Source organism: Pagrus major, chromosome 1, assembly GCF_040436345.1.
Source record: "Pagrus major chromosome 1, Pma_NU_1.0".
Taxonomy (NCBI): Eukaryota; Metazoa; Chordata; class Actinopteri; order Spariformes; family Sparidae; genus Pagrus; species Pagrus major.
Window position 1 is genome coordinate 15,601,184 of NC_133215.1, and position 142,212 is coordinate 15,743,395.

The following is a 142,212-nucleotide window of genomic DNA, read 5'->3' on the forward strand; positions in this document are numbered from 1 at the left end:
TTTTGACAGAAATGAATGGAAGCGTAAAACTCAAGCGCCACAGCCGGTCACGGACAGCCACGTGTTGTCGCTAATTGCGCGTGAGGAGCAGGGCGCAGAGGAGCCGGACGCGACAAACGCTGACAGGGTCACCACAGGCAAACCACAGGAAGACAGAGGAGCTCTGAATATCATACATGTTCCCTACAACAATGACGCGTTTAAAACACAATCGCCGCAAAGTCAAACGTTTAGTAACAAGAGCGTCCTTCACTTTGGCAACAAGGCGCGCGTCAGCATCAGCTCGGTCAGTAACTCTGGTCCACAGAGCTCCACGCTGCAGACATCATCGGCTATGAAAAGCTCCAACGCGCCTGTGGCTCCACTGTCGGTGAAAATAGAGCCCTCGAAAAATGGCCAGGTGGATCAGGGGAAGGTCAAAATAATTCCCAGTAATCCCACTGTAGCAGACTCTGAGAACTATCTAACCATACCGGGGCTGGGGTACACGAAAGAAATCAAACTGCTGAATCGAGAGCCGGTTTCGAGGGAGATCAAGACACCGGAGCAGAAGAAGTCTCCGTTAATCATGGAGTACCCAGCCTCGAGCATCTACCATCACTCAGGGCCTCCAGCACAGCAGCAGGTGCTGTGTTTCTCCCCCTCCATCCCGGCTGTGTCGCCCACACCTTCTACTGGAGAGACCCAGCGCAAGATGCTTCTGGACCCCACTACAGGACATTATTACCTGGTGGACACTCCCATACAGGCCACCACAAAGAGACTGTTTGACCCCGAGACAGGTCAGTACGTGGATGTACCCATGCCCCATTCCCCTGTGGCACCCGTCGCCCCCGTCACCCCCGTGCCTCTCTCTTTGTCCCCCCTGGCACTGAGCCCAGCAGCCTACGCCCCCACCTACATGATCTACCCGGGCTTCATCCCCTCGCCCACTCTCGCAGCCCAGGCGGTGGTGCCACAGTCGTCGTGTCACTCTGAGGACGCAGGAGGAGAAAAGGTGAAAAACGCAAGAAGCCCAAGAGCGGAAACTAATGCGACAGGCGGTGAGAGCGCGTATTACAGCGCAACAGGTGAGGCTCCACTGCAGCTACCTGTGAGCTCGGGACATGTGACAGCCAGAGGAGGAGCTGTGAGCTCAGACAGGAAGCCAGTTATCAGCATCACAACGCCACAAGGTCCAAGAATCATCGCCCCGCCCTCCTTCGATGGAACAACGATGAGTTTTGTAGTGGAGCATCGGTGACCAAGGAAACATCTCATCACACATGTAAGTCTGCTCATATTCCTCATGTTTGTTCAGAGTGGCAGCCTGTGTGTGGATGATTGTCACAGTGGCCTCATACTTTAATTTCCCTCAACCTGATTCAGATAACATCAGTTTCACAGTATCATATTTAATGGTATTATACAAGTATTATAATTCTAAAGTCACAATGAGCCTTAACAGATTGAAAGCAGAAGGGTTTTTTGGATGAACTTTATTATAATTTCACAAAATGTTATGTTCTGACGGACATGTAGCTTGATATAAACTTGAAATATAAGTTTTTAATATGGTAGAATTCAATACTGTTTATAAATAAATGTATCCAGTATGAATATCGTCAATTTTCACATCTTTAAAACCTTTAAAAACAGTATATACCACTGCAGCACTACTTGGAAGTCTCCTGCCACTCTTGTTAATACATAATCTAGCCCTAAACTTTTTCCCTTGAAGTGACAAAACAAAAACTTCATAATGGGCCACGGGCCAGTAGCCAAAACCTACTGCATTGTATTGTTATGATGCAAAACGTAGTCTGACCTCAAGTTTGTATAATTAACTGAATTTCCGCCAAAGTGTCACTCTGCCCGCTGTTCTCAGATCAGGAAAAATAATTAATCTGGGATCCTGCGAGTATTTTTACCTTGCATAACATGAACAATTACTTATAGTAGCATTTTGTTTAAGATACATTTTTAATTTTTGAGCTAGAAACATCTGACAGGCAAAAATCGAACCCTATGGTGGGGCAAATTAAGGCCCTCGGGCCCCACTTTGGGCATTCCTGCCCTAAATTGGCAGTGAGATTTCTAGAGTTTGATATATTAAGGTTATTTTCCAGCTGAGCTATGTGGTCTCATTGTACATCTGTATAAGATAAGTGGATAAGCTTAAAGCAGCTGATGTACTATGAGTTTTACATCATTTTTGTGTTGGTAAAGCAGCAGAGGAGCTCGGCTGCTTCAGCAGAGAATGTCAGTGTTAATAGACATGCAGTAGCTTCATGACAGGTAACTTGACTCCACTGAGCAGTGGCACGGCTTGCTGGGAGACTGGATTTTCAGCCGCGGTCCAGAGTGAGTTCCCTTTTCTCGGCATTACACATCGTCGGGCTATTTTGATAGTGCGAGACGAGTTTGTTTACATGGCTTATTCTCAGGGTTGGAAGGTGTCACAGGAAACTATTCCAGTCAGTGACACCTTCCATCGAGTTATTCTTAATCAGTGTTATAAATGCTTTAATTGCTCAGCTTGCATTACAATCCATTAATGTGTTCGTTCCTTGTTCGTGACATTTCTTGAAACTTTCTCCTGGCTGAAAGAGTTGGAACAGTCCTTATTGTGTTATCATACTGACCATTAGGCCACAGTTTAAGTAAAAAAAAACAATTATACTGCTATTACACTACTGCAATGTTTTCATTAACTTCTAACAAGTGACAGTTCCTTTCTTAACAAACTCATGCTGAACTTGAATTGTACAGAATAAGGTAGGTATGTAGCTTAACAGTTCGGTTCACATGAATAAAAAATACATCAGAGAATTTAAAACTCACTCTCCAAACACAACAGAAGTTTCTCTTTCCAGAAAGTTAGAGTTTCTAGTTATTAGTACTGTATATTCAACAAACCTCGCAGTCAATAGATTTATTTAAGAATTTCTTCTAACTTACATCATTAAGTTAAAGCATATCTAGGTCTGTTGATGGTCTTGATTTACCAAGAAATTGCTTCTGTAAAGAGAAATTGCTGTTAAGTTTGAGAACCACAAAACAAATGCAATTCAACTTTACTGCTGTACGAGGGCGGATATTTCACTTCAGGGTTGGGGGGGACAATAAACAGAAAACATTCTCAAGAGCAACTCCTGAAGGGGACACCACTGAATGTTTTTGTGTGTGCTTAAACCTAAAACTTTGTGACAAGAGACAAATAGCACCTTTCTGTAAAGTTAACTTTTGCAAAATATCTACTTACTATGGTCTGCCAGCACCTCCAGCACCACACTCCTGCAGGTTGGCAGTGGACCGAACCACTGTGAGGCGCATGGAGGGGGGAATCGATCTTTAAAAAACTTAAAAACACATTATTCTGCATTATTAATTAGCAGAAGTGTTTCCATTGCATATTATTATATACTTTCGAATTATATGTTTTCACTGATAAAGGTTATTGAGAGGGACAAATCTATCTTTTTCCTAGAAAGAGGGGGTCCAACTTTAGCTGCACTGTATCAACCTCAGCTGTGACCTGGATGCTAGCTTGTAAGATTGCAGTGCTTACTGTTAGCATGCTAACACATTCGCATATAGCCTTTCACATTAACCAAGCTTGCATCAGTATTCCACGCTAATAGATTTTTATTACTTGCTTCTAATAATACATTTTATGCATACACAACAAAGATACATCCATTTGACTATTGTGTATCGTGCATTTTTTTAATTTTAGCCTACTTCAGACACACATTGCTGTTGTTGTTTTCAAGCTCATGTTTACAAATTTATTTACACACAGCTAACAACACTTACAACATTTAATCATCATAAAGTTTTGGTGTGTAGTTCCAGGTTAAACTCAAAAGACCTTCTTTACAAAACACTTTCACTTGTAATGGCAGGAAAAGCACAGGTGTAACTAGTAACGTTAATGACACATGCAATCATTATTAATGTTTATTATTTATTTAAACCTGTACTTTTCCTACTACAACATGGGTTATTAAAGGTGCACTATGTAGTTTTGGGGAAGACATTTTAATCAGAAGAAAAAGATCTTCACTTTTTAATATCCAAACAAACTAACTAGACAAACTCTCTTTGTTTTCATGACTGAATAAACGAACCGACCTTAAAGGCGGACCCTGCCCCCTTTCTAGCTTCAAACCATTTTCTAGGGACCTTATTTTCCTCTGAGAACAGCTTGTTTATTCACTTCACAAAATAAATATTTATGACTTTGTAATTTAACCTCATTAATATTGTAAATATTTAAAATAAATCAGAAAACACTTTATCTGTCCCTGTGTGTGAAGCGTTACTAATGTTGCTTCATCATGTTTTCTCTTGGCCCTAAAGGCAGTTCCAGTTGATGGTGGTGGAGGGAGTATTCAGATCTTCTACCTAAGTTAAACATAAAACGAGTTCATCATGTAATACTCAAGTCTAAGTACAAGGAATACAAGAGAAAGTCATGCATTTTAAAATATTACATAAACGTCCAGTTTTAGCATCAATACGTATACTTAAGTACCAAAAGTAAAAGGAGCCTACTCATTATGCAGAAGGGTTCATTTGAAAATATATATAGATATGAAGTGTATCGCTAAAGTTGCAGCTGGTAAAGGAGAGGCTAATTTCACCCACTTTATCTACTGCTGGGTAGCTTAATCCATGGTTATATATTCTAATTTATTAGTTGATTCATATTTTGTGATAACAATCTGAATCTATAAATGCAGAAATAAACTGTTGAAAGATTTACAAAAAGACAGATGGAGTAAATTATTTTCCCTTACTGTTAAAAACTTCTCAGTTTCTCATATATACACACTTACAACTAGTCACAGTCCATTCTCAGCTAATGTGTCAGAGAAATAATACAACTGCATGAGCATGAGGGATACATGTCAGCTGGGTGCGTGGCAGGCAGGGGCCTAGCATGGGGTTGAGTAGTGGTGTGAAGAGGAATACAGGGTGTGTGTGTGTGTGTGTGTGTGTGTGTGTGTTTGTGCGCGCGTGTGTGTGTGTGTGTTTGTGCGTGTGTGTGTGTGTAACTGGTGGGGGTGTTGGCGGCGTGGGGATGCGGGGGCATGGCTGGGATAGTGATGCAGGAGGAAAAGGTCAGGCAATGTAAAGTATTTGTTGTGCTGATGCAGGGAGAGGACAGCTGCTCGGAGAGATCAGATGCTGCTGCAGCTCCAGCTTGGAAGCGAGTCTGCAGGGCTGAGATGGGGTCAACTTTTTATAGCCCCCTCCCCCTTTGCCTTTTTCCTAAACGGGGAGAAGGAGGTGGAGAGCACTGTCGACCTCCAGCACTCCTACGTAAACAAATCGAGTAGCGTGCCCCCGGCAGTCATTTTGCTGAATCTGGTCAGCTGGTTCAGAACCAGGAGCTCAACCAGCTGACAGAGGCTGAGGTTAACGACTCAGGTTTTTTTTTAACGAAAAAACTAAATAATGTGTTCTCCTCTATAATCTCACCTTGTTTTCATTGCATCTATCTGAGTTTAACACAGATTTTATGTCTTCTTTGTCACCTCTAGACTTCTTCACTGAAGAATCTGCGTTCATTCACCGAAAGTGCAGTATCCACCCTACCTGTGATCTACTTCCCAGGACAATTTCCATCAACAATTTCTCTCCCCACTTTATTGTGTCCTTTATCCTTGCAGCAGACATTACTGTAATCTGGATGCATTGTAGCACTTTGGAGGGTAAATGCATTCAGCCCCATCCTCCCGTCATATTGCTATATGAATCTGCTTTGTGAGACTTTCCATTCAGCTGCTGTCTAGAAATCTTGAAATGCTGTTTGAGCCCTGCAACATGTCTATTCAAAAGGAAACAAGGCAGGTCTTCTATTATAGTTAGTTACACTATCGGCCAAGCCACCATTTTGTTATTGTGACTTGAATGTTACCATGTGTTTTAAGTGGGACTATGTAACTTTTGAGAGGAAACAAACCTTCCTTTTTACAAATGAAAAGTTGAACTCAAGAAATAAAACACAACCTTGCTGCTACAACCTTTTTTGGTTTCATGAGAATGTAAGCTAATGTTAGAAAGCTTGATAGATACTAATGTGTAATTGTAATGATGGTCTCATAACACTCAGTCTGAGTACAGAGGGCATCAAAAGCTCGATTCATTACAGCAAGTCAGATTTGTTCCCAGTGTGTCCTAGTGGCCAAATGTGGTAAAAAGAAAATCCCCAATAGACCAAAAAGTAATCTCCCTGTAGACTGTCATTATTTAAGAGACATCAGTAAAACATAAGAATTTCTCCCGCATCCAGGGGACTGCTGGGGGCATTGAATCAGAGTGTGCCATGTTCAAAACCTCCAAGTAACTTCTCAGAGCTTGCGTCAGAAGGTCACCTGTGCTTGTTGTGGCAGCAACCAAAGAACCTGCTGGTGAACATCAGTGGTAAAGGAGGCTGTTAAACTGAGAAAGGGGTCCTTTCTGGCTTGTTTAGCCACCAGGATCCCCCAAAGCATCAGACAGGTATCAGGAGTCCAGAAGGACTGAAGCTTCTGTGGTCAAGGAGGCAAAGCCTGGATGTGGGAGGAATTCAAAGAGGTCATGGAGAATGACCAAACTGTCTGATAAGTCTGGAGGGTGTTGCAGGGCTTAGCCCCGGCTGTTACCCGCTTGGGATTAAAACTGCTGTCTCAGACTAACAATATTGTTAGACAGTTGAAACACTTTGAGGAACTCCTGATCCTGACTGACACATCCTCCATAGAGGAGGCAGAGCTTGAAGCTTCAGGAAAAGCTTTATCCATTTCCCTAGTGGTGGTCAAGAGGTTGGTCAAAAAGCACCACAGTTGCCAGACGCCAGGGGTGGATGAGAGTTGCCCTGAGATGCTGAAGGCTCTGGACATTGTCGGTAGGTCTTAGTTGACATGTCATCTGTTGGTTAGGGACAGTGCCAGTGGACTTGCAGGCTATAGTGGTGGTTCACATTTTTAAAATAGGGAACTGGAGAGTATACTCCAGCTATTAGGGTATCACATTGCTTAACCTTCCTGGGAAGACTTATGAACTTATGAAGGACTTGAAGCATTTTGGAGTCTTGTACATGAGTGAGGGTAAGATGGAGTGACAACAGGCAGATTGCTGCTAAGTCAGCAGGAATGCCAATGCTGTACTGGACTGTTGCAGTTAAGAGATTGCTAAGTCTGAAGGCCATGCTGTCGATTTACAAGTTGAGCTTTTCCTTACCTCAGAGTAGAACCAATGCTCTTTCATGTTGAGAGGAGTGAGCCAAGGTGGTGTGGGCAGTTGATTTGGATTCCTCCTGGATGCCTACCTGTGGAGGTATTCCAGACACACCCAAGTGGGAGGAGACCATTGGGGAACATCCAGACTATGCTGGAGGGGTCACATATGCCGTCTAGCCTGTGAATACCAGAGGATTCTCCAAGAAAAGATGGAGGACGTGGCAAGAATGATAGGCTACTTGTCTAGCCTGCTGCCACCCTGACCCAGACTGGTCTCAGCAATGGGAAATGGATGGATGGATGGATGGATGGATGGATGGACGTCTGTCAAAGAATTAACAGAGGACTCTCCCATGCTTTGGTAGATTCGATGCGTCTTTGCCCTGTAATTGATGCTTGTGGCCGCAGTGGCCATTCTTAATCAAAAGTTACGTAGTCTTGCTTTAGTTTACACAATAAGAAAATAACTCACAGTAAAAACAATCATTAAAGGCCCTTGGCCTATTGTCACAAAGTGACAAAGGCACAACTATTTCCAGTGGCTTGACCATGCCATGATGGCTTTTTGTTGTGACAAGCAAAACGGCACATGGAGCCCAGCTCAAAAATTGTGTCTGAAAAGGCCTTAATATCTATTTTACACGGTTTTCTGAGAACAGGGACCATTTGTCTGCACTGAATTAAGGAAAGATCTGCAGATTAAGGGGTAATGTTGGATCACCCAATTTCTTACAGTAAGTTTAAAGACAAGGAATTAAAATGAATGTATTTCAAAATAATATTTTTTAAACATCTCTCAAGTCGATGATAAATATCTGACATTGCTGTGTCATATTACTACTCTCCGACACCAGTTTTCCACATTCACAATAACATTTCCATGTTTTTTAGGAGTCTGTGCCTAATGTTCTACTTGACGTATATGTGTAACTTCTATGTCATGACTCACAAAATGCTGCTAATACCTGCACAACTGAGATACTGTATGTAAGTGGTGTATGTTCAAATTTTTAAAGCACGCTCCTTGGTTGTTACAGTGAGAAGTAAAGAGAAACACACTGAGTGTGTTGCTCAGATGAAGTGAAGCTGGGTGAAGCTCTGGTCTAACAGTTTACTTAGTATGACCTAAGTAATGTTGGGCCAAATGAGGCAGAGCCAGCTGAGACATTTAGGGGATAACTTCCTCTATTGGTGTTGGTTTATTTTACACTTTTGTGTAATGAGATGGAAGTTGTGTGCATCTGAATGTGTTTGTGTATGTGGCTGTGAGTGACGTGTGGCATTTCAGCATTCTGTGAGCGTACAACAAGGAGTCATGTTACTTCACTGTAGACAGAGCGTTCAGACTGTACATGTGTTGGGTGGGATTTTACACTTTACATACAGCAATGACAGATTCTCTTCTTTGAACACATTGGCCTCTTAAGTTAAAATATCTATAAATATTTATTTAAATAACACATTAACTGATGACAACCACACATTTTATTACTGCTTTATTTTCTTTTGTCTGTCCTGTTTCCTTTTAAATATGCAATGGGGCATCATAGGTCACTGTGCTATACTTGACTCAGTTATACCAGCATCCCATGTAGAATTAATGCAAACTGTAGATGGCTATTTTTAGCATGTTTTAAATCTAAACACATATTAAAGGTATTTGGAGCTGCTGGTCAGTCTATGTACCCTAATTCTGTAAAATACATGTTGTAATGCCTCTGTGAAAACAGACTTAATATAAATTGCCCTTTGAGTTGAATTCATTATAAGTGATATGGATTCATGCAGTGATTCGGAAGACTTGTTTTTGACTGTGCAGTAGGTTGGACATGATTTGCTCTTTAGAGCAACTTGATGTTTGAAAATGCATTTTGAGGTGAAATTTTACTGAAATTTGTATATTTGATTCATAACGTGTACTTCTTAATGATAGTATTTTAATTATCAAATGAATGTGCCCCCGAGGCAGTTGAGAGCAGTGCAAGTTTAAATGTTATTTTCTTTGAAATAATGAATATGTTGTATAAAAATGTAAAAGTATCCAAAGAAAGAGAAATTACCAAAGAAGCTTTTGAACTATGAAGTCCAAATTGAGAAATATGATATACTACCTCTTTACAGAGTTTTAAAAGTATGTGTTCGATCAGCAAGTTGTCCAAAGATGGAAGATAATAAAATTATATTTCATTAGCTTCACTATCACATATCATTTTGAAACCCTCATTAATAAATAAGAAACAAATAATTTGTAAGCTCCAGTAAACCAGCTATTTTAAAACTCCCACATGCATTTTATTAGTTTCTTGTATGACCTTTATATGTGAATAATAATGTACTTAATGCACTTGGATTGTCATTATTTTGTCACCAACACTGAAAGCAGTTACTGTAAACACTGGCGATAGCAGTGGCACGACATGGACATTTTAAAATGAACATTGTACAATGTACATTGTTAATCGTTACTGGTGAATTTTACCCAAATATGCACTGTAATAAAGATAATATCAATCGTTATCGTAAAAACATTCTTGCAGATGTCCTTCAGTAAACCTGCTGACTTTGAGGTTCAATGTGGAAAACTGACTGTATCAAAGCTTGCTTTTGTATAAAGGGAAAGGGTTAATTGAAGGTGAGATGGTCTGAGATAAGTGCATTTATGAATGTTCATAGAAAAAGGGCACATATTTGAATAAAACCCGTTAATGGCCATGGCACTGGTTATGTTTTATGGCTGATTTCACCTGGGTCGGGTGGCTGCCCCAGAAAAAGACAGCGGTCAGGATGACAGCAGAGAGATACCTTGAAAGGAGAAGTGCGTGCTGTGCTCGCACTTACAAGCTTGAGAGTAATGAACATGACGACTGAGTGTAATGTAGACTGACAAGCCTACATATGTTTTCAATAAATTCAAAATGCAAGCTACTGAACATGTTTGTGTCTGTGATCTTGTTGTGTTTAAATTAAATATTTTTGCTGATGTCTGTAATGTAACTCGTCAAAAAACACAGATGAAATTAAAAGCAGATATGCAAACAAATGACTTTTTTGTTTGTGATACAGCTATTGTACAAGTACAAAGATGCCATAATAGTAAAAAAAAAATAGTAATAAGAGGCATACTTTCTAATGAGGCCTTTGGCTTGTTGATGAACTTGATGAATTGACAATAAATGTTATTGTTTTTTTCAAGTTGTTATTATCTTATTAATGCTTTTCAATTAATCTTTAAAGTATTAATACATGATTTAATAATCAGGAATAAATTATCATAGTTGCAAATTATAAACCCTTTATAAATGGTGATTTATTAGAATACCTTACCATAAAATGGTCAAGAATTTATAAAATATTTTCCTCAGTGACTGACTGAAATGACCTGCCGTGTCCTTAGACATTTTTGTATATTTGTACTTATTTATACTTTATACTTATATTTATAAGTATATATTATACTTATATATTTGAATTCTTTCTATCTCCATGGCTGTCTGCAGTGTGATACATGTTCTGCATTTGATAAAAGTTTCACAACTAAAAACACACAGAAAATAAATGACAAGGGTCAAAGGGAATCAAACAGATTTATGCCAACACAAGTACACATTTGGCATCTGCCAGCGTGCGAGGTTAGCTTTCTGGTGACACTGAAACATCACCCGGGCCGAGGCTTAAGTTTAACCTGACAGTTTGCTGCTGTGTTTACTCGGTTGCCGTGGATGCAGCGAGACTGGCAGACACTGGTTTTCCCCCCAGCTGCTCTCAGTGGTTTCTGAAGAATCTACATTAAGGCCCAGTTGTTGTATTTAGATGCCAGTAAGGGCTCTGATGTCACAGCTGTGACACAAGAAAAGTCATGACTTATTGCTTCACCTGGATCAACAAGTGCATTTTACTTTGGGGTACTAAGGTTCATTTTTTCTTCTTGGACAGTGCAGCTAAAAAAATACATGCCAATGTGGAGACAACCTACACAGTAGGGAGTGGGAAAAAACCTTATCTTACAAATTTTTCTATAGTGAATACAGTTTCGAATTCAAAACGTTACCATCTTGAATCTGATTGCCAGATAGTTGAATTTTCACGGGTACCACCAGCAGGAACTTGTGCACCAGGATCATGGGTTTAGGGCCAAAGCTAGTGGCTCTCTGAGGTGGTACTAAGGCACACCAATGCTTTTAAATGTTAGCATGCTAACACAGTAATAATAAAATCATATAGATGTTTAGTTTAGCAGATACATATACAGTATGGGTAAACATTGAGTCTGTGTCATCATGTTCACCTAGTTCAGCTATTGGCATATTCAGCTAGCTTCCTTTGTTGGCAAGTTAAACATAACTCATTAGCTTAAAGTACAACGCAAAGTATGGGAATGTGTTAGTATTGCAAAGTATCGAACAAACAATACTGATAACCAGAAAATGTCAACCTTGTGGCGGCACTACAGGAAATGTCAGGGGAGTACCGAAATCATAAGGATTCATCTTCTGGGAACCATGAATGGATGGTAAGAGTGACAGACTGACATTTTCATCCATAGAGGAGTGTTATAACTGCAGCTGCATTGTTTCTCATGTTACATGTAGAGACAGAGATTTTGTTGGCCAAGCAATAATGCAGCCTATAGCAGCCATGTTGCACCATACATTATAATCAGCAGACTTTCAGGGTCCCTGAAAGCCATGTGGCACCCCAGCAAAATAAGGGCCTTGAGGTAGCTTCTTTATCTTTACCTATGTTGAGGTCTTGTCTTGTGGTCTTATGTTAATTACATCATGCATATACCCAATACATTTGTGTTTATCAAATGTCCCCAAACTAAATGACACACTGTGGACACACGACAGGACAGTATCCCAGAATGAGAGGACCAGTTAGTCACAAGCAAAATATTATGAATATGCCATGTGTTTTTGTGACGAGCGTGATGAGCATTCTTGAAAATTTGTGTTGTACTTTCATAAATTTGGAGGGCTCATATGCAGAATAAAGAATGGTCAGTATCAAACCAGCAGAGGCTGAGATCATCTCACTTTTGAATTTATCAAAGTATGTTATGATCCATCTGAAATGTAAATTTGTAGTCTTTAAGCTAAAGTAAGGTGTTGTCTTTCTCAGACATTAAGTGACATGTAAAATTAGTGGAGTGCCCCTTAAAAGGTGAAAGGAGCCCCACAGTGTAATTCTACCCCCAGCGGGTCAATCTAGGTCTGTTGTGTATATAGTAAAAATGTGTATATACAATTTTTTGTTGAATCTAAATCCATAAACCGAGTCAAAAGTGTTTCCAGTGCACATTTATTGTCAGCCAATTACAGATCTAACAATCTGCTCCCTTAACATGGAAACACAAGTTCAAAGTAGCTCAAAAATCTTCAAACTACCAAAATGTTTTCGGACAAACAGAACAATTACACCCACGTACAAAAAATATATTCAAGTATTGATGGATTCATTTTTGTTGATTCAATTTCCAACTTAAATCTTGCAAAAACAAGGTAAACACAATGAACACTCGTAGTTTCTGTAAGAAATATTAAACATCACCAAAAATAATTACTTAAAAATTGAATTAATTAATATTACTTTGCTTAATAAGTTATTTCAAGTGTGGGAACAGTGACATAAAACAATAAACTGCTGCTCCTTAGTAAACACATTTAATTAAAAAAACAGGAATGTTGACAGAGAGGAGCGTTTCTATTAAAGGGGGAAGTTAGTCCACTGTCTCCAGTGTGATATTTACATGTACATCTTTACTATAACTGTGTTGGGAAAATTGCAGTGGTATTTTTCAGTGGAGTATCACCTATCAAATAAAACATACATCCTGCGCGTGCCCATCATAAATAAATCTTCAAGGAAATCCATAAAAAGACAATTCAAGAATTCCTGATTTCAAAACAAAATGTCAAATTAAAATGACTTAAATACTCACAGGCATGTAAACACTGCATGTGTTGTTAGAAAAAAAAAAAACAGAAAAAAATATTCACCACTTTTCTCTCTACAGTCTTTCACTGACGTGAGGCTGAGGTGTGATAGCTGTCCCTGAATACAATAAACCCTCTTTGTGTGACAATAAGAATGACGACTCGTTCCTGGATGGTTTATGATGTCTCCTCTACCAGCTGGAGTCAAAAACCTTCTTGCACATGTTTGAGTTCTCCTGGTGAAGAGGGAATTCAGAGCCAGGGACGAGCTGCTTCTTGCTCTTGTGCGACAAAACGCTCTTCCCCGATGACAAGCTCTCATACTTGGTCAGGTGCTCACTGAAAGCGAAAAAATCAAGGAATTAGGTTTGGTATACGCTGATTTAACAATAAAACCCCAAATAGTGTTGAATCCTTTTCTTTCGAGGAAGACTCTCATAATACCTGAAGGGAAAGGTAGCTTTGTCCATCTGCATGCACACCAGGAAGGGATATTCGGAAAACTGGACAGTGGTGATGAAGTCCAGTGATGCCTCTGTTTCAAAGCTGACCTCCACACCCGCTCTCATGAAGTCCATGTCCACTGTAACGTTTCCAGTGACCACCAACGCTCCCCTGAAAATCATCAAAATCATTTCATTTCATATGTCCAAAATGTTATTATCTTGTTATTTTGCTTTCATTTCAGTTCATCACATGTGAAATGGAGTTATACATGTGATATTCCATGTGAATTTTGTTGTTTTTACATGTGATGTCTTATAGTTTACATTTTAGATATTACATTTCATTATTTAATCATAAAAAATACCATTATTTTTACATGGTAAATGGCCCCAAAACATTTTGAGTTTAATTTCATGTCAATATAACACCTGTGAAATGGAGTTACTAATACAATATTACTTGTTAAACTTGTTGATTATACATATAATGTCTTACATTTCACATGTGAAAATCACGTGTAAGTCATGTGAACTTATTACATACGAAATGTCCCAAAGACACATGACTATTCGTGAATTTTTCACTTTTAAGATGTGTTCCACATATTATAAACATGGGTTTGTAAATTCACATTTGTGGGGTGAATGGGTAAAAAAAAAAGGAAAATTGTTATTATTGTAGGAATCCATACTTTTCTATATTGTGATATCTAACAGGTCAGTATCGAACACCAAACCCACTTACCAAAAGATGAAATAAATCATGTTAAACATACAATTATAACGGACAGTTTCCAGCCAGTAAGGAAACGATTATGCTCTTTAGCCTTGTCATAACCACTATGTGAATTGACCTTTTTTTATGTGTATTTGTATCATGCAGTTTGTATCAGGGGCTCAAACGCACAGTATAGCTCACACACCAATAAGTTCAGTTTAACTACCATGTAACAACTTCCCCTTATGTTTCAAATCGTAGTGTGTGTGCCAACTAGTTGAACATCCAACCTCTGTAACTTTGCCCGCGGAGACATGCCTTGGCAAAGATGCCAGTGTGGTTTGTTCTGCTTCTATAGATAGCCTGCCAGTCTATTATCAGAGTGGACGATGTGGACAACTATGCTGATCCATTCACCTGCCTCTGCCATTCCCCTCCACACATGGGTCAAATCATCCTGAAGACCGAATTCAAGATGTGACCCTTAACAGTCACGAAAAAAAGGAAGGAAGAAAATCCCAAAACAGATATAAAAAACATATTTTTGTTCCCCATGATGCTGTTTCAAAAGAGGTAGTAGGTCTCTCTCCGCCCTTGTTCTTTTCCATATTTTGTAAGTCATAGTGGAAATGTACATATAGAGCTGTAGATTAAATGTGTCACTAAGTGTTTTAACGACGCTAGGGCAGGCTAGAGTCTCAGAACAAAACCAGAGTTCTGGTCTTACTTTAAACAAAGTTGTTTTGCTTACCACCAACGTTTCCTGCCACTGAGATCAGGATTTCTGGGTCAAATAGGGATTCTTACAGCTGTTTTTTGTCTTTGGACACTAGCCAGGCTGCTAGCAGTAGTCATGTTGCTAACAGCAATATCACAGGGAAATGCTAGGAGGGGGGAAGTTGAAAAGTTATCTATTTCCGCTTTAAGTAAAAATATATTCTGCAAAATAGTAAGACTTCTCAAATTAGAAAAGCAAGCGAACAGGATGAAGAATCCTGCTTAATTCAGTGTGAACTTTTGTGTCTTGACTTTACTGTCATGGACACAATGAGGTTGGTACTACTTGTCTACAGAAATAGACAACTTTTCAACTTCCCCCCTCCTAGCGTTTCCCTGCGTAAGCAACATGGCTACTGCTGGCAGCCTAGCAGCTGATAAAAGCAAAAAACAACCGTAAGAATCACCTTGAAACCCCAATCTCATCGCTATGAAAAGGCGTTAACACTGGTTGTATTAATAAATTGGCAAGTTTTGTTACTTACTGATCTAGTAGAAAGAGTGCCGGTTTTGAACCATTGCAAGTCCCAGTGGTGAGGGGAAACACATATCAAGAGGGGAACAGACTTTGACACAACACCGGTGCTGTCCATTTGAGTGAATGCCCGTCCGTTAACTCTTGTTCTAACTCGGTTTCTCTCTCCATGATTTCCTTCTTTGCCATCAGTGGGTTTTTTTTCTTTTTCAATGTAGAGTTTCACTGTTACCTGGGGATAGCGACCAGGGAAAACAATGCTTCTTCCTGTTTTGGTTGTGTAATGGCAGACACACTTATTTTGTGCTGTAACGCGACCTTCAGGCCGAATAGCATAGTGAAATTATTTCAGAATGATAAGTTAAAGCAGATAAGTTGTCTATTTCCACTTTAAAAAGTACTGAGGTTCATATGCAGCCCTGTTTTGCACAGGATAATCCCACTGTACCTGAATGTTACAAATCTGTGGCATTGGACTTTAAATCCTGTTTCATCACCAGATGCCGCAAGCTAACTAATACGAGCATGATGATGTTCTCCATTTTCAGCAGCTACTGTTGCGCGTCGACTGTAATGTTTTAAAATAGCGAACCAGACAGACCTGACATCATGGCCACACAAACCTGAAAATGAGACATGCGTGAGGCACAATGCTGGAGCGTGTCCAGCGCAGCGGTGGAACAAATGAATCAGACAACACTTATAGACCATCTAAAGTTCACATGAATCTAACATCAACAGAAATCTATTTGCAGTGCGTTGACACTGCTCGGACGTCTGGAACGACTTTCCTTTATGTCACAAAGGTTGTTTTCTAAGAATTATCTGCCTTTCGCAACAGCCTTTGCCCTGCGAGTGTATTACATCATACAGTACATACAGTACTTCACAAACAGTGAGATAATGTATCACTCCTTGGTTGTACGTGAGGCTGTGACCTATATACATGACACTTATGTAAAAGCTCTGCTGATGCCCCAAATTAGCTACAGGACAAAAACACCTGCAGCAGCTGTTTTAGTGTATTGTCTCTGGGCTGTACCTGTTGTCGACGCTGGTCTTGGACTCCCTGTACCACAGACTGATCTCCATGCCTCCAGAGATGTCGATGGCTAACCCTCCCTGGAACTCTGCATTGGCTTTCAGACCAGACTGCAGTGTGATCACCTGGAGGACCGGAGAGGAGCAGGAAAGAAGAAGAAAAAAAAAACACATGTAAAGACTTGGTTGTGTCTCATGATTAACACTTCCTTTGTCATGAAGCATACGTTTCATAAACTGTCAAAGCACTTTCAAAGTAGCAACTGTATAAGGCCTAATAAATGCTAAATCCTCGTGTCAGCTGTTCACATTTAGACCGTTTTCACACTCACTAGGCTTAACGACTGACGTTATAAACTTGAGTCACTCGCTATCTGTGGCTGTGTTCACAGACTGTATGCATCTGACCAAGTAAACAAGTCCTTTTGTGGCAATATAAAGTAGCGGCACATCACACTTCTTCTGGTTTGCAGCTGTAGTTTAAGTACAGTAAGTCTTTTCAAGCTGTTTTCACAAATGATCAATGATTTAATCATTCTTGTACACATGCAACTGTTGTCAGCCTGTAATTTAAGAATAATACATTAAAATAACAGCTTCAAAATCATTTTGATGGTACAGTGACTTGTAATAGTATGAATGGTGTCTCTTTCTCAGCCACTCTGCCCCCATCACTTGTTTCAACACATAACATTGTTATGATGTAATGAGTTTTGTTTGTAGTCAGCACCTACATTACGTCTGACAAATTGTTACAGACCTGGGATTTGTATTTACAACAGTGGTGTTGCACTCAGAAGCTGTGGGGGGGGGGGTGCCAAATCGCACAGAAAGCCAATTTCTACATAATGTTGCTTTAAGGTGTGGTGTCAATGTGGCACTGACGTTGAAAACAGTAGTAATTTATTACCTCAGAATGGTCAGTCAGCAGGATCAGTCCCTTCACCACATTCATGGGCTCCCCGGTCATGGAGAACATTTTGGACATGAGGTCGCTGTAACCCTTGAAGAAGGTGACGGGCCGCAGCTGGACGTCAAAGAGCAAAGCTGACATCCCAGCAAACGACTCCAGGTCTCCCTCTCCCTCATCTGGTGTGGCAGCAATCAGTGACTCCAGACCCTGGGCTTCAATCGCAACCTGGAAGATAAGAAGGAGTTAGAAATAAATTGCAGTTTTATGATTATTTGTTCTTACATTTCAAACAACAACATAATTCATAATGAAAGGGGAGGCAAGTGTATTTGTATAGCACATTTCAGACAAAGGGTGATCCAAAGTACTTTATGTTAAGTTAAACATATAAAAACGTCTAAATTCCTCTTCCTGCAACAGTCTTGCAAAGATTGTTTTATATATATTACAATAATTCACTTCATCGTGTGGTTTCCTTACCTGTAGTCCATGTAGCATCGCTCCTTTACTAGCACCGTAAATGTTCATGTTGCTTCTCCTCAAGATCCCAGAGCCTGAATACAGGATGTCCAAACTGTATGTGGAGGTCACATCGGCAGATTCTGCAGGAATGAGGATTTTAAAGTACTCAGTCAACACATAACATTAACATGCACGTGACTAAAATGTGCAGTGTCTTTGTTGATGTTTTAGTGGGTTGATGTAATTTTTTTTCTCAGTAACATCTCAGATTCAACAAGCTATTGTGCAAATTACTTCAGGCATGAGGCTTGTTTACTCACGTGCCATGAATCCTGAGTACGCAGACGATGACCCAACTTTTGAGAAACGGTCATAGTTGTGGGAATTCATGTCCTTCATAGCTTGTTGTATAACTTTGCTGAAAAATGAAAAACAAATATTTTTCAATAAATGGCTGCATATGAATATTAATGTTACACAAAATACTCCTTGTTGTGAGTGTTTGACTAAGAAGTTTAGAAGGAAAAGTCATTTCTGTTGGTCCATGACAAACCTGGCAGGCAGCTGGAAGCGGACGATGTCCTGGATCTTGGACAGCATGTACTTGTTCATCTCATGAGGCAGGTTTCCAATAGACAGCAGCAGATTTTTGACCTCTATGTATGAAGGGTTGCTACTGAGGATGACGTCAGCGGCGGCAGCTCTCACGTTTTTCTCATAGATCCGTCGATTCTGGTGGTAAACCCTGTTCACTGTCTGCTTAACCTACAAATGACATAAATATTTGGTTTCAGATTCTTTTAATCAGCTCCACAGAGCATCAGTTCAAATGAAGTGTTATGTACATTACGGCTTACCTCATCGGTCATGAGCTTGACGTCGTATCTCTGCAGAGCTGTGAGGGCGATGGTGCTGTAAGCTCCCACCTCTGACTCTGCGTATTTGGTGAAGATGGGAATGGCCTCGGCAAGCATCGAGTTCTTCAGAGCCAGAAGGTACATCTGGACCTCGGACTCCACCTGTGTGCTGTCAGGGCCGGCTAAAATCAGCTTCTTAGCCTGCACCACCGCCTGGGAGGTAAATATACAGCAGAAGGTCATCAGTCAGCTCAAATTCAGCTCAATTTCCAGAGTATTGTATGTTTTCTGACATTTTGACATGTTTCGCATTAAAACAGCCACTACATGTTTGTGTAACTTTACATTAATTGTATTCTTTGATACTTACCGGTAAGTCACAACCTCCTTTCTGACACAGTTTATGGACCAGGGCTCCCATTATGATCACCACAGACTCTTTAATGTCAGTGCTGCCGAACTTTCCCTTTGAAATATCCTGAAAAGGAAACACTTCTCATTATAATCCACACAAAACATTCAACAATTAGGCATATTATTTAAAATAGAAAATATTCTGTGGGCAGAAAGCAATATTTTACATATAAAGTAATTTATGAAGAGACCACTGATATGAATTGTGTTAGTTCAGCCCAAACAAAGTCAAACAAAGTTCAAGAAAAAGGCAGCATTTACTTCACATCTTGGTTATTTTGGGGAATTAAATTTTATACTAATGAACTGAAATTACAGTCGGTGCAGGTGAAGCACCTTTTCCTCACATAAATTACTGATACGTACTAGCTGATGGCAGGTCTTACTCTTTCCTTTATTAAGGAAGAAAAGTTGCCGGTTCTGTTATAATCTTACCAGCAGAGCCTGGAGCATCCTCTCATTGGGATGTGAAGCGAAGCCACATGCATAGAGAAACCTCTCCTGCAGAACCAAACCTTTGGCATCTGTGAAGTTAAGGAATTCAAGCATGGCGTCCAGAGATGCTTCGGTCTGGGAGGAGGTCACAGCATCCACCACCTGAGGTCTGAACCCAGCAGAAAGAAAATAATACAACGGTGGTGAGGGATTTGATCCTGATAGTCACAACCTTAAAAGTTAAGAGTAATTCAAAGAACCAGCAGAGTGATGGAGCCAGTAGGTAAATTAAGATGTAGGGAAGAAGGAGGAGCCTGTTTACAGAGATGTCTTGCTGGCACTCTTCAGCACTTTGAGGATCTCGTCCTTGGACGCCTTCCTAATGCTCTGGATGAGGGCCAGGAAGCTGCGAGGAGCCGTGGCTTTGGACAGGCTCGCTGGCTCCAGCTGCTTCTGTTGAGCCTGCCAATGTTCGAAAAGCTACGAGGGAAACACAGGGGAGAGGGGATTAGGAGACAGATCGTCTTCAGTTAGTAATTACTGTACAAAAATATACCGTATCTGTTTACTAATACAGTGTTATTTGGATCAGTTTTGTAATAATGACTCAACCCAGACCTTCTTACTCAGAAATGTGAGCTGTACTGATTCAATAAGTGTAGGGATCTTTATGAACCTGTATGAGAAATGTTGGATTGCACGTGTTTTCCTAACCTGCTTCATAGAAATAAGAACTTGTACAAGTTCATGGATACAAGTTAGCACTTTCTAAATATATCAAGCAGATTTTCACCCATCTACTGTAAGTTTGTTGGCTGGTTGATTGGTGTGTTTGTCAGCAGGATTACACAAAAACTACTGAATAGATTTCCATGAAACTTGGATGGAGGATGGGTCTCAGCCCAGAATAGACACCATTAACATCCATCTGATAGTTGAGACAAGACATTTCACTTAAAACAACAAAATTCAACCTCATGGTGCCAGAAGAAAAGCCAGGGGATCACCAAAGTCATCAGGATTTATCCTCTGGAGACCATGAATGTATGTACATAATGTCAAGGCAAAAAATGTAATAAAAGTGAACAGGTACTCACTGATGGACATCCCTTGCACTTGGATTTGACCTTCTCCGCCACAATACCAACGGCAGCAAATTTGGCATCGATTGACTTGACAACCCCAGTCACATCTTTCCCAGCAGCCTCCAGTGGTCCAGCCTCTGTCCCGGCCAATGTGAGGGTTTGCCTGAGAAGAACATTTTGAATTTAGAGTGCGCCTGTAAAAGAAATGGCAGCATGCATTCATTCTTTGCTAAGGCATTTACTGTACCTGGACACGACTTTAGCTGCAGCGGATCTGCGGGAGTTGACGGCCAGTGAGTGTGTCTCTTCAGCCACGGCCGAGCGGATGAAACCATCTTCAAGCGTGAACACTGTAACAGAACTGGACTTCTTGCTCACGCCCAAGACCTGAAAGAGGACACATCGAAGCATGATTCATCAGTGATTTAGTAACGTTCATATTTCAGCACGGTGGGCTGGTCTGGATGTCGACATACCTGACTGTGCGTGGTGAATCCGCTCTCTGCAGTCTTACACGTCTCCAGGATCTTGGTTCTCGTCACTTGACCTTGGGCTGCTTTGTACTCAACTGTGCACCTTCCAGACACGTCATTCTGTTCCCACACATCAAGTTTGTCACATTAGCAGCATATAACAAAATACTACATGAATAAATGTAATGGGAGTTTTTTCACGCCATTTACCTCTACAACCTTCCCAGTCTTGAGCTGTACTTGCAGTAAGCTGGCCAGCCCTCTTTTAATGTTCTTGATGGTTGCAGGTTCGGCCCAGTAGGAGTAAAATGCTTTTGCCTACAGCAGATACGGAAAAAGAAAGCAACTTGTTAAACAATGCTTGTGAACAATGGATACCAAGGCGGATAAAGCAGCTGATGAGCCAAACGACCCACATGATTGTACTGTATGCAGCTCAAAGAGTTTCAGGGTGTCAGTTTTCCATGTGTGCATGGTGATGACATCAGAGACTATTTACATTACACGCAGAAATAAAATATATTCTTTGAAGTGCACATCAAGAACAGAGCCAGAATGCTTTGGTGTTAGCACTTTAAATGTTTAAAAAGAACACCTCAACCTGGCATGCAGTTTATTTCCTCTAATTATATCCTGAATACACGTCAGTGCACAGCAATGGCCACCATGAAAGATGAGTCAGTCTTATGTTTACTGCTGTCATATTAAAACAATCAGTCAAATAAGCTTAGCTCATCTTGGGAAATATCATATCACACCACAGAGTTTTCCAACGAGGCTCAATGGAGGACTGTGCATCCTGCTCATGAGTGGAGAAAGCAGCCGATTACATCATCCGACACTGTCTCCTATACAGTATGTTATTTATTTGTGGCGCTCAGTCACAACATCAGCCAGGACCACCATAAATAGACTGTCCACTCCTCCTATGTGTAGTTTTTCCTGCCGCAGCCAGCCATCGGTATAAATAAGCTATCCGGTTTCACACTGTCTTTCAACATTTACTCCACACTGAACCACTGTTCATCCAGAAATCAGCTTTTTCTTCACTTCAGATACCCTAACCCTACTTTTCTGACATGTTACATTAAGAATGGTTTTGAAGCATCTTAACATAATAGTCCTGGCATTATGTGAAACCTGTGTGAACAGCAAACATGTCGTCATACCCTGGGCGCCGATCGTTCGTTAGCTCTCCTCTGTTTTACTATCTCCTTATATCTGTACTTCTGTAAAATCTGATGCCTCTTCATTCTGATCTTTTCTTTTTTGCTGCTAATTATCTTGTGTGGCCCGTTCTCTCCCAGGTCACCACGGTGGTGAGGAGGTCGTGTGGCTCGGACACACTTTCACTTTTTTATGTAATATTAACACGATTATAAATGTTCAAATCCAGGAAAAGATGATTAATAGCTTGTTAATGAGTTGATTTTGAGGGCTCCAGATTCTCTGCAGCCCCTTTCAAATGTTAAATGGTCATAAGGTCCAAGTAGTCAAAGGAGTTTTAGTCAAATGTATGTCTTATTAATGATCTATGTAGCATTAGTAAATGATTCAGGAACCAATTAATGAAACCTGAAGTCACAGCTTATAAACCCTTTAGAAAGTGATACCCAGGCCTTTACTCTATGTGGACCAACAGGACATCAAAAACGTGCAATATTGTGGGAAGAGATAGTTGACGCTTGCTCATAGTCTCACTGGAGTCATATGAGTCTTTCAATGAGATATCTAAGAATCTACACACATTGTTAGATAGCATACAGTGATAATGATGTGGTAATGATGCAATGACTCATCTCACTATGAAGATAGTATGAACCTTATCCACCATTAATAATTGACCTTCTGAACGTGCTGACCTTTGCACACACACCTACACACACACATCTGGCTGGCTGGTAATTCCCCTGCCAGCATCATCACTCCAGCACAATGGAGGTAAGCTCACCAAGTCCAACAACAGTGGAAGAGCTGGAAGCAAACTACTGACTTCATATCATTACTTATAAGAATCTCTCGCATGTTTACGATTAAGGAATTGCCACTGTTATTCATGACATGTAGTGAATATAAAATATGTTCATTTTTACCACAAATAATAATGATAAAAGGTGTTTTTATTTAGACAGTATGTCAAATAAGGTCTAAATTCCTGAGACTGTGAGGTTGTGCAGAGAAAACAGTCTTAAGTAACTGATAAGTTTCGCTGCAACAAAGCCAATTCTTTTAGAAATTAATCGATTAATCATTAATCTATAAATTGTATTTAAAGACTTTTCATTTACTATTATCAATGACAAAGAAAAGCAGGAAATTCCTCACATTTAAGAGGCTGGCACCAGAAAATATTTGACATTTTCGCATGAAAAATGACTGAAACAATTAATCCATGAGCAAAACAGCTAATCGAATAACCCCTGCAGCGCTACTGATGAGGACATTTTTCTTTAGATTGCATATTGATTAATACCAAGGATCTAAGTACAGAAGAGTCCATGATAAGTACCTAAAGTAGCGGTTAAGCTGAGTTAAGTACTAATACTCTTACCTTTCCATTTTTCAGGTGCACCATGAAAGGTTTCGTCAGAGCTGCCAGTCTGGCCTTGCCCAACACACTTTCAACTGTGGATCCATGGAGGATGTTCTTCTTCTCTGATCGATGGGACGCAGGGTCGATCCTCACGTTTGAGATCTGTTAACAAGAGATTAATTCATGTGAGCAAAAACACACTAACATCTACTCTTAAGAAGAGGAGGCATGCAGGCTTTACTACCAATCTGAGCAAAAGTGTGTGTAGTCAGATATATCATATGGATTAATCTTACTATCTTTTTGTAAATGTACTTTATACTATGACTGGACTGACGTACCGCCAGTTGAATCAGTTGGTCATCCTTGCTGCTGGGGTCTCTCCAGACGAGGTTGACGTCCACATCGCTGGAGATCTTGTAGCCGGCGCTGCCCTCTTTTGACCCCCGGGCCTTGTCCACCAGCACCTCGGTGGTGTAGCTGAATTTGTACAGCTGGTTGTTGTTCAGCCGGGGTCCAGCAGCACCACCTGAAGAAACACAGGAAACACAGCTGGTGAGCAAACGAGTGAAGAAGGGTGCTTTACATTACTGCCAAGGATTTTCATTCAGAGTCATAGACTAAAAAAAATATTTATTTTCTTGTAAATATCTAGTTAAAACCTGCAGCTTGACACAGTAATGCATCCCAGTGAACTTTCTGTCATCTTCATTCACATTCTCACGTGGTGTTGTGTTCAAGCTCTAAAAGTACCAAGTTAGGACTAGGCTATTCATCTAAATTATATTGTTATTGTGATATAGTGTCTTAGATTTTGGAAGTTGTTGTATATCGATATGTCATTAGTGTTGTCTTTTCCTGGTTGCATTACAGTCAAGTAATGTAACATTCTGAACTTACCAGACTGTACTTTTTGTTCTAATACTTTTTTTTTTTTAGACCAACTTAGTCATTAAATCCACATTACTGATCAGAAATCTCAAAGTAAAGTCCCAATAGTGATCACTACATTATTGCTGCAATGTCGATATTGAGGTATTTGGTCAAAAATATCATGATATCTAATTTTGTCACCCAGTCCTAACATTTATGAAGTGGTTTTGAGGAGATTTAAAAATAATGAGATGTATATTGTGTCTTGCGAAATAGCCTAAAAATATCAGGATATTGTTTTAAGGCCATACTGTGTGTCTTTTGAGACAAACAACAAGCAAACATGTATTGTGGAAAAAGTTGATGTCAGAGCTTCTTGCTAGCACACAGACAGACTACATAGGAACTCTCTCAAGGCAAACCACACTTTTAAAGGTTTTGCTATCAGTGATAATGTAACTTTTTAATAATAAAACATACTGAACATGGTGAATAAACCCTGAGGCATTAAACCTTTTTTGACAAAATACTTCAAACATCAAACACGCTGTGATTTATGACAAGAAGGTCTTGGATTCATTATAATAAGTGTTATAAATATAATGTGTTTGTAACAAATGGACAAAGACACTTGAGTCTGAGGCATCCTTTATACATGTTGTCCTCATTTATACTGTTTTTCATATTGTTGTGTCTGATCTTATTCCTTTTAATTGTTTTCATTTCTTCCATGTTCATGTCCTTTATTCTCATTTTTCTGCCTTGTCTGGTTTTATTTTCTTTTTCAGTGCACTTAGTAAAATAAAAGTCATAAAAGTGTCATTAAAAAACAACTTCCACTGAACAAAACTCCTTCTCCTCTTTCATTTTTTGTTTCCTTTACAAAGATAGTGTCAGATAGCGTTAAGGTGATTCATCCAGCAGCCATTGAACGAGGCGTGTTCAATATGAGAGAAGATAAAAATCCCTCCTCTGCTCTATTAATGAGAAGCTTTTCCGTTAGACAGGATGACATTAGGGCCACGAGGGAAGACAGCCTGACGTGTCAGTATTTGATTTCATCAGAGGTCGGTCACAGAGGAACGAAGAGCTGAATTCAACAAATACACATTCTGGGTCAACAACTGACTGACTGGCCGAGATTCTGAGGAAACATCAGGAGCAAAACACCAACAGAAATGATAAATGTTGGGTTTTGTCTTTTTTGACTTTACTCTTATCAATCAGTGATGTCGTCAGGCAGCGTTATCTGAAGCTACTCCACTGACAGCGAATAGGAGAGTGACACTGTGGCCATTGATTCCTGACAGGATTCATTCATTTGAGGACTTTTAAAGTCTCTGTTACACAATTAAATTTAGACCACAGAACCCAAATATGACAGGATTGTGTCTTAAGGAATCATCTCTCAGTAAATAGATTAATAAAAGATTGATAAAGTAAATCAATGACTCAAAATGGCCAACCTTATTTCTTGCCTTGTTGTCCCAATTTCCCAAAAATGTGATAAAATGTAAAATATTCTGTTCAACCTTTTGCTTGGGACGCCCTACAACCCACTCAAGGACCCTTGTTGGTCCCTGGACCCCAGACTGAAAACCACAGTGTTTGATCATCAACAATTCCCCAACTTTTCCCCCGATGAGAAGCTTCCACAGCACAGCAAAGCTTCATTTTGAGCAACAAATAAAGCCTCATCAACACATTTCCTCTCCTCCCAAATAAATCCATTCAAATTATAAGATATATCTGCCCGTAGAGCCCCAATCACCCCACTACCACAAACTATACCTGCACATGAGAAATAATAAAAGTTACAACAACTCATCAACTCACCTTTGGCAGAAGCTGAGACACAGGAGGCTGTGCAAAGCAAGAACACAACCAGGGTTAACATTGTGTGTCCTCTCTCTGCAGCCAGAAGAGTCAAAAACTGACACAGAAAAAAAGGAGTCAGCGGCTGAAGAGGCACCAAAGGGCCAAAAAGAAAGGCAAAGAGAGTCCAGGCTTCTCCTATTATGTTTTATCGGAGGGGAGGGCAGACTCCAAACTCCACGCTCAAGTACTAAGTACAAGATAACCAAACAATCATTAACCTGAGCAGCACAGATTTGACAGGAACTTCTGCTGCTGATGGACGCACTCAGGTTTAAATACAGCGGGGCAGGAGGTGAGTCTGCGCGTGGCCATGTGACCGACTGATCAGTGAGATGGGATTATCTGATTGATTCAGTTGATCAAGGGAGAAGAGAGACTCACTGTCGCTGCATGCCCTGACTTGTCAACAAACAATAAAGTTATTTTTGACAGAGCATAATCATAAAGATTATTCTAAATGTATATTGTTATAAAGGTATATTTTTATAAATGTATATTTACCGAGACGTGGCAGAGAGACGTCCTCATGTTCAACACCTTTCACCTCGTTTCTTCCTGGGATGAACAGGCTGAGCTTTGTCGGTGTGTCTTGGTTGGAGGAAAAGGGCAGTCCCTGAGAGAAACCAGCCCAGGAGCTCAGATTACAGCATCTCAGGAGACACAAGAAGTCTCAGTCTGTGTGTGTAGTACTGAATATGTGATATGTTTACACAAGAGGAACCAGTTCAGATAGAGTAAAGCAAATCATAATTGGATGCCAGCTTTCTGACAAACTCCACTACTGAGTTCTCCAATTATTGCAGTTCAAACACCATTAAAGGATAAATTCACCCAAAAATGAAAATTCAGTCTTCTCACCCCCATGCAGGTGAAGTTTCTTAGTCCACAAAAGAATTCTGGAGCTTCACAGCTAAACAGCGTTCTCCTCAACAACTGAATCAGATAGGGACTTGTTTTAAAGCAACTGCAAAAACATAAAATTAGGCAAAATCTAGGTCCGAGAGTGTAAATAACATCTTTATAAATCAATCTGGGATCTCTGGGCTTCCTGAGACTAAGATTGGGACTCCAGGCGACTTGTATGGAGCCATTTAATGTTTTCTTTTAGTTGTTTTTTTTCATTTTGAAACAAATCCCCATCTACTTCAGTTCGTTAGAGAATGCTGCATTTTGTGGACTACGAAACTTCCCCTGACAGTGAATGAATGTGAGTGAGTGAATTTATCCTTTAACCTATGAATTACTGTGTTACAGCTTATCACAAAAGTTGCTACCTCAGTCTGTAAAATTTAAATATTAGAAAAGATAAAGGTGTTCTTATAATCTACATACAGCGGTTGTGAGTGTGTGGATGTGTCGGGGGTGGGGGCAGACCTTCAAGGGTAATCTTAATAAATCTGCAGCAAGAGGCTGCTTAACATTCACAATCTTGTCTTCATTTAGATTAAATCGAAACTCTATTATTACATTGTTGTGGATTTTGATTAAATAAACCCACCTTCACTTTTTTTTAAGGTCAGACTTTTTGTTCTCAAGCTGCTTTATTATTATTATTATTATTATTATTATTATTATTATTATTATTATTATCATCATCATCATTATTATTATACAGTAAGATCCTCAAATGAATGTAAACAAATCACTTTTGTAATGACATAAACAGTCAACTTGTTCAACAAAAAACAAAGGTGCCACTCTGTAAAGTTAAGTAATCAGAATCAAAATCAGCTTTATTGGCACACACAAGGTCGACTGACTGTGTTGACAGCCTCTCTACATACATGTTCACACATCAGACGTTGAGAAGAAATGTTCCTACAACAATATTTAGTTTGTTACATGTGTTTTACAAAAAAATGATGCAGGACAGGACAGCAAACAGGCAATAATATTAATTTTAATTCAATAATTGTATTATATTACATAAAATGTTGTAACAGAATAAAATAAAATACTCTGTTCTGCATTCAACCGTATGTTTGATAAAAATGGAAGTATTCAAGTAAAGTACAACTAATGTTTTGGTTGTTATCCCATCTTCTGAAAGGCTCATTGCATGGGTGAAATATAATCTTGATTTAAAAAATTATGGAATGCAAGTCTTCTTCAAAAACAGTCCAAGGTACACTGTAGAAACTGCAAAATTAAGATGCCTTTATTTTACATGGCAAAAATGATAATGTCTCTATTCTATGTCACTACTTGAGTAAATTTACTAGCCATCACTGAACACAAAATATTCAGATTGAGGCACAGACACATTGAAACAGTGTAAGTGTTTGTCTGCTGGTGCTAACTGGTCTCATCCTCTCAGCTGGTCACTAGTTTGGAGTTTCTGTTGGAGAATCTGAATCCCGAGCGGTACTGAAAGCAGACATAAGATCACTGAAGTCTTCGCAGGTGCTTTGTGTCTTCAGGTTGAGGTTATGAAATCCTCCTCCAGCACACAGACATCATCTCAGCTCTCCTTATCTGATGATTCCTTCACTGTCCCGAAGATAGACGTCTCCAATAGTTAGAAAGCTCTCATATGTGCAGGGTAAGCCTGGAGCTGTGCTTCTTTAGTGATCTCATTATCGCTCAAAGATCATCTCCTACAGATAAAGTGACAGGAAGTGTGTCATGACCTGTGGTACACTGCAGGAACGTCACTTTTATTAACTTTTAACTAAAAACACCTTTTATTGCTGGAAAAAAGACAAAGATACTTAGGTAACAGTTTGGGATGCACACTAACAAATTCCTGACAACTTATTACATTTGTCCTGTTACAAAAACAAATTATTTAGTAGTGATAATCAAAGCATTTTGGCATTAAACTGGAGAGTGTGTGAATGGCTGATTTAATCAGTTTGAACGACTCCGCTGTTGTTCTCCACTGAGTCTAGAAAGCAGAAACACTGAGGCTTCTGGCCAAAGGTCAGATCATAGGTTTGCAATCAATCCCTGATAACACAGCCGCAAACAGATCCTCTTATCGAAGCCAGGTATCTAAATTGCAAATAATCTGTGTTGTGTTGAAAGAAAAGTGTCTGTTTGTTCATGTGTAACCCTCTAATCTTTGTTGCTCTGAGGTTTATTTCAAGAGAGGAAACAGCAATGTGACTTTTCCTCTCCAACTGTGGCCTGACTGCTCCACCTCAGTTTAATCAACGAATCACAATCAGCGAAGTGAAAACAGTCAGAGACAACATCTGAACAGCACAGAGATGAAGCCCTGCTCTGACCTCCAACACTAACCTCTGGTTACTTCTCAGAAAAGATGCACCTCAGTTCTATTTTAATAAAAATTGTGACCGTTCTCTTAAATGGATGTCTGTTGTCAGCATGTTTGATTTTGAGCATCTCCTTTCATAATAGCAAAAACTGGTATAAAATAACATCTGATGATGATTTTTTTGAGTGTAATATAAAAGCTGGGTTCTATCTCCATCTTAGAGGTGAATTAAACCAAGAATTTGATATTAAAACCTGACATTACTTTGACATTTTCCAACATGTTTAAAATAAATTTTCTTGTCATTGGAGCTAAAGTCTACTTGGTTTAGGTGTGTTTATGTGTGCATGTGTGTGTACAATAATAACAATAACAACAACAATAATAATACAAATAAAAGAAAGTATGAATTATCCACTCTGGTCATGGCCTCTGGATTCCTCTGGAGATTTTGACGTCACAGTCTGAAAAGCACAGGTGTAAATAATAAAATAATGATGGCTGTGACACACAAACACACACAGAGATATTTTTCCTCTTACATGTAGTGCTATTAATCCATGACAAATGATGTTTTTGTGGGAGTTGCCAAGTTTTTAAAATATTGTCTGTAGAGATGCCTCTCAAATATATATTAAATCTAAACATAGATATATAAATATTTCTTTTTGTATCCCAGCGAGACATGACAGTGAGACAGTGAGCCAGCAGGAACAACATCAGGACCCTGAAAAGAGTCTGCAAATCACACCAAAATGAACCAGATGGATAATACTACAGATGAGGTATTTTAATGCAGAGATCCTTGTAAAATTAAGGTCAAAAGGTCAACACTCAAAAAAAATTGAATTAATATCTTTGTGCGGAAAAGGTTAACTACTAAGAAACATCAACTTTTTTATTTTTGTTCTTTGACTTGCAGTAGCTCAATACTGACGATGAAAATATTAATTTCAAAGAAACACTAGGTGGTGGTATTGAGTTATTTAGAGTCATTAAAGCTCAATGACTTTATCAGACTACACAAAGTTAATTACTTCATAAATAAGCATGTTGGCTAAGCAGAAAAGGACATTGTACTCACTGTCATCGTACAAAAGGCTGATATATTTTCTTGTGAATTAAGTAGCGTGTTAACTGTGTATCACTTGTTCTGAAGGTTAAATGTAATTATCTTTACCTTTAAGAGTATTAATAACTCTAGCTAAACTCAATCAACTTGACAAAAGTCTACCAAATAACCACATTTATTCAGATATATATTTACAACTCGTCACAATCCAGTTATTTACAAGAATCAGGAGTACAGATGAAACAAAACTAATATTATAATCAAGAGTATGTAGAAGTAGAGATCACAATTATGGCACTGAGTGGTAAGAAAAAGTGTGATCAGTCAACAACAATCATATGAAGCTTTTAGAGGGAAAACAGGATATTTGACCCACGTGCTACTGCTGTATTACATTTTTAAGATTTCAAAATGCAGAAATGCATTTTCTAATATATTCTGTGTGAGGCTGTCCATTTCATCAAGGCTGCAAAGGAAAATCTCTGCTGCAGGTTCACACTGCCTTCACATGAAGTTTTTACTTTCATGCTGCGCAGTTCGATTAAAGGTAATTACTCAAAATAATATGCCTCTAGGAAAGAAAATCATTTAAGCTGTATGTCGGCTTCCAAGTTTGCATTTAAAATAATGCTGGTGAGAGAGCCTGTGTGCTCTACTTTCAAGTAATGTATGTATGCAGGCTATAAATCCTTTCTACGTTCAGTTAAGTGCCTTCGAGCAGTGTGAGCATGCCATTCTTCATAAGCCTTGAAAATATATGTATGCTTGTATCCCAATTTTCCAGTGAAAACTTACAGATCAAAACAGAAAAAACACAACCAACAATATTGGCAGATTTCATCAAAGGAACACATTGGAAACACTTAGAAAATATCAGGAAATGAATTAATGCATGAACACTGATAAGATAATGTGCAAGGAACGGCACAACACTCATAATGTGCTGAAACACATTTTCTGTCAAGCTACTTTTGGACAAATTATGGTGAAGTTACAGATGCAGTTTTTAAGGAAAAGTGCCCCCTCTAGTGGCAGCCGCTTGACTAAAATAACTGAAATAAACTGCAGATTAAAGTGCTTAAGGCTGAGTTTTGTTTTAGATGCAACATCTTCTGGTTTGGTTCAGTATATTGAGGCGTTTTTTAACGTCTCTGCCAAAACCTTTAACAAACTGCATCTTTGCAAAGCCTGCGACATCCATCATACCCCTTCATGTTACTGCATCCTTCTTCTTACAAATTGTATATAACTTTTTAATATAAGCATGATGTCACAGATGGAAATAAATCTAAAGTTAATTCTCCGTAGCTTTAAGTAGATTCCATTAAACATTCAACAAAGTGCCAACCAGCCGATTCGGTCTAAACTAGTGACTATTTTACAAATATTTTAAAATACTTAACATAAATGAAACACATTTAGGAGAGCCAATGTCCTACCAGTAGACAAAAGGCATGCAGTGCATTTCCAGAATCACTTTTATCTTTGTACACAATCCTTACATGCAGTGTTAAAAACTGCAGCTGTAAGACATATAAAACTGAGGCCCTTTTTCTGTATGAAGCACCGACTCTGATAAAACATGAAATCTACCTTCTTTTGTCCTGCTTACAAGTTATGACCCCCTCAACTCTTCGTTTACAGGCTTACAGACTTATCTGAAGTGGGACTTTACCATCATATCTGCTGCTATATTCTGTAAAGAATCGGCATTGTACTGTATGAGAGCTACAGTATATTTTAGAGGTCGTGCTTCATTCAAAAGTAGGGCCACAAATAACTCTAAAAATAACTCTAAATTTATTATTTACATATGAATGAGACTTTGTTCTGGACACCTCAGCTGATTCATTATTTCCCTTCGTTGCCTGCGTCCAAACTGCAAAGTCCTGTGGGGGGTGGAAAAAAAAAAAACATGTCAGTCCACAGGGGAGAGTCAATGGAATCAATCGATACAAATATAAATATTTATATGCTGCAACATTAGTAATAGTGCTTACCTGGTACATCCGTCTTGCCTTTGGAGATTCTGAGGAGGTCTTAGGTAAACAAACTGCACACGGACAAGAGGAAGATTTAAGAACAGTAGTAGGACTATCTGGACAACTTTTTACAAGGCGCACCACAAGAAATGCATCGACTCGTGATGAAATTGTTGTGAATGCTACAGACTTTCCTTTGAGCCGTACTTACAAGTGCAGTGACTTTGGGTTAATGCTACTGTCTGCATGCTAACATACTCACAATAGAAATGTAAGCATAGTTGTAGAATGTTTACCATGTTCACAGTCTCAGTTTAGCATGTTAGCAGAGGATGTGGACAATGTCAACAGGCCTGTTGGACTGAATATATACCTCGCTATATGTTGTGATATTCTGTTATATATGAAACTATACTTATACAGTTCTATTCTATACCAATACTTACTGCATCAAATTTGACATTTCGTTCTATATAATATTGCTGTAGACTGTATAGAGTGTAGTACATAATGTACTATATATTATATTGTACTACTACTACTTTTCACCCTATGCTCTGTCTCATATCAGGCACTTACACTTACTTACATCTTAATTTACCACATTTTTCTATATTATGCAAATATGCTCACTTTTTAAAACATATCCTTTATTACTTATATTTGTATTACATCTCTATATTAATAAGTTCCATTGCTTAATCATACAATATATCAGTCTGGTGTACAGATCAAAACATAGTCTGTTAACTTTGCTGCTATTAATAACATCTCGGCCACTTCAGCTTGTAATCTTTGTCTCCAAATGGTCTTTTTTGATTCTCTTTCTTATTCTATTCTTCTTTTATGTCATTTATTTTACTTTCTCTATTTACCTGTCGTTGCAATTCTATAAAAAACACATTTCCCTGCTGGGGATTAATAAAGGTTTTATCTCATCTTATTTCGGTGATAAACCAAAGTATGTGACTTTCAATAATAACCACAAATATACACCTCATGCGCTAAAGTCAGGATCACTAAAGTCAGTAGGATTCATCCTCTGGGGATCGTGAATGTTTGGACAAAATTTTGTGCTAATCCATTCAGATGATGTTGAGATATTTCACCACTTAAATTAAACTTTGACCTGATGATGGCGCTGGATGAAAAGTTAAAGGACTACCAAATTTATCACAATTCATCCTGTGACAGATCATTACTCTGTGGCTTTTTAAGAGGCCATGCATCAAGAGAGGAACAGATAATAGCAGTCAGAATAAAAGCTGTTTAGGGAAAACTCAGACACCAACGTCAGGGATGCTCCAGCACCTCTAAGCCAAAACAGACGGCACTAGCCACGGCCCAGGGACCGAGACTTTCAGGCTCCACTTCAGCCACAACCTCTGGATGTGACGCTGCTGTAACTGTTACGGATGCAAAAACAACTCCAAACTACTGTAAACAAAACCAGGACCCTGCTATTGATGTACTGTATAAAACTGATGGCAGGCAAATACTCTAAATAATATTTAAATGACATCTTAAAATAAGAAGTAAAAAAAACATTAGGGTTGATGTACATATCACTTTTTGCTTTGGTTCTTGCACACCTTACATCCCACAGGCCAACCTACATTAATATTTCAAAGTTTTTTTTAAATGTATTCTGTGTAATATCTCAACATTTCCTGGATGAACTGGCACAAAATCTAGCACAAACATTCAAAGTTCACAGAGGATGAATGTTAGCTTATTTAGCTATTTCCCAATCATAATCACCGGTAAATAAGTGTAATTGAACAAACTGCCACCTACCAACTCTCTCTCACAGCTTCAATGTCGCTGACGAGATTCTGTGCTAAACAGATGCCAAAAATCTAAAAGAAGAAACAAACATAATTTACATGAGGTAAACTTAAGGTTGACAGAGATCAGCTAGTAAAACACACCGTTCACATTGTTCCTCACCTGTAGTAATGCAATCCCAATAAAGATGCCTGCCACCACCGTCAGGTTGTCTTGAAGCCACTTTTCAAACTGAGGAACGCAGCCTTTAATATAGATGAAAGTTCGCTGCTCAGAGTCCTGACAGAACATGTAAAAAACAAGAAAAATTATATTAAAGCCTGACAATCAAGTGCACATAAAAAGCTTTTGCCTTTTTACTTTCATTATGTCCACAACCATGTTGGGCTTTACTTTGCTTTTTCATCACTTGGTTGTTTTTAATGGAAGCACATGATTCTCCTTTTCATCTTGTGGTCCCTTCACAATAAAACCCCTCTGAATCAATGTTATCCGGCTGTTAACACACACTCAGCCCACTGTTTTCTCGGCTCAGAGTCTCATTAAAAACTAGTTGTCTCTGGCTTTTTGCTCACATTTTCAAACACAGAAAAACAAATACAGCCTTTTCCTTACATTATGCTACTATGGAGTCAGGCCAAAGCCAATGATGGGGGAGGGGTTTTTTAAATTCCCAGTGCATTGCTGCGGCGTGAGTAATACCACACGGCCCTAAGTGCTGATGGGGAGCCAGCTGCTGTATTTTGTAGAGAGAGGATTGGGAAACATACAAAGAGGGATATTGTGCCCAGGGTGGAGTACCTGATGACCTCATGCAGCCAAAAAACATGTGTGAGGCAAAATAAACAAGAGCAACCTCTACTCCTTTACTGTTTTATTGCAGCAGCTTTTACTTTTAGAGGAGAGTTTTAATGTCCATGGATGTAAGTTTCTGTGAGCAGCTCACCGTTTTTGCTCGGATGTCGTAGCCACACTGAGTGTTGATGACATCCTCCTGTGGAGAGAAGATGGCTCATGTTAATACATTTTCCAAGAGGTGAAATCAAGACATTTCGAGAAAATGTGGTTATGTTCTTGGAAGATAGATAAAGGGTTATTGCGGCTTGTTTCCAACCAACAGTCACTGCCATGATTAACATACTACTGGACCATTATATCCCCAGGAAAAGTGCTGTCCAGCGTATTACTGGAGTGTGTTTGGCCTCCAGATGTGTATGAGACAACAGTGCTCACAGTGATCTAAACCTGAGAAAATCTACTCAGCCCAGAGCTGTCGACTTGAGACTCGGATCTGAGTCAGACTGAGGTCACAATAATTGGGACTTTGGACTTGAACTTGACTGCCTTGAGATGTGACTCATGTTCTGACCTAAAATCAAAACACATTAAAAATACACAGCGACAGAAAAGTATTGCACGGCCACACAGGCTGAATGTTTAAATATGAAACCTATGCATGACGAACATTATTAACACAACTGTAAAAGGAGAACGTCTGGCAATATGCTATATATAACAGCCGCAACAACGTCGGCTCGTATTGTTTTCACTTTGTTAGTCTGTGTGAGTCTTCATGGCAAAATGATCAGCTTTGCTTCCAATGTTACCCAGTGGCCAATCACAGAAAACACATTTTCCTCTTAGAGCACCATTTTAAAAGAGACAATTATGACACTTTTAATTCAGATTGTTTGATCCATGGAGGTTCTATATGTGTTAAACTTTCTTTGAACCCAGAAAAGCAATTTAAAATTCTGTGATGTCCTCAAAATGTAATGTCTATGGGCAAAGCGGGAGCTTGCAGGTGGGGCCAAATTCAAGATGCTTATTGTTTTATTTTTTTACATTTTCAGAGGGAACTAAAAGGCTCAAGCCTGAGTGTCACTGACAAGCTGGGGAAATAAGAAAATACTGAGAGAAGGACAAACAAATGTGGTGGCTTTGGTCTTTTTTTGGTATTTGATGACAATAAGAAAAAAACAGAGAACAACACCAGCCTTGTTCTTTAAATGCCGTGTTATTTTAATGGTCAGTACGACTCAAAATAAACCTCTGTATGAAAGTCTTGAGTGCTTTCATTTTGAAGGTTCAGACTGCAAATGTTTCATGTTCTTTGTTTGGTAATTACAAGACAGAAAAGTGTTGAGAGTCCAGCCTTCAGTGGAAAAGATAACCTTCAAAATGTGTTTTTCACCTTCCATTTTATCTTCATACTTGCTGTTGCTAAGTGTTGCTATCAAAGAGGATGACCTTGGTGGAAGTGCACGTCCTCGGGTCAGCAAATGAAAAAAGCCTCTTGTGCAACTTTCATTACAGTGAAGCAAGACTGTTTTGCTCAAACAGAGAGCTGTCACTGCTTTGCACAGAGAGCAGCAGTTTTCTGCCAAAAAAAATGCCTCGGTCAAGATAACTCCTCCCTACCGCTTCTAGACTTTGCTGTGCTGGCAGAGTCTAAACACTGAGGCCTGGATGTCCTGTTGGAAGCCAGCCATGAGAGTTGACAGCTTCAGCCAACCTTCTGGAGGACAGAGATAACCAAGCTATGTGTTGCAGGGAGGACCTTCACAGTTTCCTCTCATAGTTACCTGACCTGTAAAGGCTACAGCATGTTAGAAAGTCCTCCTCAATTTGTACTTCACCTTTTAAAACTCTAAGTCTCTCTAACTCTAACTCTAACCCATCGGCTTGTGTTTTACCGTAAACGGGAATTAATTGGCTGTGACGGAGAAAAACTCAAGCGTGGTATGTTTTCTGGAAGACATACCGCTGGATCCTTGGTGCAGCAGGAAAAGGGCACGCCACATTTCTCACGACTCGGGTTGGAATCGGTGCAGTTGAAGTAGATGTTTAAATTCCAGTCGTCAGCTCCAAAAGCACCGCAACACTCCCACTGTGAGGTTAAACAGACACACAAAAAAAACAAATATATATGTCAACAAAGTCCCACAGAAATGAGCAACCATGACTAACCCAAGGTAAAAACAACACCGGTGTGAACTGTGGAGCATGAACTATGGAGCTCACATATTCCTGGGTGAAATCTATCAGGTTCTGAAGATCAATGTCATCTCTGTAGGCCCGAATGTTGTTGTTAATGAAAAAGTTGAGCTGGTCCTTGATCCAGTCTTTGAAGACAAAGGCCAGGACTCCTGCAGTCAGCTCCAGGAAGAAGATGATACCCAGGAACACAGAGAACTGAAACACATAAACACATTCACAGAATTTAACAAGTATCGTTACGAGACTGAGGGAGGATTGAGAAACCTAGTGAGTGATGAGTGAACGTACAAATTTGAGCAAGAAAGAGTTTTCTCGCAGTGCACCGATGCAACCAGCGAATCCGAGGATGAACATCACACCGCCCACCACCAAGAAGAGCCAGACCGGGTCGAAACCCCCCAGGTCTGTGATGGAGGAGATGTTTGAGAGGACACCCTGGGAGAACAGAGTGAGGGGTTAGAAGCTTAAAGTCATTACAAGAGAAATCATTTCAAGCCTGACTGAAGTCCACTGTCTCTATGCGCTTCATTAAGGGAAGTAAAACTAATCTATCTTATGTAAGGGAATACAGTTTGGCGTGTTTCCAATAGTGTGCACTCTCAGTTCCCAAGTTGAATAATGAGATGAGCAGAGACAATTTCCTGATTAAACTTAAAGGAACCGGCTGACATTTTTGGAAATATGCTCTCTCTCACATTCTTGCCAAGAGTCAGATGAGGAGACCGATGTCTCTGTCAAGTCTGTAAGGTAAATATAAAGCTGGAGCCAACAGCTGATTAGCTTAGCTTAGCATGAAGACTGAAATCAGGGGGGGAAACAGCAAGCCTGCCTCTGTGCAAAGGTAACAAAATCCACCTTCCTGCTACTCTAAAGCTCACTAATCAACCGTGTTATATCTTTTTTGTTTGATCGATACTATAAACAACGTGTAAAAACTTTGTGTTTAATGGAGGGATTTGAGCTGGATTATTTCTTGGCGGCAGCGGTGACGTCTCCGCTCCGCTCCCGGCACATAAACCCCTGTAAAATGGCAAATTGTTGTTTTGACATTTTTGTCTGTGTACGGATGAAACAAATGAGATTGTAACTTGTAATTAATGAGCTTTAGAGATGCTTTGAACTCGAGTTCTAACTTTGCACATGTGATTATTTCCACTTTCTCTGTTTTATATCATTGTAAATTATTCCTGAAATGGTTTGTTAGACATGTTCCAAAGTATAAACTTAAAATACTAGTCTTCTGTTAAGCCCTTCAGACAATGAGGGTTAAATGCGGCCATGTTGTATCTGCCCCATTTCATGTAAATTATGGTGTTCGCCAAGGTGGGATTCTGTCTCCTATTCTGTTAAATGTATATATGGATGACGTATGCAAACAACTGAATTGGTGAAACACAGGCAGTGTTGTTGTAAACTGTTATCAATCATCTTATGTATGCTGATTATTTTAAGTCTTATAGTGCTGCACTGCTGCAAATACTGCAGCTGTGCTCACAGACAGCAAAGATTAAGATATTAAATTTAATGCCAACAAGTAGTAGAGAGGATATTCAGCCAGTCAACTGTTTGTGTTCTCTGGTGCTCAAACATGTGAGGCACACTTAAAGGTGGCATTATAAGCTTTTTTGTTTTTCCTTCAGTTGTTTCAAAGGTTCTTGTGCATCTTGAAAGTTAAAAAGGTCAAAGTCCGCACCAACAGAAGCTGCTCTCTCCCAAAGAAAACACTGCTCCTGAAACGCCTCATCAGTAGTCCTGCCTTTAATTTTGTTGTCTGTGACATCACACTAGGTCACCATGTCATTCATTTGAATAATTTGTACCCAGCAACTAGTTTGGCACGTAAGAATTGATTTAGCACAGCTGCTCTGTTGTTGTTAGCAGTGCTGGGTCAAGCGTGTGTGAGGTGAGCTGAACATTGCTGCTGCACTGGACAGTTTGAAAAAACTGATGTGTTTTGCAAGCATTGAAGCATGTTAACCTATTCTAGTAGTAACCCAAAATACAATTATGAACCCGAAAATTAGCACAACTGGTCTCCTTTAATGAACAATTTTATGTGTTGCTTGGACGAGTCAGAGAACAGCATCATTATCCGACACTATAGGAAGAGCTGCTCTCAGTATATATCCACTGAAGACTACATGTGAACTGTTTTTAAATTGAAGGATGAGCTCTTGTGGTTTTATCTTGTATGTTTTATTTTCTTGCATTTTCTTTTTCATTGCTGTGAGTAGGATATAAAGTTTGAACTGAATTCAATTGAATCTCTTTGAGTTTTTGGCTCTTCGTCAGACAAAACATTGTAAGACTCTACCCAAGGAAACTGTGAAGGACATTTGTTGCTATCTTCTGACATTTCATTGACCAAACAATTAATTAAGTAAGATTAATGCATATGAAAATAATCGTTAGTGGCAGCCGTATGTGAAGCATGAATAGGAACTATCTAGTTCTTCAGTGGAAGTCAAGACACTTGAACTCTCACTGGTATGTCTGTTCCCCTTTGACAACCCCAGAACTGAGAGATCTCAATGAAGGAAGCTGTGAAATACATCAGATTCCCTCTTCTGTCTATTGTTCAGAGGGTCGTCCCACCGGAAAGCATGACATTCCTTTCTGATTCAGTAAAGCCACTGCGAGCATTTCGTGCAGACAGATGGGTGTGAACGACAGGGGATGAATGTAAATGATTTGTTGGTTGTGGATTATTTGTTGGTGTCCATTAGCGGAAAGATTCACACAATAAATTAATTCCACTCATTGCTGTGAGCAGTAAACTCACCTTTTCGTTCCATGCCCACAATCCAATGCCGAGGAACGCCACTCCAAGGAACTAAGAGACAGACAAAGAAGAAAAACACAAGGGCAGGATTATTTCACTGTGACTACAACATGTAGTCATCACACAGAAGCACTACCAGAGAGAAACCACGGAGAGATTTTCCTGGCAGCGCTCCATTACTTAATATTTCTCTTCTCTGTCTGCAGTATCAGCAGGAGAGGCTCCCACATTAGAAAGCATCTTTTAACAGCTTGAAGACATTATGACTGAACAAGTTTCCACCTCCAGCGTAAAAGTTTAAAACCACATTTCAGGATTCAGAAGGTTTGTAATCATTCGCTGACGGCATTTTGTAACCAGTTGATAGCCTTGTATTTGGAAAAAGAGAACAGAATTAGACTTGTAATTATAATCTATTATAATTACAAGGTGTAACCAGCACATTACTATAGGCATGGAAAATAGTAATGTGCTGGTTACACCTCATTTGTAAACACTCATTTGCTGGTTTACACATCGTTTCATATAATTATATGAATTAATTCATGAATACTTGCAATTTTCAAGCACCTTAAAGGCATCACTTTTGGCGGTGGTAACTACGATGAGCATTTTGTCACTGTGTACATTTCATATTCTGATTTTCAATTCAAATTGAATTCAAACCTTTAATCTAAACTAAAGTAACATGGCCTTTCACAATACTAAGGTTATCAACTTATCCTACGTATCTTATCAACTTATCGATCATTTTTGCCTGTTGTGTTAAATGCAATTTTTGCTAACAGAGTCCGGATTCCGTTTTATTTATTGTTTTGATTGAGTGGTTTCCTTTTTTTTAATTTATGCTTTATTTATTTAGGATATTTATTGTAATTATTTGTATGACATTCCAATTATTAATATGAATATGCTTAAAAACTAAAAGATCATTGCTCTTTGAAAAGGTGTACTGCATTAAGCTTTTACAGTATATTATCATTATATCAGTTGCATAAAAGGGTCCTAAAATAACATTACATGATGTATATGTATGTTTATCTATATTCAGTATATTTAATTTATGTTGACCAGATACATATTGAGGTTAAGTTGAGTTTATTTGTTTGATGTGTGTGTTGTTGTAGTTGTATGTTATTTTTGTTTTGTTTGTCTTTACTTCGTTGTTGTTTTGTTGATTTTTAGGTGTACATTGCATATTGAGAAATCTAAATAAAATCTTATATAAAAAAAAATTAATCAGTTACAGCTACACATTAAAGCATAGACATTTGTGATCATGATTTTAAATTGTCCATTGAAGAAATGCATAAAAATATTTGAATTAAAATTGAATTTTAATGTGTGTTGAAGATCATTCCCAAAGGAAAAGGCGTATTTGCCAGATCTAGACTGTGCTCTGGTAACCTCAAGCATGAGCCAGTCATTTGAACGAGTTTGATCAGGTCCAAAGCTCCAGTCCAGCATTATCGAGATTTAAGTTGGTAGCTCTCCAATCAGGTCTTTGTAGGCTAGATAAACAAAAAACAATATTTATTACGTCTCTGTGTCAGAGAAGACCTACCCACCTTATCAAACAGGATACAATGGAAAGTACTACAGCTATCACTGGTAATAAATCTGAGGGCAGAATGACAGACCGTGTTTATTGGTTTAGATGATAGGAGCAGCATTTATATAAATTACACCCTTGTCATATCATAAGGAAGTGGGTTTTGTTCCTGTAAAAGAGGCACTTTTTGGCACAGTTTGCTGACAAGATTGTCTATATGGTATTGACATGTAAATTCTCGGTGGATTTATTCATTCTATTATTACGAATATCTCTGGCTCCGGTAAACAGCACAAATGTTCTTCTATTTGGATTAAGTATTCGTTTTAAATGAATAAAAATGAAGATGAGACAGTGTCTTTAATATATATGGCAAAAAGTGTAGGGCCAAACATTGAACCTTGTGGGACACCTTTTTGGTTTGTGTGGAGTAGACACTCCCCGAGTCTCTCATTGAAAAATCTTTCTGAAACCAATCACAACCTCATCTACAGAGCCAATGATTTTTGAATCAATAAAACAAAAACCTTAATACTTAGTTACCGACCACAGAAATTGAGATTTAATAGAACTCAATGATATAAGCCTTTGCTCTTGATACCTAACATTTTACTGTAGGTCAGAATCTCTTGGGTTATTTGTATAATGTACCACTGCAACACTGACATGGCGGCTTTTATCGATAGAAAACTGTAAGATGTCTGAGCATATTGACATGACAACTCTCCATTAGTAACTGAGCAAACTCTAGTGACTCATTTGGTTAAACGCTTAAATTATCTCATTAGTGGACCTCATGTTCATAATATTTTGTCAAACTAACAGAACAAAGTAACACTAACACATAACGGTGCACTTCAACGAAGTGTTGTTAACTCAAGACCATTTATTAGACCCATTTACAGATTGGAGCCTTTTAAGATCCAAAGCACTTTGCAGATTAACTTATTAGTGAAACAGTTGTAGAGGAAGAAGGAACAGATGCTTTTGACACAACTAACTTCCTCTGATGATATATGAATGGTGTAGGTGTCAGAGGGGTCACTGACAGACTGCGCGGTTGGCTGAGAGCCTCTGCAGGGCCTGACAGGTGGCCTTCCTCTTCATCAATCTGAGGTCAGTGAGGGGCCACAAACACTCTGGCTCCAGTTATGGAACAGTGTTCAAAAAGGGATAGACGACATGATGATAGATGTCATGTCAATATTAATCTGTCATTTGTCAAACATTTTTTGGTACTGTATTACACTCTCAGACAATTTCTCAGTGTATTTTCGAGAAATATCACGATACATATTGATATCACGATTAGAGCTGCACCACTTAGTTGATTTATCAATTAGTCAATGAACTAGCAACAGTTCTGATAACTGAATATTGATTGCAGTCAATTCTGAAGGAAAAATTCAAAACATTTTTGTATCCGAGAGGAATATGGGGATAAAAAATTCTATCACGGATCTCGATAAAAACCCTGATGATAAGCAGATCATGGTGGATCCATTATCAGGATCACCGTGAATCAGGATAATCATGAATATCCTCACATAAGTGAGTTAAAAAAGCTGTCTAGCTAGCTGACATACATTCTGATATTAATTTCCTGATTTATTTTACACTGCCACAACATGGAGTCTGCAGGCTGCTAAGCCTGTCAACATGGCAGAAGGTTCAGCTTGCCCATTAGCAAAATGTTAAATCGGATGTGTGGATATACCATGGATACAAAACAGGGAGGGACGTGCCCACTGTTTATTTATCCTTTCTTTATGCATGGCTACTAAGAGTATGATTTCTTATTACCTTATTTAATATTGTTTGGCTGTTTTTCACGTTTCCTACATGTGATACAAAATATAAAGTTATGTGATTCCAGTATGTCAAATAAAGACCTATTTGATTAAGGGATTAATAGATCTCAATAGATATACTGATCGGCCGATATTGTCGATGCATTGGAAGTCGTGTATATGTTGTCCGATATGTTCCACTATCAATGTCTTTGTTTTTACAGAACACAATGCAGAAAAGATGCTTGGTGTAGGTTAATAAAGTCCCAGTGGAGTCAACTGTTTCAGTGCTCTGATGTCATTTTGGACAATAAAGTTTATTGTTAAACTGTAAAATAACCTGCCTTATTTACAAATTTTTACCACGTGTTTGACAGCCACTCTTGAGGGATCATTGCAAAAAACATAGGTGTCATTTACACTGGGGACACTGTGGAAATACAACCACTTTTTGAAATCACCAATTTTGTCCCCATTGCTTTTTAAAAGTGTAATTCATTGAGAATGTTAACTAACAAATGAGATTAAATTAATTTGGAAGTGCCATTATGCCATCTGTATTCTTGCCATAATTATCTACTCTGACCTATTACAATCCCCTCATTACACTGCCTCGTATATTCTGAAGACTAATCTAACAAATATTTTTTTCACCAGCTTTTATGTCCCTACCACTTTTCAACAGAAAGCAAGGCCCTTGGCAAAAAAATGCGTATATTTTATTCTATGTAAATGAGAATATCGTCCAATTTATCAATAGACTTTTTATTTACTCCCCAATATCATCGGCCCCAAAAATCAAGTAGTCAGATTAGAGATTAATGTTCTGTCAGTGGAGCATCAGAAAATGGTGAAAAATTCTCAACACACCTTCCCCAAAGCCCCAAATTACTGTATTAATTTTCATGTAAAACCTGGAAAAAGAAGTGGCTTCCCACATTAGTAAGGCTGGAACTAGGGGTGTAACGATACATCGATCCGGATCGATATATCAATTCAGTGATCAATGATCCAATAGCATCGATGCAAAGTGAACACATCGATTCATATCGTTAAGATACGCCTGTATTTTGAAATTCCCATGGCGCGTCCGTGTCACCGTTTCCGTCCATGCCCTCCTTTCTCCTTTCTAACAGTGCTTTCTTTTTATGAAAAAGAACAGATTGTTTTCCATTTGAATGTAGGGACCCATTGATAAAATAATATTTCCAAGGAAGAGTTCAGTAATTATTAACGATACGATATCGGCAAATATCGTATCATTGTCCAAAGAATCGGTGTAATATCGTATCGTGATGAAACACCCCTGGCTGGAACCACTGAAAGTTTAACATTTTATCTTAAAAATTAAACAATTAATCGACTCTAGTTTCCTTTCAAGTGAGTGAATGATTAGTCAGTCTTTTTATCTCCAGATCTTCAACACCTAATGAAAACCATTACTAAACCCAAGAGAAGGTGTCTTGTTTCCCTGCACACAGCTGTATAGCTCTTGGTCAACATCTGTTGTTTTTAAATGTGCTCTATAAATAAACTTGACTTTAGAGGATGGTGGCTGACGAAGATGACCACTCTGATAACAGCTGCCCTAACATCAGTGACACTGACAGTAAAAATGTCCTCAGATAGCTCGATGTAAACAAGTGATTTCTCAGTGAGGAGAGCTCTTCTCTACACTAAAACAAAAGCGTGCTGATAGGTGACAGCGGGGAACAAGTGCACAGGAGCAGGGAGCCTATTGCAGGGATGAAATCATCCATGTCTGCTATTAAAAGCAGTGACAAAGAAAAGAAAGAAAACGCCTCGGCTCTCACAGATAGAAACCAAAGCTTATTATGGCTTGGTGTGAAAAAACCTGTCATGTCAAGTGCATTAAGCTGATCGCAGGCCTGAAGTAACAGCAAATAAATGCGGGCACTTACCCAGAATATGATGTTGAATCCGAAGATGAAATACTTGATGCAGCAGCTCACTTCATGAGCCTTGAAATGCTTCCCTGACATCATTTTTAAGATGTTTCTTTTTGTTGTTGTCTCAATCGAAGCTCGCAGTGAGAAGGAATCACATCTATGGTCCTCTTGTGTTTTGACAGCACCGGTTGTGGAAACACCTTTTTTTTTTTTTTTTTTTTGTGTAATTTTTCCACGGCTCGACAAACGCGCCGTCAGTTGTTTCAGCGTCTAATTATAAACATCCTGCCGTGTTTCCGCTGACAAAAGGCGCAGAAGGAGCCGCAGAGGAGCGACCAGTCGTTCACTGACTGTCACTGAAGATATCTGTTTATTCCAGATATGAATCTCCACAAGGTACAGCAGCGAAATAAACCCGCTGAAGTCAACCAGATTATAGCCGATGGTCTTCTATCTGACCCATAATCTAGACATGGTTGTTTGTTTGAGTGGCATGTGCGGGAACCAATGAGAGGCTTTAGTGGTCACAGGAGGCGGGACTTCCTCCAGCAGAGGGCGTCACTGCCCTTATATGACCATTATGCTCTATTTTTCATTAATTTGACTTATCAAAGAAATTACGGTGATGAAATTACACCTCATTAGACGTGTTGGGATATGGAGTCCCAAAGCTGTCAATATTTAATGAATCTAAATATAAATGAACACTGACGGTCACAAAAAAATCTTTTAGTATAAAATAAAATAAAATAAATAAATAAAAATGATCTGCAATAATGAATTGTGAGGCATTTCATGATAATGAAAATGTTATTGGGTTATTTCACACTTTCATGGTTATATTTTTGACAGTAATAATTCATATCATTTCATAATGTCTTTTTATCACAAAGTCTGTCAATACTGATTTTGAAAAATGGACAATTTGTGATAATAATTTAAAGAAATGCTGGTATAAAATTAAATTTAAAAAATAATCTGCAATAATAAATTGTGAAGCGTTTCTACAGAAGCCCTAAAGGGCCATGCATTAATATGCATTCATTCATATTTTATTTCCTCTGTTTTCCCATGATAACGAGTTAATTTCATTTGTTTTCTCGAGATCTCGAGTTATTATCTCAAAATAACAACTGCCGTTTTCCCGAGATAACGGGATAATTTTCTCAAGATCTCGAGATAACAAAACTTTGTTTTCCCGAGATAACGATATAATTAATTTGAGATCTTGAGAAAACAAAACAATAGTGTAGTATATTAAATCATTGCTGGAAACATCATTCAGTGTGGCAATGTCAGAGGAGCAGGAGCATATTGATCACCGGGTCACATATCTTTTAATTACTGAATAATCTCAGGCCTATCATATCACAGTCATTATCTCGAGATCTCAAATTAATTTTATTGTTATCTCGGGAAAACAAAGTTTTTTTATCTCGAGATCTCAAGAAAATTTTCCCGTTATCTCAGGAAAACAGCAGTTGTTATTTCGAGATAATAACTCGAGATATCGAGAAAACAAATTAAATTAACTCGTTATCACAGGAAAACGGAGGAAATAAAATGTATGAATGCATGACCCCTTTAGGCCTTCCGTACATTTCATAATAATGAAAAAATAAATAAAATCAAAATGTTATTGGGTTATTTCACACTTTTGTTATATTTGTTTACTGTATTAATTCATAGAATTTCATAATGTTGTATTTATTTATATAATATTAAACACACAATCTCATTATAAGTCTGCCTAAAGAGGAGAAATTGTAACACGTCACATATTAAATCCAAGCAAATTTAGCATACTTAATGGTATATTTATTTATACTTTTACCTTCGTACATATGTGTGGACACATCTGAAGCTTTTTGATTCATATTTTAGCCAATACACGTTCTAACTTCTGTAATTTATTTTTAAATATATGCTTCACAATGAAACACCAGGATAAACCTAGGAATAGAATTAAAGCAGAAGTGGATTCAGCTTATAATCATGCAAAAATGCAGTCCACATAGAAGGCAGTGCTCTTCCATGAACATTTAACATCTCCATGTGTGACCACTAAAGCAACATATACAAAATAATACAATATCATAAGATTTCTTTAGTTGCTGTTTGCCCCTTCTTGTGTTTTTATTAACTGTATCATTACCTGTACTTAAGTTGGCTACACAGTTACACATACAGTTGCTTGTTTTTATGCCTTTATGATGCATACAGGAATTAAAAAAACATGTTAATGTTTAAAAACTGTCTTAAGTGTTTAACTAGTGTTTAATTATGCCCAAACATACAGTAATTTCTAATTTTTTTTGGTAAAATCGCAGTGGAGGACTAAGGAGGATCTGTATATGAATTCAATCTGAGATGCTGCTGAGATGGCTGAGAGAAATGAAATGAAGTGGATGGTGAAAGATGTTGCCTCCTGGTGGCAAAACGTGTCTCCTGCATCATTGGGAGTCTCAGTCTGACTGCTCAATACATGCAAGACACATAAAGCTATAAAATATAATATCATGAATGTGAACAGTGTGGAGGAAGTACTCAGGTCCTTTACATAAGCAAAAGTATCAATACTATAGTGTATAAATACAAGTAGATGTTCTGCAGTTGAAGTTCTACATGAGTAAAAGTACAGTTCAGTAGCACCAGTAAATGTACTCACAATGCAAAATTGTCCCTTTAGATTTTCAAATTATGGAGCATTTAAGGGCCCAAAAGAAAAAAAAATTTTTTCAATCTTAATACAATTATTTGTAAACACAAGCTGCTATCGTGTGCAACAAGATAAAAAAATAATTCTTTCAGGAACGCTGGGGTTTTCCATCCAGAGTGGGTTCAATCAGACTCACAACTGGAAACACCCGCGACAGTATGTCGAGTCTTTGAGCTACAACAATGCATCATAGAAGTAGCATAAAGATATACTTTAGTACCTCAAAATTGTGCCAAAGTTGCTTGAGTAAATATAGTTACTTTCACCACTGAACGGGAAAAAACATTTTTAATGCATCTTTTATGTAAAATAAACACCAGTGATCAGTTTGAGCATTAACTTGGTTTATTGCATAAAATAAAATAAAGTACTAATGTTCTAATCTATTACAAACATTTGTTTACAAAACAGGATAAATTATGAAAATAAATACCTCTGTGCAGTTTGTCTGTATTGTCAATGCAAGCAGAGAAAAAACAAACTGAGATTAATATACACATGTAAGTCCATAAATAGGACATTACTCACTGTTATGAGATCATAATCAAACCTCATGCCAAGACAAATATCACGATGCAGAGGGCAGCATCGGACCGGCTGTCCTGTTCACACGAACTCCTTCGATCTGAGGATGACTCACTAAATTCTTACCAACAATCCATCATCATGGATCAGATGCATGATTCAATAGGATTTGCAGCACAATGCAAGCATTCTTGGGCACAACAACAGTTTTGTTCACATTGTCAATACTGTTCGGAAAGTTTCTCCTGAAGATAACATAAAAAAACCCAACTTTTTTTAAACAATGTTTGGCAATACAAAGGTAGTAATCATGCAATATCAAAAATCATTCACCCTTTAAATTTGGCTACACATCATTTACAAAAATATAAATGGTTTTGGATTTCACAAAATACTTGTTATTAAAAAATACCACTTCAGAATCACAAAAAAAATAGTTGTTTTATTTCTCTGTAAATCATGATCCTTCATTTGACCCTTTATGAGTTATTTTAGCAGTTTGAGTTCCCAGAAGCCTCTGCAGGAGGACACGAGTAAAACAATATTAGTCAAACAGCTTGAGGCAGTTTTCAAGAACATTTACAACAATGGTTTGTGGTGAAAAAAAGCTTTGGTGCTCCCTCTTGTTTAGCTTTGCAATATACTTCCCTTTTATATTCTGCACGCAGAATTTCTGTTTATTTCAGTGACATGAACACAGTAATCAAACCTTATCTGTCCCGCAACCACAACCATAAACCTATTTTTTCTATTTGTTATTTAATGCAATCATTACACTGCATTTCCAGTTTTAGAGTTTATGACACATCACACAAGGATACAACCTTCTTTCTTTTGCTTTTGAAGTCCACTGTCCTGTTTGATTAAGGCTTTTTTTGCACAGTTTTTATAGTTTTGATGAAATTTAGCACAAAGTCTAAAATACTGAACCTAAAATAAATAACCCTGATAGAAATATAAAGAGCAAGTTCATCCAAAAATGAAAATTCAGTCATTTACTTCTAACCCTCTTTGCGATGGAAAGTCGAGTGAAGTTTGTTAGTCCACAAAACATTTCTGGAGCTTCACAGTGAAACAGCATTGCAGCAATCTTCTAAACAACTGAAGTAGATGGGGACTTGTTTTTAAAAGTAAAAAAAACACAAAAAACAACAAAAGAAAAAATAAATATATAAAATGGCTCCATACAGCTTGTCCGGCATTAATACAATTCTCCAGAACACCCAAATGTTGAGCTTGTGCACCCACTTCAGACGGGGTGCACGCTAACACGAAGAATTTGGCTTAGAAAAGGGTGTAAATAACGTCTTTTCAAATCAATAAGGGACCTCGAGGCCTCTGGAGACCTGGATTACGCCAGAAAAGCTGTATCAAGCCATTTTATGTTTTTTTTTGTGTGTGTTTTTTTTTGTCACAGTCCCCATCTACTTCCCTTTTATAGGAGAATGCTGCAACGCTGTTTTGCTGTGAAGCTCCAGAAACCTTCACCTGACTACAAACCTTCATCTGACTTCCCATCGGCATGAAGGTGAGTAGATAATGACTGATTTTTTCATTTTTGGGTGAACTTATCCTTTAAGAGTTACGACACCTGGGTGAGAAAAAAATGAAGCATTAAAAGCCGTACATAAGCAAGCAGATATTTGAGTTATAATTGTACTTATCATGTTCTGAAATGCTACGCAGCACGTATTCAGCCAAAGGCTTTGCGAACCATTCTTCATTTTGTGCAAAATAAGTAATTATTTCCTTGAAAATGTCAACGCATCTTAATTTCACATTCTGTGTTTTTACTTTTGGTTTTGGCCAATATCAAAGGGTACCTATTCATTCAATAACATATGAATGATACAGAAAATAACTGCATATTACATTGTTAGTTAACTAAATATATACAGGAATATATTAAACACATTTCTCATATACTATCTTGAACAATCACAATGGCATGCTGGGAGTGAAACACAGCACACCCATAACAGAAAGAAACCTATAGTGTTTCTGATGGTTTAAATTAAATGACTCCATTATGTATTTTTTCAAACACATAAGGCTTGGTGTGAAATACCTTCTTCTCAGCGTGTTGAGCATAGTAAGATCGGATATGCAACATAACATGAAGCTTTGATGCTGAATGCATTGATCACAGTTAATGAATCCAGTGCTTTGTTGTTTCTGGTTTCATGATGGCCAGACTGCACCTATGAGATGCTGTTTTTTATGTTTATAAAGGCAGTACAATGCTTTTATAATGAGGTTTTTTGAATTACTATAAAATGTACAAAATCTTCTCTTTAGAGAAGCCTGAAATGCATAATACTAATACTGACAAGATCGCCTGTGGAAAGCCTGAGTACACTGCAAAGGTTTCTTGGCTTTGATACTGTGACTATTTAAAAAGTCACTCTGTGTCGTGTTAGACAAATTCACGACACCTTCTGTTCTTTGACAGAGTTGCATAAACACTGTTGTGTAGTGAAAACCAGACCAGGGACAGAAAAAGGAAAAGCTAAATCCACACGATTAGCCTCTATGTGCTACATCACCCAGTCACGAGAGCACCGGTGGACACAACCTGACTGTTTGGACACATCCTGGTGAGAAGCGTTGAGCAGCAGGCTTAAGTCACCTTGATGGCAGATTTCTTGTGGACGCAGAGTAAGGAAACGTAGGGCACGCCGATGAAGGCCCATTTCTCGTTGGGCCAGAACATGATGACGGGTCCTCGCTCCGGGGCCTCGGTCGCAACGTCAAAGTAGGCGAAGCAGACGCAACCCAAGTAGGAAGCCAGACAAATGAGGATGTGCCTGTGAGAGAGAGAGGAGTTAGAATGAACCAACAAACATATTATATATTAATACATATGTATTTTGGACAGTCCATCGCTTCATTTCAAACACTGAATGGCTCTTTTAAAACATATATTTTTACAGATTTTTTGTACTTTTTTCATATTTTTTACTTATAAATTTTTCTGCAACTGTGAAAACACCAGTAATGCACTGTTACTCACACACAGTCAATTTCACTTTAATGTCACAAGAGTGCATAAACTGCGCATAAAAAAATAAACTTAACAATAGTTCAGACAGGACTGCCTCTTCTGAGTTGTGTTTGATCTTACCAAGCACAGTGTAAGTAGGGAAAGTTGACGGATGACCACATTTCACAGAATATCCTGTCACTGATCCAACAGAGCAGAGCCAGTGCCCACCAGATCCCTGAGACCAGGCCGAGCTTGAACACACGGGGGTTTTCACACCTGCAAAAACCAAACACAGCACTGAGGAGTGTGTACAACTGTGAAAACACACACATAAATACACTGCGACCTACAATGTTGTTCATTCTTACATATTACCAATATCATCAGACCAACAGCAGCTGCTTTTTGTATTTTTACATTTGATATCATTAAATGTGCAAAGTCTTGTGCACGCAAGCTTTCTTGTGTGTATGATCTGTGCAAATACAAAACAACAAAATATCCCAAATAAAAACAATTTACGCACAAAACTTGCACTTGACCTAAACCATGAAATACATGTCATTCAAATTCACTTATTTGGTTCCTTTTTTACTTGAGGCCACTATTTGGCAGTAGAAACAAGTTGTAAACACAACATTATCACCTTTTAAACTGATAGGGCGAACTTGTTGGCAAACAGCTGCCTCTTTATACAATCAGCTGCTGTGAGCTAAAGACGCTCAAACGTTCTGTAGGGCTGAGAGGAACTGCAGAGTCGACCCTTTATATAGTTATTTAATAATTTGTCAATACAAACATATTTATTGTAATAATTTAAGATCTATTATATTTTGTAAATCCGTCATGAAGTTGATGATTATGATCATTTTATTACTAAAAAAGCAGCACAACACAATTTTATGTTGTGGAAACAAAGACAGATTAGGATGTCTTCTATTAATAGTGTCAGCTGATACAAGTGGGGGCATGGAAAAACTTTTTAAAAATTAATAAAAAAATTTTTATTTATTGTTTGAATTGTTTGTGGAAGGTCTTTTTCAGAATACACTGGGCTTTGTGTTTAACAGGCTGTGTTTTTCACTCCAGCTCGGTGCTTTTACATTCACACCTACAATGTCCATAGCAGTATGTTTGAGTGTAGGTACACACATTTTTTATCTTACTTTTGGGACCTGACAGAACAGTGACCCGACCATTCTGTTCTATGTCTCTGCACAAATATCTCCCAGTGGACACACCAATGACCTACAGAGACATGTGCTAATCCAGACTGCTGCTGATAAACTATTCTTAGTCTTGTCCTCCTTAGACACACAGACACAGCCGTGCAGCTGACTGGCAAACACCGGGTGCCAAAACAAAGACGGGGGGAAGGAAGCCTGACTAAACTGTGATGACGATGCAACTTAGTCACTTTGACAGTTTGTCACCTTCCCTCAAGTCAGAACATTTGATAAAGTCATATCAGTTTACAAGCACTTCATTTGGGTTGCCATTGTTTCAAGGAGCCAGGAATGTTGGGATGAAACAGCGTTTCCAGAAAGGACTAGGGCACAACAACGCAACAACGCAATAACATTCAGATAAACAACAAGCATCATTCAGCTGCAGACGCCATGGAAATTTTATATGTAAGACCACTTTAAAGCTAGCTTATGTAAAATGCAGTGGCTGCCTGTTGTTATTACAGTACAATGGGAATCCTGATGGTATCATCCTATAACGTTGTTATTGAAAATTTACTACTAAAATGATCAGCATTAATTATTGGCCACCTGATGAATGCGAGTTTGACATTCACACTCTTTTTAGCTCTGTTTTGGTCTCCACCTCCTGAGGTGCTCTGCTATGTTCACTAGGTAGTTGCTAACTGTGTCTGACTGCTGTCTGGTGCTGGACTGGTAGCATACAGTAGTTTTATCAGAGCTTTCTTTCTACAAAAAGCTGGCTGCTGCAGATTCAAACAAAGTTGATGAGAGTGGAGTTTGTAAAATGATTTATTATAATTTTAAAAAATGTTGTGTCCTGACAAAAACTTTTCTACACTTGAAATATATATATATCTTAATGATACTAACTGTAGATAAGCAAATGTACATGGTATAATAATTGCACATTTTCATACCATTGTATTCCTTGACAACAGTATACCACTGCAACAGTACTACAAATGGAGTCATTAAGTCTGTGAAGTGTCTCAGACATGTAAGCAAATATTATATATATATATAGATATATATATATAGATATTGCTGTGTAACTACATTTAACCTCCACAAACTACTGTTTATAATGCACCTAATAGGGCAGCAAAACCTCAGAGTGTATTTAAATGTAGAAGGGAACGTTTGAATGATTATGGATTCAATCTTAATTTGTTAAAAGCAAGTTTCTTCTTTCAAAAGTCTCGCTTTAAGTGAGTCAATTAATGAATCAAACTAGCAAACTGTACAGTATGTTACATAATTGGTCCAGAAAAGGAGCAGAAAAAAACTGGTATCACGGCTGCTCACGGGCAACAGGAAGTACAATAATAGATGTCCATTGATAGATCCTCCCAGAGGGAAATAGGCCATTAAATTGTCATCAATATTGTATTATACTGTAAGTATTTCGATCCATTATTTTCAAGTGGCAGCAAATCCTGACAATGCATAAAGTACAGTAGCTATAGGCTCAGTATCTGCTTTAATGTACTGTACATACAGTACAACTGCCATAAACTGGACAACACCCCTTCCTGTTAACAAACATACACCGACAGAACCATCACCACACAGCCGGATATCTGGGATACTGAGCCTATCAGCTCAAACAGAAGCGTGGCGGATAAGAAACATGATGTGAAACCAGGACTTCTCCTGAGAGACGCAGCTTGATGGACAGTCTGACTGTTTGAGGCAAAGATAAGTGAAGGAAAGGCCGGTCTGTCTATCTGAGGTGAAGCACTGCTGAGAGGCTTCTCTCACTCAGGGGAGAAGAAAGGAAGAGGCACCACCAGATCAGTCAAATATTTATCACAGAGACTGGAGATAAGTCTTCATGCACTGGTTTCAATGGTGTAAAGGCATAGATACATACTAGATGTCTACACTTTAAAGAATGTCAGACTGGATTAATTAATCACAGCACATCATACAGTATTGTTGATATTTTGAAAGTGTAAACATGGTGACGTAAGTCTGACAGGGCAGGAAACGAGCCGTCAGACAATCAGACTGGATGTAAACAAGCCAGATTATCTAAATTACTTTATTCTGAGGTAAAGTGAGCATACGCATATTGTTTCTAATGATCACTCACTGCACTGGAAAATGTGTTTACACACAGCTGCATGGTAATGAAGTACAAATTCTTCATTACTGTACTTAGTCCCAACATCACACGGCTGATTTCAACCTATCAGTGTCATGACGCACGGCAGACGTAGCGAGACTAAATGATGTAACATGACAAAAACAGACAGGGAGGGAGATAAAAGACGTGTTAGTGACTTGTATCTGCAGAGACCATGCAGCCGTCTGCCTGGATTTTCTTATTTTCTTTATTTGTTGCTGTGCACAGGAGGCTTTACCAACTCAAGATGTCGGTATTCGACGTTAAGAATAATATTATTATAATAATGTTAATATGACGTGAGGTTCAGTTAGCTTTACACAGAAATGTCCTTCAGAGGGATACTTTTTTTCATTTATACTTTGAGTACAGTACTTTCTTACTTTTACTTAAGAAGTGAATCAGTACTTTTACCAGAGTCTTTTATTTATACATACAAGTACCTGTACTTCTATAGGCCACATTACAGAAAATGTTGAATAAGAAAGGACCTCGGTGAGTATTGAACTAGTGACGCTGCAGTTTTGACTGAAAAAATAAAGTTTTATTTCCAAATATTTTCAAAATTACCGTCTGACTGGTTGTGCATTTTAAAATCTGAGAAATTAACTTATACAATGTACAATGTTGTTGTTGCAGACAGGAAACAATGGCAAAAACTAACAAAATAAGACGCAAGCAGTAATAAAACTGAATTATTCTATACTGTATTTTTTATTTATTATTCTCTACTGGGCAGATTAAATTGATGGTTGATGGAATAGATTGTATTTATACTTGGTCATATGTATATGAAGATACGGTGTGTATAAATACTAATGTAAGGATATACAAGTCTTTCCCACTAGATATAACTTTAGGTACAGTATTTTTATAAATTTGTTTGTACTTTGGGGCTACCTCCTTCTCAAGTTGTGTATTTTTAAAGCCCTGCGAGACAGCAAAGGGTTAAAACATGAGTGGGCCTTCAGTCAAGAACAACATCTGTTGTTTCAATTAAAGCTTTAAATAATACACAGCTGGTATGATACAGTCTCTGGGTGTTATCCAACCATTAGTTTTGCTGTGTGAAGATGAACTTTGCTCATTTTTCAGACATAAGCACATTTGGCTGCCACGTATCCTACCTGACCTTTATCAGTAACTCAGCTATTATTGCAAAACTATGACTGGTATTATTGCTTCAAAACTTCCCAGTAATAATAATATATGTAATCTTTGTAATGGATGTCCTGTACATCAGACAAGTTGTTTTTGTCCAACTGGAAGTGACTTGAATGGGTGCCAACAGGCGTACTGTAAAAAAAACAAACAACAACAAAGCAGTCTGTCGTTTCTAAGGGCAAAAGTCCATCAGCCAGGGCCACAGGAATTCTCTCCCACTTAGCAGAACAAAAACAGGCAGCCTCTGTAGATGACTGGCACTTGCAGAAATGTCAAGAATTGCTAACAGGTTGAACAATAGATGACTGAAGGTTAAAAGAGTGACGGTGGTGAGGAAGGGACGTGGGAAACGGAAACAAAGGAGCAGCTCCACATTACTGTGACGAAAGAAGGCTTTAGAGGCACACACACAAAAAAGGGCATGAGCGGTTTGTCGTGTGTTTTCAGGAACATTCTTTCACATCATAACGCCCTATAATTAGCTAGGAACAGACAACATGTCATCAGACGTTGGGGGTACAAAGGGGCAAAGGTGACGTGTTAATGTACTGTAGACCACAGAGACGACATCCTGACACTGTTTTCTTTTTATTGCTTAACAAATTAACATCACAACAGCTGATTTCTAAATGACTAGGCGGCTTTGAAACACAGACATGGTCATTTGTATCTGCTGCTGTATCGCTGTGAGTCCAGCATAGGGTAGTAACAGCATGAATGTTTAAATGGTAGAGATTTACGCATCAGAAAATTCAAACGAGTTGCATTCTTACGAATTTCAACTAACTCAACTCTACATTAAGAAATACTAACTGCCAGGTGTAACTGCTGCTAATGCTAATGTTAGCTACAGCTCATGTTAACTTGCAAATACATGTAACCTGTATAGAGCACAATCGGTAATGGAAAAAGGGTCAATAAACCAATAAAACAAACGATAAAACTATTCAAAAAATTCTCAATTTTTTTGTTAATAACATGAGCAATACTGTTCATCAAAATGGTGTGTAATAGTAGTGTAAACAAGGAAGATTTTAAATTATATTTCATGAAAGAAAACACCTTATACCATCTGTTTCAGACAAAATGAGAGGAGAACCTCTGTTAAGTTCATAAAATTTGATAATTACCACTTACTCTAAACTGCATAAATAGTACTTTACATTTCTGTAAAAAATAAACAAGACAAAGTTGTGTGATACGTTTTAATTTATCATTTGCCTCCTAAAACTATATAAAACTTGGAAGTTATTTTGCGGCCTGTGGAGCTACAGAGTACCAGATTTGAATGCATTTGATTGGACATGCTTCAGATTTTCCTGATAGCAACTGATTTATTTCTTTTTCTAAAGTCGTTACTAAGACATTTCTTAAGTTTCAATAATGTAACCTGATTTAGTGCATCACTAGCTAGCAGTTAAGGAACACATCCCACGGTCTTCTTTCACAGGCTCCATGGCTAATTAAGTCAACCTTGAGTTTAGAATTTAAATCAAACTTTGGAGGGACTTTATACACAAACTGCAATGGATTTCAAAATAGTGATGCAACCCACTCTTGTTGAATAAACTGTATTGCTTAAACATGCAGACAATCAATCATCCCACATTCCTGAACCTTGATCAGGGATGATGTGGGTACATAAAAACATCAAATGGAAAAGTTACTCAAACTGAGAAAGGGCTTTTTCTTTAAAGTTAATTAAATAACTATTCAAAATTTAAGAGTCGCTCCCTAGAACTTGAGTCAAGCTGGTGAGTGAGGACGAAATCCTGTGCCACCCTTGATTTTGGAGAACAATCATGTTTTTTAGTCTGACATATTTTTTTCCCCTTTTTAACTCCTAATGAAGAAACATAGGTGCATACATAGTATGATGGATCAGGGCTGACCTCAATCACCTGTGTTGTTTAAAAACACATTTTCACAAACCTTTTCAGCTCAGTGATGAGCAGTGCGGTGCAGGGGATGCCCAGGGTCATGAGTGACAATGAGTTGACGACAGGTTTGACAAAGGCCAGCCCAGTGGTGATCCCTGACAAGATGCCGATGACCACTTTGAACCTCGACCTAGATTGAGAGAGCCAAAAAAAAAAAAAAAAAAAAGTCAAAACCGCAGAATTTTGCACTCTATAAACAGCATGGTGAAATTCAGATGGAACATTGGCTCTTTGACAGAAAGCACTTTAACACACTAACAACCAGATATAATAAAAAAAAAACATGGGGAATATTTAAAGTGACAGGCTGAAGTGAAAGAGCAACCACGACGACTCTGCGACAATGGAAAGAGAAGTAAAGACATGTGATGCAGCTTTTACTGGTGTCAGCTATCTCAGACAGGCCTATTATTAAACAGGGAGTCATAGCAGTGGAAACATCATATGACAGCACAGTGGCCAACAGTGAGCTGCACAGACAAACCTGCTCAGCACTCACATATGAGAACATCCTGTATGTCGACCGGAAATACTAGAGAAAAGTAACACAATGCAGAGAGAAGTTCTTCCTGAATTCACTGATCAGCTGAAGGCCTGTAAACTAACTGCTATTGGATGAAAACCTGCAAGCATATGCCAGTTTTAAAGGGACAGTTCACCCCAAAAATCTAAATTATATATTTTTCCTCTTATCTGTAGTGCAGTTTATCAATCTAGATTGTTTTAGTGCAAGTTGACCACTTTTACAGATATCAGCTATAGAGATGTCTGCCTTCTCTTGTATAAAATGCAACTAAGCTTTTTCTTTTATTTACTTTGTTTGCACACACATAAAATTAGATTAAATCAGATGATTACAGAAAAATAACAGATGTGTCAGGAGATGTGTCAGAAGCCATCACCCTTTTGTGTGTCTCTTTTAGTCTTTTAGTCTTGTTTAATTAACTTCCTGACATGATCGGGACAGCAAAATAGGACAAGACAATCATGTTTGGTGTAGGCTCTTGAAAATGAACGTGATTTGTGAGGGAGGGCATCTTTACAGCCTATATCTCCAAAACAGCTCACACAGAAACAATCTGGATGGATTAAAAAAAAGACTCTACAGGTAAGAGGAAAACTATGCTGTCCCTTTAAGCCTCAGAAGATAATTATTCTGATGCCGCGTTACACTGGTCAACATACCGATCCCTCCTGAACATCCTGGGCAGGTATCTCTTGGGAAACCACATGGCGATGGCACACATTAGCACCCAGAGAATCGCCAACTCATCCAGCATCTGACCGAGGAAGCTGAGGGTGGCGTGAAAATATGTCGATCCGATGCCTGAAAGACAGAGACGCAGAAGCAGAAAAAACGTTTGTCAGAAAAGAGAGATGTCAACAGTGTGTTTATGAGATTGTGTCCTTTTAAAAAATGCTCATATTGTCAATTTTTTTAAATAAAAAAGGAAGGTCAAATACATTAAAAAAATCAAGACTTGACAGTTTGTGTCTAAAAATGTAGCTGAAAAGGACACAATCTCTTTAGTTTTGCAACTTTAATGTTGTGAAATGATAAATAAATGAACCTTGTAACCTTATAATCTTTGTGTCAGGAACTACAAACTTTGCTGAAACTGCAAAACTGTGTTTATTTTACTAAGTGCACAGCTGACATGTTCCCATTTCCAGTTGTCAAATGTGACCAACATGATGAAAAAGTTGCAAATGTCACCTCTACATGAGACCATACAGAGGCCCGACCATCAGTCATCATCATAAGGTAACTCACGTTGTGCCTCTAACACTGAGAATCACCTGCAGTTTTCAGCCAAAAAAACACGCAAAACCTTTACAAATAGTTAAAAATAGGAAGCAGTGTTACTGTGAGTTTTAAAGTGCTGCAGAGGGACGGATTGGTTGGTGCCCGTTTGTTATCACGGTCCAACAGACCTTCTTTTATCAGCACAATCTGTTTTGAGAACAGGCTCTGCAGGAGATTCCTACAGTTGAACAAACTTCTTTTCTAAAAAGGGACTGAACATATACAGACTCTTAACTTTCTCATGGAAGTAGAGTCATTTTATCAACCAAAAAATGCCAAAGATTAATTGGTTCCAAGATCTTGAGTGTAAATATTAGCTGCTTTTTCTTAGTCTAAACAAAATATTTGGGATTTTTGGACTGTTTGGACCGGGAAATTGTGACCATTTTTCACAACTTTCTGACATTTTATGAACCAAACTATTAAATTATGAGAGAATATAGCAAATGTCTACAATTGGTATTGGTAGCAGGTAACGCAGTCATCCCAAACTGTATGAGAGACACACACAGCTGAAGCCAAAACCAAAGAAGAGAAGCTGAATGTTGTTGTTGTCATACGAGAACATATAGGTTTGTTTTTTTGCTCATGTCAAAGTCCATCCCAACTGCAGAGACAGTGGAGGAGAGATGAAACCATGTAACCCCTTGCAAGCTGTGTTTTGAAGTTTTACCCGCCTTCAGATTCCTGAAAATGTAGTCAGAGCTGCCGTGTTATGGAACAAGAATGACTGAAATTAGAAGGCTGCTTTCATTTCCCTTCAGTTAGTTCACTGATGGGACGACTCTTATGTGAAAAGACAAGATTAATACAATATCAGACCGCGCAGAACGACAGTTAATGACCTCTTTTGCTGATTCAGTTATGCAAATCGGCTGCAGTTGTTTTCTGTCGTCTACTAAGGTCACCTGTCAGGAACAGAGGGAGGTCTGTCAGGTTATCTTTGCTGACGCTGCAGCCCGTTGTTCCCTCGCTGCAGTGAGGGAACAACTGTAATCTCTTCAGGACTGTCCATTACATACAGCAGCACCATTTAAGACTGATTTACTGTGTCAAATCAAATGATACTTTAGGCAATGGGCTTATTCATCCCACCAATGAATGAGCCCAGTCATAGTCTGTACAAGAGGGTAAAATGATTCAGGGTACCCTAAAGCTATAACTGAGAACAGTGAGGGAGGCCACAGCTGAGGGAACACGTCCTAGCAGTGTTTTGTTTTGTTTTTGTTGGTGCACTTACATACAACTTACAGCATGTATGTAAGTGCTTATGTTGTAATCGTTTAGTTGTTTTGTCTCTAAAATGTTAGAAAATGGTGTAAAAATGTCGAGCAGTGTTTACCAAAGCCTGAGATTAAGTCCTCTGATATCTTGTTTTGTCCACAACTCAAAAATATTCAGTTTGCTGTCAGAGGGGAGTAAGACTCCAGAAAATATTCATATTTAAGAGGGTGGAACCAGACAATTTTGAGTATTTTTTAGGGTGGGTTAGTTTTTCTGAACTAAATCACAGTTTTGAGGGGCTAAAGGTGCCAAAAAACTCACAAAACTTTGCAAACATGTCCATAAAAATCAGTCCATTAAAATGTTTTTGGAATTTTGAATTTCTTATGAAAAGTTTGCGTAGTTTGAACATTTCCAGGGGTCATACTTGAAAAAACTCCTCCTAAGGCATTCATTCTTTTGAAAGGATGGTTCAAACTGATAAAAATGTTTGACAAAATAGCGATTCATTTAATGGCTGAAAACAATCAATTAATCAGGGCAGCTCCAATGTACTCCAATGGGCTGCATGTACAGATTATTTTCATTTTCAAATAATCTGCAGCTTTTCACAAAATCCACAGCCCAAGTTTATATGATGTAATTGCAAACAACAGTCAAAACCTCCCAAATATTACCTTTACTTTCATGTAAGACTAAAAAATAACAGCAAATATTTACATCTGAGAAGCTGAAATCTGTGATTTCTTGCTTAAAAAATGACTTTAAAAGTTCTTCCTATTATCAAATTGTTACCAAATCCTTTCAAATCAATCAAAATCCAAAATTTCTGCTTTTTAATTGCAAACAGTCCAAAAACCCCCAGGAAATATTCAGTTTACTATCATAGAAGACCAAGAAAACCAGCAAATATTCACAATTTTCAAAGCTAAAACCAGTCACTTGTTGCTTCAATGTGACTTGAGCAATGTATCTATTATCTAAATGATTGTCATTTTAGATAATTATGACAAATTGATTACTCTAATCTGCTAATTGCTTCATAAGTCAAGGTCAAGGTCAAGGTTAAGTAGTGCATTTTCTCTTCTCTTGTGGCACTCTGACACATGCTTTGTATATTTAAGCCTACAGCAGATATAAAGCATGTTTTAATATCAGATTCACAGTCATATAAAAAAACACATGTAATACTAGCCCAACACTTAAAGGTGCCATTTGAAAGAAAGACTCAAAAATCAACTTTTCTTACAAATAGCAAAGGCGGCGTCCGCTACATATAAACAAATACCCCTTTTCCACTGGTCAAAAATCCCAGTCAAACCCGCTGAGATCTTTTGTGTGCAATGGGAATGTGTACACTCTGCATTTACACCCGGGTCAAATTCCCCCGTGCAAAGTAATGACGCGTTATCGACCTCCTGTGGTGGTGCGTAATTAAGGAAGGAATTTGGGATGCGTGCGGTCTATTCAAAACCCAAGGAAGCCAATTTCCGTAGTGGCCGAACCATGTAACTACGTCACGTGATGCCCTGCGGCCCAAAAATAAATTTTTCCATAGGCTAACATTGTGAATATGTTTTTGAGCGTCACAACCTTGTTTCACTGTCATAATCTGAGCTATTCAGTCCAATAACATTTGGAAAGTCTAGAAGAGCCGGGCACTAAGCAGGAAGTTAGCCAGCTTGGTCGGCAGAAGTCTTTAGTGCGCACGCTCTAGCGTGGCCGGAAGTCGAGTGTTTTTGGCTTCATGCACCACTGAGGAGCTTTCATAGGAACGAACGGGGCTCCACCTCGAGGGCTGCGTCCAGTAGTTATAGGTCCATGGGTTTATTGTTGTTTTCTCTTCTTATATAACTTTTCCCGGTGCATTCGTGATGCAAAACTTGACGTCAGTGACGTACAACATGACGTGTCAGATAAAAATCACAGACGGGACTATCTCGCCTGCGGGAAGTGGGAATGGGGTCAATAGGTGATTTTTAGCGGGTTGACACACGTTTGAAAAAAACAGCGTAGACCCGCTGATTTTGGTGGAAAAGCGGAAAAAGTAAAACAATTGTCCTTTAAGGTCAGTTTGTCTATTCAGTCAGGAAACAAAGAGTTTGTTTTAGTTTGCATTAAAAACTTTTTTTTAAAATCAATCAATGAAGATTTTTCTCTTCTGATTAAAATTTCTTCCCCAAAACTACATAATGCACCTTTAACAAAATATAAATATTTCATATAGACATGGATAAGTACTAGTTATTGTTTTCTGCTTGTTGAGCTGAGTGAAGTTAGAGAACTGAACAGAAAACATGACAGGTTAAAAAGGTCACCACACAGACAGACAGCCAGCCAACTTACCAACCACAACCAGCAGAATCCATATGAGGTAGATCCCACTGTTGAAATGTGTTGCATATTGGCGGAACAAGCACATTAATATGGGCGGCAAAACAAAAAACAAAATGTTGCTGATCTGAAATGATAAACAAAAGGAAAAAGCTATGAGCAAAAAACAATACATCACACTTGGACTGATCGTGTGGCTCAGTGACAACGTGCTTGTCAGAAGTCGATCAGTGTTTTATAACAAACTGTCAGCCAGAGCAAATGAAGAAAAGGAAGATCTGTAACCTGAAGCTAACAGTAAAAAAAATAAAAAACATCATGGTGCTAAAGCAGCCCACAGTCAAGTGTAACTTAAAGCTAGCTGTGGCTAACCTGGGAGTCGTATAAAAGCTATAAGAAAGCAGTGCATCACAAAAGAACAAAAACAAAGCCAGAGAAGCTGCGGTCTGTCTACCAGCTGTAAACAAAAACAAAACCAATCACAATGAGTCCTTCACACCGACCGTGTTGTAAAATTCTGCGATGCTGGGGTATATTAGGTAATTGCCTTCACACCAGTCCACCTCGGAGCTGCCAGCCTGCAACTGGTCCCAAAAAATCAGATTAACGTTACTCATGTCTGGACTAGTTCTGTCGGATGTACAGTGAGAGCCGAGCAGACAACACTGCGAAGATTAGAAGAAAAGAAGAAGAAAAGAAAAAAACACTCGAGGAGGAAAAGTCACTATCCCTCGCTAGATGTTATCGTTTGAGACCTGACACGTATTGCACATCCACCAATGTGACAGAGTACATAAACCGTCGCTGCGCTGCATTTTTAAAGCCTCTGTCCGTCCACAAAGCCTCCTGTCCAGCCTGTCGTGACGCTCTGTGCTGTGCATTGACAGCTGCTCCGTCGCTGGCCAAAGAGTGTTCGAGCGCGGCGAGAGGGTTCACTCCCGTCTGCTTCCGTCTTCGGTGAAATGAGACCACAGCGGCCTCGGCTCCGGAAGTCCTCGTTTATTTTTATTTTTATCTTCTAATATATAACCGAAACAGACCAGCAAAAGGAGAGGAGGTGATTGGTTAACTTTAAACAAACGTCATGATTAAACACGTCAAAGCCAACTTTTGTTTCAGGGATTAAAGCACATGTTTAACCAACATATGCTTTTGTTCTCACCTTAGTGCATTCTTCTAGTTTTGTGACAATAACATTTGTTTGTAGTTGTGTAGAGTAACTAAGCACACTACTGATTGTTTATTCTGTGACATATCTGAATTTTTATTCTTGTTAATATTTTTGGTCCCCCAAAATAATCATTTCATTTGACTTTTATTGCATATCCATGCACATGCATATATGAACCCATATCCTAATATCACTGACTAATTTTGTGTAGTGTACACTTTAGTATAATTTGGATGTACTTGTGTTTTATTTGAGTATTTTGAATTAAACATATACAGTAAACTGTCCTTCTTATAGAGACTTATAATTGTACATACATAGTTGAATGCCACTTGACATAGACTAAATATCTGCACACCTTACTAAGAAGCATCTTGGGATATGAGCAACTTATAATCCTTGTTTATATTTTTTTGTATTGCGTACATTTTGAATTTTGTGGACATCTATTTAGTAATATATGAGTTTAAATGTATGTTTATATAAATTATACTTATATCTATCGTGCACAACAATTTTGCTGTGGATAAATATCTCATCTTATCTCCATTTCATGATATTTCACACTTCTACTTAATCGGATTTCTTTGCACTCATTAGTACATTTATTCTGCAGCCGCTTTTCAGATTCTAAGATCCTACATGAGTGTGTAAAATATAATTCTTTGTTTTACAGTACATTTAGATAGTGGTATAAAGACTAGTAGGATGATAAGCTCCATCTCAACCAGCATTGTTAAAATACTGCAAACATGTTTATGCATCAATAATAAGATACTATGATATATTTTGTACCACTGACAGAGGCCACCCACATATTTTGTACTTTTTATGTAATACTTCTGTACATTTAAAAGAAAGCACTTCTATATATATATATATATATATATATATATATATATATATATATATATATATATATATATATATGTACACACATTATATATCAGTATTATGATTGTGGTTACTACTACTTTTAGTTTTCTAGAATTAATTCTAGATGTAACAGAATTAAGGGAAGAAGTCATTTTTGGTCTGTTTCTCACACTGTGAAATGAGGAACTAAGTTCAAAAGTTGCTTTCAGGCTGAAGTAGCGTATGACATGTCACCAGTTCTGCATCAGTGAACTGCTAAACAGTCAAGGTGGTGTGTATATTTAGACATTATTTGTGCAGTGTACCAAGGGTTTTTCTCTGACTGGACTGGGATGGTTATAATCTTGACATCACAGCTGCTCAGATACTCTCTGGCGCCCTCTGGCCGACGCATGCTCAGTGACTCCATAATGCCCTCATTGTGTTGATGTAATTTAGGCTACTTACATGATCATAACCATCGATTATGGGGATCATTTTGATAATGTGATTTGTTTATCTTGCTGTGAGTTTTCAGAGGAGACTTTGCACAAGTCTGCTAAAGTTGCAGATTCATGCGCTGGGGTTAGCTTGATCATGTTTATAGTGTAAAGAAGATGAGACAAGTAAATAAATAAATAAATAAATAAATAAATGAGATAACCCAGATATGCTTTTTGAGAAGAAAGTTGGACAACATTATTGGAATATGGCTCTTTTTAGCTGAAACATTCCTTTTAATTAACACAGATGATCAAATTAAAGATGAGAACATACATGTTTAATTTGGTTAATCGTTAAATGCATGTTTTGTTTGCTCGCTTGAGCTTTTTTGGTGTGAATTTGTTTAATAACCTTCAGCTGGAGTCTGATGAGAACGTTGCACTCAGCCAGTTATCGCGAGAACATTTCAGGCCTATGTGAGACCACGAAGCGGATATCCGTTCTCTTTTCCGTGGCGGACCGTCGTAGGGCCGGTTTGGCAAAATGAAGGTACAATGTTTCCCTAACTATAAATCTGTATTGAAGGCTATTTTCTTTAAAATACTCCCGTGTTGTGGATGCCATGGTTCTGAGCTTTAAAGCGGAGTAGTTAAATGTTACATTCGCGGGTCATACACGAAGGATGAGCTTTGATTATGATAGCATCCAGCGCTGAGGATTCTGTCGGCTAGTGGTTGTAGAAACATGGCCGCACACTGAGAGAAATGTGCACCGAGCTCGAGTCTCAGTTAACTGCAATAAAGAGCTTTCAAACTTTTTAGCCGACGTCATTTAAACTTTCTGTGTTATCCGCGTGTTCAGTTTTAGTCGTTTCACTGGTTATATTAATGCTAGCAGTGTACATGGGGCTAATGTTAGCGAGCTATCAGTTAGCCGGCAGAGAAGCTAACAGGCCTCCGAGCCATTGAATCTCTTAAGTCTAGCTTTAGCGCGAATACGCTAATTTATAATTATTACAGTTATAAGTCAGGGATTGTGTCAGGTGCCACAAGTCCTCCTGTAATGCCAAATGTGCTTTACAACTCTCTGATCTGACATTACCTGCTACACCTGCCTCCATGAGGACTTTTGGTAACCTGTCATGACCTGTGTGTACCCTAACATGATGAAGTACATGTAGTAACAATCACATTGCAACTCTTTTTCAGCTGAACATCTCATTCCCCGCTACTGGCTGCCAGAAGCTGATTGAAGTTGATGATGAGCGTAAGCTGCGTACTTTCTACGAGAAGCGTATGGCCACTGAGGTGTCCGCTGACCCTCTGGGAGATGAGTGGAAGGTAATGTAATGATATTTACTCTTTGTACCTGATGTGACTTGCTGTGAAAGTGTTATATACTCACAATGCAGACTGTGGCACACCAGTAGACCCTTTTTGACTGGTCTGTAGTCATTAAGGGGGGACAGCGTGTTGCCAAAGTAACTGTGGAACTGCTTTACCAGATGCAACCAGGGCCTGAATCAGTGGATGGTTGAACTGCAATGCTCTCTCATTCAACTTGTGTCTACTATCAGACACTAAAGCTGTTTTTCTCCGATGATGGCTAAAATGCAGCAGGTTTTGTATCCTCGCATCTATACTTTTCATCTTCCTCCTCCAAGCGAGGATGAGAGCGAGTTGCAAGGAGATACATGATTAAGGGAAGTGAGGGGGCATCAGTGTTTCCTTGCTGAAGCTCCTCTCTCCTCAGTGCATTTAATAGATATAAAGGTCCTCAGTGATTGTAATTTCCAGGTCATGGGATGAGAGAAGATGCAAGGAAGCATAATGAGAAGCCCCCTCTGTGTACCAGGTATCTTAAGTGAAAAAGCGGAGAAGTAACGACTGGTTTTCTCTACTCCTGCAGGGTTATGTGGTGCGCATCAGCGGAGGCAACGACAAGCAGGGCTTCCCCATGAAGCAGGGTGTGCTGACCCACGGCCGTGTGCGCCTGCTGCTCAGCAAGGGACACTCCTGCTACCGTCCCCGCAGGACCGGCGAGCGCAAGCGCAAGTCTGTCCGTGGTTGCATCGTTGATGCCAATCTCAGCGTTCTCAACTTGGTCATCGTCAAGAAAGGTAACGTTCTCCGTCTGGCTTATAAGAACTAATTTATGGAAATGGAAAATTTGATTCAGAAATGGTTAACCTGCAGGTAATTCTTGGTGGCTACACGGTGCAGATTTACTTCAGATGACCAAAACTGTCAGTTGTAAATGATTATGGCACACCAGTAGACCCTTTTTGACTGGTCTGTAGTCATTAAGGGGGGACAGCGTGTTGCCAAAGTAACTGTGGAGCTGCTTTACCAGATGCAACCAGATCCTGGATCAGTGGATGGTTGAACTGCAATGCTCTCTCATTGACTCGTCTACACCAGTATCATAATGACACTAGAGCTGTTGCTCTTTTATAATACGACTAAAATGAAGCAGTGAGTTTTTCTTTTTATGCTGGTTAAGTTTGTCAGAGTCTGGCACTCATGAGAAACCGTTAAAAGCATGGCGAGATTTCCACAAAGTGTACAGTCTCTAGTCATTCTGCTGCAGGCAGCTGCATCATTGACTGTACCCTGGACCTTTATTGTGTGCTTTTGACTTAATTTATTTTTCACGATTATTGAAATTTATGCAAGTATTTGAGACATACGCAGTGCAATTTATGAAGTGAACTTGACTTAAATCATCTTTTTTGACTCATCTTCTCCTGGTCTGGTTACCCTCAGGTGAGAAGGACATTCCCGGGCTGACCGACAGCACCGTCCCTCGCCGCCTTGGTCCCAAGAGGGCCAGCAAGATCCGCAAGCTCTTCAACCTGGCCAAGGAGGATGACGTTAGGCAGTATGTTGTGAGGAGACCCCTGACTAAAGAAGGTAAGAATAGAACCGTTTTCCCACTGCCAGTTTTTATTTAAGCCTCCCAGTGATCAGAGTGTAGCTCTTTACTGGGTGTTGATTTAACTGTCGATAAAGCTTGAGAACAAGACTGTGTGCAGGTTAAACACGAGTTAATGGGGGAAGTGGGTTCCTTCAAGGTAAAAATAGGGACCAAGGATATAAGGCTTAGGCTAAAATATTGATTTTACAATGCTTGGGATGAGCTTAAAGCAGTGTGAATATAAATATTTTATAAATGGCTTGGCTCTTTGGGTAATATTGCAATCCTTTGTGTCTAAGCTTTTTGGTTATGTGTAAAGATAACTGCACCAATTTTCAGCTTAACCATTTATCAGTGTAAAAAATGTATACACATAATTATTACCTTATCGTTTTTAAATTCTGTATATGATGCAATCAGAGGCTGAATAGTTCCTTTCAAGAAAAACTTTGGTCACCAAGAACATAAATCTTTCTTGCTGCTCCTCTGCTTCTCAGTGTGTCTGGATTTACTTTTTGAGTAAAAATTATGCATACAAACATTAGTGACAATGCAGGTGTAATGATGGAGACAAGCATGTTGGTCTATGGCATCCTTGGATCATCTTTACTCTGAAGGTTGAGCAGTAGGTCAAATACCTTGGGTGTTGGTGACGAGCTGATGCTATGCCAGAGTAAAAGCCCTTTTACTTCTGCCTCATCAGCATTTGTTAAGTACATTGTGCCAGTAATCACAATACATGTTGGCGGTGTTAAAGTCAGCTGCTCTACTTACTATGCATTTTGTAGCAACAAAGCTTTCAGCACATGGGATGGTGACAAAGTTGTTGGCCTTTCTGTGGTCGTACAAAGTCTGCTGTACAAGCTGGGATCAGGAACAGAGGTGTACTGGATACTAAACTTGAGTCAGTAAAACAAAAAACAGCAGATAAACTTCGATTTAGACCCTTGTGGGCTCACAGTATGATTGGTTGGTGCTGAATATTATTGTAGGAATCGGATAACTGTTTATCTGTGGATTAAAAAAGATAACGTGAATGCATCTGTAAAACAACTTGAGCTATTAGAGTGAATGGGAATATCATGCATCGTCACCCAACTCTATCTACCACACTTGGCATTTATTCACATTATAATAACCGGATGTCCTCTGTCTGGTAGGCAAGAAGCCCAGAACTAAGGCTCCCAGGATCCAGAGACTGGTGACGCCCCGTGTGCTGCAGCACAAGCGCCGCCGCATTGCCCTGAAGAGACAGCGCACCCAGAAGAACAAGGAGGAGGCCTCCGAGTACGCCAAGCTGCTGGCCAAGAGGATGAAGGTAATTTTGTTTCCCCCCCCCCCTCCAAGTGTTTAGCCGCTATGAACTGAAGCAGCTCTTACAATATTTGAATCATTCAGCTGACAAACATTTCTAGGTGGTTTTAAGATCAGTAAATGACTCGGATGTACTTTTTTTTTTTTTTTAATTAACACAGTATAGTTTTTCCCTAAAGTATAAAGAGCGTGAGGCAACTGAACTTTAAGCAGCTCTCAATTGCAACATATATTGATCTGAACTTTTAGTCATGGTGAAAAGTCCTTTACACAGTGAAATTATTAAACTGAAGTTAAAGGTTCGTTGCTGCACAGAAATGTTATTTTCAGGCTCAGGTTGAGGGGAATCCCTTGTGGAGGACTTGACTTGAATAGCTGCTTGTTTGATGTGTTGAGCATTTTACTGACACACATTTTGTTCCTGCAACAGGAGGCCAAGGAGAAGCGCCAGGAACAGATCGCCAAGAGGCGCCGCCTTTCTTCTCTGAGAGCATCCACATCCAAGTCAGAGTCCAGCCAAAAGTGAAATCAAAAAGTCAAATAAACTCATGTTTTGCTGAAAAATGCCTTTTTGTATTGTAATTCATTTCTTTCAATACATTGAGTCCCATAGACTAGATAATTGAAAGGTATAATGGCAGGTTTGCCAGTTGAGTTATAGTAGGCAATAAAGACTGAAATGAGAAATCAGTAAGGAGTGGCCTGGATAAAGTCAGTGGGTTGCTACTCAACAGAAACACTTTGCTAATCATACTGTAAGAACATGAAAATGTGAAATTAGTCTGTTTTTCTAGCTTGGATACAAGGAGACTTTTGAAAACCCTCCTGCTACACTGAATTAAACATTTTACTTAAAACTCAGTCTAGAAGTTGATGCAGTTTGAACAGTTACTATTTTAAAGGAGCTCTTCAGTTCTCACATGGAAAAAAGACGTGTCAGTCTCTATACTCGACCACAGACCAATTTGGCATCGAAGGTCTTTGTTCTATAACTACATGATTAACAATGCTGCATTTCCCACCCTGTTTGCACTATACAGTACACATTGTGTAATTGTGGTGGCTTGTCTGCCTGAACAGCTACCAGATTCACAAAAAGAATTAAAGTTCATGAATCTTCAACTTTTATTTTAGGCCAATATTCAGCTGCACCTGAAAGCAGTGGGACGTAAATTCAGCACACTATTCAATCAGCGACTAATACATCCTTTAACATTACACCCGTTATCAAATGGAGATGTCTTGGTTGGCCGCCTCATTCGGACGGTCGGTGGTGTAGCTCGATGGTGAACCTGGACCACATCCTTCTGAGTTGGGGTCTCGGCAGCATTGAGACAACGTCTCTCTTGGTTCACCTGGTGTTGTTGGGATGGTGGGCAGCTCAAGTCATACATCTGGCAGAAAAAGAACAAGGTAGACACAAGCTGATGCTGCAGATACTGAGGCAACCCCTGGATACTGCAGGCGAAGGTCTGCCAGCTGGTCTGAAGGTCCTGGACCAGACCTGAAGAAATGGATAAGTTCTCCATGACCTGTTGAGCAGAGGACAACAAATACTTTTGATTTGATTTATCAAAGCCATCTTCTTTTGAGCCAAGAAAAAAACAAGTTAAATGGATTTGTGAAATTACATTTTTTCCTAACATTCAAATGGATGTAAAACCACTTATTGTAATGGGCTTTCTCTACTTCTTTAAGTCATGATAAATATATGAAATAAAAAAAAAATATTTTGACAGTTTCAATAGCAAAATTTGTGTTTCTACCTCTAACAGAGACAACAGTGGGGCTTTTCAGTAACATACTAAATCTAGGTGTTGGTCATTAATGGATTAATGAACATAGAGAGGTGTTGATGGTCTTGTGCGCTTTCCAGCATGTTTTATAAACTACTCACAGCACACCTGAACAGATTGAATCCTGGACCCCACCATGCTGTAGGTCCTCCTGCACAGCTTGGCAGTGAGTGAAACCAGTCGCACAGAGTAACTTCTCCTGGGTGTCGCCACATCAAAACCCTCCAACAAGTGAGCTTCTACTTCTGTAAAGTCAGCAAGAAGATATTTTAAGTGACAAAAGAAGTTTAGGTTCTGAATGTGACTTCTTTTACATCAGTATCTCTTCATTAAGCTACGCACCTTTATCTTGTTCAGTGGGAGGAAGCATTCGGTCCATCAGAGCCTCTGACATGACCAGAGCAGAGTCCAGTCCCACACAGGCCACACTGATGGCTCTGTCCACAAGTGGCTGGTCGGCCCGGTCATCACCCTGCTGCATCATGTCCATCAGCCACGTGACACAGTCCACAGTCCCATTAGCTGCAATGCTCACCACATCCTGGATCTCATGCATCTTGGTCTTGGCAGTGGCAACAATCTGGATAAAACCAAGAAAGCCAGAGATGGTTGATGGAGAGATTTATGAGGCTCATTTAGATTTGACAGAAAGAAAACGTACCTGCTCTGTGGGTGTGTGCAGCACTGGGAACCTCGTCTCCAGCCAGTCAAGACTTTTACATGCAACGTCATTTGCAATGGAAACTGTGGAAATAATCCAGGCAGTGAAGCCATTACTGAAAAGTTGTCAAATTTCTACAATAAGTGACACCTGCAGTCTTCATTTAGCGGAGATGTTGACCCTATAAATACAACTTTATTTCCCATTAGCACTTGATTTTGAGCCAATATAAATTATTTATGCATGTACACATTTGCACATTCATGTTTATGTATGACTTTACGTATATTATTGATAGTTTTCAGTAAATAAGTTATTATTAATTATAAATCAAACCTTAATATACATTTGAGCTGAAAAAACAAATGAATTGACCTATTTACTATTGACTTGTGGATTTCATTTGATTTGGTGGTTATGCAACATTTTGCCTTCTTGAATTCATTACACTGTAAATGGATGTATTATATTGATTTAAATAAAGCAAAAATATTAATAGTAGGCTACTCAGACAGACAGAAACCAAACACAGAATCTATGCACCATGGACTTTTTTTTAACAATCTCCTTTAAATGGATGAGAAAGAGTGAACACATTATTTTAGTCGCTGTGCTGTTGAAGTTTCTCTCAGCATCCTGGGAGGATTATCAAAGGGCAGATTGCAGTATCTACATTTCACAGGTAGGCCTAACATGTGAGCCCTGACAGTACTTACTCTGTGGCTCCAGTTTAACAATGACAGGTGAAGCCAGAGCTGTCACCCTGCTCTCCAGACCCTCACACGCAGACATCAGGCTGGGGTGGCTGCATTTAGTGTCCATGTACAAGACTGACAGCCTGGCACAGGCTGAGTGAACCACTGGCAGGTTGGCCAGTCTGGCAGCTACACTCTGTCCCTTCTGCGAGAAATCAGAAGACACAAAGAGTTACAGATATAGTCCATGTTTATTAATTAACCGGTTTACTTGATGCACAGATATTCTGTATTATGTGATTATTTTAATTTTTTTCCAAGTAATCTGAAGCCCACAAATCCCAAATATATGATTTAGGGGACGTTTAATTGATAAGAACCTGCCATCCAGGCTGTTTACAACAGAAAACATCTCTAGAAACACACTGGGAACAAACAGGAGAAAGACTAGAAGTCGATTAGGAGGTGTTGATGTGTTGCATGTACAGGTAATCCAGCTGGATTGTTCTCACCTGGTTGTTGTTCATCGGCATGTTTCGTACACTGGAATAAAAAAACAACCCTTAATACGAGTAAACGTTTAAAATATAGACTTCCTTTCAGACGGTATTTGAACTGACCACTCTCACCCTGCAGAGCGCTGCTTCAGAAGTTACATCGCGTGGTCGCGTCGTCAATTAGCGCTCACCTGTGCTGAACCGCTCAGAAGCTCTCGGGCTGTTCTCGCGATATCTCAACACAGGCTGCGCATATATTCTTTAAGTTTCTGTTAACGAATTTCACATTAATTGCACGTTTAGCTGACCTGTTATCAATGACTAAAATACTCTCTAGGTTATTCTTGCAATGAATTGGAATATAGTAATATTATATATTATATTAATTGTCATTAATTAAACACTATTTTCCCTATTATTAATAGGCAACCAAATTACTTTCCTAAACTAATAATCATATTTGTAAATTATTGTGAAATTAAGGATTCGTTGATGGGTGTATTTAATAAATAAAAATAAGTGCAATGAAAAAGATTTTATAGAGTCATTTCAGACAGTGTTATCTTTTTATCATAATAGTCATTTGTTTTGCATCATATTGATGGCGCGGTGTATTTTTCAGGTTTTATATATATATTTTTCCAAGGAACCACCTTTACGGTAACGATCCACTTATTGATCATAGTCATTGATTAAAGCTGACTCCGTCGCTGTGAGCAGGATTTGAACCTGCGCGGGGAAACCCCATTGGATTTCGAATCCAACGCCTTAACCACTCGGCCATCACAGCTCTCTAAAACGTTATAAATAATACGAGGACCGATGGCCAAATGTCTCTGAGTCCTAATTTTGTATATTTAGTTTTTACATCTGAGAAATGTGACATGATCACGAGGATGTTGCTTCAGACAGTGAAACAAAGGTCAGCTTGTTGCATTGTCATACATTTCAGGAACACAAAACCCAGAACCTTCCTTACGTCAGACAACACTGGCCGCCAAATTGCGTCTGATTTCTGCAGCACCTTTCAGAAGTGATCCACGTTGATTTCTGATTCTGATGTTGGAGTCCTCAATGAAACACGGGTCACATAAATCTTCCTGTAGGTGCATTGCTGCTGCTGCTGCTGCTGCTGCTGCTGCTGCTGGTCTGTTAGAGGAGCTTGACCATACAACTGTTTGATGAGGAGAGAGTATTAACCATCAAACCAACCTATCGTCACATGAATAACTGCAAAATATTGTCAGATTTTGTTATTTATTAAAACGATTAATGACTATTTTTAAATCTTGTGTTATTAGTCTTTATTTGTATTCATTCTGCAGCTACGCCTAAATATAGATAATGCAGCACAGTGGAGGATAGTCTCTTTTTTTTGCATCCAGACAATAAAGCCTTTACAAGGTCGTTTCATAGTGATGAAACCTCTGTTCTGGATTAACGACTTTACCAACAGGTTTATTTGCTCGTGTGGGCCTCAGATTAAACACACACTCTCACTGAAGGGTCAAACATCCCAGCTGATTAACACTCCCAGCCCGCTGAGTGCAGCTCCAGCATCATACCCGCAGTGTGTGATTACAGGAGGACATTAATGGGTGGTAATCACAGGGATGAATACGCAGACGCACCCAGCTCAGGGTGTGCATATTGATGAGCACTGAGAGGGAGAGGACGTTTACAGCGATGTTATGGCTCGTGCACAATGGTTCCTACAGGCGAGCACGCTCTGAGCCACGAGCTCCTTTCCGTGGTGCTGATGCTGCTGATGCTGATGTCGTGGCTGACTGCCGCCGCAGCATCTCGTCTCCTGCACGCAACGTGCCCACAAATGCTCCTTCTGTATATCGGCATGCGTCAGGAGAGGGAAACTGGAAAGTGGGTGTGTGTGTGTGTGCGCGTAGCGCCAAGACGTTTGTGTGGCGGCGGCAGTCACAAGTTTGGGTTTGCTGCCCGCCGCAAAAAAAATGAGAGACACAGGAGAGAGCACGTGTAGTGGGTGGTCCTCAGCAGACGACTTTCACGTGGCTCTAGCGAGCGCAGAGCCCGAGCCCGAGCCGCCAAGCCGTCAGTCCGGTGCTGCAACAGCAGGAGACAACATCAGCATGGCCGCGGAGATGGAGCCCTCAGAGTAAGTGCGCTTCTCCTTTTTGTGTTTTTAATTTCTAATTGTAATTAACAAGTGTGGTGATAGATGTAGAACATACAAGCATTAATAATGATATGACCACCTGTGTGATTAAAAGAAAAACATCAGTTCTGCTGAATGAGAGGTGCCTGGGTCTGTTATGGTGACTGAGTTGTAAATTACGCATTCATCCTGGAGACTGCATGATGTTCATTTTGGGGGATTTTGCTGCGATTTTTTGCATCTTTCTTAAAGTTCCTTCTTATAAATAAAATGATATAATTTCTTAGAATATTACATGCGTGCCTGGATGTGTCATTTAAAGAAATAAACAACACTAACACGCACCAATGCAGCCTGTAAATCTGTCTTCTTCTTCCACTACTACTGCTGTTATTTATGTTCTGCGCACGCTTTTTCTGCACCCATGTGGCGTTTGTTTAATCGCCTGTGTAGCCTCTTTAATTTTTAATATACTGTGGCACATATGGCCAGTGTCCCCTGTGAGGCTGCTCAAACGCCCGCTTTGAGCCATTTAGCCCGCTGTCCTCGCTGATTAGGCTGAGAAAGAGGCGGGTCCGGGCTGTTTTGCATGCCACTATACACATGTCTGTTTCATCCACATGTGCCTGTTGATTTAATAGGCTCTCCTCCCCTCGCTCAGATGCGACTGTGCCCCTTTTTCATTGGTTGGATATTCAGTCATCCTGTGGGGAAACGTGGGGATGGAGAAGCCTACACATTTGTTGTCAAACTCACCTTCTTATGGAGGGAGGTGAAATTGTAGCATAAATGGAGAATCAGCAGGTGATGTTTATCCAGTCACCATGTCTGTGGACAAAAGCGCACGTGAAAAGACCACAAAACTTTCCTGCAGGGTGATTGCTGATGGAGTGACAACAGATGGGAAGGTGGGATGCAACTGAGAGTTGTGAAAATGACCTGCACATGGCACAGCTTTGGGACAAAACCTCCACGTGAAGCACGATTCCTGCTCTTGTCTTGTTTTGACGGGAACAGCAGTCAATCTGTGGCAGCATTTTGAAAATAAAACAGTGTTTCAGTGTCCAGTTGATCACTCAGAATCAGAAGAGTGTGACAGAAGTGATAAACACTGGCATTTCCCTCTCCGAGATCAAGACACGCCAGAGGAGATGTACTGATACTGAATCACTTCCACAGAGAAATGTTATCGCTCCTGGTAATTTAACTGTCACAGAAACAATGGCAAGGCAAGTTTATTTATATAGCACCATTCAGACACGAGGCAACTCAAAGTGCTCTACAAGAGCATAGAAATACATTAAATGTAAGACATCAAGGACATTTTTCGATTGCATTTAAAAGCAGTGCCGTATAACAAAAAGTCATACTTCAGTCAAAGTAAAGAGATAATGTTATAACATTACTGCAGTAAAACAGCACTTGAGTAAATAGTCTGAAAGTGTCTCGTGTACTGTAAGGGTAAATATACTTAAAGGAGCACTATGTAGTTTTGGAGAAGAAATTCAAACTCAGAATTGTAATATTTACAATATGAATGAGGTAATAATACAAACCCAGAAATATCTATTTTTTCCACAACTGAATAAACAAGCCATTCTCAGAGGAAAAATAAGGGCCCCAGAACACTGTTTGAAGCTAGAAAGGTGGCAGGGTACGCCACACATAAACAAAGTAAACCCGTATGAAACTGTGTTGCCCTTTAAGGTCAGTTTGTTTATTCAGTCATGAAAACAAACAGTTTGTTTATTGAGTTTGTTTAGGTATAAAAATAATGTATCCTTCTTGTTAAAATGTCTTTCCCAAAAACTACATTGTGCATCTTTAAGTATGAAAAGTAATTTTTTAATCTTAAAAGTAAATATATTTAGATGTATATATATATACTGTATACTATGAGTTGACCAACTACCGGCCTGGCTGATTATCAGATATGATAGTCAGCATTTTTCTGATGATCAAAGTCAGGGTTTTTTTTTTTTTATCTGATTGCTGATAAAAATTAATTAATTTTAAAAATGTGCTCTGGTGCAGTCTGCAAAGTAACAAGTAACTAAAGGTATCTGATAAATGAAGTTGAGTGGAGTGAAGGTATAAAGTAGCAGAAAGTGGAAATACTCAAGTACCTCAAAATGGTACTTAGCATTAGTTACATTCCATCACTGTTTCAAAGCATCATTATGTAGGAATTAGCATTTTGTGTGATCTGGCGCCCCCCACAGTGTCTGAGTGCAACACCACTGTCGTACATACAAATCATCACGCTGAGATCCTACCCTCTCACTGAGGTTACATAGTGCAGAAACAAGTGATGGGGGGCGGAGTGGCTGAGACAGAGACATCCTTCACCCTGCTACAAGACACTGTACCATCAACATGATTTTGAACCTGTTAATTAAAAGGAAAAAAATTACATAATTTTGCTCTAACCTTCTTCTCTAGTGTGATCCGCCTGATCATGCAGTACCTGAAGGAGAACAACCTCTACCGAACGCTGACCACCCTACAGGAGGAAACCACCGTGTCGCTCAACACGGTGGAAAGCATCGACAGTTTCATTGCAGACATAAAGAACGGCCACTGGGACTCCGTCCTGCTGGCCATCGAGTCCCTCAGGTTGCCCGACAACACACTTATTGATCTTTATGAGCAGGTGAGCCTTGCCTCAGTGCTGTTCTTGGCTTGAGTTTTTAATTAGCAGCATCTCATGAGCACTTATCTCTTTAACAGGTCGTAATGGAGCTCATTGAAATGAGGGAGGTGGGAGCGGCTCGCTCACTCCTCAGACAAACTGACCCCATGATCATGTTGAAGCAGACGCAGCCGGAGAGGTACATCCATTTGGAGAACCTGCTAACATGCTCCTACTTTGACCCCCGTGAGGTGAGACGATTAAGTTTTTTAGTTTTAAAACAACTGCACCAGTAAGCGCTTTAGAAAAGTAAACTCCTCTGCTTCTCGTCGCAGGCGTACCCAAAAGGCAGCAGCAAGGAGAAGCGGCGCAGAGCGATAGCCGAGGCGCTGGTGAGGGAGGTTAGCGTGGTGCCTCCTTCTCGTCTCATGGGGCTCCTGGAACAAGTTGGCGTAAGTATACCGATCAATATCCCTCTCAAAACTCGCTCTAATTATGTGACAAGGGAAGCCAACTAATCAATAAAGCACTCTGTCATTATGAATGAAAGATACAATAACGATCTCCCTCAATTCTCACCTGAAAACATATTATTTCTAAATCAGCTTCTTAGTGATGATGTTATACATGAGCACACATGTTTCTGCCAAAGACAGAGAAGTTTTGGTGAAATCACAGGAGAGATTTTCTGTATTTTCTACTTTATTTGAGATCTTCTCAGTGGTTTTGAAGTGGGCGGGGCTCAGTTAGGAAAAGGTCATGTCCATTGTCTGTATAAAATGTCCCTTAAACCTGCGTTATTTCTAATGGCCAGCATGGGGCAACTCCACTGGTTTCAAAGAGAACTGTATGTAAGCTTATGAGAAAAAGACCCTACTTCTCACTTGATTTATTACCTCAGTGAACAGTTTTCTATTGAGTTTTTCAGTCTCAATCTCTAGTTTCAAGTCTTCTTCAACACAGCATGAGAGTAAAATAGACGATAAAGCAGGGTATGATTTAGGGTGTGTCTACCTTGTGACTGAGAAGTTGCTACCACAGCGTATCCAATCCTGATATCTTCCCCAGCTTCACCCTCTCGTCCAAATGTGGTCACTTCTGACTCATAAAAACAGCCCTCTTGTGTTTTTTTTCTTCAATTAATAAAAAAACATCACACAACAAAACATAAATGTCACATTTTCATCACAGTTTTCACAGTTTTGTTTCATCACATCTTCTTCTGCAGTGATTTAATGCACCTGACTGGAGAATTAGCGCCACCTACTGTTCGTCTCAATGCACCAAACTCCTAATTTTTGCATTGTGGTAGTGGATGGAAACACACTTTAATATACGTTTTCTTTCGCTGATAATTCTCGAGTCTGCACTAAATTTGCATAGAAACTTCAAGATGAAACCACACCCACACAAACTGACGAAGCTGAATAGCAGAGTTGAAGCCGAGTTAAACTCTTGCATAAGAACTGAGGATATTTTTTCTTTCTGAAGCTTAACTTTGAATTTTGCTCATTTAATATGAATATTTAATCATAAAGAGAAATTCTTAGGATCCGAAAGCAAGTTTTCAGGAGCTTTAAAGTTTTATTGCCCTCCTTAATTCTTAAATAGATGGAGCAGCACATCAGAAGAAAATTCAGTCATGAAATGAGTCCTAAACCATCAATGTTATTTGTTTTTAATATTTTATTATTAGCTATTTCATCGGCTCTTTGGGTTTGCTAAAGTAAGCAATGCTCAGTTTCTTGCGTGGCTGTGTATTTAACACTAAACATGTGACATCTGCTATTTTGGTATTAAGAGAGGTACATTTTCCCTATGGGAAGGTTCTTGGTGATGCCCATGTTGCTTATGCAGCCAGTAAAATGTATCAAGCAACAGAATTGGCTTATTTAATGCAACACTAAAATGTTGATAGTGTTTTGGCTGCAGTATATCAAATATTATTGTGCTAATTTATAAAGCTGCGAGTCAAACTGCAACAGGACTTCTCCTGCCAATTTGAAATTTGAAAATGTATCAATAAGCGACTAAAAGTATATTTCCAGTTTCCATTCACAGTTTGTTTTCATAGTTTCAAGCTGCAAGTAGTTGCTTGATTTCCATCATGTGTTACATTATGGGATTACAACTCAACAATTTGAATATTCAAGTTGACACTTCTTAGCATTCTTGATTTTTATTGAGCCCCTGACATTGATGGAGTGAAATAGCCACAACTTCATTATGTTTTCTGCTGACTGTTCTGTTCATCATGTCTGTTCCACAGTCTATGAGAATACAGCAGTTTCCGGATCATCTCTCCCCCGACATGACCATTGAGACTTCTGGCAACAAGGAGAGACTTATGGAGAAAGAGAGCTTTCCAACTCAGCTGTACCGCCACATCAAGGTACTGTAGACCAACACGGGTTCTGATAAACTCAGCCCACCAATTTACTATATAAACTCAATGTTAAGGACGTAAGTGTTTTGCACATCCAGAGTTTGGTTTGGTAATTATGAGTTGAGGCAATATTGGCAGCACATTACAGTTTATTTACAGTAATAAAATACTCTTCTCTTTTTATTAATGAATCCAAATTTAGAGTTCATCTCCTTCTTCATGAACCCCACAATATATCTGGAAAACACACGCCGTTCATAAGTAATCTGATAGATATTTTTATACTGTCGACACGCCAAGGTGTCTTTTTTTCCTGTGATAAAGCTCAAAACAAATGCACGCTGGCAAGATAATGCTTGCACACACACACACACACACATACACAAAACTAATTACTTTACTCACCTGAAGGCACTCGTGTTAGTCTCTGGCTGTGCTTTCATCACTTGTATCCAGATGGAGCTGCCAGAGATGCTCATCCTTGCTTTTTTCTGCCCAAGGTTAAAATGGTCAGCCTACACAACTTCAGACTGCAGCATGGTGGAAATCTTAATGCCTCCCTGAGGTCGCCTGATGTTACTTTGTGCTTTATTTCTCTGTGCATCTGGATAAAACGCAGTAAACCAAATAGGTGAGCATGTGAGGGGAAGAAGTTTATGTTAATGAGGAGTTACTGTGTGCTCTCTGCAGTTTGGACGACGGTCACATGTGGAGTGCGCCCGTTTCTCTCCTGATGGCAAGTACTTAATCTCTGGGTCGGTGGACGGGTTCATTGAGGTGTGGAACTTCAACACTGGAAAAATCAGTAAGGTAAGCATATTTTATATCGTGACACTTAAAAATACAGAGACTTCTTATATTCTTAGAGAATTTTAATTGTATACATTATGTACTAGTTTGGAGCATGTAGTGTTAGTCTGTTTGTATTTATTGTTGTAACAATGTTTTAATGCTGCCGTCTTGGCCTTTCTTATCTGTGTGTGTCTGCATGGATGAATTAGGAGCTAAAGTACCAGGCCCAGGACAGCTTCATGATGATGGATGAAGCCGTGCTGTGCATGTGCTTCAGTCAGGATACAGATCTGCTGGCAACTGGAGCTCAGAACGGCAAAATAAAGGTTGGATCTGAAAATGCTGTCTTACAATAATGCGTGTTGACGTCTGAGTTAATGATGTTATTCAAGTCGAAGTCTCATCATCTTATCTCCTGAAATTTGTGTGCTGTTGCGGAAGGTGTGGAAGATCCAGAGCGGCTTATGCCTGCGCAGGTTTGAGCACGCCCACAGCAAAGGTGTGACCTGTCTGAGCTTCTCCAAGGACAACAACCAGGTCCTCAGTGCCTCCTTTAACCAAACCATCAGGTGGGATGTAACGCTCTCATGCACACACTGAACACACCGCAGGCTGCTGCAGCTGTTGAGGAAAGAAATTCATATTTAGTTGGCTGACACACCGACACTGACTGATATCAATACTAGTAAGATTATTCATATAATATAACTCAGAATGTTTTGCAAATAGCAAACATTACTGGAAATTGAAATGGATTAAACTGTAAGATCAATGAAAGTCTAACAATAAATCAGTCAATATATAGATAAATGCTTCATTATAAATAGATCTATACATGGTAGATTAATACCTAATACAGTAAATTCATTTTTAGTCTTTAAAAGGGATTTAAATATGTGAAGTCAAGGCTGTACCAGTCATTTTAAAAGAGAAACATGGTGGGAGCCTTGTTGTGGCAAAACTTTGCTTGTCTACTGTGGGAGGTGGAAGTGAGAGCGTCCACTGACCTCAGACATGATTCATAAAAGTTTCAAACGCGCACACATGAATGCGAGTTCAGCTGGGAGGCGGCGAAGGCTTTTTACAGCCCACGTTGAATTAGCTAAATGTTGCCACAACAAGCCGCATAAATCATAACAGAACTGTCTTATAGCAAAGTAGATGGGAAAAGGGAACTGGCAACACAACCAAACAAAAAGATGACTGTTTTAATGCATCTTTCAATTCTTTTAATTGTTTTTCTGTGTTATTTGGCAGTTTATTTCTCTTTTTTAATCATTTAATAGTTCTCTCAGCATACAGAGCGCATTAGAGTTGTAATATTCTGCTGCAAAATTAGTTGCACTTAAACCGAAAAATCCCCAGGATGCACTTAGGTGTCCACAATGAAAAATAGTACAAGTCTTGAGAAACTCGTAGAAGATTTTAAATGAAAATCCAGTGATTCTTTGGGTAAATCTAGAGAGATATTTTTGCTGTAAATCGAAATAACAAACATTAGAGGCTCATGATCATAAAACGTGGGTCCATTATAAAGAAAATAGGCATTTTGTTAGAAGAAAAGAGACTATCATGAGCTGTATTATCAAATTCTGCTGTTAATTTTGTTTATTTTTGTTTATAACCGTTGAAAAGCTCCATAGTTCAACTCAGATATTAGTCATCAACAGTTGGTGCGAGTGGTGCACCTGAATGTAAATATGTTGAAGCAAGGATGTCTGTCTTTCTCTCTCTCTCTCTCTCTCTCACACACACACACAGATTCCCCGTCATAGCTGAGGAGTTGAATATCTATTTCTGACTCCTGGGGGGTGTGGGCTGAGCCTCTCTGCTGTGTTTGAAGCACATGTGCTGCGTGGGTGTAACTGAGAGAGACCATGTGCTCGGGCACAAAGCTGCAACGTGTTTCTTCACTTGCGATTCCACGAGCTGGGAGTCTAACTTGTTTACATACGCAATATTATCCTCCCAGAGACGGAGTGAATCAGCGAGCAATAAGCGTTTTGTCATGCTTTAGCTAATCTGCACCCAGTCTCTTCACGTGAGCTATAAATAACACATCGGCTGTGTCATAATCTGCTCCTCGGTTCCCCTTTTCAACCACTTTCTCATCCCTAGCCGCTCAGGCCATGTGCTTTCCTTCAACTCCTCAGACCTGCCGTCCTCTAGCTGTCCAGCAGATGTCCACGGACTTTCCCTCCACTTGTCATCACCTGACTGCCCCACCCATCCACACACCTGTGCATTAAATCACTGAACTGCACCACATCCACCTCAGTCATCTGCATCTGGGTCCTTCCTCAGTATTTTCCTGCCAGCAAAAGAAAATCTCCTCTTTAGCTGAATAAACGTAGACTTGTTAATGAGTCATGGCTGCTCTTTTATTTTTTAACAACTTTTCAAATTTTCAACAATTTCATTTTCAGAATCCATGAACTGAGGTCAGGCAAGACACTTAAGGAGCTAAATGGCCATTCGTCGTTTGTAAATGATGCATCTTTCACTCAAGATGGACTTCACATCATCAGTGCTTCATCTGATGGCACAGTCAAGGTACAATGAGCAAATTATATGGATATAATTCATGTCTGTGCTGCAAGTTCTGTAATATTTATATATTTTATAATATTCATTTTATGTCATATTTCAGATTTGGAACACAAAATCCGGCGTCTGCATCAACACTTTCAAATCTCTATCCAGGACATCAGAAGTCCCCGTCAACAATGTGATTCCCCTGCCCCAAAATCCAGAGCACTTTGTGGTTTGTAACCACTCCAACACGGTGGTCGTCATGAACATGCACGGTCAGGTGAGAGCTCTCTGGCGTATCATCTGATCTGATGAACATCAGGTACTTTCATATCAGGATTGTTTGCATTTACAATAGGCTAGAATCTGCCATATGTGTTAAATTTATATTATTAATAACAAAACAAAATTACGAGTCTACATCATGCTAGCAGCTCTGTGATGCTGGACTTTGGCAAAGCGATGATCTTTAGCTTACTGCTAACATCAGCATGCTAACATGCTCAAAATGACAATGCTAACCTGCCTATGTTTAGCAGGTATAATGTTTACCATGTTCACAATCTTAATTTAGTGTGTTAGCATGCTAACATTTACTAATTAGCTCATTAGGGAATTTCATTAGTTCCCATGGTATTGGACAAATTAAAGTTTTGACCTCAAGATACGGCCAGATGAAAAGATAAGTGATCACCACAGTTATTACAGCTTATCCTGTGAGGAACATGAATACCTGTACCAAATTTTAATGCAATACATCCAATCACTGTCGAATCGTTCACACAAAACTTATCAACCCAAAAAATGTCAGCCATTATGGTGTCGCTAGAGAAAATGTCACCAAAGTCCAAGGAGATTCATCCTCTGGAGACCATGAATGTCTGTACAGAATGTACAAAAGCTGCTGAGATAATTCAGTTTGGAGCAAAGTGGTCGACCAAATGACTGATCAACAAATAGCTGCCATCCCTAGCGCCAACTTTCATCGTTCCTTCCACAATTTTTTCCTTCATTTTGTAGTATTTTAGTGATAACACCAACACAATGCCTGAACATCTTCGTATCAGCTAAATGTCTTCTCCTCTTCCGCCTCAGACTGTGAAGACATTCAGCTCAGACAGAAAGGAGGGAGCCGACTTTGTGTGTTGCACCCTGTCACCCCGCGGGGAGTGGATTTACTGTGTGGGAGAGGACTTAGTGCTGTACTGCTTCAACTACACGACGGGAAGGCTGCAGAAAACGCTGACCGTAAGCTCTGCTGCTAATATTCACTCATTATCAAGTCTGTGAGAGGCGGCAGCTCATCCACACCCATGTGAAATGCGATTTATTTAAAAAAAACACTGAGTATTTATCTAGTTATTTTTGCCTCACTTGACACTCTGACTATGTCACTGCTGCTGTGTAGCAATCTTAGCGGGGGTTAACAAGGTAACAGTATGGCTGATGGGAAACTGAGAATGTGTGGTGATCTGTGTTATTCTGCACCCACAGGTTCACGAGAAAGATGTAATTGGCATCGCTCACCACCCACATGAGAATCTGATTGCCACATACAGCGAGGATGGCCTCCTAAGGCTATGGAAACCGTAAACTGTCGCCTGTATCGCGATATGGAGGACCCAGAGAGCCCTACGCATGGTTATGAAGCAATTCATTTATTTTTATGTAACAAAAAAACATTTTTTCAAGTGGATACAGTAATCCATCAGTAAATTCTGAAACAGTTCATTGATTGAGAGCTGGATCAGAGCTCTTTAAGGACTTCTTGTCAATGTTGGCAAGAATAACTGAGGTTTGAACTCAGAACCAGCAGGTTAGAAAACAATCAATTACAATACATAACAGAACACACCATAACAACTGCTAAATGGAGCCTGGGGTGAATTTTTTTTACTTAACTGTAGCTTTTAAAGGTCAAGTGTACACTCGGAAACTCCGCAACTAATTGGTCTTTTTCAATGAATTATTATTTAATTTTTGCAGATCATTTGAACATTTCAACAAGTTCAGGTGGGCGTTTGTGATGAGGAGGAATTAGATAGATTTTGCTACATTGTGGGAAAGTGGAAAAATAATACAGTTGGCAAATGTAAAAGTGAACCAGAGGCAAGTTGATAAATCAAAAAGAAAAATAAGAAAAAAAGGTAACAAAAAGGCTGTTTTTTTGTTTTAATTTTGTTTATTCATTAAATCCCATTAAAGGAAAACAACCAACTATACTTCCCAAGTTCCAGATCTTTTTGCGGCATCAATTCAGTGTTGTGTCCCTGAATTTCTTGATTTTAATCAGGCTAATATATTTTTAATAGAAATCATTTATAAATTATATTTTTTTAAATAATTAATCTGTAATGTCTTTGCTTTATAAACTTTTGCAGGGCTGTCTTGGTCCTCCATACAATAAACATACACTTCCTCATGGATCCAGCTTCACCAGTGCAGTTTGAATCCCCATTTTCATCTCTTCTGTCTTTATTAGACATGAAAATGCATGATGGTGAACTGTCGTGAAAATATTTATAATTAACACCGCCTCTTGTTTGGGCATAAACAAACAATATCAGGTATATACTTGTTCAGCTTTGGTTTGTAATAATACTTTTGTAACTTTGATTCAATGATTATGATTCAGATGTAATGATTCTGTTTTGTCCTCTTCGTCCCCTGCATGCTACCTCAGTGCACTGTCTAAATGTGGCTCTATAATAATTTTAGTACTCCCTAAAAATATGCATGATGACTAAAGTTAAACCTCAGTGGAGCTCCAGTGACACATTCTGTATCCTGTGTGTATAAAGTAAGTGTATTTTAACGTGGTCACATTATTGTTAGTTTGTTGCACTGACTGTAATAAATGTTCTTGTGCATCAGTAGGACGCGTATGCCTGCAAGAAAGAGAACTATTTATTATTTGTACTGCAGTATCTGGTTCTACCTATCACCTGTCATCCATATATCACTGTTGCAAAATGATGTTAAGACATTACACTCTATTTTCTATATTCATTATGTTGTATATATTGCCAGTCATGTCATACATGATTATCAATAAAATTCAAAAACCTTTACAGTTGCCGGTGTTTGTGTGCTATTATACAGTAAGTAACAGCATTGTTCTCTATGGAAGCATAGCCACACCAGAAAAACAAAAATGGCTCACCATCACATTATATTTTGAAGACTATGTCTGTAACTAACAATTTAAAAAAAAATATTGATTCATCTAAAATGACTGATTGTTGGTCAACAAACAATGTCCAAAAGTGATGTTTTCAAAGTATTATTTTTGTCCAACCAACAGTCCAAAACCCAAAGATCATCGGCATACAACAACACCATGGTAAGAAGTTAAGATGGTGGACAGTTCTCTCATGAGTTTTCACGTAGTTACATCTCATGTTCTCCATCTATGAGCACAGGACTCTGTGTTCCAGGACCATCTCAGGCTCAGGAACACTTTCTTCCCCTCAGCTGTCACCTTGATGAGCTCTGCACCTCAGTGATACCTCCTACTCACTCACTGCTGCACATACACTAACTTGTACTATATACTGTATGTACTCACATTGTCTCGGTGGTGGCTGGTGACTCAAAAATGTGGGGAGGACAGGAGGGAAAAAAAACACAGTGTCTTGTTATTTTACAGTAGTAGTAGCTAGAAAAATTATTTCATAAATGATAGTGAGATTTGGTAATCTTTAGTTTCAAACAATAACTGTTGCATCCCTCCTGCCTCTCAGTGGACCAGCTTCATATACATACTATTTTATACATCTGCCCATACTGTATGTATCTGACTAAAACCAGTAAAAATTCACATTTAGAGGCTGGGAACAGGGATATGTTTGGCAGTTTTGCTTCAAAAATTACTGACAGGTTAACCGATTATCAAATAGTTGCCTGTTAATTTTCGACTAATCATTTCAGCTCTGGCGTAGATTATTTGTCGAATGTCCCATGGCATGGCTGAAAGCCATTTTTTTACATTTGAGATAATTAAAATTATCTTTAGTACAAAATAAAAGGCTGCTTAACATTAAAATCAGATTGTTTACGAAAGAAAAGGTAGAGGTTGCAGCCATCATCGGGAGCAGGTAAAACCAAAAATGCTTCCATCGTCATCTGTAACTCTACTCTTAAATGTTTTAAAATATCAGTGCTTAGAAAAATAAACATCAATCACACAAAGTAATTCTACAACTTACAGAGACCATAAAACGGAATTTAATTAGAAAACATGAGCATGAACAAGTAGATCATTGGTCCTAACACGCATACAGTCAAATTAAGAACTTGACGACACTTAATTGAGCTGAACTTCGAGTTGAGTTCCCCTGACATTATGAGTACCCATAACTTTGCATCAAGAACAGTTGTCCATTCAAGGGATCTCACTTCTGGTGAGCATAGTTGTGTTTTTTTTTCTTCTTTTTTTCTCACAATAACCAAAGGCAAAGTCACCACAGAAAGAAACATAGCATCAAGTTAAAGTCATGATAAGGCCTTCAAACAGGCAGACACTTCAATGAGGTATCAGGTGTGGCGATTTTAAGTCCCTCCATAACCTCCCACCGACCCATTTGGCATTTAACAATTCTGAAATATGAGGCATGACAAAGACACCATTAATAGCTTGTGGGCCAACACGAGCAAAAACCCATCAACAAGTTTATCTTGCAAATTGATTAAAATTTGTAATTGAAATTCTAAATAAAGCAAATCTAAATTATTCTAATGATTTTAAAATCACATACCTGAAATAATCGATTCAACCTTTAAAACAACATCCTAGACATAAGCCACTCTGTTTGTGTATAACTTGGGTGCAGCTTGGCACTTTTTAAAGAGAGGGAAAGCATCAAGGCAGTAGGGGCCTGTTACAACAAGCAGGTTTACCGATTTCTCTAAATACCTTTAAATAAAACCCCAAACCGTATTAAGACAGAATGATAAAATCATGTTAAGTTCTTCTAAACCCTCCCTGATCTGTTAACTGTACTAAAATAAAGTGCCTTCTTACTCATCTTTGACCTTTTGCCCATATCAGACTGTGCTGTATATACATTAAATGTTCCACATGAGGTGTCCAAAACATAATGAAATGTGCGGCATCACCACAGAAAACTGCTTGCAGCAACATATTAAACTAAATATAAATATTAGTTTGAATACTCTACAATTTAGTGGCTTGAACCTATGTACTGCCACGCCTGCATCATTATTACCTTTTGTCACATTTTATGATTGTTTAAGACTGTCTAGAAAATAGCCCTTGAAAGGGTAAAACAGCAGAAATGTTTAAACTCAAGTCTAAATGCACAAGCCTCTCCACGCCTATCTGAACACTAGGTCTTCACACACACGCACAACATATTGAACAAGTCACCAACAAGTGGTCCACAACAACAGCTGATTTAGTAACACTATAAAAAAGGTTATTTTCATATTAACATTGGCATCCGTTTTAGTGTTACTGCATGTAAAAGCAGGCAGTCTTTGCTTAGACAAAGAAGTTTTTCTTTCTTCTGAAGCCCCTGTAGAAGCAGCCCTCTCATCTCTCATCACAGTGTGACTGGAAAAATAAAAAACAAAATCTTGCAAAAAAAAAAAAAAAAAGTCCCAAAGATGACAAGGCATCCCATTCACCCAGATCCAAGTTTAGTCCTGTAACTTAAAAGTTAATCCGTCCAAAATGTATTAGAATAAATCGGGAGGGTGTTGGGACACAGTTCTATGATTCAGCTTGAAAGAAGAAAAAAAAAAAAGAGTAGTAATTAAATAAAAAAGTGCACAAAATTCAAAATAAAGGTGCTTTAAGAGATGAGGGTATGGGCCTCTGGTGTAAGAACAGGTCAGATGTTATTTAAGACGTCTGACACTGAACACCCCCAGTGCAGTCGTCTTCATCCATGTAGTAGTACTGATGGTTGCTTCTTCTTCTGTTCTCAAAGTCACACTCCTCCAAGTTGGCGTAGATGTACAGGTCTTCATCCATCCTGTCCGGCTGCTCTGCCTCCAGCTTTCCTGGGAGGTAGCGCTCCAGCTCCTTCAGCTTCTGCTCGGGGAGGAAGTTGGGTTGTGGGAACACCACCTAAAAGAAACACACGGATTTCAACAACCATTAAACAATTCAGCACCCTGCAGTGTGACCGTGTCAGTGTAACAATTTGATAACCATGTGCAAAAGTGCTGACGTCTATTTGTTTGTTGCCATTTTCAAAGACAAAACATAACAGGCGATTTAACACATTTTACATTACAAAGACTCAGACAGAGAAGAGGGCATAGGTGCAAGGCAGAGGTTGATACGGTGCTGACATTATTGAATGGGTATTTTTGTGCATTTGTGTGTGAGGCCGATGTAGATATTTTTTCCTTTTACAGAGGGGAAAGTGTGTGCATAGTAAAAATAGAATAGATAAGTGAAAGGGAATGAAAAAAAAAACAAAACAAACATTAAAAAGGAGCGGATACTGAAAACTGTCTTACCGAGAAGTGAATAATAAGGCGTCCCTTCTCAAACGGCCTGCGATGCATGGGCATCCCCTCATTCAAGACGCACTTTGTGTCTCCAGGTTTGATCAATTCCCCTAAAATATGATGAAAAACATAGGTCATCTTAGTGAAATGGAGAACTGAAAATTAAATTCTACATCCTCTTGTCGTTTGAAATTATCTGGCCAATGCCCGGTAAAAATCTAAGGACTTGGGTTATCGTTTATTTATTAATTAAAAAATTGCTAGTTTTTTATAAACTTAGCACCTTAAAATAAATGCAAGCCATTTGTTTTCTGGTAATAAATTAAGTCTAAAACAAATACTACTAACAAATACATTTTATTGTATTTATATAAATATAATATTGGCTCTATTCTCTCTTCGTAACACACTGGACCATAATATACTTTGTTTCTCAAATCATATGCAAAAAAAACATTGACTAGTAAAACAATTCTTGGCCAGTGTCTGTTCACCAGGACGTGCTGGGTCAAACATTTTTAAATGTAAAACAAATGCTTTGCATTTCATATCTTCCAAAGGAGAGGTTGGAGAGGCTTGCCCCTCAACTTACTGACGGTCAATATAAATCATCTAATAACACTGACAAGGACGCCAACAGGCATTTAGTCTGAATGCCAACTAAACATTTGACATTTTAAGATGTAGCTGTGCAGTTAATAACTTGGTTTACCTGGATGTGAGATGATGAGGAGAGTTCTGTCGTCCAGTGTCTCAATGGGCTTTTTGAAACCACACAGAGCCTCGACCAGTTGCAACTCCATTGACCTGACCAGGTCTTCTCCTCTCCTGAGGACAAGAGTAAGAACAAGAAAATCAGAGGTGATTTAATAAAATATAATACTTCTAGTTAAAATTCAATCAGCAGGGTGCAAAGTCAAATAAGACTGTGAGTATTAATTTAAATTTTTATTGCCCTCTAGTGACCAGAATCGGTGCTTCTACTTTAGCTCATGTACCACTTAAATTTCCAGTGAAAGACTTTATATTCACCATATATACTGTATATGTTGTCTAAAGATACTTGATAACAGAAAACATATTTATTACCGGGTGAAATGTGGATGTTCTCGCTGGTCCAAGACGATGATGATGTCACCTGGCTCTATTCCCGGCTCCTGGTCTCCCTCTCCATGGAAAACAATCTTCTGGCCATCTCTCATTCCTGTAGCAGGCAAGTGAACCGGTGATTAATGGACAATATTTGGTATTCTGGTTCAGTCTTCACCCAGTCACACATGCATTTAGATAAACTCTCCAGTCGCTCTCACCTTTGTCAATGTGGACCTCCAAAATCTTCTTCTGCCGCAGGATCTTTCTGCCTCCGCATCCTTTGCAGCGGTCCTTGTGGCTGATTCTCTGTCCTTGGCCCTGACAGCTGTGGCATACCGTGGACACTTGCTGCACCATACCTGGTACTAGCTGGTGCATGCGGACCTGCATGCCTGTGCCATGGCAAGTCATGCACATCTGCGCAGCTCCTTTCCGACTCCCACGACCTGCCAAGAATAATCAACGGTCAGCACTTCGTTAACAAAGATAGAAGCTATTTTTGTTTTATGTTTGGCTTCTTGTATAAAACTGTGGGTGCACGGACTGGATAACATTTACAAGACAGATTAATTTTGTTATGGGACAAAGAGCCTTTTCATGACCTGTGTGTGCTGAAAAGCCTGCTCGGATTACTTAACAAGTCCAGTGACGGACGCTAACAAGAGCATGTAAAAAATAACTCGCATAGCAAAACACGTACCTTCACATCTCTCACAAATAATGTTCTTCTGGAGAGCAAGTTTTCTTGTAGCTCCGTTATAAAGATCTTCCAACGTCACTGAAATCTGATGAACAATGTTCTTACCTGAGGTGAGACAAATCAGAGATTTTAATAGTACTGTTTCTTGGAATAAAGTTGGAAACCAATACACATGTGTGATTCCTTTTTATATCACTGTCATTTCATATTACATACTATACATGTTGAAATAAACAAGCCTAAACTTCTGCTACTAAATCTTAAATCACAACAAAAAAAATGTGGAAGCTGGAAGATGACACTGGGCTGTAGACGGGTATCAGCTATGTGTTTACTTCTTTACTTGAGGCTCAGAATAGTTTTCCTTTCTAGCCAAACTGCAAAGTCACAAATAAGACACTTGATGTACAGCCAGAGAAAACATGATCTCTCATACATTTATCAAGCTTGTTCAACAGTCTTGTATGTGTGTTGGCTTTAATGTGTTTGCTAACAAACACCAGCTGCAGCAGGAATGAGGAGCCAATTCATTGCAGCATGAAAAAATCATGTTTTGCTCTCTGCAGGGAGAACATGAAACTGACAGGCCCGTGTCAAACATGATGCACAGCAGAGCTTACGACCAAACTCATACAAGATCTTTGAGTGCGACACTGCTGTTGATAGTCAAGTTAAACAAAAAACAAAAAACAAAAAAAATAACCCCAAAGAAAAACAAAATGATAGTACAATATCAAACAATATTGGTTTTATTTTCACAGTCCTTAACTATGAATAAACATTTGGCATAAGGTTTCCTTAGATTTGATTTCAACAACAGAGACCAAGAAATTTACTGGGCAGGACAAATTTACAGTTGAAAAATAAACTTGTAAATAATAATGGCACAGTTTCAAAACATTTCATTTCTGTACTTTTATTTCTTGCCATTTATCGGTTGATAACAATATATTGATATCTGCAAAGAGCTAATATCAGGGGCTTTAGAAGAGCAGCACTGATTACTCAATTATTGGTAATTTTCTCAAGGTTCTCAAGTGTGAGACTTTTCTGCTTTTCTTGGTCTTATATTACAATATATTACATGTTTGTTGTTTGGACTGTTGCTCAGCAATTACAAGACACATACTAATCAAAAAGGAAGTAACAGATAGATGCAGCCCTATTGCCACAACTAAATGTTCAAAACAAGCAACTTCCTCGTCAACAGAACTCTCGCTCTTTCTTTATGTAACTTTGGCCTCAAAACTTTCAAATCATAAATATAAACACTTTACAAACCTCACACATCATTTCAGTTTAGGGATTATTTCTCTAATATTTCCGTACCTTTTCTCTCTCTGTGCATCCGACTGCCGCCACCAAAAAACAGGTCAAAGATATCCATAGGTGAGGCAAAGCCCCCACTGCCTCCACCACCACCAGTTCCTCCTTCCTTTATAGCCTTTTCACCTCCACGGTCATAGACCTCTCTCTTCTTGGCATCTGACAGCACCTCATACGCCTGTGAGATCTGCTTGAACTACAAAGAGAAGAAACAAAAACACATACTTGTTTAAGAAGGGTCAAAAAGCAAAATCTGGCTGTAAAGCTCCTTAAAAAAGTGTTTAACTCTTTCACATTATGTGCCAAATAACGACTCCATTCAAGTATTAATTTTATATCACTTATACAAATGAAACTGTAGATAAAAAAGAGCAATGAAAATCGATTAAACAAAAACTACTCATACCCCGTTTCATCCGACCCATTATATAATTTAATTCAGTAATATCTGATAGATAGATTTTAGCCTGGATTTTAAGCTGTTGAATATTATTAAAATTGTAATCTGACAATAAATACAATCCATTTAATCTGTTCAGAAAATTTCTGTCACACAATGTGCTATTCCAAAGGAAAATTAAATACACTTGCTAATGTTGTGAGTGAATGTTTATGAGTGTAATGAAAGGAACTCACCTTCTCTCCCTCTGTTGGATTTTTGTCAGGGTGATATTTCAAGGCTAGTTTGCGATAGGCTCTTTTCAGTTCGTCAGGAGTTGCACTGGGTTTCACACCCAATGTGTCATAGAAGCCTGTTTCTTTAACCATGTTTGTCTTTGACAGATAACCTTGGAAAAGTAAAAAAAAAATGTAAAACACATCAGTATTTACTAGCAGTCTCTAAACTAAGAGAGATGATTTAAATGAAATTTAATGTGTTGCTAAGTGATTATGAATATAATGTGTCACTGTCACAACAGAAAATAGAGCAAATTAAATCCAAAAATAAAGCGTATCATCATGTGGCTTAACTGTGAGAGCAGTCTTTATCTTGTTGGTTGTGTAAATGTTAGACATGGGACATTGTTTCATTTGAAAATAGACTTGATTTAGACAGGAAAAAAAAACAGAGCCCTCCATTAAATATGATTGTAACACACTTACAATCTTATCGCATTTTATGTTGATATTTTTTGGATTCTGATGTGTTTTTCCAATGGCAATCTTATGATCTTTTCCTTCATGTCAGTCTTTTACTACAGCAGCTTACACAAGTTGAACTGGAACTCCGTCAGCATTCGCTAACGTCAAGATTTGTTCCAGTGGATTGCTTCTATGTAATAAAACTGAGTCTGAGTAAGACTTTACATATTTGCGGTCTAGGTGTTTCAGGTGAACTCATGGAAGCCACTGTCATACATGTGCGGTCACGTCAGTGGCTTCGCAGATGACAGGTTCAAGGAACCAATGAAATATATTATAGGTTCTTGATCAGGTTCAGGAAGAGTGACATACTCTGCTTAGTATGCAGGTTATAAGGCAAACATGCTCTTTGACCCCACCCCTCCACGTCAGAATGCTGACAGAGAACTGAAACTGAAAACCACTGTTACTGGATAGAAACTATCAGCATTAAAAACAAACTGTCTGTTAAAAAAAAGGACGAAGATATTAAGATTGTCACCGAAAGACACATCAGAGTAAAATGAGATAACAAGATTGTAAGTGCAATCATCAATCATCTTGATCTTGCAATCATCTTATTCATTAGAAGCTTTGATTTTTTTTCAAAGTGTTGAAAGGAAAAGTCCTCATTATGCACAATGGCCAGATTTAACGTCACATTTATTAAATATTTGTTATCAGCATGTTATTCCTGATTCATTACCATCTTATCAATCAGCATCTGAATGTTGACAAGGCAGAGCTACTAACTAGTGTTGGGTACTTTCATCTATGACAAGTCATATTTTATAAAACTAATTAAATACTCGTCTTTGTGTACAGCTTTGTTCCGAAATGTAACTAGTATTTATTACTGTCAGATAAATATAACGTTAAAAGTAGCTAATATTTCCCTCTGTAGAAGTGTAAACCAGAACAAAATAAGAAATACGCAAGTAAAGTACAAATACTTTAAGTATTTGAGTTACTGTACTTAGCTAGATTCCAACACAGTTCATCTCTTTAATTTTACTTTATCTGGTTTATTTAATATTTGGACCATGACACTGGCATGAAATGTAACATGTACACTGTAGACACGGGGAAATAATCATACAAAGAGGTTCAAATGTAATATTTGTTAACGTAACACGCCTTGTCTATTTTGTTTACTTGTGTTAATTACATACAAACACGAAGTAAATCACCACCACCGGCCTATTCTTGGTTGACACGAGGATGCTAATATGTTAGCAACTACCTGTTACCCTGCTCATGATGAAAACAGTAAGGTTTCGATTCTACGAGGCCCTACGTACTTTAGCTAGCGTTACTTAGCTAAACCACTGCTAGCCCGGCTAGTGCTAACACGCTAGCTAGGATGTTTTTTTTTTTAACGTTAAGCTAAAAAATTAAATATGCCACAGGTACAAACAAAACATGTACAGTTGAATTATCAGTTTCTTACCTTATATGAAGATAATATGCTGAAGTTCAGAGCAAAACCTCGGCTCACTCTTCCAGAATCTTCTAACCCGCCTCTACCAGGGGCAAAAACCTGCTACAGTGACGTCAATCTCCTGCGACGAGGAGTCAACCAAAACAAAAGCGTGGGCTGCAACAGTTTTGCAGTTCTGTTGGTTAAAATAGCCTCATAACATGATAAAATGCCAATTTGCTGGCTTATCAGCGAGGAGGGCAATCATAAACCCATTCGTCTGCCTCACCTACAGACAGTTGTCCTGGGTCGAGGTCCAGAAACGACTATTAAAGACAAAAAATGCTCTCGGCAGCAAGGTAATATAACGATACTTCTCTGTTTCGTACACTGGCTGCGTTAGCACAGTAGCCTCCAACGTCAAGAAGGGAACATATAAGAAAAAGTCACAAAAGTTTATATAAAGTTTTATTTAAATACCCAGTTACGTATAATAACATAACGTTAAAAACGGATTTTTATATGATGTTTGTTGGAAAAGCCTTTAAAAGAAAATGGTGACCAAAAGAAAGGGAACAATGGAGATCATCATATAAACTGCTTGTAAAAGAAAATGAATGAACAGTGAACATTAAGTTAATATACTATATATTATTTATCTTATGTCTATGTACATCCAGTCTGATTTAAAATCACAATCTGGCCAGAAGCAGAAGTTATTTTCATATATTGCACACATTTTATACTTTACACTTCGATGTATACTGTATTTATTTCATACAAATCTCAAGATACTTTTTTTTTAAACTTAGCCTGTTTTATGTGTTGTTAAGGAATTCAAACCTTACATTAGAGCAGCTGCAGTTCAGTCTATTAACAAAATCCTTATTATATACATACCATATTTGTCTGTAATGATTATCATTATGATTGGTCTAAATTACAAATCCCTCTGGTAGTTAATTTTATCATATTGTTGTTCAATGTTCCCATGTTGCTTAAACTGTCATGGACTATTCTTTTTTTTTATCTGTGTTCGAATATCTTTTTTATTTATTTTGTTTTTTAACAATCTTAAAGTAAAATAAAATCTTAAAGTGTTTAAACACGTGCTTTAACCTGTGCTAATGTTATCCCTTCTCAACCAGTTGAACTGAAAGCAGAATGCAACAAAGGTTATGTCAAAGTTAAACAGGTAAGAAACATAAAGAACATTGATTTAAATAATTGCAATCTAATCTGCTATTGAACTGAAGAATTACTCTGTTAAGCCTCCCTGCAGTAATGATCACTGAATGTCCGACCACTGTTTTTTTGTGACACTGTCTCATCTCCTGTCTTAATTCCAAAGCTGGGCCTGAACCCCACCTCCGTAGACTCTGTGGTGGTGGGGAAGGACAATGAGGTCAAAATGAAGCCAGGACAGCAGCTTCATATTGTCAATCAGCTCTACTCATACACTGTACAGTTCAAGGAGGATCCCAGCGGGGACCGCGTCAGCATCAAAAGACCACGAGAACCGGCTTCAGAGGACAGAGAGAGCCACAGAGAGGCTTCGAGTATGAAAGCAGCCAAACAGACAGAAAAGGTGTCTGTGTCAGTCAGCCCTGGAGAAACAGCAAAACCCAGTGTAAGAGATGTAAGAAAAAGGGGTTGCACGTATTTAAGATGTTGTTTTTATGAATTCCACATGTTTTTCTCTTGTATGGATTTTCTTTAGAGCTGGTATGAGTATTATTTTATCAGATAAAAAACATGTCACCTTAAATTTGTTGCAGGAAAATGTTGGACATTGGAGCCAAGGTCTCAAGGCCTCAATGCAAGACCCAAAAATGCAGGTAGCTGTTGAAAAAAAGGAAAGACAGTTGGTGTGATGCTTGATCTGAATCATGGATGTGTGACTGAGAATTAAAAAAAAATCATTGTCTCCTTTTTTCTAGGTGTACAAGGATGATAAAGTAGTCGTAATCAAAGATAAATACCCTAAAGCTCGCTACCACTGGCTTGTCCTCCCGTGGCAGTCCATTTCCAGCCTGAAGGCCTTACGTGAGGAGCACTGTGACCTGCTGAAACACATGCAGGAAGTCGGCAACCAGATGGTTCAGCAGTGTCCAGATGCTAGCTCGCTACATTTCCGCTCAGGGTACCACGCCATCCCCAGTATGAGGTAAGTAATCACTGTCTGGATGGTCCAACTTTTATATATAGCAAAATAAAGTCAAAGGTCCTTTGATTGAAACTTGTGTACTCATTATTTTCCACCTCGCGGGTACATCTGTACCTGTCTCGTATTTATTTCTTCTTTAAAATGGTTTCTTTTTTTTTAAATTTGTGTTCAAAGGTTTTATTCTGTATTTTCTTCTTGCTATTAATGGATTGTATAAGAAACTTTAAAAATTATTTGTGTAGGAAATATGCTATAAAACACACTTGTCTTGTTCTACCATACACAGTACAGCCAAATAAAGTCACATACTGTAGCTTGAGAAGCAAACTGAAAAACGTCTACCCAGAGCTCAACACTGCCTCATTCTTGTCTGTGTTGTATTTTGCAACTTTGAACTTTACATTTTACAACTGTTGATTAATGGTGAGGGTTATAGGCGCAATAATAAATCAGAGAAAATGTAGTGACAGGAAAAATCACATTTTTATTATTTTCTTCCTTGATTGCAGATTGAAAATAAAGACATTAAAGTACACAAGACATGGTGTGCAAAATAGCAAACCAGTTTTGGATCATTCACCTTAGACATAATTCAGAAGCCATGTGTTGATTGTGTACCAGTCTAAAACTTAAAAAAAAAAATCTTTTAGAAATGGTTGGCAGCAATGTAAAGTATACACAATTTATAATAAATTGATTGGTAAATGCAAATAAACTCTGGCAGTATGACACAAATTCAAGCCTGTTCGTCAGGAGGATCAACATTTATTTGATGTAGATACACAAGTAATAACAATTTACATGTATGTTTGTTTCCAGTCATGTTCACCTCCATGTGATCAGCCAAGACTTTGACTCTCCTTGTTTAAAGAACAAAAAGCACTGGAACTCATTCACAACGGACTATTTCATCGAGTCTCAAGGTGAGAGCAAACTTCATGTTTTTTGTCATACAAAGTGTCTCTTACTGCTAATTTGTAGTTTTCGTTCTCTTTTTTCTTATCTGCAGATGTCATTGAGATGCTTGAAAGAAATGGAAGCGTCAGCGTCAAAGAAGGAACCAGTGAGTTGTTGAAACTACCTCTCCGTTGTCACGTGTGTCGCAGAGAGCTTCCCACAATACCAGCTCTGAAGGAACACCTCAAGTCTCACTTTCCCAGCTAAGAAAGTGACCTCAAAGTGGATACTACAGATGTTTATGGGTTCAACATAGGACTGTAGCGTGTTGGGCATTATTTTTGCCCGTTAATTCTGATTTCTGAATTCATGAAACTGGTTTCAATAAAGATTTAAATAATGTGACCGAAACACAATGTTCGTTTATCTTTAGCTGCATTTTCAGCTTGTTGTTTGTTGGTAGATTTAAGAGGAGGGTCACCGTGCAGATGCAACTTTGATTTAATTTTTTGGGGGGGGAAATTGTCACATTGCATCTATTGTTCCAACAGTATCAAGCATGATTTAATATGTTGTATTAAATGTTTTCTAAAAACTAAATACTGATTTATTTTTCATTGAAAATTCTTGAATATCTTCCCTGACAGTACAATACCGGTGTTTCCTTTAGCCTACCTTTGACCCAGTAATATGTGTATATATTTTTTAGCTTGTATGGAAGACTATGGAAGATTATTGTGATGCTTTTATTTGTTGCAGCTGTTTGAGCTCTGTGCTGTAGCAAAACTACAGCAACAAAAGAGCCACCTGTCTTGATAAAATTGCCTTCATCAAATAGTTGTCAGTCAATAGTCAAAGAGCTGCAGGTGGCAACAACAAAACTTGTGTTATTACGTCTGGAACCATTAGTTAGTGGGATTACTGAGTTTGAAGATCATCCATCTTGTTCTGTTTTGCTGTCAGATATGATGCTTTGAAAAACAAAATAGTATTTAAGACATTTACAAGTGTTGGACTGCCAAAGATTTACAGAGGTTGAATCTGTCTATAATGTTACGAGGAGGAAAGAGAGTAACCCCTGTACACCCATAGTCCACCCACACTATTAGCATTACTTATTGGACTGGACTGTGTGGGTGTTTACATTTCCCTAATGTTTTGTTATGTTAGGATGGTGCAACTTGAACTTTATCATTTTTATGACATTACGTAATTCCCAGTATATTTCTGTTTAATTTTAAGTAGAGGAGAGTGGTCTAATCATCCAGAATAAGGGAAAACACCAGGGAGGGTATCCAGGTATCAGTAAACACTGCAGCAAGAGCTGCTGACTTTGTCGCCATCTAGTGTTTTCTTTGGTTTTTGTATTTTTTATAAATATATAAGCAGACCTACATAAGTAAAGCTCTAGAAATTGATTTTTAACATTATGTTCCTGCATGAAGTGTTCCATGTTAAACTCAGGTGTGGCACGTTACTTCACAAAAAGAAAAGATGGTGATGGCCCGTACGGGGATCGAACCCGCGACCTTGGCGTTATTAGCACCACGCTCTAACCAACTGAGCTAACCGGCCATATCTGTAGGATATAGAAGTAGGTAAATATTACACCCAAGTTAACATGGTGTTCTCTCTTCCTGCAGAAGTCAGCGCATCAATACCACAGTACTGCATTCATTCGTTATATCAAGAGCTTTCCTGCAGGCTATATGACATTATTGGATTAATATTGCAGACGCAAACACAGAGCTAATTTGAACTACTTCAATGTTGGGAAGTGTCTATGACAAATCATACTTCAGAGGCTGGTCACATGCTTTCTATATATAATCTTAATCTGCAAAAGTACAGGTAACTAGTGAATGCAGCGGAGTAAAATGTGCAATATGTCCCACTAAAGTGAGAAATTAGAATTTAAGTAAAGTACAAGCACTTGAATCTTTTTAAATTATTATATATTACTATATCCTGTGTTGTACAAATTTACTTCCCAATTTTTTAAAGGAATTTTTACATTTTTCTGGTTGTTTTTATACATTTTAAAACAAGCCCCCATTCACTTCAGTTGTGTAGGAGAATGCTGCACACTGTTTTGCTGTGAAGCTCCAGAAATGTTTTGTGGACTTTGAAACTTCACCCAAATTTCTATCGGCACAGAGGTGAGTAGATGACTGAATTATCCTTTAAGTACTTAAGTAGGTGTACTTGATATACTTTCCACTACTGCCTTTGTCTGAATGATTATTTAAAAACACACAGGCACCCAATATCATGGTTATAGTATTTGTTTATTATTACCAAAACAGTGTAAATGCTGAGGCTATATTCATCACAGTAATAATCACACACACACACACACAAAAAATCAGCTGCAGGTAACATTATAATGCCCAAATCAACATTCAGAAGTGATGGGCAAGAGCAAATCTATCATCCTGAGCTCATCAGGAACGTCATTTAATGTTGTTGTAGTTCATAGTGGAGCTGCACAAGAGCAGGTCATCATCTCCTTAGAAATAACTCCCTTTCATCCTCGTCTGGCACCATCAGATTGTCCACTGAGTGATGATGACCGTCGTCTCCAATATCCTGGAAGAAATACTCTTCACTTTCACAGCTCTCAGTTCCATTCACACAGCCTGGGGTTTTGATTTGCTCCAGCTCGCTGCTGTCACTGGCGTTACTGTCCTCTGTGCTGTTGCTGGCGTCACTGCTGTCACTGGTCTCACTGGTCTCACTGCTTTCGCTGCTGTTGCTCTCACTGCTGTCACTGGTGGCAGCTGTTACAGCAGTTACTTCACTGGTGTCTGAGCTTTCGCTTGTGGTGTCGCTGCTGCCAGCGGGATTATCCACCAGCTGAAGGTTTGTGTCACCCTGGGAAGCGGTGGAGGTTTGAGTGGGTTGTTTCTCAGTCAGATCGTCCGACTGACCTCCGGTGACCTCCGTGCTGTTGTCCTCTGCACTCAGGACTTTGATGACATTTTCAAAGACTCGAACCCAACTCTGATGCAGAGAATAAGCAGATAGTGTCATTAAAACTTTCATCTCAGCGAAAGCAGGACAGTTTAAAAAAGTGCAAAAATGTTTATCTCACCTTTCGAACGTTCTCCTCACTGCCCATGCTGTCATCTCTGGTTTCAGCAAATGAGTCTGTCTGTGGAAATACAGAGAATACAAGAGCTAAGTGGGGAACAGAGGGATGTTGTGCACACATTAAGAGGTGGAAAACATTATAGGTCTAATAAAGTACTTGATTTCATTGGTCTTACCTCATCATCCTCAACTGATTGACTGTCACTCTCACTCTCACTCTCACTCTCCTCTGAAGTCTGTTCGTGGAAAAGAATCGTAGCCTTTTAGAAAATGATGCAGTGTTTGCAGCTTAATTTCTACAACAGTTAAATGCAGCAACAGGTATGTACAGTGAGCATTTAATGTAGCTATGTCGCTCTATTCATCCATGTTGGAGTGTGACTATCGATCCATGCTATCCAAGAAGGAACGTGTGCCATAAAATATGAGCCAACAGTGGTGTCCTGTCGTTCCATAAGTACCAGTGTGGACCTTTTTTCTCTAATGCGCACCAACAACCGAATACATTCCTTTAAAATAATACTGAGCACACAAGTACACTGTCAAATTAATCCTGTACTTGTGATTACTTGTCAGGGGAGCTTTGGGGGTCTAAACAATTTTAAAGGTCTTGTGAAAGTCTCATAACATGCTGACCATTTCCCCTTAATTTTCTTTTTTAGTTTTTATTCTCTTTTTATAAGAACACTTATTACTCCCTTGCCTTCACAATGGCCCCCCTTTATTCAGTGACGAGCTTGTAAAAGAATAAGTACACTAGAGTATTTCTTTTGTTTTATTAATCTGAATGCTTACTGGGCTTCTCTGCACTAAGGATGTGTTTTTTCTTTCTTTTTGTCATTCTTTCTTTTACTTAAATTCTGTTTTTTCACTGTTTATTGTTCGAGTTTGCACTGCACAGCTTATGAACGCAGCAATTAGAAGCTTAATGCAGTCTACTAATGACAGTAAAGTAAAAAAAAGAGCGATGATAAAACTCACCGTGTCCTCTGATGTGGTTTGTAAAGATTCTGACTCTGAACTCTGACTCTGTAAAGACGACATTTAAAAAGGGGATTTAGACACATTGACAGCACATCAATCTATTTTCATAAATATTTTCAGTGAGTCAGTAAATAACTTACTTGGCTTGAGGAATTTTCTTCAGAGCTCTGCAACAGAAATATAAATATAAACACCCATTTAGATAAAAATCAGCAATCAAAAGTGATGCAAAAAGTCATCAAGGCATCATAAAATAACTATTTCCTCATTACTTGAAGACACATATATATTACCTTAATCTCTGAAGTGTCATTTTCAGATGATTGTGAAACAGACATACTTTCAGTCTGAGAAAAAAAAACAAAGTTAGCACACACCACAGTGTATTTAATTACACCATATGACTGCAACACCAACAATCATCACATTGATTTAAGATTCTGTCAACCATTGCCTGGGCAAGCCCTCGCTTCGTGAATGACTCCAGACATAGAGTATAGTAAACAACAGTCTGAAATGCTCTTTGAGTAACCGCACCTATTGTTGGATTTTTTGCTGACTGTGTCAGAGGAACTCAACCTGACTGCAGTCAAATGATTTATGTGTAAAAAGTTACAAGTGCATTGTAACGCTCCACAGGGAGGACTAATTTTTAAAAAGCACTCACCGTGTTTGGATCAAGCTCACTTGATTCCAAAACGACATTGTATGAAATCTGAAAGAAAGGAATCACAGGTCAAGGACAAAACAAGGATCATTTTAATTCCTAGTGTTTCTTTATCCATTTGAAGTGATTTGCCTTCCTGCTTTGCTAACAAACAATGCTAACAATTAAAAAAACAACTAAAAGAAAGAGAGCAGCACAAAGAGGATTGTTCACAGGAATGCTATTAGAGTCTAGACAGTACTAGTGAAATGTTAGAATCTGATGCTGTTTAGCTTTTTAGTTTCTTCAACATGATATACCATTTACATATTATGTTATTTCATCTGCAGAATGAAGCAAACATTTTAATTTGCACAATGTTTAGATTTATAAGCATGTCTTAAGAGTTTTATTTTCTCGATCTCATACTTACTGGGTTGGCAAAAAGTCCTCCAATCAGGCAAAACATAATTATGGTAACCTTCATTCTGTAACAGACATACAGTATATGATTAATATTGATTTACTCCAACTTAACTGGTTTTGCAAACATGAAAACACAAAATTACACCGAAGATGAATAAACACTGTAAAAATGCAAAACATACCTATGTAAATAGCAGCTCTCGTTATATAGCAGTTATCTTAGATTGATTTTGTACTTAAAAACTTGTTTTGCTTACAGTACAATAGCAATAAAAGTTTGGATTAATGTGAACAAAATCAGCAAGTCAGACTACATGCTGGAAAAAGTTATGAGCCAAAGCATGCAGTTAAATAATAAATCAGCCAATATATGATCAATTACCTTTTTGTCCGTTAGTGTCAGAGCTAATGTGACAAATCTTCTGTCAGTGGTCCTTGTTCAGTGGATGCAGCAGCAAACAGGAGAACCCGGTGTCTATTCTGAGCCACGGGTGGAAGCTGGCAGTTGAGGCTGTAAAAGCTCGATGTGTGGATATGCTGTAGGAAACTCCGAGCACGACTGTATATAAGTCATCTTAATTGAAATGATTGCATCACTTCCTTCCGGAGGTCTCTCTGCTGTCGACACGCCAAGGTGTATTTTTTTTCCGGAGAGTTGAAGCTCAAAACAAACACACTCTGGCATGATAATGATTGAACACACACACCACAAATACACACACATACACACACATAAAGTTGTTTCATTCAGTCACTGAATTTCCTCCACCCCCTCTCATGTCTTCAGTGAAATATAGTTCAGCACACTAAACCATAGGGTTTGTGGTCTGGTGAAAAAACAAACTCTCACCCACTCAGAGAGGAAAGGAGGGCCAGACAGGGTCATGCTTGTTTCCGGTGAAATGGATGTTTTCTTCACTGTCTACTCTACGAATAATCGGAGTTTAGTTGTTGTATAATAATTGATTAAAAGGAGTTAGAGGTGGTGCCTTGCTCAAGGGAAGATTCCAAATACTTGTCCAGAGAACATCAAATGGAAAGATGAACTTATCTTAATAACAAGGAAGCTTGTGACAGCTGTAGTCACACATTGTAGGTCCTATTTGTAAGAAAAGTTGATTTATGAATCTCATTCCCAACTCATCAATTACTGACAAGTTGGGAATGAGACTCAAATATCAACTTTTCTGACAAATAGGACCTTTAAGGCTAAATACACTAATGAGATGATCAAAAACAATAAAAGAAAACCACGTTGTGCAACCTTTCGTCCTCAGAGTTACATGCTGTTATTGGAAACAGGGCTTCATTCTTGGAAAAATAGGGCATGTACAGTAGAAATCCTAAATAAAGACTTCTGTATTTCCTCCCCGAGCCTCGTAATTGCTTCCAGGATGTCCATATATGGTTGCGCCTAGAATAAGATGAGAGAATTTCTTGTTTAACCTCACTTTGGATTTCAACTGTGCATAGGCAACGTGTAATTAGACTGGATGTTCACCAGTCTGGAGCTGTTTGCCAAAACCACAGCTACTCGTTGTTGTAAGTTCCTGCTTTAGAACGAGGGAGGAGAGGACGATTGATGCTTGTTGTGGCTCACAGACCGCCAGTCAACAACGTCTGCCCTCAGGTTACTTAAGTTTTATGATGGATTGACCCTTTCAGACAGGCATTTGGTGCATCTTATTGGTTTTCTTTAATGCGACTGGCCATTTACAGAAGCACAATTAGTAATCTGATCCTCAAGAGCCTGATTAAAGCAGGCTTTTGTTGCAACTGGGCCAATTATAGATTATTAGACTATCTAATCAATGAGGAACAGAAACCTGCAGGACAAAGTGTTTTGACCTCAGCTATAGGCTGCAGTGGAATGTAACCAAGTACATTTTCTCAAGTACTGAATAATTGTGATGTATTTAACTTGGCTATATCCATTTAATGCTTCTTTGTACCTCTACTTCACTACATTTCAGAGGGGAAAGATTACACTTCTTACTCCACTACTATTTTATAAGTTTAGTTACTAGTTGCTATGTAGATTCACGTGATTACTAGATAAAAGCTAAAGCCCAATCAACAACATGTTTTGATTTATGTGTTAGGTGCTATCCAGAGGTATATAAAGTAAAGTAGTAGGAGAAGTAGAAGTATAACCTGTGGGGAAAAAGGCGTTCTAAACTTTGTTTTGGGGCAAAGTCAGCAAACTTTTTAAGCAGTTTTTATCAGATTTGACTGGTGATTATGTCGTTTTTATGTCCAGGTGACTATTTAAAGTGAAGTTCTGGCTCTCTCCCCATTAATTATATAGGGGCTTGGTCTTGTTAGTCCAAAATAACTGCCCAGGGATCTTAAATTAAAGTGATGCTTACACATTAAGAAAAGTTATGAATGCAGGACTTGTAACAGAGTATTTCTACATTGATGTATCAACACCTTACATTAATTTTGCTTGAATATAACCATGCTTATGGACTAATTAAATAAATGTAATGGGATTATGTAACGTAGATACCAAAAAAGATGACTGTATGTCAGATTTTACACAAAATGACCTAAAAGCGAAACACCAAGGCAGGCAGGTAGAAAAACAAAAAGCGAGCTTTAATAATCAGAAGCTGTAGTCCATACATCCATAATCCAAAATGCAAGCAACTACAGGCTGACAACAAAACAAGAGTAATCCAAGAGAGAAAAACCAAACCAACCACAGACCAAAAAACTTAACTAAGAACAAATCAGGATAACATGAGTACACAGGCAAAACACAAGAAGACAGGACCACGGAACAGACGAGAAACACTGAAAAGCCATTGTGGCATTGATATATATCATGAATCGTAGTGAAGTCAGTAGTTGATAACAATCTCACCTCAAGGTCCATTTAGTAACTGTTCTGGAGCTTTCAGTCATACCACATAATCTTAATCAGCGGATAGAGTTTGCCCAACAGAGCTGTACGGAATAAATGTAAATTTACACTAAAATGTACATTTGATTGAACTAATATGTGATACAACTCTTCCTGCTGACATGATCAGTGGATGAGGTTGATAATGTCTTACAAGCAGCTGCTGATAAATATTTACAATGATGTTAAACATACTGCACCTTCCTGGCTTTGGTATGACTCACCACAACAAAATATTAACACATACAACACGTTGTATTAGTTGCTTTAAGACTTGGGACAGAGAGACATCTAGTGGCCAAATGTATACATTATTTATCTCCGTAAAACAATGTTTCATGTGACAAGTATCACACAGAGGTTCGGTTTTAACCTTTACCAACAACCTACACATAATATACTTGTTCACATATTCCTGAAAATAAAGAAAAGGCAAACAACAAAAAATAAATCCAACATGAGACCTGGACCTGGATTACAGACAGTACTGAGAAGTATAGCTAAACAGCGATAAAGCAACCGTAATGACCTTTTATTTTCCATTACTCATAGCCTACTACTTCCTCAAGTCCAATATCATATATGTATGAAGATACTATGGATCTATTATATGGTTATTCTCAGTAATGTGCTTAAATGTGTTGTCAGGATAAATGTTATAAAATCAGTATGAATAGAATTCACAAGTGGATTATTAGCTGTTTGCTTTTAGATATTGCAGTTTTTTGAGGCAGAGCACCCATGAGGTTCAGGAATTTATCATTATCTCAGATGTACTTGTGTAAGTTTTCATCTAACCTGAAGTAAACTGGTGTCCTTGGTACATTTCATTTGTGTGTAAGAAACTTGCCTTGCTGTGTGGGGTCATGAAACTTATCAACTCAAAGCAGGTGTTGTGATTGTGCTCAATGCCATCTAATAGTTGTCCTTCCTAGCTCTCCCTTTTCTATGTTTTATCTATCTGTACGTCTGTGAGACTCACCAAGTTCACTCTGCCCTCTCAGCCAAAATAAATTGACTCTGTTATTCTGTTTTATCATTCAATTGAATAATACAACCTTTTGTTGATCCACCTTTTATTCGTTCACGTCTCAACAAGGAAATACAATAATTCCCACCACAGCCCACAGAGACCCTCCCAAAGTTAGAAAAGCATTGGCACCAGAGACCCAGAAAAAACTGTCTCTGTGTGTGTGTGTGTGTGTGTTTGTGTGGACAGTGTGAGCGCTGTCGGGAATACAAAAGGACATCTTCACAGGTTCAACACAGGCACATACTGGTGTTTGTGCGGGATTCTCATTTCTCTTGCAACCGCCAGCCTCAGGTAAAATCCTAATTACTGTGACCTTTTTATTGTTTGGAAGGGTAATTTGTTATTGATCAAACAGAAATGTGTGTGACATCTTGCTTTCTAATTAGTTTACACTTGAACTTGTTGTGTGGACAGTTGGCTCGGCTATACTGCAGCCTCTTTTGTGATATATAGCCAAAACTTTGCCAAGATGCTCCATGCTAATGTTGATGACTTAATTATTTTTATACATAGAGCGTGATAGTGAATATAAATACTGTTCTGTCTATACTAAGATGTACACTGTAAATGATATAGGCACATTCAAATGTTTCTTATTGACAGCTATGCATAATTTATACAACAGCATGTACTTTATAGTTGTGAAATATCCTCAAAGAGATTAAATAGTTTGTTTCGAAAGATACATTTTTGACTATAATGTTACATGGGTATTAAATTAAAGGATTATATAAAGTTAGAATGTTTAATTTATTCTCCGTATTGTAAAAATCAAATAAAAATGTCTGATTAATGGCCTTTGATGAATTTTCATGCACCCCCCCACCCCCCTCAGTCTGCACCTATCTGGGGTTTACTGGTCTGAACCAGTGAGCTATTGTTCCACTGGACAGGCTCAGTAGTGTCTGTTTTGTTTCCGTCCCGAGAGACAAGTTTGTGGACTTAGTCAACTTTTTTCCAGTCTGGTAGCTTCTGATGTTTACTTTAGCTCTGAATGTGACTTTTGAGAGAGAGGCGCATCTCAGAGGCCCGTAACCTTGACAACAGCGGAGGCCAATCCCGCCGCTCTGCCTGTCATGAAAGTGTTGGCAGCACAGATGCTCTCATCTGTTTTGACTTTGAAATGTGTGCCAAGTTCACGTCTCTGTTGTGACCAGTTAGAAGTCAGATTATAATGCGTTGATTGTTTTTGAGGTTTTTTCAGTCCTTTCTGTGAAATCAGTTTTCATGCAAATTAGCACATGTAATTAAATTTTGCTTTATTCATTTCAACGTTTCAGGTATGAGGGCCTGCTTAGTATTCCTGTGCTTACTGGCAGCAACATTTGCCATGTCTGTGAGTAGCAAAGACGTTTATATTCCTCTTAATTGACACTGAACTTAACCATGAGAGAACTTCCAAACAAAAGATGTGATGTGACATGTGTTTACTGCAGTTTTGGCATTAACTGAAATTATGTACGTTATTAAATATCCCCATTATGTTTAGGTAAAAAGTAAACCTCATGGAAAACATCATGGATTGCGTAAGACTCCACATACAGCCAAAGAAAAGGTACTACAGGACTCTTTCAAATGTATTTGAAAAGTAAAGTGATTTTATGTTGTAAAATGAAGATTCTTCTTTTCTTCTGAATAAGGACATCATCACAGAGGAGAACAACAAGCCACAGATCTTACCCACTTTAGTGCCGTTTGAGGCCATCAGCCACGAGCAGGAAGATGAGGAACTGAGCTCTGAAGGCAATGCTAACGCTAACAAGGAAGAGGGAGAATTTGAGGTGACCGAAAAGGGTGACAAAAGCACCGCAGTCCTGCTGAGTGAGGAGGAACTGGTGGACCTCCTGAAGAAAGAGGCAGAGGAAGAGCAGGAAGCAGAGGAAAGGGCGATGGAGGAAGAAGAAGAAGCTGAGACGGAGAAAGGCAAGATGGAGTCCGGCGAGATCACTGAGGATGAGGAGGCTGAGGTGGAAGAGAAGAAGTTGGATGACAAACCAGAAATAGAGGTGACAAATGAGGAAGAAGAGGTAAAGGAGGAGAGTGCTGAAGATGCTGAAATGCTGGAGAAAGAAGAGGTGGTGGTAGAACAGACGCCACTCGAGGGAAAGGAGGAAAAATCTGTTGAGAAAATAGCAGAGAGAGAGGAGCAGGGGCCACTGCTGGAGGAAACAGATGGTAGCACAGACTCAGAGATCCCTGTTGATCTTGACTATGCAGCTGATAGTGGCATCCTGCAACCTCTGAAGATTGTATCCGCTAAAAAACACCCCCACACTGCTGCAGACACCCAGCCTCTTTTAAAACCAGATGTTAAAGAGAAGGAAACCAGTGAGAAAGAACTTCCAACCATCGCAGATTACTATGACCAAGATGTACAAAACACTCAGGCAATGGACAGTGACGAAATGTCTGATCAGGACAAGGACAAAGATTCAGAGGCCAAGTCTAAAGAGATGAGTGTCGATAAGGAAGAACCCGAAGCAAATGATGAACCGCAAGAACCAACTGGTGGTACAGAGCTTGAATCAGTGTCCAGGGGGGCCGGAAAGGAGGAAGAGAAGAGTAAGAACGACAGCGGAAGTCACACCAAGGGAAAGACAAGGAAGCAAAAGAAGAACCAGAGGGCAAGGAAGCACTCTCCACAGAGTGAGGAAACCACCCCGTCTGGACAGGAACAGAACCAGCAGGAGCCTACTGAGTCTGAGGGCAGCAGCATTGACAATACAGTCCACAAGGCAAAGAGGAGAAGGGCAGGAAAATGGGTAATCTGTCCATTTACTCTTTTCAAAGCAGCTATAATCAATATTCTTAAATTTACAATAGATTACACATATTTTACGTGGTGGTTTTTACGGCCCAGAACTTTACTGTTTTGGTTAACTCTCAACGCTCTCATAGCGATGTTTTGGACCTGCCCTGCACCAAATGTCAGATGGACCAAGTTATCCTCTTAATAGTGAACATAGTGGGGCATTCAGTAGCTACAGAGCCAGAAAGCTCGGTGCAGTTGGTGTAGACCAAAAACAGAGCTAAAAGGAGAGGACACGACCCCAATGTTGCTCCTGTCGGGTGGATAAACAGCAATAGATTGTAATACCTCAAGACTGAATAGGTTGATTTCCAAAGTTTACCAAAATATGTATGACCATTCCCAAATCCACATACCCTACATGACTTAGTCGCCACCTGGTTAATGTTGTGAAATGGTTGCAGTTTGGTTAGGTTTAGGCACTACAATTACTAGTGTTTGTTCAAACCCAAAGAAATCTGTAAGATTACTCTAGGTAACGTTTCAGCTTGAGTCAAGGCAGATAGATTTTCATCTGCAATTGTTAGAATGAGAATTTTAGTGACAGAAGTTACATGAAATAACACAAACAGCAGTTTCTTGGGTGAAAATCTGGATGTGTTTGACTGATTCATCCACCCCAGCCTGACTTCCTCCTTTGCTCCCAATTACTATGGCCACCACCTTAGCCATAAATGTATACATGAGTCGTAATAAGCCACTAGCACAGTTGGCCTATACGGTCATTAACTGGTGAGGACAGTCAGGTAAATAGGCAACAGTTAGTAACAAGTTAGCCTTTCCAAATAAAGGTTATATGTCAGTCTTAATGAAACTTTCTGCTGCCCCCCAGTGGCAAAACCTCTGTTATTGCAGGTTTTTTAGAGGAAATGTGACACGCTTCAGCTGTGATGCTCTAACTATATTCCCCATATCTCAAGTAATTGCCTTTTCATGCTTCCTCTGTACATTTCCAGGGTCCTTTAGTCGGAATGAACCCAGTGCAGATCAGAGCCACAGTGGATCTCTACCCCAGTTCCAGGTCCTCTCTTGGTGGAGGCGCACATCGCCCAGAAGCCCCTGCTGGTTAGTCACCATACTGTCTAATGCACTATGCCAACAGCCTCACAGGGGAATCTGCTGACTGGCTCATTTTGCTGAAACTTCCGCATGAATAGTGTCACTCTGCTTCACAGTCACTACCAAAACACAGCTCTGCGGGCTTAAGGAGTGAATAATAGAGATCAAGTTGAATTTAATCACTGTGCAAACTCAAATGCTGGAGGAATGTAGGGGATAGTGTGTCGTGGTTAGAGCTCACTGGTTTCCAGTTATCACACTATAAAATAAAACTAAACTACTCGTGAAAATGATTCTTGATTACTGGTTTTAAGTATGAGTCAAAGGTCATCACAGTGCTTGTCTTTTCTCACAGATCCATGTGATAACTTTCCCTGCAAACGTGGAAAGACGTGTAAACTTGGTTCAGACAGTAAGCCAGCCTGTGTGTGTCAAACGCCGTCAGAATGCCCTCCCAGTGTGAATGAGTTTGATCATGTAAGTACGGATGATCTAGTTTTTAACAACTGCTTGCATTTGATTGTTGCATTAATGTTTTTGTTGTTTTGTAGGTTTGTGGGACAGACAACAAAACATATGATACATCATGTGAACTCTTTGCTACTAAATGCAACCTGGAGGGCACAAAGAGAGGACACAGACTTCATCTGGACTACACTGGGCCATGCAAACGTGAATACATACATTAAAACCAACATTTTAGTTGACATATGGTTCAGGAAATATTTGTTTAGCCCTGATCTTTCTCTCTGTTTCTCTCTCAGTAATACCTGCATGTGTGGACACCGAGCTGGTCCAGTTCCCCCTACGAATGAGGGACTGGCTCAAAAATGTGCTGCTGCAGCTCTACGAACATGACTCTATGTCTCCTGGCTTCCTCACCCCTAAACAGCGTTTTAGAGTAAGATGTGCTGACAATGTATTGATAAAACTGTGATTTTCAGGCTTCCTGCAAAAATATTGTAATCTTCATCATAAAAAAATAGTGTATTTTCCACAAGTTAAAGGTACCCTGTGGAGTTTTTGACCAATAGTAGCACTACAAAGCAATACCATCAAACCCCAATTGTGTTTGTTTTGTGCACAGGCATGAACATGTGGTTGATTCAAGACGCATTCCTGCCTGTTCGTACGTTATTGGCTGCGGTAATGTGAATATTATGGTAACAATAGGCAAAAAATGCAGCAAAACTTCCAGCTGGCAAACATGGATGTAAATATAGGAGGCAAATTAATTCAACAACTTTGTCATGTCTTGATGATAGACAGTGCATAACTTCAGTAACTTCATTTTGTTAACAAGAAAACCTCACAGGGCACCTTTAAAGTAATATTATATATCTGCAATTTGTTGTGTTATTTGTATCCGTTCAGTCAGTCAACGAGTGAGTCTGCCAAGAAAAACGCATACTATCTTTGGGAAAAGAACAAAATATATAAAATGTATGTTTTTAATGAAAGTGTGGTGTTCTGTTTTCTGCAGGTGAAGAAAATCTTTGAGAGTGAGAGGCGTCTTCATGCTGGTGATCACTCTGTTGAGCTGCTTGCGCAGGACTTTGAGAAGAACTACAACATGTACATCTACCCAGTGCACTGGCAGTTTGCTCAACTGGACCAACACCCCTCTGACAGGTACATTTTATATCTCTGTACTTATAGTAAACTTACATTTTGCTCAACCTTTAGATTACATTGAAAAATGCTCATAGAGTACTTCCTGTAGGTGTTTACCAGTATGGGTTTGGAAGCCAATACTACGCTACATACACTGAAGTCACAGATAGCCAGTATTTTTGCATATGGTGTTCATTTTTTATGTATTTCACTTTTGCCTCAAAATTATAACAGGTAAAGTACAACCGAAATATTTATGATTTGCTGAGTCAGTAGCCTCTTCATAGATAACCCCGGCATCCTTTTATTTCTCCTATTTACATTATAAACCAGCATAAACAGAAAAGGGTGACCAATCTGCATTTAAAATGATTGGATATATTACATTAAAGAGTATTATATACTAACAACTTAAGTGAACAATTAAATAGAAAGATCTGAAGAAAGATCTTCACAGAGAAGGTATTTTTTCGATATGATATGATTTAAAGTTCTGATCCCGGATGAACCTGTGTCATGCTGGTGTTTGACGAAAGGATTGGCTAAAATCAAATCAAACCCCAACCAGTTCTCACAGGGTATATTTTAAAACCCGTTCATGAGTCAAATCATAAGCAAACATGCAGTTATAGAAATTTGATGTTCATCCATCCTTTGCAGATTCTTGTCCCACTCAGAGCTCGCTCCACTTCGAGTGCCTCTGGTCCCGATGGAGCACTGCACCTCTCGCTTCTTCCAAGAATGTGACGCTGACAAGGACAAGCAGGTGTCCTTTAAAGAGTGGACTTCCTGTTTTGGTATCAAGAATGGTAAGAGCAACAGCTTCTCACTAACACACACTCACTGTACCTCAAACACTTCTCTCAGCATTGATGATGGCTTTAACATTTACGCCTTAACTTTGTTATCATCCCCGTGTGAATAATGCTATAATAAACACGTTCAGTATAATGGTGGAGCTTGGTTTCAGATCTCTGACATGACAATCTGAGTGAGACTGTCTCTGTTAACGTTAAATATCTCAGATGAATTTGATGATTTTTCGAAAGAAGTTAGCTAACTATTCAGGCACATGTTTTATTTTCATGTGCCATTATTTTAAACTTCATTCTTCACAACAATGTTCTGGCTGTAGTCCAGTAATTATACTGTTTTCATTTCATACATTTTCATCACATCAATCCTTGCTATTTATTTTCTCCACAGAGGATATGGATGTCAACCAGTTATTCTGAGCTTCATTTTGTTCCTCTTCTCCTACACGAACTCGTTGAAGCAGGAAGCCTCCATGAACCTCTGTAATATAAAGAACTCTGACACGTACAGAAACCCACTTTACCTCCTGTAGAGGGCAAGTGTAGGCAGTCGATGCTGTTGTTTTGTGTCAGGCTAAGCTCAGACATTTGGATCTTTGCTCTGTTATTTAGACTAAACTGTTAGAGTAATTTTATTAGAGTATAAGAAGGAGTTATTTTTTAGCTGGTTTTATCCAGAAACTGTTTTCTAATGCATTCCAAACCGGGGGAAAGTTTACATCAGCTCATTGGTAGAAAAGGTGTTGTATATAGAACTGTGGTTTGTATGTAAGAGTGATTTAGGGCAGAATTACTCTTTAAATCAAGGCTAAGTAGATAATTTCACACGCTTGTGTTATTGTAGGACATGTAAAACAATACCTGTGTTTCTTATCTTAGTAGAAAATGCTGTAAATGTTTGTCTTTGCCTCCTATGTTTCATTAAAGCTTTATGGACTTCACAATATCATGACAGAGAACATTTCACTGCACCCTGTTGTTAAAGCTGACTTTTGATTCTTCACAGTCCTGAAATAAAGTTATTGCATCATATTGGTGGATCCCAGTCGACCCCAAAAAGGCTCTGGGAGACATCAGTTCATGCTCTAATATCATGTTTGATCCGTTGGTCAAGTTTCCTGGTGCCACCGTGACATGAAAATATGACCTCTGCAACAATGACTGTGAAAATGCAAGTCACTCCCACCTGGTTTGCCACATAATCCTGAATAATGGCCCTCTGTAAGGTAACAAAGCAAAAAATAGCCTGCACTTCGCACGGTCATGATGATTACAGTGACTTGTTGTTTTGAGAGAAAGTGTTCGACTCTGATTGGACCTTTCTTGGTGATCATTGACGCTCTCTATATAAGCGCAGCAAAGACGCAGCCCTTCACCTGTCGTCTGTCTGCTGTGGATCAAACATGTTCTGCACACTGTGGGTTATCTTTCAGATTTTGGCTGTTGTGGTGGAGGGTGGTATGTCTTCAGGAAGTGCTGAAGCACCTGCCAATGGGGGAGTGAATAATAACGGAGGAGCAGCTGGCAACAATGCCAATGCTGGGGTTCAAAATGGGCTCCCACTAAACGGTGAACCTCTTGTGGTACGTTTAGTCCAACTTGGTGGCTCATTTTTTCTCCAGCCAGTCGGAAACCAAGTAGGTCAGCGTCCCCTGCAGCAGCTGATTCCCATCGGAGCTCTCCAACAACCTGGGGCATTTCTTGTGGGGCAGACAGGCGGGGCACAGGGTGCCTCACTGTTTGCTGTGCTGCCACAGAGAGTGGCACAGGGCGGCCTGTTGACTCCCGGCCAAGTGCATCTGATCCCGCTGGCCGGGCTGAACAACCCGCAACAGGCGGGCATTGCTGCTACTGGTGGGCAGGTAGCCGGCAGATTGAGGTTTCAACGTTCAGTGGCAGCTCGCCTCAGGAGGACACAGGCTCCGGTGATGAAGGTGAAGGCAGCTGAAGAGGAGGAAGAGTGCTCTGGGATGGAGCCGGAGGAGAAGCAAGCAAAATGAGACGACATCGCAGATATCATGATAAATGTCTCATTATTAGCTGTTAAAGCTCAAATGTTACCTTTATTAATCACTGTTATCATGTCTAATAACCAATAAATGATTGAAGTCAAATGTTGAATCTTTGCTGACTCTTTGTTCCAACAAAACATGTCAGATTTGACATCTGGAGCCCAAAATATGTCTCTCAAAAACATCAGCTGGGGTCATGGGTGTGGCTCCTCTGACAGGTTTTATTTTTGTGTAAGAGACTGGTACAAATATGCACAAATATCTATTTACAGTACACTGCTTGCAACTACTTACAACATAGTGGTTTGGTTCTCTAAATATGAAAAACATCCCTCATACATTACTCATATCAAGGCCTAATTCCTGGAGTAACAGATTCTTGTTTATAAAGCCCGTAAAAAAAGATCAATCTCTATAAATTCATGAATCACACAAACAAAAACACATTGACATAATTAAATTGGGAAATACCATTTGCCACAACATTAAACTGCAAACAGGAAGAAAATGTTACCTAATTTGAGCTGCATGACAGTGTGTAATTAGCACAAAGCTCCAGACCAGACTTCCACAGAGGGTGTTTACCTGGTTGTCTGTGGGCTGCTCAGTCAGCAGCCAAAAAAACAGACAGCATGTGTGACAGCATACCCAGCCAGCCACACTGGGAATGAATGTAATCGCTTTAAACATCTTGAGAAAATATGCTGATGAAACATGACAGACAAATATCTGTTCCTGTTTACTTGTAATATCTGAGGTTTTACTAATTAAAAGACATTTTGTAGTCATGAGTTGGTCGTGAGTGGTTGTTTAAGGGCTGGTGTGAGTAAAAATCAGCTTGAGACAAATATAGACTCATCGCAAATTACAGTAAGGCCTCCAGACATGCCTGAGGCGAGTATTTTAACTTTGTATGATAATATAGAAGCAGAAAACACAGACCCAAACAAATCAGAAGCTGTCATTCTTACTTAGCTGTTTTTCTGAAGTAACAACCATCTTCTTATGCACACTGGACTGCCTCCTCTGTAAATGTTTAATTAAGCTGAAGCTGCATACATGTTTTTCATGATTTCTCCATCAAAGTGCTCGATGCTGATGTCACTTGTTTTCCCCCTGTGACCATAACCCGCAACACTCAGATGTTTCACACGCTGGTTTTGAGTCAGTAGCTTCCAGAAGCCTCCGCAAACCCTCCCCAAGAGACTGAATCACTCTGTTATTGTTTGTGGTCGCTCGGCTTTATCGAGAACAATGTCAGAAGGTTGAACGGGGTCACGAGTCTTTGAAAATAAGCAACTCACCGTTTTACATTTCTTAAAATCTTAGAAAAACAGTAGAAAAAAAGAAGATGTCACATCAGACGGCAGCATGACACCTGGGTGACAAATATAGTATATGAACAGACCGGTGTTCTTCTCTCTAATTGGCTCGTAATAATCTGTGGGACTGATAAAAGGTGCTCTAAATTCAGAGAGCAACTACAGTATAGTCCACCTTGACACATATTTGAGAGAAGAACAGAAAATATAAGGTATGTATTGCACAATTGATATTTTCTATGCAATGATTGATAAATATCAATATATTATGTCATATTTTGGCATTTATTGCCAAAAGCAGTTTGATTTTATGAGTTTGATGCATAAATTCCAGTGTTTTTCAGGTTCCAGGCTGCAAAATGAAGCTTCTCTTCCTCACAACAATTGTTACAACTGTCTGCTATGTGAGTACAGTCTATCTATCTATCTATCTATCTATCTATCTATCTATCTATCTATCTATCTATCTATCTATCTATCTATCTATCTATCTATCTATCTATCTACTGTATCTTACATACAAACCATATAACTTCTGCTGTCTTTACTTATTGCAGGTCAATGCAGGAGGCAAGGTAAGAACCATTTATGTATGATTACTGCACCAATTTGAATTAAATCATGGTTTATAACAAATGCTCTTTCTCCCCTTTCACACAGACACTGAGGTTGTTGGCGGCTGCAGGACTGTTAGGAGGTAACGGAGCACCGATGGCAGGATTGGCTGGTATGAACGGAGGATTGGTTGGTTTAAACGGAGGATTGGCAGGTATGAATGGAGGATTGGCAGGTATGAACGGAGGACTGCCAAACGCTGTAATCCCTGGGATGATGGCTGGAGGCCTGAACCCACCCATGGTAGCTGGTGGTGGGGCCGGTATCTTTGGGCAGCCGCAGTATGCTCAGGTCAGTATCAGGTAGTCATTTGAAGTGTCTTTTCATACAGCTCTGCATTAATCATAGGTTATAATTGTAAACCAACATTAAAACCGGGTGTGAAACCAGAAATAACAACTTGACATTGTGACAGAAAAGAGAACTAGTAATTGACAGAAGTACAATATGTGCTTTATATTACTTTGGTAAAGATTGCTTGTTTTCTTTGAGTGCTAATTCACACCACAAGATGGTGCTCTCCTGCTGTCGGTCCCTGAAATCTTCATTATTAGCAGATAGAAAATGCTTTCAGCTTGATTGCTGTTAAGGCAGATAATAATAATTACACCAAAGTAATTACAGCTAACTTAAACTGAAAAGGGTGTGAAACACATTTTAGAAACTAAAATAAAAAAAAAAAAACTAGACTTTAGCAAAAATGAAAACTAACTGAAACAACAAAATAAAACAAATACTGGAATTAATAAAAACTAAACATGAGTTTAATCATATATTTAGTTTATTATGCTGCTAGAAATGGTGACAGGTTGCCTGACTGACTTTCGAACCTGGTGAAAAACAATACTGCATCATGAAATCAAGGTTTATAGGGAACAAATTTAAACGCAGATGGTGTCATTGTTTTATAGCCATTACATTATGCAATGAACATTTGCTTGATAATGATAAGCTAAGGCAAAAAAACTTGTGTTTTGCCAGTTTACGTAATAAAAACTAAACTCAAAAGACTAAACCCACTCTTGAAACTAAACTCAATTGAAAACAAAACACTGTTGGATTAAAGACAAAATAAAAAGCAATGAAAAATACAAAACTATGATAACTCAAAACAATATAAAATACAAAATAAAACAATCAGATACAAAGTATCTGATCAGATCTTTCATATAAACAATCTCACAGTAGGCCCAATACTAAACTACGATAACCCTGATGTGAACAGTCACATTTACACCCTCCCTCTCCCTCTCAAAGTTTGTTCCCAGACTTCCTGCTTTCGCTGTACCGGCCCCTGTTCCCAATGTGTACGCTGTCCCTGCAGTGAATGGGGTGAGTGTTGAACTTCAAAACTCGTAAGATATTGTTTCAGGCTTCAAGCTGCCACACAAAGAACACTGATGTCTGTCTCGCTTATTCATTGGCAGATTCCCCTTATGGGACTCCCTCAGATGGCTCCAGTGAATCCTCCTCAGCAGCCTCTCATGGTAATCTCTCACCTTCTTTGCAGATTATCAGCCTACAACAAACTTTTATTGCAGGTTACGCGATGATTTGTAGAAACAAATCATGAATCACTAAACCTTGCTGTCTTTGTTTAGGGAGTCCCAGGTGGCATCGTCCAACAGCAGCCTCCTGTTCAGCCTGATCCACTGAGAAGATTCAGGGTAAGTAAACCATAATTTACATCTACCGTCTGTGAATACTGATGACAGAATAACTGTTGTTCTTTGACTCGGCAGCGTCAAACTGTGAATCAGGGCGACACCTTGAAGACCCCTGTGGATACTCAGGTAATAGGATTGCTAACAACATCAACGCTGTCTGATATGAGTGTGTGAGGTCTTATTTATTCACTTGCCGTTCCCACTTGATTCCCTCAGATCCCAGCTCCGACTGAAGTAATGACACCAACTCCCTGTGACGAAGAAGGTGGTCAGGCAGCCAATTAAGATGGCACTGTTACAAACAGCATTGAAGCAAATATGGAAGAATTATCAGTGATAATGAAACTCGATGATCATGGAAGCTTTGTGTGTTTTGTATAATTTTGAAACTCACTTTAAAATAAATCTCAGTAGAAAACTATTGATTGTACTGTGTGATAACTGTCCAATAAAAAATTATTAAGATTAACATTTTTTGTGTGAAACTCTCTGACTTTACATCAATGTACTGAATGTAAACATCTTTGTGATTTATGGTGGACCTCTGCTGCCATCTAAAGGATAATGTGTATACAAACACACATAACAAAACAACATGAAACCACATTTTCATATAGAGGATACAATAAAAGAGGTTAGCTGGATTACTGGGCTGAAATATCCAAAGCAACAGGAGCTTTTCTGGCTCACACTCACTGCAGTTGAAGTGAATTCCTCTCTCATGAGGCAGGCTGAGGACAGATGTGGGCTGCGCTGTTGCGACATGTCAGATATAAATCTTTCTTTGGGAAAGAAATTTTGACATGTCACAGTAGGAAAAGGACAGGTGTAAGTAACTGTCACACCGCTGGGGCTTCCTGGGACACTTGAATAGAGTGGAAACATCATTAATCTGTGGCGGACTCAGGATATTTGAGGGGCAAGGGCAAAAAACATAAAAGGGCACCAGCTGATTGTGGTGGGGTACCAGTGCGCTGCCTGTTACTAATGAACCTGTTTACCTGTGGAATGTTCCAAACAGGTGTTTTTTCCCAGTTGTTGGCAGAAAATCAGAATAAGCGAAATTTACCAAAATCTATTAAGTTATAGTTATAGTTAAATATATTGTTTTCGTACCATTTTCAATTAGAGTATATGTCAAAGAGGATTAGCAAATGATCACATTCTGTGTTATTCATATTTTCTCAGTTTTTTGCAATCGGGGTTGTACCTGTTGTAAAGAGAGTAGGCATAACAAACTGTTGCTTTGGCCTCTACCCGTCTCAATCTTTATATTAATAATAATTATTGTGTTGTGTAGTTTTCAACTGTGGTATTTGTAAGCACATATTGTACTTTTACTTCACTACATTTGTCTAATAATTTTAGCTAGTTTGCAGATGCGATGCTGTATCAAAGCCAGAGAGGCCCATTTTTTAAAAAATGTATTTATTTGATAGGAAATCAGATAAAAAAATAAAAAAACACAGATAACATTAAAAATGCTATATATGGGATCTGTTAATCGGCCATTAACTTTTACTTGTACTTTTGATACGTAAGTACATTTGATGCCAGAAAATTACTTTTGATACTGATACAGTACATTTAATATCAGATGCTTTAAGACTTTTGCTCAAGTACCATTTATATGAATCATGTTTTTTGCATTATGTTGGTTTAATTGCCTTTTAACTTATCCGTATAGAATTGTATTTATTTGAACAAGCACTTTGTAACCTTTTTAAGAAATGTTCTATATACATGAAGATTATTATATTATTATTATTATTATTATTATTATTATTATTATTATTATTATATGGGTGACATTAACTTTTATCAAAGGCATATCTTACCATGATATCTTTACTTTTACTTAAATATGAATTTTGGGTACTTTTTACAACACTGTATTTGAGTAACTGCATTTCTTTTTTTTCAAACAGATTGCCGAAAAAAATCCATTTTAAAATAAAGTGCCCGCTGTCATTTGCACAATCCGCAGTCCAGCTTCTCCAGACAGACTCACAAAAACACACACCTTTCCATTTTTTGCCCTCAGCATCAATCCTAACTCATTAAAAAATGAAGCGCAATGATTGACCAATTAGATGCCAAAATCAGTCAGAGCAAGATAAACAAGTCGTGACAAATGTCTGATTATAAGCTCTCAGCTCCTGTTTTCCTTTTTTTTCTCATGACAGAGACAAAAATCCTGTCGGCCTCAACATCTGTAATTACACCCTGAAACGCTGCACTTTAACATACACACATAAAATTTACTTAAGTAGAGATATAAGGAGTGAAATATGTACACAGGCCTGCTAAACTGGATGTCATTTGGTTCTGATCCATAAAAGCAAACAGTCAACGAAAATCTGGCGTATAATGAACGTCTTAAACGCAAAATATTTCGAATTCATATTCTTTAGAGATTTGTTAATGACTTGACGCAGACCATGTCACGGCGTTTAGAGACATGACTTACACCTAATGACATACTTAGCCGTTCTGTGTTGTAAGTGTCTGAGTCTGTTGCCATGAGAAATGTCTGTCATACTGACCACACATTGTCTGGATCAGTTGGCAGTGGACTACAACAGCTCACATGGACAGGGTTTAAAAGGGACCTGGACAAGGTGAGGAGGCACGCAGACAGTGAAAGCAAGAAGCAAAGAAACGGTAAAATCATTTTCTAACGCTCATTGTTTCAGTGAAGTGAAATGGTAAAATGTATTTTCCAAAGCTTGATGAAAGTATATGAATTCATGGAGCTTATTTCTACAGCCTGTAGGACATCATGAAGCTCCAGACTGCCCTTCTGTTGGTCTGTCTATTCAGGACAAGCTTTGCTCTTCCAGTAAGTTCGCTAAAATACATGATTCTCATATCTTTTCAAATGGCTGAGACGAGTAAGATGTCTTATGTTTTAATGTTTGTTTCACAGGTTCAGATTGGAATTCTTGCAAGCAACAGTAACGAGGTAAATATAGCCGTTAAAACTTTCATGTTTGTGGTTGCAAAGTGAAACTCCAGGAATAATATTACTAAATTTAATGCAAACCATTTTGTGTGCTCAGATCCTAAGACTGAATGCATTGACTCTCGCAGCTCTTGGACAAGCACAGGTACTGGATGTTTATCAACATGAATAATATGTGCACAAAAAAAAGAAAATGCAAACTGAACCGGTTCCCTTCTTCTCCAGGCGTCTTCAATACTACCCCAGTTTGTGCTGCAGCAGCAGCCTGAGGTGCTGCTCACTCCACAGATGGTGAACTTGAACCCTCAAATGGCCGGTCCCTTTGGCCCCCAGGGGCCCCAGATGTTATTCCCCAACCAGGGCAACCAGCTAACGCCGATGATCTTCCCCAATGGCCAGCAAGAGCAGTTCGGGCCTCCACAGGACCCCAATGCTCCTAATATCCCTCAGCAGGCCCAAAACCCTGTTCAGGTACAACAAAGCAGCATGGAGATACAGTGATAGTGCTCTCCCATAGGTCATGTGGAGAAATAAACGATTGTTTGTGAATGTCTTTTAGATGTTTCCACATTTCCAGTTCCCATACGGATATCCTCAGTTCCCCAGACAGCAGGTATGAAGTAAAACATATTTACCTGTCGGCAAATCTCAGTGGGTTTATTGAGACACTCACTGCAGATTTAAATGGATTCTATCATCCACAGGGCTTCAATTACTTTGTGCCTCCTTACGCGTATCCTCAGCAGAGGAACACTGCGGTGCTGCAGCCCAACAACGGTCAGCAAACTCTGGAGAGAACCACACAGAGACCACAGCTCCCTCTGCAGGTGAGACATGCGAGATGACATGAAGTAAAGAGAAGAAGGGGCCGTTTTTTGTACGTGTGTTGCTCAACAATTGTGATTCCATTCTTACTTTTTATGAAGATTTGTCGGCATATAAGTGTTCAGTACATATAAACTTCCCTTTGCCTCTTTGAACTAAGGTTAAGAGCCGAAGCAGCAGACTGTAATGACTAAAGACTTAATTATAATAACACAGCTGCGGATGTTGATTCATGTGCGGCGACTGTGATGCAATGTCGACAGTCTCCCATATTAACCACAGCTGTCTGTCTGCTTTAGCTGTGGACTGCTGAAATCATGTCACCTCAGTCATTTCATCAATAAATAAGTGTTAAGTAATTGTAAAGTATCTGCACTGCTAACTGATACCTGTCACAGCTTATAAGGTTCATTGTTCAGTAAGACTGTTAATTAAGTCTAATTTATTGTTTGTCAGTTTTGTGCAGACGTTGCATTTAACATGCATGTCATAGGTGTGGTTTATTTGCATATACTGCATGTTTTTAGATAAGATAATCTTTTATTAGAAATTTGCATTGTTGCAGCAGCAAAAGGGATAGCAAAATAAAGATAAACATTAATAAAACCCATAACTAATAAATGAATAAAAAAGCAAGTTTTGAATAAGAGGAAAACACTTATTATGTATTTACTTTTTAATTTTGTGATGTCATTTTCCTGCGTATCTTCCCATTTTAGCAAGCTTCGCAGCCTAAGGTGCAAACAGAAAAAGTGAGTAGACTAAATATTTTCATATACATGTTATCCTTAATATATATATGCACTTAGACTTTGCAACAATCCTGTGCAAATTCCTACTTGTATCCTTTGCAATCCAACTCTCTGTACTATACTATGAATACCAATGGAAGAGACATGTGTGCACCAGTTAAGTTGAATTTCTATGTTTTTGTAACTTTCTATAACTTTCTATATCAGACGTGGCCACAGGGGACACACAAAGAGTCGACTACAATCCCTCCTAATCCTCGTGGAGATGCATCCGGCCCAGGGATTGATGAGGTATCATTTAATACAATGATGCTCAACCATTAAAGCTTTCGTACAATCATTTTTTTTAAACAACTGTTTCTTTCTTTTCTCCAGGGTACCGCTAACTTCCCCTTCTTGTTCGAGCCTTAGACCTCACCTGGGAAATAACAACATGATCAGGCAAACATTAATTTTATTATATTTGGCCACAGTCGCTCATTCTTCTGTAAAATGTGCTGGAGTGTGTGATTCTTCTAAATGCAATTTATTTGGACTCAATTATTTTTGTATTACATTGAAACTGTCTTGCTCATTTCAGGAATCTGTCCACACTTTCACAATGCGACAAATAAAGATGTTTGCCAAACTCATTTGTTCAAGAATTTTATTGTGGTACACAGAAGTTGTGCTTTTACGGGAAGATGCCGAATTACACGAGTCATTTCCCAGGATAAACCACAGAAAAGAAAGCCATAATTTTCTTGAAAGTTTGCTCATCCAACTTGTAGATGATGGTGTCTTCCTAGGGAAATAGTGACAGAAGAAAATGTGTCAGCAGCAGCATCAGGGTTATTAATCACAGTTAGTATTGCCATTACCACCCTCACCTTTTAAAGTTGTCAGTTATCATCTTCTGAATAGTCTTCCTCTTCAACGAGCTCAACGGGGTCCATCTTGAAGGTAAGAAAGTTGGTCAAATTAACCACACAAGCCCAATTTCAAGTTAAAGAAATGTCAGTAAATGTGCTAAAAAGGACTTCTATTAATAGGCTGATTCTAAAAAAATTTACGTACTATCTCATTTCAATTTAACCTGAAGTAGAAGGTATATGACTGAAAGATTTGCTGGTGATTAAATAACTGCACACAACCAGAAAGGGCCTTTAAGAATGGCTGCAGGAGATTGGTGATGGGAAGCAATAATTTCACATCTTAGTGACAAATGTTAGATAGAAAATAGATTCAGGCATATACATGGTGCCATGTGCTTTCTGTACTTACACATTTCAGAAGCCCATACTCAATGGAGACTTGGTTCTTGAATTTGAAAAATGAGAAATTATGGTTATTATGGAGGACAAACAGTCAGCACAGACATAATCTTCATACTTTAGTAGGCGAGGAGATTACCGGCTGTGTGGCAGTGTAGTTGAGCTTCACATATTGCTGAGATTGAGATGAAGAGAAACAAAGATCAAACTCAGAATAATTATCTTTAAACCATATGATTGAGTAAAAAATAAGTCTCTTAAAAAAACATTTCACAGAAATTAACATCAACATACCTGAGTCTTTGGACGCCCGCGCAATTCTCTCTGTGTAAAAAGCAACAGCGAAAATCAAACCAGCTGAGTGACACTGTAATAAGTGCTTCAAAAAGTTAAATTACTTTTTATACCATTTGGGGATGATGAGGTCCTCTTCCAACAAGCTATGGACAGATTGTTATTAGTCATTAGTATTCATTAGTCATAAAAGTCTTCATCTGTGATAAAAAAAAAAAAATAATTGAAAAATGACTCTTCAGTCACCTACCTTTGGCATCAGAAATACGTTCTCCCCCTGCAAGATTTCAAACAGAAGGTCAGTTGACTCACAACATAAGAGGGTGTGATTAAATAAATGAAGTTAAAAGTTCCTTGATAGAAGTGAATAAATTATATTGTTTACCTCCTTCAGGGTTACATCAGTGCCGTTCTGTGGCTGAAAGCAACATGATTGGTTGACAAAATTGCAATATTCAGTGAAGCCACTTCCTCTGTCAGGTCATACATACAGTGTACTGGTATTGCATATGATATATTTTTTTTCTACTCATGATCTTACCTGAAATGTCACGTTGTTAACCTGAAAAAATATCACAAACGCAAGAAAATCAGAGTTTTTGCCAACTGTTAAAAGAGTGTTAATATCACATAGACAGATGACAGTGGACCTACCTTGAAAACAGGGGAAAACACCTAAGACAAGAAGAAAGCAATTGTCAAATTCATCATATTTTGTATATCGCCTGTCTTGTTTTTAAATAAAGCTTAAGTGTCAATGTGAGCTTACAAGGTTCCTCTTCTTGGGCTGCCACTTGCCTCTGGAAGCTCCTTGAGGTCTCCCAAAATGCTTGCTGGGTCCATGACGAGGGGCTCCAAGCATGGCAGCAGGAACCTGTGTGACACATTTCAAATTTAAATGCCAAATATTATATGGGAAATGGATTCAGACATATACATGATGAAATACGCTGACAAATTGTCTGTACTCACAAATTTCACAACCCCATACTCAACAGAGACTTGGTTCTTCAAATGGAAAAAGAGAAATTTGGGTTATTCTTGAGGACAAACAAGGTAAACACAGACATCATCTTCAATCTGTAGTGGGTGAGGAGATTACCGGTTCGGTGTAGTTGAGCTTCACATATTGCTGAAATTGAAATGAAGAGAAACAAAATCACAGGGCAGTTGTCTTAAAATAAAATAAAATGTCCAACCAATCAAAATTGTCTGTAAACCATATAACCAGATAGAAAAAAAACAACAAATAACAACATGCCAGATTTTCCTCCCTGTAAAACAGTGAATATCAGACAAGTTCAGTGTTACTGTAATAATCCACTACAAAGACAACAACAACAAGACTACAAAGTTAAATTACTTTTTTAAGATGATGACGATGTCCTCTTTCACCAGCCTGTGGATAGAAATGGTCAGCCGTTAATATTCATTAATAATATAACTAATCTTTAATGTTTTTTTTTATTCTTTAACTGTGATAAAACTTGATATTTCTAAATTGATTCTTCAGTCACCTACCGCCAGCATCACAAATTTGTTCTCTCCCTGCAAGAGTGTCAAACAGGGTCAGTGGAATCACAACACTTAATAAGATGAAGTAATTTACAACGTAAAGTTAAAAGGATTTTAATGAAACTGAGATCAAGTGACTAAATCATCTTGCTTACCTCCTTCAGGGTAACACCAGAGACATTCTGTCGATGAAAGCAACATGTTTGTTTAAAAATGTGTAATAATCTGCAAAACTACTGCACTGCCACTTCAAACATACACTTTATTGTACATAATAGTTTTTTTTAACTCATGATCTTACCTGAAATGTCATGTTGTCAACCTGAAAAAAATAAATAAATAAAAGAAAATAAGAGTTTTTGCCAGCTATTAACTGTTAATATCACATACACTGTCATCCTGAATAAGTTGACTTTACTAGAAATCAGATGAAGACTAAACAGGTCCAGTTGTACAATGTTAGACACAGAATTTAATGTTGTAGACCCTTTTTAATTTACATTATAGGCTTTACTCAAAATCATTAGTTCACAGAAATTGTTTCTTTTCAGGAGTCCAAGCTTTAAGTAAATAACTGTTTTGATGTAAGTAACCACTGAAACCTCTTGAAGAATCAATTACTATGCTACTATTTGCTGATAAATACTTTGTTCAAGTATTTCAGCACAAGTAATACTAATACTTTTCTGCTTGACATATTATTGTATAAATGTGATTGGGTCAAGACTGAATTCAATAATAACCTTTATCATGGTTAGCAATGTCTTCATTATTATTATTATACAAAAAAAATAAAAATAAAATAATAACATGCCTTATATTAAATATATATATTATATTAAAGACACACATCAAGTTTCAACCATATATGTTTTCTTCAAACTATGAAAAAGAAAGGTCTCTGGAGAGTTTTTACTCTCATTTAACACTGCATGCTGGGAAGTCTGCTAATTTGCCGCAGATCAGGCCCCTCCCTTCGCTTATATAAACTTAACATAATAAGTAATATGTGCGTCATGTGATCATTGTACTGCATGTTTCATGCGATTAGTGCAAACAACTTATTTGATTTTGCAATGGCTGAGGGGTTTCACAAGACATTAAAGAATAATTAGCAAGCGCTCAAAAGTTTAATTTAAACTAAATCTGGGTTTACAATGGAGAGAGATGGGTGGGCCTACCTTGAAAACAGGGGAACACTCCTGAAACAAGAGAGAGGTATATTATATTTTTACAATAATACAGAACAATACCAGTTTGTCTGTGATGTTTCAGTCAGTAACAATTTTAAGCACCTTTTGAAATTAGGTATCAAATAGTGCTTCACAATAAAATTCAAAAGCAACAGACATAAAATTAAGACACAATATTAAAGTGAAAAATAAAAGCTATTACACTTTTTAGAATTAAACATTTAAATGTCAATACAACTAAAGTGGCACTGCATTTAATTGTGAGCTTACAAATGAACCGCTCCACTTGTGGTTGCCTCTTGAAGGTCCATGACGTCTCCAGAAATGCTTGCTGGGCCCATGATGTCCAGTTGAGCCACCAGGAACCTGTGTGAAGCACAGATAAAATGTTTGGTACAGTAAATGACTGTCTAAAAACGGTTAGGTAACGGTATCGCAGCGGGTCTTGTTAACCTCTTTTTATAATGAATATGTTAAAGAAGGTTGAAATTTTGGTCTAGCCCATTGTTTTCTTTCTGAAATGAATTTTGCAGACAGTTAAGTTATTTGCCTATAGCTTAGTGTAACCGGTCAAATGTACATCTTGTTTGTTAACACATATCACAAAATCAGTTAAAATCCTACGTGATGGCCTCCAAGATCAATATGCATAGGCAACAAAGCTCTTCTTCAATCGCATCTGTAAATTCCTTTAGCCCCTGGAGATGATCTTATTTGTCTATTTTACATCCTAAGCACATATTGTTGACACTTTGTTCTGCACAAGAGTGCTGTAGTATGAGGCCTAAAACCTGGGAATCAGTTAGCATTTTTGATCATTGAGTTCCCTTGTCTCAAAGGTTATGGTTTTTTTTTTATTATTGATTTTTGGTTAAATGCCCCAAATAAGGTCTGTGGTTACCACACGCTTAAGATATTTACACATTTGTTCTACGATATAACATACGTCATTAAATGTCCCACGATTTATGTACGTATAAAGTTGTTTTTAATAGCTAGACAGCCAGCTTAAAGGTAAAGTAAGCTAAGGTAAACATACAGCAATCAACCAAGAGATCCTGGTGTCAAGGTGTCTTCATTACTAACCAACAAAACATAGAAGCCACTGATCAACAAAGCATCACAGCAAATTTCTATGTATCTAGACTACAAGCACATTTCTAAACAGAAAACAAGACTGAATCACAGTTTAGTAATACCCCTCCTGGGCGGTCAGACCCTCCAACGTCTGGGGCCTTGTCACCACGCTAAAGGCGGGAATAGGTAATTCAATGAGAACAAAAAACATTATGAATGACCAGTTTAAAACACAAAACTTCTCCTGTATTTTTTAATTTTTATCATCAAAAATAATACTCACATGAGCAGCAACTGCTGACAAAAATAAAGCCGCAATACACAAGAACTGCATTGTTTCTGAAGAACCTGTAAGAAAATGGCATTATAGATATTACACTGAATTAAATAAGTGAACCATACCATACGCATAGCGAGTCTCTTAGGACCAACTGTACCACTCACCTGTGCTGTACAAGTGTGTGTGTGGCTCATCATGCATCGATACTTAAGTATCAATCATTAAGACACACCTCAGATTTCTCAAAATGACACAGCTTAGTCACACTTAATCATGTGCAACTTCACACCTTGTTTGGTAATGTCTACCTGACTTGACTTTGATCCCTCTTCTTAGCAACTACTCATGATGACACAACTTATTTTCTGCAATATTCTAAAATCCAATGGAAAATTCCCATAGGTTTTTTGACGGGGGAACCACGTAGATGCTAATGTCTGGGTTAGCCTATAAAAACAAGTCATTCCTACAGCGCTCTATTGAGGTTTTTAGGGCAGTTTGCAACACACTGCCTGTTGCCTGTTTACAGTCTGCTCTGTGAGTTGCTTAGCCAACCGTTTGCATGGCTGGGGTGGGGATAATGTTCACGTCCAAAAGAGAAGCCCACGTTTCCGGTCTGATGTAGCAACACACCTACTTTAAGACATCATGAAAGACTTGGATAACAACAGGTTTGTGAATATGAGCAAATATGACAATGCAGACCTTTTCAAAAAGGTGGTTGAAAAATAAATTAAAGAAGGAGGCTGTCCACTACTGGTGGAATACTATTTAAATGCATCTATATTTTATCATGATAAAAAATATGTAAGGACACATTAATTGGATTATCCACTGGTCTTTTATGCATGCCTTATTTGTCAGCATTATTTGTTTGTGTTTGCTTTATGTTGAATGTTTCACATCTCAAAAAGCCCTGATGAGGTTGTTTCTTTCTGAAGTTATTGTTTTACATGGCAATATTAGTAGAACATTGAATTTCATTTGCCATGTCAACGGCTTAATAGGAATATCGTCTTTTTCAAAATAAGGGCAAAAAACAGAATATTTTGTGTATGTAAACATAGTCAATAATGACTGGCAATGATTAAATAACATAAAAAAGTGGAAATAGAGAACCTCTGAAGACCGTTTTAAGTGAGTGTGCTCTACATACAGGTGTTGCCTGTTACCTGCCTAAGCCACTAAGTCACTTAATTTGTAATGCTAAGACCAGGTGTTCCCATGTGTGTCATCTCTTTCCTGATTTGCCAATACAGATAATTGGAGGATAAAGCACGTGAACTTTAACAGTGGTAATATTAAATGTTTTCTGACTATTCTAGTCATATTTAAAATGTAATTTTAGACAAATCCATCAGACTATAGTACGTTATTTCTGAAGTGAGCCATTAAATGAAAGCCACATATCATCCGATCCAGGTGCGGTTTCTGTCTCTGATAATTAGCCGCACCTTGTAATGTAGAGGTGGAAGATTTCCTAATTTTTGCAATGTCCCAACAATGCTATATGCGGATTAGTTTACATCTGCTCCTGTAACCGTATATAAGAGGTAGATATATAAGGTTCAACATCCAGAGCAACACGACAACAACCTTGACTATCTGCAAGAGATTCTGCAGCTGATATTGTAAAGACTTGAAGGTAACTATATTCATCTTTTGTTTCTGTATTTTCTATGTGAGGCAGATGGCTTGCAGATTTTGCTGATAAAAAGTCTTTATTATTTTCTTTTCAACAGGTCTGATCACTGTAACCATGCTGAAGGTAGCAATTGTGCTTGGATGCCTCCTGAGCCTCGCTCTGGCTCATCCTGTAAGTGAAACATTCTCAAACTCAATATCAACACAGGTGTCTTTATATGTTGATACAGTTACAGTTATGGTAATAGTGTAATGTGGGCAATATCAAATGTGTGACTTGTGGATTTTCTGCAGATGGAGGCAGCACACAAACGAGTTGCTCGCTCAGACTCTAGCTCTAGCTCAAGCTCGGAGGAGGTGAGTGCTTTTTCTATCCTCTAGAACTCGACATTCAACACACCTGAACGACAACGATCCTTAAAAATCCTTAAAATTCCTCTGCTGTATTTTTGACAATCAGTGTTTCTTATTTTCTTGACCTGTACCACCACCCAGGCTACAACTACGGCTACAACTACAACAGCACCTGCAACAATACCGGCAAACCTGCTCCAGCTCCTTCTTCAGCTCTTACAAGCAGCTGCAACCACCACTGCAGCACCTACAACCACCACTGCAGCACCTACTACAACCACCACTGTAGCTACAACTACTGCATAGTCACAGAATGAATCTAAAAATAGTATTTAATGGCATTGACTTTTTAACATAAGCTTTGTTTTGGGTCAAGTTGTCATGATGCTGTTTTAACTTGAGTGTTCAGTCACAACAGCAGCTGGTTCAACACTGCTTCCACAACAGTTGATCCAGCTCATTCTTCAGCTCTTACGGCAATAAACTACTACTGCAGCGCTGGTTATTATACCACTGAATCAGCTACTACTACCACATAATAAAATCTTAAATTTATCAAGTGATCAATAAGTCAATGACAACCAGTTTTCAATAACGTTGATTTTTAACCACAGCTTTGTTTTACGGCCAGTTTTTCATGACAGCTGTTTTCTTTCTCTGTATTCTCTATACTGCCTGCTTAATACATTTCATAATTGCAAAACCTGAACCGAGTGCGTTTGTTTGTCTTGTTTTTCATATATATGAGACACATTGATAAAGCTGTGTAGAAAGGTGTGCATCATAGAAATTATAACATAGTTAGACAGTTTCACCTGACTGCATCTGTGCCTGTCTTGTGAGGACTGTGGTCAATATGAGCCAGTTCTGCTGGCTATTACAAATATTGTATGATTTTTTTTTTGCAACTCTACTTTTATTGACATCTTCTGAAAAAAAAAAGAAAAAAGAAATGGCTGACATGTTAGAAACATTGTTATTGAACAGGAACAGGTCTTTCACATATGTAACAATCTACATCTCAGAGGCACATATTTGTCGTAAATTTTCACAGGGATGGAAAGAGTACAAGAATATTACCCTCAAGTTTAAGTACTGTTTCTTTAGAAACATTTAATTCAACTACTAATTGTACTAAAAAGTCCTTACATAAAAGTAGGTCATTTCAAATCCGAGTAACCATTAAGTTGTATCATTATGTTACATACATGTTAATACTGTTATTATTAAAAAATAAAAAACAGATTTTGGCTACAAAAAAAGTACTTTAAATGTCAATGTATACTCTACTGGAACAATCAATGATTAAAAACTCCCTTCATCTGTACCCTCTCCAGAATAAACCATAAAGAACGACAAAAATCAGACAATTACACAAAAATGACTGACAGTGACCCTGCAGCAAGTGCAACAAGCAACATTAAACCACGTAAATTAAATAACACTTCAACAGTACAAACACAGAGATATATCATTTGAATATTTAAACTCTACCAACTCCAGTCTCCACACTGTCCCAGTTTAACCAGTCTCTTCAACTTCTCTGTCCCAGTATAACCAGTCGAGTCCTGCAGCCGTAGAAACACCAGCAGCTTCTCTTGTTGATTAGATTCTTTTGTTACATCGCACAGTTTAGACTTTTTCATATGACTTTTGTTTTTACATGACTTGAAATGTAGTGAAGTACAATACTTTTGATTAAAAAGCAGTTAAGTAAAAATCACCCAATTTAAAAAATACTCATGAAAGTATAAACACAGAGGAGCATGCTGCTGTTACAGTCAAAAGAGTTAATGTAATTGTTAGGTCCACCTTTTCAATATTGATTTAATCATAGTCTTAAAATGAAGGGAGTTTATTTCAGATAAACCAAACTTTGCCAGCTATAAACCGAACCTATTGACAGTGTTGCTTCAATTTCTGTTTGCAAGTGTTGCACATGAAGCTGCTCCTTCCCCTCTTTCAGCAGGAAAATTAGACAACAAACTGGCAGACAGAGAAAAGCTGAATTCAATATATGCTTATTATTTCTGGACATTCATGTTCAGCATTTTCTCTTGAGTAACTAAAAAGGGAATAAACAAGTCATTGAAACTAAACTGAAAAATTATCAAGCTATCTCTCTTAAATCTATACTTATTTATTATCACATTTTCATTGTGTAACTGAAAGTATTTGATTTTTTTATTCTTGTACCTCATCAATTTAGTTTTTTAAATAAAAAAAATAAAATCTTGTGCTGTTTACTGTTTGACACAGTGTACAATATAGGAAACAATAACAGCGTAAGTGAGGAACACTGTACAAGAAAGCACATGTATATGCGATAAGCCAACTAAGCTGTCCACCACTCAGCTCAGTGTCTGGACATGTTAACAATACTCAAAGTATTGAGACTTCATTCCACGCCCGACAGGAACCACACTAGCACAATGTCATGACAGCTTTTGTGGAACAATTTAAGCACTAAAATGAGTATAACCTTCTGAAATGATGAGAAATGATTTGATTGCTACAGTGTCCCAAATCACAAATGATGGAATAAAACCCAAATAGGTCTCAAGTTACAGCAGACCTCAGTTTCTTTAGATGTCAGAAGACAGCAGCAGGACGTGATTAATTTAATTTGGGGAAAAAAATGGCAATACTAGACAATAGTAGACGAGAGACCATCTTGCTATGGGATCACAGCAGCCTGACGCCTGTCAACATGTTGATGTTCTGACCAATGACTCAGTAGTCATTACTACGCTATTACATGTGTATTCAGTTTTGATAGGTCAAACCACACCCATCTCCAAACAAGACATTTATTTTGATCTGAACCACACAGCTGTAATGTTTTGTGACTGCATCTTGCACAGTTGTGACATTATCGTGCTGACAAATATCTGTCCACAGACAGCAAGACATACAGTAAACACCTGACAAAATGCTCAGTTGCTTCTGTGATAGTTCCTGCTACAAAAGTTGTTTTCGGGATCACATTTTACTGCGAGGACACACACACACACACACACACACACACACACACACACACACACACACACACACACACACAAACATAAAAAGCCATGGGAAAACGAGAAATGAAAGCTTTGGGACTCATTTCCTCCCTGACACACTCTCTAAATCCCAACATTTGTTACAGCCCCACCAAATCCCAAAATATGAGACAATAAGCTGGCAGAAACACAACACCTCCTTCTGACTTCAGAGCTGAAATCCTACAAAGATGACTCAGACATCAGCTGATGAGTATATTATCCATAGTGTCTTCCTGTCAGACGAGGCCATACGGTACTAGGGCAGGTACTGCAGCGTACCCTGGATTTAGCATAACTTTGTAATTGTTGAATGTATTTTTTTAAAGTATTTTAAATGTAGCATTTACGTTTACAAAAGCCAAAATAGTATAAGAGATGTCAAATTCAAAATCTATCAATGGTAAACCACCAACATGTGAACAAAGTAACAAGAAGATATTCAAACAAAATACCCTGAATAGTTGATGGAAAAAGTTGCACGAAAAGGAGCGTGCACAAACAACAGCCTTTCACATGAATCATGTCGAGGGCAACACCACTTCACTGTTTCCTAACAGCTATTAGATTAGTTCAGAGATTAGGATAATCCCCCCAACGACATCATTTCATCACACTTCAAACTGGGACAAATGTCAAAACACCTTTGACAGCTGATTGGGCAGATTTTCTATACATACTGTACTTAAGCTTTCGATGAAGCAGGCACTAAAAAAATAAAAGAGTTTGGATCAAATCATTATACATGTATATAGAGTGTACAGCCCTTTCTGCCTTGTTTGTATGTAAAAACAGCAAAACAATATTTTTTACATTTTTGATGAAGGTTGAACATTTTTGATGAAGGTTCTCAGTCATTAAACAACATTGTTAAACATTGTATTACTGTACTAACATTCTGAGTGACAATCTCCAATTATTTGTACATTTTTGTTGGTCCCTGTCATTTTTCATTTTCATACCAGGTTCCCTGTCAGCTCTATACTTTGATAAATTGACAAAATGATAAGTCCATTTCATAGCTGTTTTTTTGCTGAACAAAAGCATAACATGCACGTGGAGTAAGGGCAGTTTAAAAGTTGCTAAACAAAAAAAAGAGACATTACCTGGCCTGCCTATGTCCACACCTTAAAATGTGTAGGTTAAAGTAATTTCCCAACATTTCTACATGCTGATGAAATGTAAACAGCTCCTGAAACTGTATATAAGAAAAGCTCAACATTCAGAGCAATACGACAACAACATCCTCGACAATCTGCGAGACAGTCTGCTGAAGTTGACTTGAAGGTAATTAGTCTTTTGTTTTTGTATTTTCTGTGCAGTTGAAAGGTAATTTTGCTGATTTTCTTTCCAAAGCTGTTCATCTGATCAAGTCTTTATTATTTTCTTTTCAACAGGTCTGATCACTGTAACCATGCTGAAGGTAGCTCTTGTGCTTGGATGCCTCCTGAGCCTCGCTCTGACTCATCCTGTAAGTGTATACCCAATATAAACACCAGTCGTCTTATATTTTGATACAGTTACTGTTATTGTAATAGTATGATGTGGGCAATATCAAATGTGTTACTTGTGGATTTTCTGCAGATGGAGGCAGCACACAAACGAGTTGCTCGCTCAAGCTCCGGCTCTAACTCTGACTCTGACTCTAATGAGGTGAGTGCTTTCTCTATCCTCTAGAATTCAGCATTCAACACACCTGAACGTCAACTCCCGTAAATATCCCTCAAAACTCCTCTGCTGTGTGTTTGACAATGAATGTTTCTGATTTTCTTGAACTGTACCACCATCCAGGCTACAACTACAACAGCAGCTGCAACAGTGAATGCCCAACTGCTCCAGCTCCTTCTTGCCCTCTTACAAACTACCACTGCGGCACCTACAACCACCACTGCAGCACCTACAACCACCACTGCAGCACCTACTACAACCACCACTGTAGCTACAACTACTGCATAGTCACAAAATAAATCTAAAAATAGTATTTAATGGCATTGACTTTTTAATCAGCTTTGTTTTGGGTCAAGTTGTCATGAAGCTGTTTTAACCTGAGTGTTATCATACACATTATTTTAGTTTGTTTAGACTTGTGGATCAACACCACTGTATTCTCTGCAGTATGTGCTAAATAAACTTCATAAATGGAAAACATGGACCAAATATGTTTTTATTAAAATCCATATGTATGACAGACATTAATGAAGCTGTGTAGAAAGGTGTGTTGTAGATAGAAGAAAGGAAGGATGGAAGAAACACATTCACCCTTTCCCAGAACTATTGTGTCTGACTCTTGTGAGCACCACATACTGTACGTACTTTTGACATATTTCAGACCTGATAAAATCTCGGCCGTATCAGGCAACTTTACACTTTGACAAATTGACAAAATGAAAAGTCGGTTTTATAGCTGGGTGTATACTGAACAAAATGATATCATGCAGGAGGGTTAAGGACAGTTCCAAATTAGCAAAAAAAAAAAAAACAAAAGAAAAAAGAAAAAAGATGGATAACAATCTGAGACAAATCCTACTATCCTACTGGCTACCATCAATTATTTACAAGGATTATAACAGTAAACACGCTGTATCCATCATACTGTACAGGTGTGTCTCTTATAACTACCCAACCTATTTCCTCACCTTAAAATGTGGAGGTGGAAGATTTCGTAATAGTTGCAATTTCCCAACAATGCAATATGCTGATGAGATGACATGAGATCCTGAAACTGTATAAAAGAAACACTCAACATTCAGTGAAACACAACAAACCCTCGACCATCTGCGAGACAGTCTGCTGAAGTTCTGAAGATCTGAACGTAATTACATGAGTCTTCTGTTTGTGTTTTTTCTATGTGAGGTTGGTGGAAGGGTGACCTCGCTGACATTTTGGAAAAACTGTTCATCTGATCAAGTCTATATTATTTTCTTTTCAACAGGTCTGATCACTGTAACCATGCTGAAGGTAGTATTTGTGCTTGGATGCCTCCTGAGCCTCGCTCTGGCTCATCCTGTAAGTGAAACATTCTCATACTCAGTATCAACACCAGTGTCTTTATGTGATGATACAATTCCTGTTATTGTAATAGTATAATGTGGGCAATATCAAATGTGTGACTTGTGGATTTTCTGCAGATGGAGGAAGCACACAAACGAGTTGCTCGCTCAGACTCTAGCTCTAGCTCGGAGGAGGTGAGTGCTTTTTCTATCCTCTATAATTCAACATTCAATACACCTGAACGTCAACGATCCTTAAAAATCCTTAAAACTCCTCTGCTGTATTTTTGACAATCAGTGTTTCTTATCTTCTTGACCTGTACCACCACCCAGGCTACAACTACAGCTACAACTACAACAGCACCTGCATTATCGACAAGCCAGTTGCTCCAGCTCCTTCTTGCCATCTTACAAGCAACTCCTGCAACCACCACTGCTGCACCTACTACCACCACTGCAGCACCTACTACAACCACCACTGTAGCTACAACTACTGCATAGTCACAAAATGAATCTAAAAATAGTATATAATGGCATTGACGTTTTAACATCAGCTTTGTTTTGGGTCAAGTTGTTATGATGCTGTTTTAACCTGAGTGTTCAGTCGCAACAGCAGCTGGTTCAACACTGCTTCCACAACAGTTGATCCAGCTCATTCTTCAGCTCTTACGGCAATAAACTACTACTGCAGCGCTGGTTAATATACCACTGAATCAGCTACTACTACCACATAATAAAATCTTAAATTTATCCAGTGACAAACAGTTTTCAATAATGTTGATTTTTAACCACAGCTTTGTTTTACGGCCAGTTTGTCATGACAGCTGTTTTCTTTCTCTGTATTCGCTATACTGCCTGCTTAATACATTTCATAATTGCAAAACCTGAACTGAGTACGTTTGTTTGTCTTGTTTTTCATATATATATGAGACACATTGATAAAGCTGTGTAGAAAGGTGTGCATCATAGAAATTATAACATAGTTAGACAGTTTCACCTGACTGCGTCTGTGCCTGTCTTGTGAGGACTGTGGTCAATATGAGCCAGTTCTGCTGGCTATTACAAATATTATATGATTTTCTTTTGCAACTCTACTTTTATTGACATCTTCTGAAAAAAAAGAAAAAAGAAATGGTTGACATGTTAGAAACTGTTATTGAACAGGAAAAAGGTCTTTCACATATGTAACAGTCTACATCTCAGAGGCACATATTTGTCGTAAATTTTTACAGGGATGGAAAGAGTACAAGAATATTACCCTCAAGTTTAAGTACTGTTTCTTTAGAAACATTTAATTCAACTACTAATTGTACTAAAAAGTCCTTACATAAAAGTAGGTCATTTCAAATCCGAGTAAACACTGAAGAGCAAACATGTTAATACTGTTAAATTATTAAAAAGTAAAGAGCAAACTTTGGTTACAAAAAAAATGCACATGAAGCTGCTCCCTTTCCTCTTTCAGCAGGAAAATTAGACAACAAACTGACAGACAGAGAAAAGCTGAATTCAATATATGCTTATTACTTCTGGACATTCATGTTCAGCATTTTCTCTTGAGTAACTAAAAAGGGAATAAACAAGTCATTGAAACTATACTTAAAAATTATCAAGCTATCTCTTTTAAATCTATACTTATTTATTATCACATTTTCATTGTGTAACTGAAAGTATTTGATTTCTTTTATTCTTATACCTCATCAATTTCGTTTTTTAAATAAAAATAATAAATCAATAACAGGGTAAGTGAGGAACTTTTAGTTTGTTTAGTCTTGTGGATCAACACCACTGTATTCTCTGCAGTTCCAAATTAGCAAAAAAAAAAAAAGAAAAAAGAAAAAAGTTGGATAACAATCTGAAACAAATTGCACTGGCTATCATCAATTATCTACAAGGATTATTACAGTTAACACAACTACCCAGCCTATTTCCTCACCTTAAAATGTGGAGGTGGAAGATTTCATAAAAATTGCAATTTCCCTACAATGCAATATGCTGATGAGATGACATGAGATCCTGAAACTGTATAAAAGAAACACTCAACATTCAGAGAAACACAACAAACCCTCGACCATCTGCGAGACAGTCTGCTGAAGTTCTGAAGATCTGAAGGTAATTACATGAGTCTTCTGTTTGTGTATTTCAATGTGAGGTTGGTGGAAGGGTGACCTCGCTGACATTTTGGAAAAACTGTTCATCTGATCAAGTCTATATTATTTTCTTTTCAACAGGTCTGATCACTGTAACCATGCTGAAGGTAGTATTTGTGCTTGGATGCCTCCTGAGCCTCGCTCTGGCTCATCCTGTAAGTGAAACATTCTCATACTCAGTATCAACACAGGTGTCTTTATATATTGATATGATTACTGTTATTGTAATAGTATAATGTGGGCAATATCAAATGTGTGACTTGTGGATTTTCTGCAGATGGAGGAAGCACACAAACGAGTTGCTCGCTCAGACTCTAGCTCTGGCTCAAGCTCGGAAGAGGTGAGTGCTTTCTCTATCCTCTAGAACTCGACATTCAACACACCTGAACGACAACTATCATAAAAATCCTTAAAACTCCTCTGCTGTATGTTGACAATTAATTTTTCTGATTTTCTTGAACTGTACCACCACCCAGGCTACAACTTCAACTCCAACAGCACCTGCAATATCGACAAACCAGTTGCTCCAGCTCCTTCTTGCCATCTTACAAGCAACTACTACCACCACTGCTGCACCTACAACCACCACTGCAGCTACAACTACTACTACAGCTACTACTACTGCAGCTGTTACCACCCCTGCCCCTGCTACAACTACCACTCCCATACCATGCTGTTAAAAACTATTAATAAGTACTTACTAACTAGAAACTGTTAAATAAAATCTTTTTTTTTTTCATAAAAATCTTGGACTTTAAAAATCTCTGTGGGTGTTTTTAGAACTTTTAGTGGTTGAAACTGCTGCCTTTAAATAAAGAAAAATACCCTTATAAACATTTGAATGCTTCTTCACTAGGGTTGGGTACCGAACTCTGTACTTTTAAGGGAACCGATTTAATTAAATCAGTACTTCCTAGTACTAATACACAATAAATCAAACAGTGCCAAATTCTGGTACCTCATAGCGCATCTTTAGTGTACAGAAAGGAAGAGAGCGAGGGCAAGATGTCACCCCTGCAACAAGTCAAGACACACTCCAATATTTGTAATGAAAAATGGAAAGCTTACCATGGCAACACAACACAACAACATCCAGTACAACAATTACCATGGTTAAAACACATGAAATCAGAGCGGTCCCCTTTTTTCATTTCTTAGATAACAACCCTGGATATTTTAATGATAA

The 142,212-nt window shown here is 38.6% G+C and overlaps 12 protein-coding genes and 2 non-coding genes across 17 annotated transcripts in view; 6 read left to right on the forward strand and 8 right to left on the reverse strand.

Moving 5' to 3' along the window:
* The window catches only part of LOC140994436 (uncharacterized protein C4orf54 homolog), a 4,173-nt gene extending 2,930 nt beyond the window's left edge, over window positions 1–1,243 (forward strand). Inside the window, exon 1 of the mRNA XM_073464097.1 lies at window positions 1–1,243. This exon is cut by the window's left edge and continues 2,930 nt beyond it. Within this exon, the coding sequence (XP_073320198.1) occupies window positions 1–1,243 (1,243 nt within the window).
* Window positions 1,244–12,496: 11,253 nt separating this feature from the next.
* On the reverse strand, window positions 12,497–26,639 carry mttp (microsomal triglyceride transfer protein). The gene is made up of 18 exons (XM_073466172.1): window positions 26,486–26,639; window positions 24,118–24,305; window positions 23,795–23,938; window positions 21,454–21,561; window positions 21,247–21,363; window positions 21,018–21,157; window positions 20,783–20,933; window positions 20,008–20,165; window positions 19,686–19,854; window positions 19,207–19,314; window positions 18,837–19,049; window positions 18,533–18,744; window positions 18,300–18,397; window positions 17,998–18,119; window positions 17,515–17,742; window positions 16,606–16,730; window positions 13,592–13,762; window positions 12,497–13,486 (listed from the first exon to the last, which is right to left on the reverse strand). Exons 1-18 carry the CDS (start codon window positions 26,544–26,546, stop codon window positions 13,339–13,341), a joined length of 2,661 nt encoding a protein of 886 aa, XP_073322273.1. The 5' UTR covers window positions 26,547–26,639; the 3' UTR covers window positions 12,497–13,338.
* Window positions 26,640–30,978: 4,339 nt separating this feature from the next.
* On the reverse strand, window positions 30,979–46,091 carry LOC140996012 (tetraspanin-5). The gene is made up of 10 exons (XM_073466216.1): window positions 45,636–46,091; window positions 40,372–40,422; window positions 37,878–38,024; window positions 37,614–37,784; window positions 37,354–37,479; window positions 35,536–35,583; window positions 34,752–34,868; window positions 34,599–34,660; window positions 32,820–32,872; window positions 30,979–32,708 (listed from the first exon to the last, which is right to left on the reverse strand). Exons 1-9 carry the CDS (start codon window positions 45,717–45,719, stop codon window positions 32,860–32,862), a joined length of 819 nt encoding a protein of 272 aa, XP_073322317.1. The 5' UTR covers window positions 45,720–46,091; the 3' UTR covers window positions 30,979–32,708; window positions 32,820–32,859.
* A 2,578-nt stretch (window positions 46,092–48,669) lies between these two features.
* Window positions 48,670–64,605, reverse strand: acer2 (alkaline ceramidase 2). Of its 2 annotated transcripts, XR_012178793.1 has the most exons (7): window positions 64,165–64,576; window positions 63,674–63,788; window positions 59,482–59,623; window positions 58,289–58,426; window positions 51,992–52,129; window positions 50,350–51,674; window positions 48,670–49,929 (listed from the first exon to the last, which is right to left on the reverse strand). XR_012178793.1 is itself a non-coding variant. In XM_073466228.1 (6 exons), exons 1-6 carry the CDS (start codon window positions 64,276–64,278, stop codon window positions 51,488–51,490), a joined length of 834 nt encoding a protein of 277 aa, XP_073322329.1. In that variant the 5' UTR covers window positions 64,279–64,605; the 3' UTR covers window positions 48,670–51,487. The 2 variants fall into 2 exon arrangements, 1 of the variants encoding a protein (XP_073322329.1); XM_073466228.1 differs by having other exon boundaries at window positions 48,670–51,674; window positions 64,165–64,605.
* Window positions 64,606–66,588: 1,983 nt separating this feature from the next.
* On the forward strand, window positions 66,589–70,925 carry rps6 (ribosomal protein S6). The gene is made up of 6 exons (XM_073466244.1): window positions 66,589–66,680; window positions 67,340–67,471; window positions 68,040–68,250; window positions 68,897–69,043; window positions 70,208–70,365; window positions 70,792–70,925. The coding sequence occupies exons 1-6, from the start codon at window positions 66,675–66,677 to the stop codon at window positions 70,885–70,887; spliced, it is 750 nt and encodes a 249-aa protein (XP_073322345.1). The 5' UTR covers window positions 66,589–66,674; the 3' UTR covers window positions 70,888–70,925.
* Window positions 70,926–71,468: 543 nt separating this feature from the next.
* On the reverse strand, window positions 71,469–74,215 carry LOC140996040 (perilipin-2-like). 2 transcript variants are annotated; one of them, XM_073466257.1, is made up of 7 exons: window positions 74,143–74,215; window positions 74,026–74,056; window positions 73,535–73,718; window positions 72,819–72,901; window positions 72,500–72,737; window positions 72,266–72,402; window positions 71,469–71,893 (listed from the first exon to the last, which is right to left on the reverse strand). In XM_073466257.1, the coding sequence occupies exons 2-7, from the start codon at window positions 74,044–74,046 to the stop codon at window positions 71,552–71,554; spliced, it is 1,005 nt and encodes a 334-aa protein (XP_073322358.1). In that variant the 5' UTR covers window positions 74,047–74,056; window positions 74,143–74,215; the 3' UTR covers window positions 71,469–71,551. The 2 variants fall into 2 exon arrangements, with proteins under 2 accessions (XP_073322358.1, XP_073322366.1); XM_073466265.1 differs by lacking the exon at window positions 74,143–74,215 and having other exon boundaries at window positions 71,655–71,893; window positions 72,259–72,402; window positions 74,026–74,134.
* A 503-nt stretch (window positions 74,216–74,718) lies between these two features.
* On the reverse strand, window positions 74,719–74,800 carry trnas-cga (transfer RNA serine (anticodon CGA)). The gene has a single exon. It is a non-coding gene; the product is annotated as a tRNA-Ser (tRNA).
* Window positions 74,801–76,115: 1,315 nt separating this feature from the next.
* LOC140996053 (WD40 repeat-containing protein SMU1-like) lies at window positions 76,116–86,076 on the forward strand. The gene is made up of 12 exons (XM_073466277.1): window positions 76,116–76,141; window positions 78,584–78,794; window positions 78,872–79,024; window positions 79,109–79,219; window positions 81,043–81,165; window positions 81,850–81,969; window positions 82,161–82,277; window positions 82,393–82,520; window positions 84,378–84,504; window positions 84,602–84,763; window positions 85,579–85,731; window positions 85,978–86,076. The coding sequence occupies exons 1-12, from the start codon at window positions 76,116–76,118 to the stop codon at window positions 86,074–86,076; spliced, it is 1,530 nt and encodes a 509-aa protein (XP_073322378.1).
* Window positions 86,077–88,687: 2,611 nt separating this feature from the next.
* dnaja1 (DnaJ heat shock protein family (Hsp40) member A1) lies at window positions 88,688–96,767 on the reverse strand. The gene is made up of 9 exons (XM_073466291.1): window positions 96,657–96,767; window positions 94,721–94,872; window positions 94,088–94,280; window positions 92,759–92,863; window positions 92,277–92,504; window positions 92,056–92,170; window positions 91,679–91,794; window positions 90,976–91,076; window positions 88,688–90,577 (listed from the first exon to the last, which is right to left on the reverse strand). The coding sequence occupies exons 2-9, from the start codon at window positions 94,850–94,852 to the stop codon at window positions 90,350–90,352; spliced, it is 1,218 nt and encodes a 405-aa protein (XP_073322392.1). The 5' UTR covers window positions 94,853–94,872; window positions 96,657–96,767; the 3' UTR covers window positions 88,688–90,349.
* A 35-nt stretch (window positions 96,768–96,802) lies between these two features.
* aptx (aprataxin) lies at window positions 96,803–100,095 on the forward strand. Of its 2 annotated transcripts, none has more exons than XM_073466304.1 (7): window positions 96,803–96,985; window positions 97,775–97,821; window positions 97,978–98,265; window positions 98,405–98,464; window positions 98,567–98,793; window positions 99,613–99,716; window positions 99,803–100,095. In XM_073466304.1, the coding sequence occupies exons 1-7, from the start codon at window positions 96,856–96,858 to the stop codon at window positions 99,955–99,957; spliced, it is 1,011 nt and encodes a 336-aa protein (XP_073322405.1). In that variant the 5' UTR covers window positions 96,803–96,855; the 3' UTR covers window positions 99,958–100,095. The 2 variants fall into 2 exon arrangements, with proteins under 2 accessions (XP_073322405.1, XP_073322413.1); XM_073466312.1 differs by having other exon boundaries at window positions 97,978–98,256.
* Window positions 100,096–101,191: 1,096 nt separating this feature from the next.
* Window positions 101,192–101,265, reverse strand: trnai-aau (transfer RNA isoleucine (anticodon AAU)). Its single transcript has one exon. It is a non-coding gene; the product is annotated as a tRNA-Ile (tRNA).
* A 927-nt stretch (window positions 101,266–102,192) lies between these two features.
* scpp1 (secretory calcium-binding phosphoprotein 1) lies at window positions 102,193–104,900 on the reverse strand. Its single transcript, XM_073464218.1, has 8 exons — window positions 104,847–104,900; window positions 104,435–104,482; window positions 104,061–104,114; window positions 103,908–103,934; window positions 103,765–103,812; window positions 102,960–103,019; window positions 102,785–102,844; window positions 102,193–102,693 (listed from the first exon to the last, which is right to left on the reverse strand). Exons 1-8 carry the CDS (start codon window positions 104,898–104,900, stop codon window positions 102,193–102,195), a joined length of 852 nt encoding a protein of 283 aa, XP_073320319.1.
* A 5,162-nt stretch (window positions 104,901–110,062) lies between these two features.
* On the forward strand, window positions 110,063–115,556 carry sparcl1 (SPARC-like 1). The gene is made up of 10 exons (XM_073471530.1): window positions 110,063–110,116; window positions 110,270–110,335; window positions 110,421–111,542; window positions 112,546–112,654; window positions 113,004–113,125; window positions 113,200–113,320; window positions 113,413–113,549; window positions 114,132–114,280; window positions 114,923–115,071; window positions 115,469–115,556. Exons 1-10 carry the CDS (start codon window positions 110,063–110,065, stop codon window positions 115,495–115,497), a joined length of 2,058 nt encoding a protein of 685 aa, XP_073327631.1. The 3' UTR covers window positions 115,498–115,556.
* Window positions 115,557–123,475: 7,919 nt separating this feature from the next.
* odam (odontogenic, ameloblast associated) lies at window positions 123,476–125,646 on the forward strand. Its single transcript, XM_073483306.1, has 9 exons — window positions 123,476–123,535; window positions 123,623–123,658; window positions 123,756–123,803; window positions 123,884–124,129; window positions 124,218–124,271; window positions 124,363–124,485; window positions 125,203–125,239; window positions 125,468–125,526; window positions 125,611–125,646. Exons 1-9 carry the CDS (start codon window positions 123,476–123,478, stop codon window positions 125,644–125,646), a joined length of 699 nt encoding a protein of 232 aa, XP_073339407.1.
* The last annotated feature ends 16,566 nt before the right edge of the window (window positions 125,647–142,212 follow it).

Bases quoted from the DNA above. Each gene is read 5' to 3' on its own strand.
- aptx (XM_073466304.1), top strand. From the start codon at position 96,856: ATGCCAATTTGCTGGCTTATCAGCGAGGAGGGCAATCATAAACCCATT. The intron at 98,266-98,404 runs GTAAGAAAAAGG...AATTTGTTGCAG, and splicing joins CAAAACCCAGTGTAAGAGAT to GAAAATGTTGGACATTGGAG. The intron at 98,794-99,612 runs GTAAGTAATCAC...GTTTGTTTCCAG, and splicing joins CACGCCATCCCCAGTATGAG to TCATGTTCACCTCCATGTGA.
- dnaja1 (XM_073466291.1), bottom strand. From the start codon at position 94,852: ATGGTTAAAGAAACAGGCTTCTATGACACATTGGGTGTGAAACCCAGT. The intron at 92,864-94,087 runs GTACGGAAATAT...GTCTCACCTCAG, and splicing joins GATGCACAGAGAGAGAAAAG to GTAAGAACATTGTTCATCAG. The intron at 90,578-90,975 runs GTAAGACAGTTT...TGTTTCTTTTAG, and splicing joins GCCTTATTATTCACTTCTCG to GTGGTGTTCCCACAACCCAA.
- rps6 (XM_073466244.1), top strand. The intron at 68,251-68,896 runs GTAACGTTCTCC...GGTTACCCTCAG, and splicing joins CTTGGTCATCGTCAAGAAAG to GTGAGAAGGACATTCCCGGG. The intron at 69,044-70,207 runs GTAAGAATAGAA...TCTGTCTGGTAG, and splicing joins GAGACCCCTGACTAAAGAAG to GCAAGAAGCCCAGAACTAAG.
- scpp1 (XM_073464218.1), bottom strand. From the start codon at position 104,900: ATGAAGGTTACCATAATTATGTTTTGCCTGATTGGAGGACTTTTTGCC. The intron at 104,483-104,846 runs GTAAGTATGAGA...CCTTTCTTTCAG, and splicing joins GAGGACTTTTTGCCAACCCA to ATTTCATACAATGTCGTTTT. The intron at 103,020-103,764 runs GTGAGTTTTATC...TTCCACGAACAG, and splicing joins AAACCACATCAGAGGACACG to ACTTCAGAGGAGAGTGAGAG.
- sparcl1 (XM_073471530.1), top strand. From the start codon at position 110,063: ATGAGGGCCTGCTTAGTATTCCTGTGCTTACTGGCAGCAACATTTGCC. The intron at 112,655-113,003 runs GTTAGTCACCAT...CTTTTCTCACAG, and splicing joins TCGCCCAGAAGCCCCTGCTG to ATCCATGTGATAACTTTCCC. The intron at 113,550-114,131 runs GTAAGATGTGCT...TGTTTTCTGCAG, and splicing joins CCCCTAAACAGCGTTTTAGA to GTGAAGAAAATCTTTGAGAG.
- mttp (XM_073466172.1), bottom strand. From the start codon at position 26,546: ATGTTAACCCTGGTTGTGTTCTTGCTTTGCACAGCCTCCTGTGTCTCA. The intron at 19,315-19,685 runs GTAAGATTATAA...TTTCCTTTTCAG, and splicing joins GGATGCTCCAGGCTCTGCTG to GATATTTCAAAGGGAAAGTT. The intron at 17,743-17,997 runs GTAAGGAAACCA...CTTATCTTCCAG, and splicing joins CGATGCTACATGGACTACAG to GTTGCGATTGAAGCCCAGGG.
- acer2 (XM_073466228.1), bottom strand. From the start codon at position 64,278: ATGAGTAACGTTAATCTGATTTTTTGGGACCAGTTGCAGGCTGGCAGC. The intron at 59,624-63,673 runs GTAAGTTGGCTG...TCTGTCTTTCAG, and splicing joins GATTCTGCTGGTTGTGGTTG to GCATCGGATCGACATATTTT. The intron at 51,675-51,991 runs GTAAGATCAAAC...TCTCTCTCACAG, and splicing joins CCCTACTTACACTGTGCTTG to GCACATCCTCATTTGTCTGG.
- LOC140996053 (XM_073466277.1), top strand. From the start codon at position 76,116: ATGGCCGCGGAGATGGAGCCCTCAGA. The intron at 81,970-82,160 runs GTAAGCATATTT...TGGATGAATTAG, and splicing joins ACACTGGAAAAATCAGTAAG to GAGCTAAAGTACCAGGCCCA. The intron at 84,764-85,578 runs GTGAGAGCTCTC...CTTCCGCCTCAG, and splicing joins TCATGAACATGCACGGTCAG to ACTGTGAAGACATTCAGCTC.
- odam (XM_073483306.1), top strand. From the start codon at position 123,476: ATGAAGCTCCAGACTGCCCTTCTGTTGGTCTGTCTATTCAGGACAAGC. The intron at 124,272-124,362 runs GTATGAAGTAAA...TATCATCCACAG, and splicing joins CTCAGTTCCCCAGACAGCAG to GGCTTCAATTACTTTGTGCC. The intron at 125,240-125,467 runs GTAGACTAAATA...GGACACACAAAG, and splicing joins GGTGCAAACAGAAAAAGTGA to AGTCGACTACAATCCCTCCT.
- LOC140996040 (XM_073466257.1), bottom strand. From the start codon at position 74,046: ATGCCGATGAACAACAACCAG. The intron at 72,902-73,534 runs GTAAGTACTGTC...TTATTTCCACAG, and splicing joins TGTTAAACTGGAGCCACAGA to TTTCCATTGCAAATGACGTT. The intron at 72,738-72,818 runs GTACGTTTTCTT...GGTTTTATCCAG, and splicing joins TGCACACACCCACAGAGCAG to ATTGTTGCCACTGCCAAGAC.
- LOC140996012 (XM_073466216.1), bottom strand. From the start codon at position 45,719: ATGATGTCAGGGAAGCATTTCAAGGCTCATGAAGTGAGCTGCTGCATC. The intron at 37,480-37,613 runs GTGAGCTCCATA...TTAACCTCACAG, and splicing joins TAGATTTCACCCAGGAATAT to TGGGAGTGTTGCGGTGCTTT. The intron at 34,869-35,535 runs GTGAGCTGCTCA...ATGTTCTGTCAG, and splicing joins ACGACATCCGAGCAAAAACG to GACTCTGAGCAGCGAACTTT.